The following is a 144,179-nucleotide window of genomic DNA, read 5'->3' as shown; positions in this document are numbered from 1 at the left end:
TTGTACCTGATTCTTTTGGGGCCTAAGCGTTTTGGTTATAGCCGATGGCATGACTTGAATTCAGGAATCTTAATTGTGTAAACCCTATTATGAAAGCTTATCATTCTGTTTATATATTAAGATCTTCAAAATGAAGACCTTATGCTTGTTTCTTACATGGATGATCTATATTAGGAAAGAAATGTTTCAGATAGGATATTCAGGATGAGTAACTTATTACTCTTTCCAGAGATCATCTGTTAAGTGAAATTCTTTCATTCAACTAATGATCCTATCCTTTTTTAAGTGTAAGCTGTTTTAGTCCATCAAAATAACCTCTTGAAATGTTGGCTTTTTGAAAAGATTATGGTAAAGTGAAGTTCTTTCATCCTACTGCTAATCCTGTAAAATTTTGGAAATGAAGAGAGAATTATCCTCATTCTTCCAAATACCCCCCCCCCCCCCCACCACCACCAAAAAATCCCAACCCAAAGGCTGAAATGTTATAAATGGGTTGTAATGGTTGCTTTGATCTTGATTGATTGCGTTTTTGTTGCAGTGATGATGTTTCTTTTGCACTTAAAGACAGCAAGGAGTTGCCATGGTTGGCTAAGTATCTATGATTTGTGGATGTTCGAGTTTGGCTGCAATCTTTTTCCTTCATAGATACTCATTGGTTTCATATCCTTTTTCCCAGTCATTTTCAGTTCACGTCAAACTTGAAGATTCTTCACAAAAACAGTTCGGTTTTCCTTGTTATCTATGAGCTTGTTGAACATTATTTATTTGGACCAATTCCAGAATCTTGATTGAAATTGGTACGACTTATTTGAATGTGTTATGAGGATGTTTTTCCAATAGCCTATTATCGTCTTATCTGTCTATATTTAATTGTTTCTCCAGATTCAGAAAAATATGAAGTTTGACAGTATGATGAGATTCTGTGAACAGGACGTAATTAGCTAACATAGGAACAAGAAATATTATTCATATGGTATGACAAGGCATGTTGAGCATGGATCTGAGCATTATAGAGTACATAATAGAGTTAGCTGACAATCAAAGCTGCCTAGAATATACATTTGGATCATAGCTTGATAAACTCTACAGAGGTAGTGGTGTTTGTTGAAATCCCGCCTATAGGAAATTAATAAACTAGACTTTGATAAGAGATAAGATTGACATAGATGGTGAAGGTGGAGGTGGATATTTAATATGGTCAATGTGGTGATGGAGATAGAGGAGGAGGTGATTTATAGTAATAAGGAGGTGGCGAAAATGGTGATGAAGGCAGCTATGACTTGTAATTATAAGGTGGCGGTGATGGCGAAGCATAAATTCAAGGCTTATAATCAGCAGCTATACCAGTGGCTATCAAACAAAAAGCAAAAATAAGGAGGGGCAATTGCCCTAACTTGATTGAGGTTCCCATATTTGGAACTATTTGTGCTTTTCTGCATGGTTTAGGAGGAATTAACTCTAGGTAGCCACATGATGGATATAAGTTATTCATGTAATTTTGTATATAAAAAAATAAATTTTAAAATAAAATATGAATAATAATATTCTATTCTCGCATATTTTTTTAACAAATCTTTGAGGAAGAATAAATTATGGAAAAAAAAAGAAGAAGTTAAAAGAAAAGAGAATGAAACAAAGCCACTATTTGACACATCATCTTCATATTCACAAAGGTGGAATACACATGCGAGAATTATGGAAAGAGACAACTAGAGAGAAAAATAAGTCATAGTTGCATATGTAAATCTATACACGCAAAGGTCATAGCTACATATATGAAATCTACTAGTATTTTTGCCTATAAGTTTTAGAGTTAATTTTCTTCTCTTCTACATTTTGCTTAATTTTTAAGTGAATAAATTAATACCATCTAATTAAATAATAAAATGATAGCACCAGACTATAAAGTTGGTAAAGGTTGTTTTCATTTCATTAAGTGGCGTGTTGTTATATGACCCCAAACAGGGACCTTGATATAAAGTTTTGGAGAAGACTTGCTCTAGTTCTCTTGACTTTGCAAGAAGTTAGATTAAGTTCCACCAATTATAACCTTTTATATATTTTAAAATGAAAAAAATCTTTCTAAAATTATTATTGTCCCGCTTCATGTTACGAATACCTATATGCAATCTTTCAGTGGTATCAAAACACTCTTATGGCCATATATACATTATAAGGTACATGGTCATACATTATGATCATGTATATATACAAATTCTTAGCTACAAATATAAAAATTGTGGCTATACTTAATAATAGGGGTGTACAAAGGAAACCAACAAACCGCACCAACCCGATAATCCTAGTCAAACCGAGAAAAAAAACCCGACTATGATTTGATTTGATTTGGTTTGGTGTTGGAAAAAAAACCCGACCATAATTGGTTTGGTTTGGTTTTAACTAAAGAAAGTCAAACCGAAACCAAACCAACCCGACATTACATATATAGAAATTTTAGATATATTTAATATATAAATATACTTATTGTGATGTAATTTATAAATATTTCTTAAAATTTTTCATAATTTTATCTTTTAAGGTATTATTTCAAGGTTGGACTTAGAACTTTTGAATGGTCCAATAAGTTTTATAGCCATTAATATTAGTAAATTAAATAATGTTAACAAAAGCTCAAACCAAAATCAAATCAATACTAATGCTAACAAAAGACATTCAATTCAATACTGCGAACAGGAATGTATTGAATATCTATTTTTGTTTTTGCAATAATTTAGATAAAAATGCATAACCTATTTTTACTTTTTTCTTTAGTGTTTAGTCATGTAATTAATACTCCCTTATTAGTCTACTTATTTAAGCATGACTTAGTACTTTTATATTATGCTTATTTTTATTATGGCTTTTTAATTAGCAATATTCATATTATATAATTTTATTGTAAAATATTTTATGATAATGCTATGACACATCTCATATTTTGTATTATTTTCTTGAAAAATACTTTATATAGTTGTATCTTACTAGGATTAAAGAAATATTTTGAGCACAATTTATATGTTTTGTTCTAAGAAGATTTTACCGGAAAAAAATCCAAAAAAACCCGAATAACCCGAAAACCCTAGAAAATTCGAGAAAAACCGAGAGTGAAAAACTCGAGTTTTATTGGTTTGGTTTGATAATTGTAAAATCCGAACCAACCCGACCTATGTACACCCCTACTTAACAATAGACATAAAAAATAAAATTTCACGGCTATTTAGAATTTCTTAAAATTTCTTAGCTACAAAGATTAAATTAGCAAAACTAATTCCTCATATTTGCTACAGTTGCTAACTATCATGGCAATAGTGATCCAATAGCTACAAATCTATTGCTATAATAAAATTTCATAGCTATACTAGTATAATTTTACCACGAATTTATAATTACTATAGCACTAGTAACCTTATAGCCACAAAAACTTACTTGAAACAAAATGTCATAACTAAATAGATATTTTTGCTTCAAACCTATAGTAATTCATGGCAATAATTGTCTTAATAAATACAAACGTATTGCTACAATAAAATTGCATACCTAATCTTAAGTTTTTGTTATGTGTTTGAAGTTACTATAGCAATTCTAACATTTTAGCCACAAATAATTACTTGAAATAAAATATTGTAGCTAAATATATACTTTTGCATTAATTTTAAAAATCTTTGGCAGTAACTTGGTTAATAACTACAAACTCATTGCTAAAAAAAATGGCAACTAAATATACGTTTTGCCACTCTTTGAAATTATTATAGCTATTGTTACACCCCGTGTTTTAATATTAGGATAAGTCGTAGTAATCCATATGAGCTTGAAGGGACTAAGACCATTCATGAGATTATAGAGGATTTGTGACAATGTTATTGTCACACCTCCTTTTTGCGTGCCCGCCCCGAAGGGTAGGATGCGCGAGAGAGTTTTTCCAATTTAAGTGATAATAATCGAAATGAGATTATTTATTTAATTCAGAGTTGCCACTTGGGAAAGGTTTGGCTTTTGGTGTCCCTAGTCACCGGTTTATCTTGAATCCCAAATCGAGGAAAATATTCGACTTTCCAAATGAAGTCTGCGAACCAGAAATTCTAAGTAAGGAATTCTGTTGACCCGAGGGAAGGTGTTAGGCACCCCCGAATCCCGTGGTTCTAGCACGGTCGCTTAAATTGTTATAATGGCTAAATATATGATTTTAATACATGTTATGACTTGTGTGCTCTTATTAGGTTTAAACCACTTTTATTATTATTATTTTTATAGAATTGCAACGTCGTGAAAACGCATCTCGAACCACGTCACAATCAATGCACCCGTGATTGTTAATACATTCTGACTCCGTCGAGATTTGAATTTGGGTCACATAAATGCGCACCCGAATTTAAGAATGTAATTTAATTAAGTCGCGCCTAAAGAGTCTAACGCGTTATTATCTTTGGGGAAGGCAGTGATATTCACTAAACTGTCCATCCCAAATTCTAAGTATTTCTTATGACCAATTATTGAGAGCCCCGCAATTTGCATTTTTTTATTTGGCGAGGCTCGTCTCATTCTTTTTTTTTAAAAGGATAACCTTAGCATGACTACATTTCTATTTTTTTTTTGTTTTCTAAAAATAAATGAGAAAAAAATCCTAAATCGTTACAAGCTTAAAAGAGACATATCATATTAAATGCTAGATTGAGACGCACATTTACTGAAAGGAACATTACTAGAAATTATAAACAAAATTGAGGACGATTTAAATAATATATCCAAACATGATTAATTATCCTATAGCTAAATTAACTCCTCATAATTATGTAAACAAACGAATAATCGTCTGCGACTATTAGTGCTGGGATTAACCTTAATTATTAATGCTCATTTGGGAGTTTATCTGATCTAAGCGCCAGACCATCTTACTCAACTCATGCCTATTAAATTAGTGTTCCTCAAAATTGTTGCATTATTTCGTGCTTCAAATATAGGTAAAAACTTGCTGATCTTATTAATAGCCACTTTGTCTAAATGATGGGCCGATGCCAATATCAGTTATTATCGAACCTACATCGAAACAAAGAATCTAAAAAAAAAGGGTTGGCATATATGGCCAATCTGTTAACGTAATACCATATGAGAATTTGTTTGGGATACTTTTATCTTGAAATCAAATTGGGCCAGACATAACAAGGTTTGATAGTTCAATGATCCAGGCAGGAATACATATAGATGCTTGCTATGATTCTATGTTATACTGTCCTCACTAAATCAGACTAAATTGTTATACACATGGAGATACGTCTGATCTAACAACATACTATCTAGTAGTCTATCTCAATTAGGATATGTATTAATTCATACAGAACAAATGCAATTGGAATGAGCTTAAACAAATACAGGCTAACTATCATTTAACCTACTGCTATACTTTGAACACAGGTAGTGTGAAAGCAAACGACGTTCATTTCTTTATTTCTACTTCAAACTTCAAGCTTTCAACAACACATGGTTTCAGAAGTATGTACCCGGAAGTGCTTAAAATTGAAGAAGAAGAGAGGTCAATAGAGTAACAGTGGCAAACGAACAACAATAGTAACAAACAGGTAACAACAGAACAAGTTCCAGTGCAAGATGCAACTATAGCCGATGGAAAAAGTAGCAAAATGACAGCAGCAAGCAGTGTAATAGAATCAGAACTCCAGACAGACCAAATCCAGAAACAAACCAATGAAACACACAACCAGTAAACTCAGTTGGGACTTAGAAAAATCAGTATTGATTAAACAGGTCGAAGCAAGTGAAATCAAGACAACAATAGGAAGAACAATTTCTGATTTTTGTCTGTGTATTTTCTATCTGTTTCCTGTATCTATGCCTCTCTCAATGTGTATCTGTATATGCCTGTCTATTTCTTTGTATCCTCTTCTCAAAATGTTCTCTATCTCTATCTCAATTCCTCCCTTTACTAAGTGGCAGCTCCTCCCTCTTTATACCTAACATCAGGCCAATTTACAGCCTGTTAAAACAATCAGAAACCCCTCCTTTTCTGCTGTTTTTCCACTCAAACATTTAAAAGTAGAAACCCTCCCATGAGATTCCCTGACAGCCCTTTTATCACCTTATTAAACTAAAACCAGACATGGGCAGCAAGAATATAATCTGATAGCACATGCTGTCCAATTATTTTAATCCCTTAACAGCTGACCATACACATGCTGCCCAAAATCTAAACCAAGTGAACATGCTATCCATTTAAAACCAAAGTCTGAATTGAAACTATAACACCACCCTTAAATATTTTCTGATTCAAATTGAACAAATCACAGGCAACATACTCAGTTCCTAATTGAATTCAAACAAAATTTCAGCAGACAAACCAATGACAGGGATCAGATTATCACCATTCCAAGCTGAACTAATTGACGACGTATATCGACTCGACTATACTAATTGTAATACATACAATCGAAGCCAGTGATCAGAAATCCAAAAGTATCAACATGTGATTCAAATTGTACTGACTAAACAAAGTTGTATTGGGGACTAATTAATCAATCAAATTTAAATTCAATTGATTGTACAGCTTATACACATACACATGATCAGTAAATGGAGAAAACTTGGCCAAATACAGAGGTCCGGGCAAGGTGGACAACACAGTCGACAAAAATTCAAAACATAAATTAAACAAAACATTTGGACATATGAACAGACATTCAATTACAACAGGCAAGATGAACTGATAAAGAAAAAGAAAACAAAAATTACCTTAAAGCCTTGAAAAATCAGAAAGCCCTAGCTCGGATTTGAATCGACCTTTCTTGGGGTTGAATGGACTTTAATCGAAGTGTTCTCTACTGAGAACACTTCGATTAAGGTCCATTAGACCCTAATCATTTAGTTCAAACGGACACAGATCGGGCTCAAGAACTTCTAGGGTTCCTAAGGGCAGATTTGGGATTTATGTTTCCCTGGTTAGATTCGAACCAAACCAAACCTGGTTTGGTCATGAGGGAGGTCCAGGGAGTGTCTAGTGTGAACTTGGGGTAGGTCGGTGTAGATCGGAGTTTTACTCGAATCTTCAAATGAAGATCGAGAACCTAGGGGTTGATTCGAAGCAAAGGGATAACAGATCCATGTTCAGGGTGGTGAGGTGGTCCTATGGTGTTAAGGTGGTGGTCACCGGCGTCCTTGCCGCCGGGTTTAATGGTAAGGGGAAAGGAGGCGGCATTAGGGTTTCGTGGGATTGGGGTTTGGTGAGGACGACCTAAGGGCAGGGGGTCTTGGATAGGGGGCAGGGTATGATATGGAGGCTTTTATACGGGGTGGATGGTTGGGTCTTGGCCGTTAGATCACTCGAGATCAACGGCCTGGATCCAAAGGTTAATCCAAATGGTGTCGTTTGGTTTAGTATTGGGGTCGGGTTGGTCCGGGTGGAATGGGTCGGGTTCAAACAACGGGTAGGTGTATGTGATATTGGCCGTTGATCATTCTGAAATCAATGGCCCAGATCAAGCAAGATCGAAACTACGTCGTTTGGACGCCCCTAAGGTCAGCTGGTCTGGACCGGGCAAGACACACGTTTTGGGCTCGATTTGGTTCAATTGAGTCGGCCCAATTCTAAATTCAAACCCATTTTCTTCTTTTAATTTGATTAAAAAAATGAAATTCCTAATAAAAATGTAAAAACCAAAAACTAAAAATCACACAAATATTAGTTAATACTCAAACCACAATTATCACTCACATTAAACATCCAATTGAAATAAAATCACTTAACGACAAAAATAGAATAAAAGATGCATATTTTGTGATTTTTCTTTTATAACCGAATTATGGTCTAACTACACACGACATATATTTTATATTTTGTTTGAATAAAAATAAAAAATGGACAAGGTCACAAATAGAAAAAATGCCACGTAAAATCCAAAAATTGTACAACAAGACCATTTGCTATTATTTTTGATTTCTTTTGGAGTGATTGTCGCGTAAACAAAAATCACGTGCTCACAGCTGCCCCTCTTTGTGCGAAAACACGAAGAGTTTCCGTACAAAGATAAAGTGAGCGGATATGAGTGATTTTGCATATTGGAATACTCCGTGTGAAGCACATTTTGAACGATTTGACCGAATCTTCGCTTCAAAGATTTCCTACATATCCTGGGCTAAACAGGAATCAAGTAAATGTAGTTCGGGAAACTTTGGTAGCTGGGACTACCATGGGATTGCAATGCTTGCTATTACTGCTGTCGCTGTTGCCACAGTTGCTTTACTGACCGCCTTATTACAACCAAAGTAAAATTGAAGCTGAACTAATTACTTATGCTTGTCAACTGCTAGTTACAAGATTCCTATCTATGATTCTTTTGCAACTTGATCTTGAGTCTTAGCTGATTCTGCTTGTAGACTTCGATCCGAATCTTGATGCTTGCAAGTTGTAGGCGCCTGTTTATTTCTGCGATATTGAGTGAGAGGGGATAGGTAGAACTCGGGACCTTGATCGAATCTTGGGGCGATCCGTCCTTCGTTTTTTCAAGTATCTCGGAACATCTCCCCTTTTTTGTCTTTTTCTTCTTTTCTTTATTCTGGGTCGAGACTCATCTCATAGGCCGTCTCGATCCATGCACCTTGAGGTCAGACCTGCAGGAAAAAACAAACGAACGAAATTTTCTACCCAGTTTCACTAGGAAGGTTTCGTGAGTTAATTGCTGGGCAGTTTATAGAATTGATGAAGGGATTGGAAAATTTCAGTCTACAAAATGCCAACTCCGGGATTGGATCCCTAATATTGCCACAAGGTAAAAATGCTCAATTCAGGGCTGGAACCCTAATGATGGCTAACAGAAAAATGCTCAGTTCAGGGTTGGAGCCCTAATGCTGGCTGAATGGAAAAGTTCAGTTCAGGGTTGGAACCCCAATGCTGACTAACAGACAATGCTCAGTTCAGGGTTGGAGCCCTAATGCTGGCTAAATGGAAAGAGTTCAGTTCAGGGTTGGAGCCCTGATGCTGACTAAATGGAAAAGTTCAGTTCAGGGTTGGAACCCCAGTTCAGGGTTGGAGCCCTAATGCTGGCTAAATGGAAAAAGTTCAGTTCAGGGTTGGAGCCCTGATGCTGACTAAATGGAAAAGTTCAGTTCATGGTTGGAACCCCAATGCTGACTAACAGACAATGCTCAGTTCAGGGTTGGAGCCCTAATGCTGGCTAACAGAAAAATGCTCAGTTCAGGGTTGGAGCCCTAATGCTGGCTGAATGGAAAAGTTCAGTTCAAGGTTGGAACCCCAATGCTGACTAACAGACAATGCTCAGTTCAGGGTTGGAGCCCTAATGCTTGCTAAATGGAAAGAGTTCAGTTTAGGGTTGGAGCCCTGATGCTGAATAAATGGAAAAGTTCAGTTCAGGGTTGGAACCCCAATGCTGACTAACAGACAATGCTCAGTTCAGGGTTGGAGCCCTAATGCTGGCTAAATGGAAAGAGTTCAGTTCAGGGTTGGAGCCCTGATGCTGACTAAATGGAAAAGTTCAGTTCAGGGTTGGAACCCCAATGCTGACTAACAGACAATGCTCAGTTCAGGGTTGGAGCCCTAACGCTGGCTAACAGAAAAAGTTCAGTTCAGGGTTGGAGCCCTGATGCTGACTAACAGACAATGCTCAGTTCAGGGTTGAGGCCATAATGCTGGCTAAATGAAAAAAGTTCAGTTCGGGGTTGGAGCCCTAATGCTGACTATCAGACAAATGCTCAGTTTAGGGTTGGAGCCCTAATGCTGGCCAAATGGAAAAAGTTCAGTTCAGGGTTGGAGCCCTGATGCTGGCTAAATGGAAAAGTTCAGTTCAGGGTTGGATCCCTGATGCTGACTAAATGGAAAAGTTCAGTTCAGGGTTGGAACCCCAATGCTGACTAATAGACAATGCTCAGTTCAGGGTTGGAGCCCTAATGCTGGCTAACAGAAAAATGCTCAGTTCAGGGTTGAAGCCCTAATGCTGGCTGAATGGAAAAGTTCAGTTCAGGGTTGGAACCCCAATACTGACTAACAGACAATGCCCAGTTCAGGGTTGGAGCTCTAATGCTGGCTAAATGGAAAAGTTTAGTTTAGGGTTGGAGCCCTAATGCTGACTAACTGGAAAAAGTTTAGTTTAGGGTTGGAGCCCTAATGCTAACTAAAGGGAAAAGTTCAGTTTAGGGTTGGAGCCCTAATGCTGACTAACTGGGAAGAAGTTTAGTTTAGGGTTGGAGCCCTAATGCTGACTAACTGGGGAAAAGTTCAGTTTAGGGTTGGAGCCCTAATGTTGACTAAAGGAAAAAGTTCAGTTCAGGGTTGGATCCCTAATGCTGACTATCAGACAATGCTCAGTTCAGGGTTGGAGCCCTAATGCTGGCTAAATGAAAAAAGTTCAGTTCAGGGTTGGAGCCCTGATGCTGACTTAATGGAAAAGTTCGAGGATACTAACTGACCCCCTTTTTTTTGAATTTTCTTGTTTTAGTAAAATGTAAAAGAGAATTTCGTGGAAACTTACCTTTCGAGTGGATTCCTTATTGCCAAACTGTTTCTTGTACTCATGTACTTTCTTCTTTGGGTGACACCTGCTTCTTGCACGGTTGTCTTGGATTATACCTGTTTCAACTTTTCAAACAAAGAACAATTGTTAGCTCGGAAATGGCGGTTGGTTCGGTGACCTTGATTGTTCCAGTTGCTTTGTTGCGTCCTTATTTCTGTTGAGAAACTCTGCCATTGATTGGATTTAAACGGCGAAACCCTTTTAGACTGCTCAGGCTTGCATTTCCAGATTCTGTGATGATTTGCCTTGCAAGGCTTTGGTTTTTTCCACCCCGTTTTGCTTGGGGATTTTCAATGGGGATTTTGTTGTGGAGACTCTATGGGGGTTTGCACAAGGGGAAACTCTGCGGGGATTTGTCTGAAAGCGGTTCTGTGGGGATTTTTACAAAGCGGACTTGCTGGGGATTTGTTGGGGTAGGCTCGCTAGGGAATTTTACAAAGCGGATTTGCTGGGGATTTTTTTTTACAAAGGGAGACCCTGTGGGGATCTGTACAAAGGGAAAATCTGTGGGGATTTTGTTGGGGCGGACTCTTTGGGGAACTTTTACAAAGGGAGGCTTTGCGGGGACTTGTACAAAGGGGAAACCTGTGGGGATTTTTCTTCTCTATTCTCTTTTTTTATATATATATATTTTTTGTTTTCGTGACTTCACTTAGAATGCAGTCAACATCATGAACCATCATCAGGTTTGGACAAACGTACCAACGAAGCGGGGCATTTCCCTTGCGAAACGGAATTCCGTGAAACCAATCCTGCCACTTATCCTTCCGGTATATCTGGAACTTAGGGTTAAAATGAAAGGGATTCGAAGAAAAACAAAGAATGGAGAAAGCAATTTTCAGAAAAGAAGTGTCCCTTTCGGGACAAGAAAGACTTATCTGAGGAAAACAATGCTGACTTTAAATGGACATGACATGCTCTTTGGACTGGACGCCTGACCTTCAATGAACTCGCATTTCCTCCCGAACCAAAAATGGATCTGTGTTTCCAAACCGGTGGAACTTTGCCGAGACTTCCTGGGGTGGAGTCATCCTTTCGGCCAACAGCGCCCTTTGCGGGTTTTCGCTAGCTGACCTCTCTCATTTCCTTCCTTGTTGTCGCTCGATAGCACTCTTTGCGAGTTTTTACTAAACAAGCTCTCTCATTTTGGTTTCTCTACTCCCGTCGCCTCGCGGTGCCCCGAAAGTTTTCACCGACGAGACTCTCTCATTTTATTTCTCTCAATTTAGAGTGTACCGGCCTCCATTCGTGGCACTTCTTGGCTTCCCCCTACCTTTGGTAATTGATCCGATAGGCTCGTGCTTGGTAAAGAAAAGTAGATGATACTATGACTTTTAAACTGTTTGACGTGCCCCGGTTTCAATTTCAGGGTAGATGGGATTTTATTGTTGGTGTGACTGAACCTCAGAGAGAGGCTGCCTACGTATCCTTTCGGAATCAAGTCAGACGTAGTTCAGGCCTCGATCAATGTTTTTTTTTTTGTTTCTTTTTGATTGGTAACCAAAGAACTGTAACCGGCTCAAAGGCTTGTAGAGAGAGTTGATAGTGTTTGGGGTAGTGGGAATAAAACCTCCATCATTTCAAATGTGTCAGGATCGCTGGGGTGTCACTCAGACATAGTATCTTTTGACTGCATCCGCATTCACTGCTGTTTCGGGATCATTTCCTTCGATATCACCTAGGTACAATGCTCCTCTCGGCAATATCTTCCTGATGATGTATGGGCCTTTCCAGTTTGGAGCAAATTTCCCTTTTGCTTCCAGGTGATGTGGCAGATTGCGCCTCAGTACCAGTTGACCCACTTCGAAATTCCTGGGTCGGACTTTCTTGTTGTAAGCACGGGCCATTCTTCGTTGGTACAACTGCCCGTGACAAACCGCAGCCATTCGTTTCTCGTCAATCAGAGTCAATTGCTCCAATCGAGTCTTAACCCACTCGCTGTCTTCGATTTCTGCTTCGACAATGGTTCGAAGCGAAGGAATTTCTACCTCTGCTGGTATTACAGCCTCGGTCCCATAAACCAAAAGATAAGGGGTTGCCCCTACTGACGTGAGTACCATAGTGCAATATCCCAACAACACAAACGGTAACTGCTCATGCCACTGTCGGGAACTCTGGATCGTCTTCCTCAAAATCTTCTTGATGTTCTTATTTGCTGCTTCTACATCGCCATTGGCCTTGGGCCGATAAGGAGTAGAATTCCTATGCGTTATTCTGAATTGCTCGCATACATCTCCCATCAAGTGACTATTCAGGTTTGCTGCATTATCTGTGATGATAGTTGCAGGAATACCGAAACGATAGATAAGATTTGAATGTACAAAATCCACTACCGTTTTTTTAGTGACCGACTTGAGAGTGACATCTTCTACCCATTTTGTGAAGTAGTCGATGGAAACCAGTATAAATCTATGTCTATTTGAGGCCTTCGGCTCGATCGGACCAATGACGTCCATGCCCCAGGCAACAAATGGCCAAGGTGCAGACATGGGATGCAATTCCGTGGGAGGTGCATGAATCAAATCACCATGCACCTGACACTGATGACACTTTCGAATGAAACCAAGGCAGTCCTTTTCCATGGTCATCCAGTAATAACCTGCTCGAAGGATTTTCTTTGCTAAAACATACCTGTTCATGTGAGGTCCGCACACTCCTGCGTGTACTTCGTGCATGATCCTTCTTGCCTCCTCGGTGCCAACATATCTTAGTAGATTAAGGTCCGGAGTCCTCTTATACAACAACTCACCGCTCAAAAAGAAACCACTTGCATGTCGCCTGATGGTTCTCTTTTGATCTCCGGTAGCATGCTCGGGGTATTCTTGCGTTTTCAAAAACCTCTTGATATCATGGTACCACGGCTGTGTACACGATCCTGCCTCGATTACGTTACAGTAACCGTGTCTCTCCCTGATTTGGATTTCCAAGGGATCGACATGGGCGTTGCCTGGGTAGGGTAGCATTGAAGCTAGGGTAGCAAGTGCATCTGCTAGTTCATTGTGACACCGCGGGATATACCTGAACTCTATTGATTTAAAACGCTTGCCGAGGTCCTCCATGTGCTGTCGGTAAGGAATAAGCTTGACATCCCGAGTTTCCCATTCACCTTGGGCTTGCCGGATAATCAGGTCAGAATCTCCCATAATCAATAAATCTTCGACATCCTGATCGATCGCCATATGCATGCCCATGATGCAGGCTTCATACTCAGCTGTATTGTTCGTGCAAAAGAAACGCAGTCTAGCTGTGGCGGGATAATGCTGACCGGAAGGCGAAATCAAAATTGCCCCGATTCCTACACCTTTGGTGTTTACGGCTCCATCAAAGAACATCTTCCAAACATGAGCGTTCTCCGAGACCACTTCTACGGTGTTTATTTCTTCATCTGGAAAATAGGTACTCAATGGCTGGTATTCCTCATCGACTGGATTTTCGGCCAAATAATCTGCTAGCGCCTGGGCTTTCATAGCCGTGCGGGTGACATAGACTATGTCAAATTCAGTAAGCAAGATTTGCCACTTGGCCAGTCTTCCAGTAGGCATTGGTTTCTGAAATATATACTTCAAAGGATCCAACCTACTTATGAGGAAAGTAGTGTGAGCTTGGAGATAATGTCTCTGCTTTTGAGCAACCCACGTCAGAGCGCAACATGTTCTTTCCAACAGAGTGTACTTGGCCTCGTAGCCGGTGAATTTCTTGCTCAAGTAGTAGATTGCTTGCTCCTTCTTTCCGGTTACGTCATGTTGCCCGAGGACGCAACCGAAAGAATTTTCCAAGACTGTCAGATACAAGAACAGTGGTCTCTCTGGCTCTGGTGGGACCAAAACTGGGGGATTTGAAAGATATTCTTTAATTTTGTCAAAAGCTTCTTGACATTCAGCCGTCCATTTGGTCGCCGCGTCTTTCCTCAATAGCTTGAATATGGGCTCACACGTGCTCGTCAGCTGGTCAATGAATCGACTGATGTAGTTTAACCTGCCCAACAAACTCATCACGTCTTTCTTTGTTCTTGGGGGAGGTAGATCTCTGATAGATTTTATCTTTGTTGGATCTAATTCGATACCTCTCCTGCTTACTATGAAGCCCAAAAGCTTGCCCGATAAGACTCCGAAAGCACATTTGGCTGGGTTCAGCTTCAAGTCGTACTTCCTCAGTCTCTCGAAGAACTTCCTCAAGTCTTGGATATGATTATCCTGCGTCCTGGACTTGACTATCACGTCGTCCACGTACACCTCTATTTCTTGATGCATCATATCATGAAAAATGGCAGTCATGGCCCTCATGTAAGTAGCCCCAACATTCTTCAGACCAAATGGCATGACCCGATAACAGTAAGTGCCCCAAGGCGTGGTGAAGGCAGTCTTCTCGACGTCTTCTTCATCCATCAATACCTGATGATACCCAGCGTAACAATCTACGAAAGACTGGATCTCATGTTTGGCGCAATTATCAACAAGGATGTGGATGTTGGTCAATGGGAAATTATCTTTGGGACTCGCTCTATTCAGGTCTCGATAGTCCACACATACCCGAGTCTTCCCATCTTTTTTCGGCACTGGAACCACATTTTCCAACCATGTTGTATACTGGACTACCCGAATCACTCCCGTTTTCAGCTGCTTGGTGATCTCCTCTTTAATCTTGTCACTGACCTCAGTTTTGAACTTTCGTTGCTTTTGTTGAACTGGAGGATAATCAGGGTGAATTGGCAATTTATGAACTACTAGATCAACACCTAGTCCTGGCATGTCATCGTATGACCAAGCAAACACATCTTTAAATTCAAAAAGAAGTTGAATTATCGCGTCTCGCATTTTCTTATCCGTGTGAATGCTTATTTTGGTCTCCTGGATTTCTTCAGGAGTTCCTAAATTAACCGGTTCGGTGTTATTCAGATTTGGCTTAGGTTTATTCTCAAAATGTTCCAACTCTCGGTTTATTTCCCTAAAAGCCTCTTCTTCATCATATTCTGGTTCTGGGTTCATTATTTCACAATTAAATAGCTCGTTGTGATATGGGCGTGAAGTCAGCAAGCATGTCATATTTAAAGCCGCATTATTATAACTGAAAGAAAAGATAAAGGAAAAATAACAAAAATCAGAACAAAGGAAAAAATGAGAAAACAATGATGATTTTTTTTTTATTTTTCTTGGAATTTGGAAGACAACAATGTTTACAACTCAGGAATTCAAAACAACAATTGAAGGGAAGAAAATATCCAAGTTATATCCTGGAGATAACTCGTGATGTAGGAAAGGTGGCAGGACAGGTCTACCCGAACTTCTGCCTAGTCAGGAATGGCGTGGCCTCCCAGTTTCGAAGTTTGGCGTTTGGACCCATATATAACATCTCGGCGGTGCTGGTGCCTTCTCCTGGTTGAACCATGTGAGCCTCGTAGAGCATTTCTCTCATTGCCCCACATATCTCCTCGATTTCCTCAGCCGTGAAAACCTCATCGTCTTCTTCTTCAGTGTATCTTGGTCTGACGAAGGTTTCATATAAATCCGGCAGTGGCCGAGGCAGTTTCCAACCCCCATTCTTCCTCTTCTTTGCCCATTCTTCATCTTCTGGAGTGGGTTGAAAACCTATCCCAAAAAGATTCTTGGCGGAAGGCAAGGTGATGGGTTGCGTTATTCCTTGCAATGTTCGTCCGAGCCCTTTCCCTGGCCTAAATCCGTGCCGGATCATCTCTTTTGCTACCCTGATCGAGGCGTTAGACAAGAAAGGTTGGGGGCACGGTCTTCCCTCCTCATACTGCTCTGCTAACACAACTTCGAAAGCTTGATAGACCGTGTGCTCTCTCCCTTCCCTTGGTTCAAGATATGGGATGGATGGGTCCCGATATATAGACTGTTCGTCTTCTCCGTGGACCACAATTTCCCGGTCTTCGTGCTCAAACTTCACCATTTGATGAAGAGTGGAAGGTACAGCCCCTGCCGCATGAATCCAAGGTCTGCCGAGGAGAAAATTGTAGGACGTATCCATGTCAAGCACTTGGAAAGTTATTTCAAACTCCACTGGCCCTATGGTCAACACCAAGTCTATTTCCCCAAGGGTGTCTCTCGTGACGCCATCAAAAGCCCTTACGCAGACATTATTGGGGCGGATTCTTCCGGTCCCAATTTCCATTCTCTATAGCGTGGAGAGCGGACAAATGTCAACACCTGAACCTCCATCCAACATTACCCGCTTGACGTAGTAGTCTTCGCATTTAACTGTTAGATGCAGGGCTTTGTTGTGTGCCGCTCCCTCTGGGGATAAATCGTTCTTGCTGAAGGAGACCTGATTAATGGCGAAGAACCTTTCCGTCATCCGTTCCAATTGTTCAACTGAGGTTTTAACTGGTATGTATGCTTCGTTCAGGGTCTTGAGCAAGATCTTTTGGTGCTCAGCCGACCTCATCAGTAGTGATAGCATGGACATTTGCTCGGGGCATTTGCGTAGTTGATCTACCACTTCATAGTCTGGCATTTTCATTTGTTGGAAGAAAACTTCCGCTTCTTCAACGCTTACAGGCTTCTTTGGTGGGAAGCGTCTCCGTGTGGTGTTGTTTAGCTCTTGAGTGTTCGAATACCTTCCAATGAAAGTATTTTCCGGAAGTTCTCCCGTGACTTCTTTACCTTTGTACGTAACCAACGTTCTTTGATAGTTCCACGGCACTGTGGACGGGTTGGTCATCGGCTTCTGTGGCACGCGTCCGATAACCACTGGCTCTTTCAGCCGAGGTGGTTGAATCATCCCCCAGACCACATAGGCCCCTTTTTGCACGTACATTGGCCTTGCCCTTTTGACTTCGAAACTTTGCGGCCTCTCTGCTTGACCTCGCGGGACGTAAAGAATTCCATTCTTCACAGGCACCGTTTTTTTCTCCACCTTCTTTTCGGGCTCGCACTTCATAGTACTGACCTTCTTTTCCCCTTTTCCTAGATTTGGGGTTGTTTCAAGCCTTTTCCCTGCATCAACGATGGCGATTATGGCTTTTAAAGCAGGATCAAATTCTTTGTCCTCGCAGATCATTCCAATTAGCGGCCCGTTGTTGTGAGCAGGCAACGGATTGTTAGTCACATTTGGGACCTCCTCGTCCCTTAGCACTATTTTCCCTTGCTCTATTAAATTCTCGACTACCCTTCTCAAAGCCCAGCAGTCATTTGTATCGTGCCCTTCCGCTCCTGAGTGATTGGCGCATCTAACACCGGCTTTGTAAGAAGGTGATGCCGGATTGTGCCTTGTCTGAGGGACCGGCTGCAGGAAACCCAACTGAACTAGCTTCGGGAACAAAGTAGAGTATGGCTCACCGATGGGCGTGAAAGTCCGCCTTCTAGGTGGTTCCTGAGGGCGGAAGTTATTTTGAGGAGGCTGTGGGTTATAGTGGTTGCGGTATGGAGGCCGATTTCTGGGAGGTGGAGCTTGGCCTCGATTGACTTGCTACGGCGGATGGATATAAGGTTGGGTGTTCATAACCATGTAGGGTTGAGGAGCATATGCCACACTTTGGTGGGGGTAGTAGTGTTGTGGGGTCCTTTCTGGAAAACGGGGCCTGGGATTACGATATTCCCTTGCTTCTGATGCTGCCATGGTCGTTTCTTCCTTTTTCTTTCCTCTTGCCATTCCTCCGGACCCGCTTTGGACGGCTTGGGAGGTTGCCCTTATGGCTGCCTGACTCAAAATTCTGCCCGTTTTCAGACCATTATCCACCATCTCCCCAATCTTAATCGCTTCTGCGAAAGGCTTTCCCATGGCTGACATCATGTTTTGGAAATAGTCGGACTCTTGAGCCTGGAGAAAAGTAGTGACCATTTCTATCTCGTCCATGGGAGGCTTCACCCTTGACGCCTGCTCGTGCCACTTAATAGCATATTTTCTGAAGCTTTCTGAAGGTTTCTTCTTCAAGTTTGACAGAGAATTTCAGTCTGGTGAAATATCGATGTTATACTGGAATTGTCTCACAAAATCTCTGGCGAGATCATCCCATATATGCCACCGGGATATGTCCTGGTCCATGTACCATTCTGAGGCTATTCCTACCAGACCTTCCCCGAAATATGCCATTAGCAATTCCTCTTTTTCGCCGGCTCCCCGCAATTGGTTGCAGTATTTCTTGAGATGAGCAATGGGATCACCGTGCCCGTCGTACTTCTCAAACTTTGGGGTCTTGAAACCCACTGGTAGGTGCACGTGAGGGAACATGCATAGATCGGTATAGGAGACGCTCTTCTGTCCGCTCAAACCTTGCATGTTCTTCAAACTCTGCTTAAGGCTTCTCATTCTTTTGGCCATCTCATCTTGTTCAGCAATTTTGGGGTTCTGATCCTGCCCAGGTGCAAACTCGCACTGAGGCTGTGGAGGATGAGTGCTAGTGGCAAAACGAGTTGGTTCCATTGAGAAAGATGGTGCTTGGAAAGTAAACGAGGATGAGTCAAAATTTGGCTTGTACGTAGCAGGTTGTGCCGTGATCGGGCAGGGTGGTGCAATAAAGATGTTTGTGTTTACATCCGTTGTTGACACCCGGGGATAAGAATCAGAGGGCGATCCAGCAGAGAAGGCCGAAGTGGCTGGGTATCCGAATGGGGCAGCCGGATAACTTATGGGGACATTAGAAGTCCCGCTTGTCCTGGAGAGCAACTCAGGGAATCCAGAGATGACACTTGGTTGCTCTTTTCCGTTATTCCAGTCATCCAGCATTTCCAACATGCGGAGCCGCATGATTCTATTCTCCTCCGCGGTTGCAGACTCGGGCGTGAGGACGGCCGAGATCGAACTCTCCTCGGAAACAGGAATTGTCAGCAAAGGAATTTCTGAAGACATTTCTATGCTTCCTTTTGACCTTGTGAAGTAAGTGTGAGCACCGCCTCCTGTCTTAACAACAGGTAATTGAACACTCCCTTTTGACCTCGTGAAGTATGAGTGTGAGGCCAGACTTTCACCAAACCAACCGCCTTTCCTAAAACCTGGAAGGACTCAATGACAAACGAACGGTTAGTTCGAAACAAATAACAGATAGGCAATCTCACGTTGGAGCATGATGCACCTATACAGTTAAGTGAATTCCTACATGTTTGCGACGAAAGCATGCGTCATTCCGGCTTCCTTTTTAGGCTTTTTTATTTTTTATTTTTATTATGTTTTTATTTTTCTTTTCTTTCTCCTTTTGTTACTGTTTTCAATTTTTGTGGTTAAAATCTGACCGGATCCGATGAGGATTGCCTACGTATCACGATGCCACGCGAATCAGATCATTACGTAGTTCAAAAACAGATGAATGTAAACGAAACACACATTTTATTACTGAAACGATTTATTACAAGCAACATTTTCGAAAAAAGGAAAAACAAAACTTGAAAATAAACATAGACTCAAACAGACTAATGCACCCTGATGCTAAAAAGGCAGACAGAAGATGTTAAGATACAGACTCGACCTATGAATACATTATGGTTTCAAAAATTGGTGCCCGCGGGGCATCGTTCGGCCTCACCGCGGTCCTAGGTGTGAGATCCCTTTCAAGTTGTTCCAACTCATGCATGGTTTGCTTGACATAACCCATCACTACCGAGAGAACGGTAATGCTGGTCATGTTCTCACACCGTAGACATCGTCTGATGATGGCGTGGGCAATGGTCCTGATCCTGTCTCTGGTTTGTTTCTTCTCTATGAGCAGGCGTTTTATCTGATCACTGCACGTTTTTAAAACCTGAGAATCTTGTATATGTTGATTTTTCAGTTGCCGCACTTCTGCCTTCATTTGGGCCAACAGGTCGTAACAGTATCTGCTCTCAAATTGGAAATCCTCGGCCCGCTTAACTGCTTTAACCTCAAGTGTAGCCATCTCTCTCTTCATTTTAGCGACAGTTTTCTCGTGGTCGCGTCTCAATTGGTTCAAGTATCGGCGATGCTTATCTGCTCCTGTACCCCACTGTGCTTTGAGCTTTGCCATGACATTTTCAGACTCTTCTAAACCATCTCGCCATTCTCTGACTTCTCTTTTCAGCTCTCTTATCAACTGCTCGTCTGATCGACTTCTGGGCTGTTCATCAAGAGCCAATCTCAATTTCTGGATTTGGGCCTTAAGTTCTTCATTTTCTTGGATCAATCTATTCTTTTCGCTTCGATCCGCAGCGATTTGTATGCTGTTATTGAATTTCAGACTGTCAATCTGTAGCTTCAAATCACCGATCTCTGCCCGATACCCCTTTTCTTTTGCTAACCAATTCCATTGCTCTTGGGACGACTCAACGAAATCTTTGAGATGAGGTCTCTTAACTGGTCTCTCGCAGGACATGTCACCTCTAAACCAAGCGTGATACCCTGGGGCAACTTCCCCTTTTGCCGTATCCATCACACAAGTGTTTGCTGTCAGATGTTGGCACTCACTCCAGATTTGGCAAACTTCTTCTTCGGGGAAACGACCGTCCGGACTGATTTCAATCACTTGGGTACTCAGATCTTCATCTTTTGGCACCACTTGATACCTCCTAAGTTGCCTCAAAACCCGATACGGTGCATAGGGTTGGATGCTTTTAAGTTCCATTAACAGAAAGTGGGGACTGGTTGCCGGCATGTATATGATTTCCTCAACGGGCAACCATCTGAGCGTCCACTGGATTTGGTTGGCAGTGAGAGTTCGGAAAAATGAGGTCCATGCTGTGACTCCCTCGGGTAGACTGAACCCTTTGATTCTTGTGTAGAATTCTCCAACACAAGTTTTTTCGGGCGAACCGTAACCCAAGAGCGGGGAGCGGGGGCATAAATGATCGGTCATCAACATTTGCAACAGTAGGTTACATCCTTTGAAAAAGTCGCCCCTGGCTCGGCAAGCAGTGAGAGCCCGGAAGATGTCAGCCATAATCATATTTGCCAGAGTACTTTTATCTTGGGTGAGCAAAGTGCTGACGACCCCACTTACTTTTAGATCGATGTTTCCGTCTTTTTTTGGGAACACTATAAGACCCAAAAAGGCTGTCATAAAAGCTACCAGCCTGTGTTCGTCCCACTTTTGTAGGTTGCCTTTACTGCATAGTTTGAAGTCCGGCTTATTGAACCCGCCCACGTGACCGTATCTAGCATATACGAGGTGGAGACTGCAGAAACCTTTGGCAAGATCTGGATGATGAAATGTTTGGGGTATTTTTAGGAAATCCAGAAACCGGTGTACCGTGACGGCCCTAGGTGCAATCAAGTATTTGAACCTTAACGGAGCTTCATCACCTCCAATGTATCCCGCTATTTCTTCCAATGTCGGGGTGAGCTCAAAGTCTGAGAAATGAAATACATTATGTGCTGAATCCCAGCAAGTGACCAATGATTTGTTAATATCACCCCGAGGCTGAACGTCTAGTAAATCCGGGAGATCTTTCAGATATTTCCTTACTTTGTCTTGCCCCTCCTTGCCTAAGTCGTTCCACCATAATCGCAACTCAAAAGGGATCTTGGTCATTATTGAAAAGGGTTCGTTTTGTATCGTGCTCATCCTGCACATTTATTAGGGTGATTATACTAATGAAAAGACTTTTATTATACTCAAAATAAAACTATCTAGATTTTTTTCAAGATTTTTTTTTATTTTTATTTTTTTATATTTTTTTTCAAAACGACGAACTCGATTTTTAAATGCGGCCTTTTAGCACTTTGAGAATGAAGATTTTAAAGCTGCGAGGATCAACCGAAAAAAAATGATGACCGAAGATGGCCGTTTATGCAATGTCAGCCTTCCGGCGTCCCGCTTGGGAACATTCGGCTGTTTTTACAAAAAACGGCATCACCCGACTCATAAATTAAAATTCTGTTATTTTGGCTATTTCTGAAAAATGGGGAGGTTGGACCCGATGAGGGTGGCCTACGTATCTCATAACCTGTGAGAATCAAACTGGCGTAGTTCGGTCGGATCAGAAATAGGGGAAACAAATAAAATCTTTTAAAGAAAAAGAGGAATAACTATTTTTCTGGAATTTTATATATTTTTATTTTGAAAAGAGACTAAGGAAATATTTATACATTTTAAACTTCTTTTTCATTTTTTTTTTGAAATTTCGAAATCTTTTAAAAAGATACTACAAATATTTTTTTTTGAATTTTTCCCTTTTTTTTTATTTATATATATTTTGGATTTTGAAAGTGATTAAAAGGAATAAATCAAACTAAAAGACAAACTTTGTTTTCATTTTTCTTTTTCTTTTTTTTTTAAGAAAATTCCGGCGAGGTTTTGACATTACTTGGACATTGGTTTTATTTTTCCAAAAATAAGTAATTATCTCCCTACCCTGCTATTCTTTTTTTTTTTTGAAATTTTTTTAGGAAACCGGTCAGCATGCAAATCCGAATCAAATAGATGCGCAAAACAAACGGGATGCAGCATGACGGTCTTTTCATTTCAGGTTGCCTGCCCTAGACGGACCCAACCCCTGTGTTGAGTCCCCTATGTCAAATGCAACATGATGCAGATAAGCGTTCCTACTAGGGATCCGGCATGAGGTTTCGTTATACTAGGTTTATAACCTGGGTATATGTTCTAGACTGTGTACCCTAGCGGATAACTCGAGTCGAGGAGGGGGTAACTTACCGGGAACCAAAAGGCCATCTGACTTCGTAACTTATCCGTCCTCTTTTTTATTTCAGGTATTGACACTAACAGAATAGGGAGCCTCGACCAACGAGCTTCTCCTCGGAGGTAAGAAGAGAAGGGTTTCGGCACAGTTTATATATAGTTCAGATAATATCAAAGTGGTAAAAGACAATATTTAGCACGTTATGCCAAAACATGTAATAAAGATCAGATAATAAAGCCAAATATAACAATTATTCTAAGCTCGAATTCTTGAACCCTGAACCAGAGGTTCCGGGTTAAAAGATTTCCCCAGCAGAGTCGCCAGAGCTGTCACACCTCCTTTTTGCGTGCCCGCCCCGAAGGGTAGGATGCGCGAGGGAGTTTTTCCAATATAAGTGACAATATTCGAAATGAGATTATTTATTTAATTCAGAGTCGCCACTTGGGAAAGGTTTGGCTTTTGGTGTCCCAAGTCACCGGTTTATCTTGAATCCCAAATCGAGGAAAATATTCGACTTTCCAAATGAAGTCTGCGAACCAGAAATTCTAAGTAAGGAATTCTGTTGACCCGAGGGAAGGTGTTAGGCACCCCCGAATCCCATGGTTCTAGCACGGTCGCTTAAATTGTTATAATGGCTAAATATCTGATTTTAATACATGTTATGACTTGTGTGCTCTTATTAGGTTTAAACCGCTTTTATTATTATTATTTTTATAGAATTGCAACATCGTGAAAAGGCATCTCGAACCACGTCATAATCAATGCACCCGTGGTTGTTAATACATTCTGACTCCGTCGAGATTTGAATTTGGGTCACATAAATGCGCACCCGAATTTACGAATGTAATTTAATTAAGTCGCGACTAAAGAGTCTAACGCGTTATTATCTTTGGGGAAGGCAGTGATATTCACTAAACAGTCCATCACAAATTCTAAGTATTTCTTATGACCAATTATTGAGGGCCCCGCAATTTGCATTTTTTTATTTGGCGAGGCTCGTCTCATTATTTTTTTTTAAAAGGATAACCTTAGCATGACTACATTTCTATTTTTTTTTTGTTTTCTAAAAATAAATGAGAAAAAAATCCTAAATCGTTACAAGCTTAAAAGAGACATATCATATTAAATGCTAGATTGAGACGCACATTTACTGAAAGGAACATTACTAGAAATTATAAACAAAATCGAGGACGATGAAATAATATATCCAAACATGATTAATTATCCTATAGCTAAATTAACTCCTCATAATTATGTAAACAAACGAATAATCGTCCGCGACTATTAGTGCTGGGATTAACCTTAATTATTAATGCTCATTTGGGAGTTTATCTGATCTAAGCGTCAGACCATTTTACTCAACTCATGCCTATTAAATTAGTGTTCCTCAAAATTGTTGCATTATTTCGTGCTTCAAAAATAGGTAAAAACTTGCTGATCTTATTAATAGCCACTTTGTCTAAATGATGGGCCGATGCCAATATCAGTTATTATCGAACCTACATCGAAACAAAGAATCTAAAAAAAAGGGTTGGCATATATGGCCAATCTGTTAACGTAATACCATATGAGAATTTGTTTGGGATACTTTTATCTTGAAATCAAATTGGGTCAGACATAACAAGGTTTGATAGTTCAATGATCCAGGCAGGAATACATACAGATGCTTGCTATGATTCTATGTTATACTGTCCTCACTAAATCAGACTAAATTGTTATACACATGGAGATACGTCTGATCTAACAACATACTATCTAGTAGTCTATCTCAATTAGGATATGTATTAATTCATACAGAACAAATGCAATTGGAATGAGCTTAAACAAATACAGGCTAACTATCATTTAACCTACTGCTATACTTTGAACACAGGTAGTGTGAAAGCAAACGACGTTCATTTCTTTATTTCTACTTCAAACTTCAAGCTTTCAACAACACATGGTTTCAGAAGTATGTACCCGGAAGTGCTTAAAATTGAAGAAGAAGAGAGGTCAGTAGAGTAACAGTGGCAAACGAACAACAATAGTAACAAACAGGTAACAGCAGAACAAGTTCCAGTGCAAGATGCAATTATAGCCGATGGAAAAAGTAGCAAAATGATAGCAGCAAGCAGTGTAGTAGAATCAGAACTCCAGACAGACCAAATCCAGAAACAAACCAATGAAACACACAACTAGTAAACTCAGTTGGGACTTAGAAAAATCAGTATTGATTAAACAGGTCGAAGCAAGTGAAATCAAGACAACAATGGGAAAAACAGTTTCTGATTTTTGTCTGTGTATTTTCTATCTGTTTCCTGTATACATGCCTCTCTCAATGTGTATCTGTATATGCCTGTCTATTTCTTTGTATCCTCTTCTCAAAATGTTCTATATCTCTATCTCAATTTCTCCCTTTACTAAGTGGCAGCTCCTCCCTCTTTATACCTAACATCAGGCCAATTTACAGCATGTTAAAACAATCAGAAACCCCTCCTTTTCTGCTGTTTTTCCACTCAAACATTTAAAAGTAGAAACCCTCCCATGAGATTCCCTGACAGCCCTTTTATCACCTTATTAAACTAAAACCAGACATGGGCAGCAAGAATATAATCTGACAGCACATGCTGTCCAATTATTTTAATTCCTTAACAGCTGACCATACACATGCTTCCCAAAATCTAAACCAAGTGAACATGCTATCCATTTAAAACCAAAGTCTGAATTGCAACTATAACACCACCCTTAAATGTTTTCTGATTCAAATTGAACAAATCACAGGCAACATACTCAGTTCCTAATTGAATTCAAACAAAATTTCAGCAGACAAACCAATGACAGGGATCATATTATCACCATTCCAAGCTGAACTAATTGACGACGTATATCGACTCGACTATACTATTTGTAGTACATACAATCGAATCCAATGATCAGAAATCCAAAAGTATCAACATGTGATTCAAATTGTACTGACTAAACAAAGTTGTACTGGGGACTAATTAATCAATCATGTTTAAATTCAATTGATTGTACAGCTTACACACATACACATGATCAGTAAATGGAGAAAACTTGGCCAAATACAGAGGTCCGGGCAAGGTGGACAACACAGTCGACAAAAATTCAAAACATAAATTAAACAAAATATTTGGACATATGAACAGACATTCAATTACAACAAGCAAGATGAACTGATAAAGAAAAAGATAACAAAAATTACCTTAAAGCCTTGAAAAATCAGAAAGCCCTAGCTCGGATTTGAATCGACCTTTCTTGGGGTTGAACGGACTTTAATCGAAGTGTTCTCTACTGAGAACACTTCGATTAAGGTCCATTAGACCCTAATCATTTAGTTCAAACGGACACAGATCGGGCTCAAGAACTTCTAGGGTTCCTAAGGGAAAATTTGGGATTTATGTTTCCCTGGTTAGATTCGAACCAAACCAAACCTGGTTTGGTCATGAGGGAGGTCCAGGGAGTGTCTAGTGTGATCCTGGGGTAGGTCGGTGTAGATCGGAGTTTTACTCGAATCTTCAAATGAAGATTCGAGAACCTAGGGGTTGATTCGAAGCAAAGGGATAACAGATCCATGTTCAGTGTGGTGAGGTGGTCCTATGGTGTTAAGGTGGTGGTCACCGGCGTCCTTGCCGCCGGGTTTAATGGTAAGGGGAAAGGAGGCGGCGTTAGGGTTTCGTGGGATTGGGGTTTGGTGAGGACGACCTAAGGGCAGGGGGTCTTGGATAGGGGGGCAGGGTATGATATGGAGGCTTTTATACGGGGTGGATGGTTGGGTCTTGGCCGTTAGATCACTCGAGATCAACGGCCTGGATCCAAAGGTTAATCCAAACGGTGTCGTTTGGTTTAGTATTGGGGTCGGGTTGATCCGGGTGGAATGGGTCGAGTTCAAACAACGGGTAGGTGTATGTGATATTGGCCGTTGATCATTCTGAAATCAACGGCCCAGATCAAGCAAGATCGAAACTACGTCGTTTGGACACCCCTAAGGTCAGCTGGTCTGGACCGGGCAAGACACACGTTTTGGGCTCGATTTGGTTCAATTGAGCCGGCCCAATTCTAAATTCAAACCCATTTTCTTCTTTTAATTTGATTAAAAAAATGAAATTCCTAATAAAAATGTAAAAACCAAAAACTAAAAATCACACAAATATTAATTAATACTCAAACCACAATTATCACTCACATTAAACATCCAATTGAAATAAAATCACTTAACGACAAAAATAGAATAAAAGATGCTTATTTTGTGATTTTTCTTTTATAACCGAATTATGGTCTAACTACACACGACATATATTTTATATTTTGTTTGAATAAAAATAAAAAATGGACAAGGTCACAAATAGAAAAAATGCCACGTAAAATCCAAAAATTGTACAGCAAGACCATTTGCTATTATTTTTGATTTCTTTTGGAGTGATTGTCGCGTAAACAAAAATCACGTGCTCACAGTTATTGTAACACCCCGTAATTTTAACAACATTGATACCGTTATATATTTGATATGGTATTTTGAGTGGAACAATTTTGTAAAAAGTTTGAAAAATATGATTTTATATAGTTATTAACATTACTACTTCCGAATATGCTTTAAATTATATACATAATATGAAAAGGTTTATGAGATTTTTTTATTGTAAAGATATAAATTATTTTTTTTCACAAGAAAACAAGGTTATTCTTTTACCATTTTAAGAATTAAGCGTACAAAAATTCTTATTCTTTATATGAGATTAGGAAAATTAGAAGTTGAGAAAATATATGTATTTTTACATGGATGTTTTAATGAAATAATAGTGTATGTATTGATTTTATATGGTACCACATGACCATAATAGTAAGATGTATAAAGTGTGTTAAAAGTGAGTAGTATTTTAAGTAATTTGAAATAATTCTCAATTATGCGGGTAATTAGTTAATTATTGGTTAGTAGGAGATTAACTAGTTAATTAAGGATTAGTGAGTAATTAATTAAGATGTTGGGATAAGGCCTAAGAGGCCCAAAACGTGGCAGCCCCTTTTTTCCATTTAGTGACTCTTATGTTATAATTGAAAAGTGGCACAATTGAGTAAGATTATGAAGTTTAGTCATTAGTATGTGGGGCCCACTCCATTTAAGGCATAAAACCTCTCTAATTCAAAGAGAGGTCTTATACACAAAGTGTTAGACAACATTCAGCAAGGATTCAACCAAAATTCATATCATCTTACAAATGTGAGTTGCTTCAATATTTCCTTCAAAACGTGAGATTTTACGATTCTAAGGGAGTACAGTGCAATCTTTCTCAAGAATATTATATGGATTACTCCCTACTTCTATCCGTCGTTACGTATTTTTGTAAAAAGACATGTGTTAGAGGGATAGTCAAGAGAATCGGCTCAAGTATGTTAAGGCTATCTCTTCTTTCTTTTGGCATGATCCAAGTAACGATACGTAAACATAATGCTATTCCATAAGTGGTTCTACTCTTAGCAGTTAAGGATGTCTATGTTAATTATTTAGGTAAAGTGATATTCAAGCATGTCTAAGTATGTTCCTAAGTTTCTATTGAGGTATATGATAGAGATGTTAATGTTTATAATATAGTGATACACGCATCTTCATGCATTTAACACCGTGCTACGGTCGGTTGGGCAGTTACCACCGGTTGGGCAGTTATGTATCATTATTTATCATCGGTTGGGCAATCATGCATATTCATTTACCACTGAGCTACGGCCGGTCGAGAAGTCATGCATTTACCACCGAGCTACGACCGGTTGGGCAGTTATATATTTACCACCGAGCTACGGCCGGTCGGGCAGTCATGCATTTACCACCGTGCTACAACCGGTCGGGCAGTTACCACTGATCAGTTGGGCAGTCATGCATCATAAGATACGAATAATAGTCTCAAAGAGAAGCATTATATATATAAGTATGCAATACGGTGGCACTTCAGAGATTCAGGTTGATTCTTATATGTCTTTAATTAATGTTGACTTATTGTTATATTTCAGTCTCGCCTTACATACTTAGTACATTATTCGTACTAACGTCCTTTTATTGGGGACGCTACATTTATGCCTGCAGGTATAGATAATCAGTTTGACGACTCCTCATAGTAGACGAGATTGGCATTCTACGAAGGATCGGTAAGACTCCACCTCATTCGGAGTGTAGCAGAGCCTATAAGTCATCGTATTAGAGTTTTGCTACAGACTTATGGGTAGGTCGGTACCCTATCCCATTTGATGTCAAATAATCTTAGAGGCTTTGTAGATAGAGGTTCATTTTGTACAGTATCACAGAGGGCTTGACGGCCCATATATTTTCATGTTTTAAGAATGATGGTTCATTGATATAACGCTTGCCCATTTATAGTTGTACATTAAAAGTTATGTTCATGTTGGTCCATGATAGTTACAAAAAAAGTTACAGAGTGGTTCGCTCGGGCCCGTGCGGCACCGAGTGCCAGCCATACCTCCCCAGGTTTGGGGCGTGACAAAGTGGTATCGGAGCAGGTTGTATCCTAGGAAGTCTGCAAAGCCGTTCCTAATAGAGTCTCACTTATGGGTGTGTTGCACGCCACACTTATAATTGAGAGACTATAGGGCATTTCGGAAATGTTACCCTTTTTTTTCCAGATCATGCCATAGAGCTAAGTCGTAACTAGTCAGTATAAAGCTTTCGCTAGATTTTGTATGCACCAGAGGTGCAGGTATCACATTAGAGCTTAAAGGCGTAATTTTCACCTATGTGGAAGGAAGGTTATGAAAGAAACAAAAAATACGATGCGAGATTGAAAGGTAAGTAAGGTAAAGGTGAAGAAGATACGACATATTCAAGTACAAAAGGTTGTGAATAGTCGAGACTTCGGATATAGTTTGAGTTTTAGTGTAAGTTACAGAGGAGACCTTAGTAAAAATTTATAAATATCTAAGAGTTAACATTTGAGGACGAATGTTCTAAAGGGGTGAAGGACGTTACATCCCGTCCTTTAATATTAGGATAAGTCGTAGTAATCCATATGAGCTTGAAGGGATTAAGACCATTCATGAGATTATAGAGGATTTGTGACTATGTTATTGTAACACCTCGTAAGTTTAACAACATTAACACCGTTATATACATTTGATATGGTATTTTGAGTGGAACATTTTTGTAAAAGTTTGAAAAATATTATTTTATATAGTTATTAATATTACTACTTCCGAATATGCTTTAAATTATACACATAATATGAGAAAGTTTATGAGATTTTCTTTATTGTAAAGATAGAAATTATTTTTTTTCACAAGAAAAGAAGGTTATTCTTTTACCATTTTAAGAATTAAGCGTACAAAAATTCTTACTCTTTATATGAGATTAGGAAAATTAGAAGTTGAGAAAATATATGTATTTTTATATGGATGTTTTAATGAAATAATAGTGCATGTATTGATTTTATGTGGCACCACATGACTTTGATAGTAAAATATATAAAGTGTGTTAAAAGTGAGTAGCATTTTAAGTAATTTGAAATAATTCTCAATTATGGAGGTAATTGGTTAATTATTAGTTAGTAGGAGATTAACTAGTTAATTAAAGATTAGTGGGTAATAAATTAAGATGTTGGGATAAGGCCCAAGAGGCCCAAATCGTGGCAGCCCCTTTTTTTCATTTAGTGACTCTTATGTTATAATTGAAAGGTGGCACAATTGAGTAAGATTATGAGGCTTAATCATTAGTATGTGTGGCCCTCTCCATTTAAGGCATAAAACCTCTCTAATTCAAAGAGAGGTCTTATACACAAGTGTTAGATAACATTCAACAAGGATTCAACCAAATTTCATATCATCTTACAAATGTGAGTTGCTTCAATATTTCCTTTAAAACGTGAGATTTTGCAATTCTAAGGGAGTACAATGCAATCTTTCTCAAGAATATTATATGCATTGTTTCCTATTTTGATCTGTAGTTATGTGTTTTTGTAAAAGACATGTGTTAGAGAGATTGTCAAGAGCATCGGCTCAGGTATGCTAAGGCTATCCCTTCTTTCTTTTGGCATTATCAAAGTAACTGTCACACCTCCTTTTTTACCACCCGAGAGGGATATATAAGGGAGTTTTTCCAATTAAAGTGACATTATTCGAAATGAAATTATTTATTTAATTTTAGAGTCGCCACTTGGAATAGCTTAATTGGTGTCCCAAGTCACCAGTTTATTTTAAAATCCCAAATCGAGGAAATCTCGACTTTACTTTAAAAGTCTGCGAACCAGAAATTCTAGATAAGGAATCTGTTAACCCGGGAGAAGGTATTAGGCATTCCCGGGTTCCGTGATTCTAGCACGGTCGCTTAAACTGTTAAAATTGGCCTATTATCTGATTTACTACATGTTTTAACCTATTGTGCATTTTAGCTTCTATAACTACTTTTAATTATTTTAAATCTTTTTTAGGAAGATTCAATATCGTTTAAAACACATCGTAAACCATGCTACATGAAATGCACCCGTGGTTCGCAATACGCTTTATTTAACATTGTTGAGAATTGAGTCACATGAAATGTACACCCAGATTTTAGTAATTAAAAATCACAACTGCGTCACGGAAACCGTACCCGTAGTTATGATGAATTATTTAAATAACGCGCCCAAAGCAACTAAGAAGATTCAATTTTCAATAGCAACATTTGCGAGGGCCATGAATGATTTAATTTATTTATGGCACACCTCAAACCTTTTTCTATAAGTGTTAGTTCTTGAATCTAATCTTATGAGGGCCATGGATTATAAATTTTGTTTGGCATGGCACGCCTCAAATTATTCCAAAGGGTTTTATTATTCGAAGTTGTTATAAACGGGTTACATGAAATGCACACCCGAATTTTGAAATTAGGCATCGTAACTATGTTACGAGAACCGTACTCATAGTCACAATGGTTTATTAATCGCGCTTAAAGTAAGCTACGGATGTTCAAAGTGTTTTAATAAAACTAATTTGGGATTATTGTGAGGCTATAGATTGTTGACCCTGTATTGTGAGCCAAACTTGATAGACACAACTTTCTACCATATTACAATTGTGGTTAGTTATAAACTTGAAACGTAGAAGCAAATAAGATTAACTTCAGCAAATTAAGGGCCTAAAGAACCAAAATCCACTGACATGAGTAATGGTCTTTGAAGATAGTCGAAGCAATAAAACAAAGAAAATATCAGTTGCATGCTTGTGCCCGTAACAGAGGAAGCTTGAGGAGACATTCCAACAGAGGCAGGTGATGATACCTTTAAATTACTAATTTTCAGTTCCAGTCAAAATAGAGGCTGCGCAACTTTTAATTTCTTTGAAATATACCAATTAGATGTTCCAAGGATGTACATTACTAAATAAAGGAAATCTATTATTGCTTCTACAGTAGCAGTTTTTTCCTAGTATATTAACTCTTCGTTTACTGGCACTTGATACATCTTGTGAAATGTTAAATTAAAGCGTGATGCCTATATTTAGCTTTAACATAACAAGGGAATACATAGAGTGGCAAACAAAGAACAAAAAGAGAAGTGCCGAAAAGGCAGAACTGCTCAAGATATTCTATTACTCTTCTTATCATAGAAGTAAGCAAAAACATAAAATGCCGTAATCAATAACATAATGATAAAATGAAAATGGGAAAAATAAGTATCTCATCAAAACAAATTGGTATAAAATGAACTTTTTCGTAATTACGTGACAATGAATCTAACAACACGATATCATGAAATGAAAGGTAGAAATCAACCAAATGAGTCAGGCAGTAATTACGAATTAACACAAGCAATTACAGATTTAGGAATATGTACCTAATACCTGAATCACAAGCTGAAATGGCCGAAAACCAAGCAGAAATGAGAACGACGGGATCCGGCAAAACAGTAGCAACAACAATTTTCAGCAACAATAGTCCTTTAATAGCTCGATCTTTTTATATATGAGATTACAAAGATGGAAACTCGGCAATAAATCTCGAGCAAACATGGACCGGGAACGGGGAACTCGAAAATCGCTGAAAAACTCAAATCTCTTCAACCCAAACTCAGAAATTCTAGCCAAACACATGAGGGAATTCGAGGCCAGCTCTAGCAGTAAGGAACGCTATTCAGTGACATCTTCAAGAACCATATTAACATAAACATCAAAGCCTCTAAGGGTACCAACTAGCTCCTTGTCACCCTTCATTATCACCCATATCTTAGAGCCAATGCAACGATCAATCAACTCAGATGAAAGAAAGCTGAGAAGGGTTGTTTGTAGATATTGTGGGAGATTTCATAAAGGTTTTTCTTGCTCTTTAGCTCACAGAACTCGACGATCGACGATGGTAAGCTGAAAAGCTTGGAAAATTTGACTGTAGGGACTTGGGGTGTGTTGGTGTGAGTGGCGGATTCTTTTAATTGGGAAGGGGTCAAAACGGTGTCGTTTGATTTGAAGGCAAAGCGACCGCGTTAGGCCGTGGTTTGGGCCGGATCTGGAACGGGTTTGGGGGAAATTCGTTTGGGCTGTGACAAATTGGCCCAAAATCAACAACCTTTTCTAATTTTCTTTCTTTTTTCCAATTTCCATTTTTTTTTCTTTTTCAAATTAATTAACAAACCCAATTAACTCTTAAATTAAAATAATTTACCAAATTAAGCTAATTACTCATCATAGTATTTACAAAAATTAATTAACTCCTAAATTAAAAGAAGAACTGCAAAATTTAAAATTAAAAGGTTAAAAATGCAAAGTGAGTCACTTTTTGTGATTTTTTCATTTTTATAAAACAACTAATTTACTAATTAACCTAACAATCTAAAAATAAATCCTAAATGCAAATGCAGAGTATTTTTGTATTTTTCATGATTTAAATAAAAATTAAACATGCACAGAAAAATACAAATAGTTAAGAAAATTCTACAAAAATTCCTAAAATGGTAAATAATTAAAAGAAAAAAAACCTATTTCCTTGGGATTCTGTAGGAGTATTTCATATAGAGCAAAAATCACATGCTCACAGTAACGATACGTAAACGCAATGCTATTCGATAAGTGGTTCTACTCTTAGCAGTTAAGGATGTGTATGTTATTCATTCTGGTAAAGTGATATTCAAGCATGTCTAAGTATGTCCCTAAGTTCCTATTGAGGTATATGATAGAGATGTTAATATTTATAATATAGTGATAAATGCATCTTCATGCATTTACCAGCGTGTTACGATCGCTCGAGCAGTTACCACCGGTTGGGCAATTATGTATCATTATTTACCATCGGTTGGACAGTCATGCATATTCATTTACCACTGAGCTACAGCCAGTTAGGAATTCATGCATATACCACCGAGCTATGACCGGTTGGGCAGTTACATATTTACCACCGAGCTACGGCCGGTCGGGCAGTTACCACTGATCAGTTGGGCAGTCATGCATCATAAGATACGAATAATAGTCTCAAAGAGAAGCATTATATATATAAGTATAATAAGTATGCATATACGGTGAACTTCAGAGATTCAGGTTGATTCTTATATGTCTTTAATTAATATTGACTTATTGTTATGCTTCAGTTCCGCCTTACATACTTAGTACATTATTCGTACTAACGTCTTTTTGTTGGGGATGCTACATTTATGCCTGCAGGTATAGATAATCAGTTTGACGACTCCTCATAGTAGACGAGATTGGCATTCTGTGAAGGATCGATAAGACTCCACCTCATTCGGTGTGTAGCCGAGTCTATAAGTCATCGTGTCAGAGTTTTGCTACAGACTTATGGGTAGGTCAGTACCCTGTCCCATTTGATGTCAAATAATCTTAGAGGCTTTGTAGACAAAGGTTCATTTTGTACAGTATCTCAGAGGCCTTGACTGCCCATATGTTTTCATGTTTTAGGAATAATGGTTCATTGATACAACGCTTGCTCATTTATAGTTGTACATTAAAAGTTGTGTCCATGTTGGCCCATGATAGTTACAAAAACAAATGAGTTACAGAGTGGTTCGCTCGGGCCCGTGCGACACCGAGTGCCAGCCACACACCTTCCTAGGTTTGGGGCGTGACAGCTATAATAACAATTTAGCCACAATAAATAATTTACAAGAAATGTTGACTAAAAAAATATATTTTTTATTCATGTTATAAATAATTGTAGCACTAGTTTGCATAATAACTATAGTTATTTTTTATGACAAACTAATATAGCCACAAAGTTTGGAGAGATAATAAACTCCGCTAGCTAGTTATAACTTTTTGTTATGCACTTACCATATCAACAACAATAACAACCCAGTATAATCTCATTTAGTGGGGTCTGGGGAGGATAGTGTGTACGCAGACCATATCGATAGTATTATTTAACCACAATAAATAGTTAAATAAATATTATTCTTTGATTACCAAAGTCATTACAAGAGCTAATCCAAAAAGAAAATAGAGATAAATTAGAAATAATGAATTTTAAACATAAAATTAGATTTTTTCTAAAATATAAACTATTTAGTAACTGTATTTAATCAAAGAATTTACTAATTCTCAAATAACAAAGTTTAAAATATAAAAAATAATCTTAAATAATAGAGCAGTATATTTAAGATCTCAAAGCTTATCAACTGATTCCTTGACTTATCAAGCTCATATTTTATGATTTTGTACGTAACATTAAAATTTGTAATAATAGTAGTAGAGATATTTATGTAAGTTTGGTCTTTTATTATTTTTAAATAGGTATTTAGAGTAATTTTTTCCGGTAAAATTAACACTCTATTTAACCAAAAAGTTCAATACAATACAGGAACTGGTGACCAGTTCCTTTACTCTGCTTGACAACTAATTACTCTACTATAACCTATACAAGGTTTTGATTTCAACTATAACCTATACATATCCTAGTGCCCATACAATCTGCAACACAGACGAATAGACATTACATTTGACAAAAACATATAAGCTAAATTGTCTAAGGAATTCAGTCCAATGCCTCCAAATGCTTCTGCCAGCTGAGATATGAGTTGCCTCTGATGTGTATATGGATTGCAGTTTCTCTATACATTCTATCCAGGAACGAGCTGCCACTCTGAAATCTGATCTTATTCATATTTCGCCATATGAGATATACCATCATCCCAAAGACGGCTGAGACAATTGTCCCAAATCCTTTATTTTTCCTAGCACATGTTGTCACCCATTTCACCCCTTCCTGACATGTATTTATCTGCCTTGGACAACTAAGCCAATTCAGTAGTCTTTGCAAGATATTCTTCGTATAGTAACAACCAAAGAATAAGTGTTCAAAGTATTCGTCAGCTAGGCCACAGAATACACAAGCTTGAGGAACTTGAATACCAATTTTCTGTAGCCTCTCAACAGTAGGTAGTCTATCCTGTACAGCTGGCCATAAGTTGAATTTGTGTCTAGGATATATATGTGGTTGTAAGATTAAGCTCTTCCAGTGCACCTTTTGGTTTTGAGGGAACTGCATCTGATATAACTTCTTGATGCTGAATCTTCCATCATTACTTTGCAATTTCATTAGTCTTGAAGTCAGGTCACCTTGCATGGTAGGTAGATCAAGGATAAGCTTCCTGAGCTCAAGAATTTTCCTCACTACCCACACTGCATTCTTGGGTATAGACATAGTATCTACAGTCTGGTTCTTGATGTAGTAAGAATGGATCCACCCGATCCAAAGGAAATCCTTCTTCTTGGTGATATCCCATAAGTGTTTTCCACTACTACTTTATTCCAGTTGTACATGTTTATAACATTTAGTCCTCCAACTGCTTGTGGCAAGCATATCTTCTCCCAAGACACCAATACTTTTCTAGAGATATCTGTTTTTCCTGTCCATAGGAAAGTCGTGCATCTGGCTTCAATCATTTTCAACACCTTCTTTGGCAATAGAAATATTTATGCCCAGTATGATTGTGTGATTACCCGGCCAGTTGACTCATGAGTTACCGCTCTGTTTTTCCCATTTCTACTTCTTATTGCTTTGTTTATCAGTTCTATGTGTGATCGGGTTGGTTGGCTCGGGTTCAGAAAGGTTTTGATAAGGTTTGAGACACTTAGTCTCTTTTGAGGAAGCTTAAGTTAGAAAAGTCAACCAGATGTTGACTTATGTGTTAAAGGGCTTGGATGTGAGTTTCGATGGTTCGGATAGCTCGGGAGGTAATTTGAGACTTAGGAGCGTGAGCGGAATATGTTTTGGAGGTCCGGAGTAGATTTAGGCTTGAATTGGCGAAATTGGAATGTTGGCATTTTCCGGTTGATAGGTGACATTTTGATATAGGGGTTGGAATGGAATTCTGGGAGTTGCAGTAGGTCCGTGGTGTCATTTGGGATGAGTGTGCAAAATTTTAGATCATTCAGACGTGGTTTGGTAGACTTTTTGATCAAAAGCGTAATTCGGAAGATTTTGGAATCTTAGGCTTGAATTCGATGTGTTTTGGTTGATTCGATGTTGTTTGAGGTATTTTGAGGATTAGTACAAGTTTGGATAGTGCCCTTCCAGCTCAGAGATCGTCCCGTGCTCCATCAGTTCAGGACTCTTTTATGCCAGGTGTATCTGCTTGTCATTCTGGTACTAGAGGTTCCCTTCAGTCCCTGTCTCTAGCACCCAGGAGTTGCTATGAGTGTGGAGAGATGGGTCATATGTGGAGGTAGGGTCCTCGTCGTCTTGCGGGTTCATCTCAGCAAAGGAGTCAACCATCGGCTTTAGTGCCAATTACTTCACCACCACCCACCCAACCAGCTGGGGGTGGAGGTCAATCAGCTAGAGGCCGTCCTAGAGGGGGAGGTCGATCAAGTGGAGGTCGGTCCCGTTTCTATGCACTTCCAGCTAGAACCGATACTATTGCTTCCGATGTTGTTAATACAGGTATTGTCTCAGTGTGCCGCAGAGATGCTTCTGTATTATTTGATCCCGATTCCACCTTTTCTTATGTGTCATCATACTTTGCTCGTTATTTGGATACGCCCTGTGAGTCTCTTGTTTCACCTGTTCATGTATCTACTCCGGTGAGCGATACTGTTGTTGTAGACCGTGTGTACCGGTCGTGTGTGGTGACTATTGGGGGTTTGGAGACCCGAGTGGATCTGTTGTTATTATGTATGGTAGACTTCGATGTTATTTTGGGCATGGATTGGCTATCTCTGTGTCGTGCTATTCTGGACTGTCATGCTAAGACAATGACATTGGCTATACCGGGTGTGCCACGGATTGAGTGGTGAGGTTTGACTGATTATGTTCCCAGTAGGGTAATCTCATTCTTGAAGGCCCAATGTATGGTTGGGAAGGCTTGTCTTCCGTATCTAGCCTTTGTGAGGGATGTCGGTGCAAAGACTCCCAGTATTGATTCTGTTCCAGTTGTGAGGGATTTTCTCGATGTGTTTCCCGCAGACCTGCCGGGCATGCCACCGGACAGGGATATTGATTTTGGTATTGACTTGGTGCCAGGCACTCATCCCATTTCTATTCCGCCATATCGTATGGCACCAACGGAGTTGAAGGAGTTAAAGGAACAACTTCAGGAACTCCTTGATAAGGGGTTCATTCGTCCTAGTGTGTCGCCTTGGGGTGCGCCGGTTCTATTTGTGAAGAAGAAGGATGGCACAATGAGGATGTGCATTGATTATAGGCAGTTGAACAAAGTAACAGTTAAGAACAAGTATCCTTTGCCTCACATTGGTGATTTATTCGACTAGCTTCAGGAAGCGAGAGTGTTCTCCAAGATTGATCTCCGTTTAGGTTATCACCAATTGAAGATCAGGGACTCGGATATTCTTAAGATGGCTTTCAGGACCCGATATGGTCATTATGAGTTCTTAGTGATGACTTTTTTGCTGATCAATGCCCCAGCAACGTTCATGCATTTGATGAACAACGTGTTCCGACCTTGTCTCGACTCGTTTGTCATAGTCTTCATTGATGATATTCTAGTGTATTCACGTAGTCAGGAGGAGCACGCGGAGCATTTGAGAGTTGTGTTGCAGAGATTGAGGGAGGAGAAGCTTTATGCAAAGTTCTCCAAGTGTGAGTTTTGGCTCAGTTCAGTGGATTTCTTGGGGAACGTGGTATCCAGTGAGGGTATTCAGGTTGATCCGAAGAAGATAGAGGCGGTTCAGAGTTGGCCCAGACCGTCCTCAGCCACAGAAATTCGCAGCTTTCTTGGTTTAGCGGGTTATTACCGTCGGTTTGTTCAGGAATTTTCATCTATCGTATCACCCTTGACCAAGTTGACTCAGAAGGGTGCTTCATTTGTATGGTCGGATGAGTGTGAGGAGAACTTTCATAAGCTCAAGACAGCCTTGACCACAACTCCAGTGTTAGTTTTGCCATCAGCTTCAGGTTCATATACCGTGTATTGTGATGTTTCGAGAGTTAGTATTAGGTGTGTGTTGATGCAGAAGGGTAGAGTTATTGATTATGCTTCTCATCAGTTGAAGCCCCATGAGAAGAACTACCATGTTCATGATTTGGAGTTGACTGCCATTGTTCATGAGTTGAAGATTTGGAGGCATTATTTGTATGGTGTTACTTATGAGGTATTTACTGATCATCATAGCCTCCAGCACCTGTTCAAACAGAAGGATCTCAATTTGAGGCACGGAGATGGTTGGAGTTGCTAAAGGATTATGATATCACTATCTTGTACCCTTTGGGGAAGGCCAATGCTTTGAGCTAAAAGGCAGTGAGTATGGGAAGTTTGGCATATATTCCAGTTGGGGAGAGACCCCTTGCAGTTGATGTTCAAGCCTTGGCCAATCGGTTCATGAGGTTGGATATTTCGGAGCCCAGTCAGGTATTGGCTTATGTGATTTCTCGGTCTTCCTTATATGATTGCATCAGAGAGCGCCAATATAATGATCCTCATTTGCTTGTCCTTAAGGACAAAGTTCAACACGATGATGCCAGAGATGTGACTATGGAAGTGATGGGGTGTTGAGGATGTAGGACAGGATTTGTGTGCCCAATGTGGATGGGCTTCGGGAGTTGATTCTGGAGGAGGCCCATAGCTCATGGTATTCGATTCATCTGGGTGCCACGAAGATGTATCAGGATCTGAGATAACATTATTGGTGGAGGAGAATGAAGAAAGACATTTTCAATTGCCAGCAGGTGAAATATGAGCATCAGAGACCGTGTGTCTTGCTTCAGCAGATGGATATTCCAGAGTGGAAGTGGGAGCGGATCACTATGGACTTTGTAGTTGGATTCCCACGGACCTTGAAGAAGTTCGATGCTATTTGGGTGATCGTGGATCGGCTGACTAAGTCAGCGCACTTCATTCCCATGTGTACTACCTATTCTTCAGAGCGGTTGGCAGATATCTATATCCGGGAGATTGTTCGTTTGCATGGTGTCCCAATTTCCATCATTTCAGATAGAGGCACTCAGTTTACTTCGTAGTTTTGGAAGTCTATGCAGTGAAAGTTGGGTACTCAGGTTGAGTTGAGCACAACTTTTCACCCTCAGACGGACGAGCAGTCCGAGTACATTATTCAAATATTGGAGGACATTTTGCGTGCCTGTGTTATTGATTTCGGAGGTTCATAGGATCAGTTTCTACCGCTTGTAGAGTTTGCTTATAACAATAGCTACCGGTCGAGTATTCAGATGGCTCTATATGAGGTTTTTGTATGGGATGTGGTGTAGATATCCAGTTGGTTGGTTTGAGCCGGATGAGGCTAGGCTATTGGGGACAGACATGGTGCAGGATGCTTTAGAAAAGGTAAAGGTAATTCAGGAGAGGCTTTGTCACACATCGAAATTGAGATAGAAGAGTTATGTTGACAGGAAGGTTCGGGATGTGTCCTACATGGTTGGGGAGAAGGTTCTGTTGAAGGTTTCGCCCATGAAGGGTGTTATGAGATTTGGGAAGAAGGGTAAATTGAGTCCTCGGTTCATTGGGCCTTTTGAGGTGCTTCGGAGGATTGGGGAGGTGGCTTATGAGCTTGCTTGCCACCCAGCTTGTCGAGTGTGCATCCGGTATTTCATGTTTCTACGCTCTAGAAGTATATTGGGGATCCGTCTCATGTTCTGGATTTTAGCACGATGTAGTTAGATGGTGATTTGACTTATGATGTGGAGCCAGTAGCTATTTTGGGGTGTCAGGTTCGAAAGTTGAGATCAAAGGATATAGCTTCAGTGAAAGTGCAGTGGAGAGGTCGGCCCGTGGAGGAGGCTAACTGGGAGATCAAGCGAGAGATGCGGAGCAGATATCCTCACCTATTTGAGGCTTCAGGTATGTTTCTTGACTCGTTCGAAGATGAACGTTTGTTTTAAGAAAGGGAGGATGTGACGATCCGGCCAGTCATCTCATGAGTTACCGCTCCATTTCCCCCATTTATGCTTCTTATTGCTTTGTTTATCGGTTCTATGTGTGATTGGGTTGGTTGGCTCGGGTTCGGAAAGGTTTTGATAAAGTTTGAGACACTTAGCCTCTTTTGAGGAAGCTTAGGTTAGAAAAGTCAATCGGATGTTGACTTATGTGTTAAAGGATCGAATGTAAGTTCCGATGGTTCGGATAGCTTCGGGAGGTGATTTGAGACTTAGGAGCGTAAGCGGAATGTGTTTTGGAGTTTCGGAGTAGATTTAGGCTTGAATTGGCGAAATTAGAATGTTGGCGTTTTCCGGTTGATAGGTAAGATTTTGATATATGGGTAGGAATGGAATTCCTGGAGTTGCAATAGTTCCATGGTGTCATTTGGGATGTGTGTGCAAAATTTCAGGTCATTCGGACGTGGTTTGGTAGACTTTTTGATGAAAAGCACAATTCGGAAGATTTTGGAACCTTAGGCTTGAATTCGATGTGTTTTGGTTCATTCGATGTTGTTTGAGGTATTTTGAGGATAGTACAAGTTTGGATAGTGGTATAGGACTTGGTTGTGCTTTTGGTTGAGGTTCCGGGGGCCTCGGGGTGATTTCAGATGGTTGGCGAAAAGTTTGGAATTTTGAAATGGCAGCTGAAGTTTTAGGACTGCTGTCATAACTGCATCTGTGGTTGGGAGGTCGCAGGTGCGATGCCCGCAGATGCGGAAGACCAGACGCAGAAGCGGAAAGAGCCTAGGAAGGCAGGAACCACAGAAGCGGTTGAGGAACCGCACCTGCGATGGCGTAGGTAAGGATTGTGCATTGTAGATGCGGAGATTAAGGATTTAAGTGAGGACCGCAGATGCGGCGTCGTGGACCACATAAGCGGTAGCTGGACCACAAGTGCAAAATGCCTGGGCCAGAAGTTATAAAAGGATTCTTTCGCAATTTTTGAGTTGTTTTTCACCATTTCAAGTCGGTTTTGGAGCTTTTTGGGAGATTTTGAAGAGGGATTCAAGGGATTACGTATGGAGGTAAGATTGTTGAACCTAAAACTCGTTTCTATAGTATTATTTCACGGATTGGAGCTGTAATTATGTAAATTAAGGGTTAAAAAAATTGAGAAACTAGAGCTTGGTATTGGAGACCTTGGCTTGAGGATTTGAAGGGCCATTTGTGGTCGGATTTTGGGACTTTTGATATGTATGGACTCATGGGGAGATAAGAAATCTATTGATGTAAATTTTATCGAATTCCGAGACGTGGGCCCGGGGGTCGGATTTTGGTTAATTTCGGGATTTATGTTGTAAATTAATTATTTTCGCATGGGCTTTATTCCCTTAGCATATTTTGACGTCGTGATTCTGATTTTGGATAGATTTGACGCTAGTTGAGGCCGATTCAAAGGGCAAAGGCGTCGCAGGCTAGAGTTTGGACCATATTGAGGTGAGTAATGATTTTAAATGTTGTCCTGAGGGTATGAAACCCCGGATTAAATATCATTGTACTATATTGAGGTGACGCACACGCTAGATGACGAGCGTGGGGTCGTGCACCACTGGGGATTGTGACTTAGCCCATCCCAAATGACAGTTTTACCACGTATTTGATTGACAACTGTTTGCTATCATCATGTTTTGGGCTGAATGTCATATTTGGGCCTCGTGCCAACTATTTGGACCCTTATGGGATTTTTACTGATATTTCCTCACTATTTTGACTTTATACTTGTACCCAGTCATGCTATATTCTACTGTTTTAATAACTCAGCTATGTTTACTCTGCTTTAACACATTAAATGATAATTTGGGCTGAGCATCATGTTTTATTGTTGCCCGAGTGGCTTATGAGATTCTCACTGAGTAAGGTCGAGGGCCTGTGTTGTGAGGATACACTGATTTATGATTATGAGGCCGAGGGCCTGAGTTGTACGCCACGAGGTGGCTTGATATGAGACTGAGAGCCTATTGATTATGCCACGAGATGGCTTGATATTGCGCTTGGGCCATAAGGGGCCCCTCTCGGAGTCTGCACACCCCCAGTGAGCGCGGGTACCCATTGTGATATGAGATATAGCCCGAGGGGCTGATGTTGTTCCATGATATTGCCCGGGGGGCGAATTCTGTTGACATTATGCCCGAGGGGCGGATTTTTATGTGTTTATCTGTTCTAGCTGCTTTTTATTTAATTGTTTAACTGTTAAAAAGGTGTTTTAAAGAAGCTTATTCTGAACTAAGGTGTCTTTATATGTTTTCACTGTTTCATTACTTTTACTGGTTTTATACTGCCTCTTTATAACATGTTGATGTGCTTTTACGTGATTTATTATCACTCAACCTTCATTTATTGTTATTACTTACTGAGTTGGAGTACTCACTTTACTACCTACACCGTGTGTGCAGATTCAGGCGCTTCAGGTCCCGCTAGCGAGTGTTGATTCTTCTAGCTCAGGCGGATTTCAGAGTTCACTAGGTAGCTGCTCGGCGATCGTAGCCTAGTGCTTCTCCTCCTATCTTATTTTTTCTCTTGTTTTAGCTCTGTAATATACTATGTAGTCTCTTCCTATTTTAAATCGGTTAGTAAATGCTCATGACTGGTGACACCCCGATGTCGGGTTATGTCTATTCTGTAAATTGTATTATTCACCTTTATTTTGGGATTATTATTATGTTAAAGACTTATTTTTTATTATTTTAATGACTTAGAATGAATTGGGTGTGTGTCGGCTAGTCTTGTCTTCATGAGAGGCGCCATCGTGACCGGGTCTGGGTTTAGGGTCGTGATAGATTGTACACCAAAGATCACTGATTTTTTGAGTTGCAATCTTCCTGAGCATGATAGTAGCTTTGATGTCCGACAACTTATCCTGGCAGTGATATTTTCTACCAGTGGCCAATATTGGTTAATTAACAGCTTCCTTGATGCTAGTGGCACACCCAGATATTTGAATGGCAACGTGCCCTCATTATATCCCAGATCCCGCAAGATGTCCTCCCACAGATTTGCAGAAATGCCAGCAAGGTAAATAAAGCCCTTGTCTGCATTTGCCTGTAGTCTTGAGGCCTTTGAAAACTTCATAAAAGCCTGTTGAAGCAACCTAATAGAAGGAAGGTATGCCCTACAAAACATCAACAAATCATCAGCAAAACACACATGGATCACTCCAAACTTTTTGCATCTAGGGTGGAAGTGAAACTCCTTTTTCAAAGGCAACATATCAAATTCCCTATGTAGATATTCCATGGCAAGCACAAACAAGTAAGGTGACATAGGGTCACCTTGCCTTATTCCTATTTAACCTTTGAAGGGTTTAGTGAGGCCCCTATTCAATGTTAAGGAATAAGTGACAGTTGTCATACATTTCATTATCCACTCAATAAACTTATGTGGAAATCCCAGTTCAATTAGAATTCTTTTCAAAAAATACTAATCTAATGTGTCATAGGCCTTCCTAAGGTCAACTTAAGTACACAGCTTGCTGAAATCCCCTTTCTGTTATAACATTTGAATAGTTCATGAGTGAATAATATATTATTAGTGATACTCCTTCCTTCAATGAAAGCTAATTGAGATCCTCCAACCATATGACCTATAACTTTCTTAAGTCTCCCAGTGATCACTTTAGTAATGATCTTGTATATGATTGTGCAGCATGTTATAGGCCTATAGTCCTTAACCTGAGTGGGGTTGGAGACTTTTAGAATCAGAGTGATAGCAGTACAATTGATGGCCTTGTTCATTTTTCTTGTTTGAAAGAAAGCTAGTACATCATCAAGCACATCACCTTTTACCTCCTCCTAGTATTATGTGAAGAATTTAATTGGAAATCCGTCAACACCTGGTACTTTGTCAGTTGACATGCTTTTAACAACATCAAATATTTTCTATGTTGTGACTTCCTTGATCAAATCAACTTATTGTATCCTTGTCAGGCATGACCCTTTGTTAATCACCTCAGAATTTAGGCAGGGGGAGAATGTGTGATGACTCTCTCATCAGCTTTTATAAGAAATAAATGAATTGTTCTTCTACCTGCTTAGGTTCTGTGATCTTGATTCCTACATCATTATGTATAGAGTTAATTGTATTAGCACTAGTGCGCATCTTCCACTGAGCATGGAAGTATTTTTTATTAGCATCTCCATACTGTATCCATGTGGCTTGTGATTTTTGCCTTAGAACATGTTCCTCCACATTACTCCACCTTTCCACTTCTATTAAATATTCTTTCTCCTGTTCTATAAATATCTGGGATAATGGTTGTAGGGAGATATTATATTGTGCTTTCTGCTTGTCTTGATTAAGCTTTTGTTGACAAGAGGCCATGTATGTATTTAACTCCCTCAGTGCCTCTTTTAGCCTCTTAAGTTTCTACCATGTTCTGGACATCCCTGCATTTCTATAATCCTGTGCCCACACTTCTTTCACAATCGCTACAAAATCTGGGTGGTGTAATACTATTTTATATAACTTTAAGGGTCTACGATTCAAATGTTGTTGTTGTACTGCAAAGTTGCAATTGAGCAAGATAGGTGAATGGTCTGAAACTCCAGGATTCAAATACTCTGCTTCAATATGACCATAGTTCATCAACCAATTATAATTTTCGATAGCCCGACCAATCTTGTTGTATACTCTTGCATTGTCATCTCTTTTGTTATACGATGTGTAATACCATCCTGTGCTCTTTAAGGGAGTAAATTACAGTCGATCCAATAGCTCTTTGAAGCCCTGGGTCACTGTCTGTGTTATATGGGCCCCAATCCTATCCTCTGTATGAAGCACATTGTTAAAATCACCACATACCAGCCATTCAGTTGTAATGTGAGCTCTTATAGATGCAAGCTTATCCCATAGTTGTTGTCTCTGCATCAAGTCATTACTTACATAAATCACAGTGAGAAGCAACCTTATTTGACAATTTGAGTCCTCCACTTCACAATTGATGAACTGAGCATTAACCTCTAATATTTGAAGCTTTATATGAGGTTTTCACAGTAGCCAAATACGACCATTATAAGCATGATCATAGTTGTATTTGGCTTGCTAGTCCTTAGCAATTTTTTGTGTGATCCTCCTAGCTTTATTTACTTTTACTCTTATTTCAACTATCCCCATAACTTCTATTCTGTGCTTCTTCAAAAATAGAGTCATATCTCCTTCTGTTTAAAGGGCATGTTAAGACCTTTAATCATGGAGGTTTGAGGTGGTCTGTACCACCCTCTTCTACATCAAGTGATGTATATCCTTGAATCAGTACCTCAAATCTATTGGTAATTCCCAACTGGCTAATGAAACAACTAGTTGTAGTTTGTTGTGGCTGATCATTCATTCCACCATCAGCAATTCTTTTACCTTGAAAATTTGATCCTTCTTTCCTCATAGGTGCTACTATCGCTTGGAATTCCTCCTCTTCCAAAATAGCATCTGTCCCCTGTCGTTCATTGGCAATTTCATGTGTTTTAGAAGTAGTTGGATCATTGGTAGTGCTAATCTGGTCTTTTGCCACCCATTTAATCACCATTTTTCTCCTCTTCCTACCTTTTCTATTCTTCCTTGTTTGCTCAACAAAATCATCATTTTCTTCTTGGGTCTTCCTCAGTCTGCATTCCTCAGTAATGTGCCCAACTTTAGTACAATCAGTATAATATATTGGCTTCCAATCATACTCTATGCTCTGGTGGATAACCTCAGCTGGTGTATGGATTTCAAGGGCATTTGGCGGGAGTGCGATATATTTGTCTCTACTAGTAATCTAGCATATAATATACGATCCATCTCTATTATAAACATGTTAGTGTACATAGGTTTACCCACCACACTAGCAAGCTTACTCAAAGCTTCTATAGACCAGTAGCCAACAGGTAGACTAGGAAATCTCACCCATAAAATAATTTCAGTTAGACATTCAAAATCAAACACAAAATTAATCGACCAATTCTTCAAGATAAAAGGCTTGTTATGAAATATATAAGGACCAGATTGCAAGACTCGATCCCTATCTCACAGAATCAAATCTTAATATGTAATAGCCGCCGTCATGATATAGGATTTTGGGTTTGATGACAAAATTCCACACATTTTCGACATAATTCTTCACGGATTTGAAAAATTTAGTATCACCCAGAACATACCCTATAAGAGAAGTACCCCAATATTCCTACAGTTCCTTAATGTCCTCCTCAAAAATCATAACTACAAATGTATCACCATGCAAATCTGGAGGAATGTAGGTAAAGGCCTTACCCACTTGTGAGCTTTGATTCCTCTGGTAGGGTTTTTCCTCCGTTGGTGGATTTTCCTTATTCTCCATCGCAGGGCCTTTTGCAGCATCAGGAATTGGTATTGTGGATTTAGCTTTGTCAGAAAATTGAAGTCGGCGGGGAACCTATAACCCCGTTCTTCCCGCAGCACGCCTCCCAGCAGGATTAAGATAATTCTCACTCTTCTCCTCATCTTCTGGTTCCTCATATATGGTTTGAGATTGTAGTGGTAGGAAACTACCAAAAGTGAGTGGTCTTACTTGTGATTGTATTGCATTCGCCGATGTTTTTATAGCCAAAGTCGCCAGTGATGGTAAGGTATCGGTGGCCACAATTTTCACACTACTCGTGCACATTAGCAGGACTCGCTTAACGTGCGCCGAAAGGAAAACATGACGACCCCCTCGTCCATCTCAATTCAAGTATTTATCGAAATAACCTCTTCTATTTAGAGTAATTTCTTATAGCTAAACTCTTATTTTATTAAATTAGTATTGCCCTAATTTAATTGAGGTTCCCATATTTGGAACTATTTGTGTTTTTTCTGCATGGTTTAGGAGGAATTGGCTCTATACAGGTAGAGACATGATTGACACAAGTTATTCATGTGATTTCATATGTAATAATATTTTTTAAAATAAAATATAAATAATAATATTCTATCATCGCATATTTTTAACAAACCTTGCCGGAAGAAGAAAAAAAAAAGAAAAGAAGCTAAAAGAGTAAAGAATAAAGCAAAGCCATAGCTTGACACATCATCTTCGTATTCACAAAGGTGGAATATACATGTGAAAATCATGGAAAGAGACAACTAGAGATAAGAATGAGCATATGTAAATCTATATACGCAAAGGTCTTAGCTACATATATGGAATCTACTAGTATTTTTTTCAATTTTAGACTTAATTTTCTCCTCTTCTAAATTTTGCTTAATTTTTAAGTGAATAATACCATCTAATTAAATAATAAAATGGTATCACCGAACTCTAAAGGTGGTAAAGGTTGTTTTCATTTCTTCAAGTGGAGTGCTGTTACATGACCCAAAATAGGAACCTTGATATAAAGTTGTGGAGAAGACTTGTTAGAGTCCTTTTGACTTAGCAATAAGTTAAATTAAGTCCCATTAATTATAATCATTTATATACAAAAAGGAAAAAGATCTGCCTAGGATTGAATTTTTTTTTGCTTCGTGTTACGAACACCTATATGCAATCCTTCAGTAGTATCAGAGTCATTGTTTCTTGTATCTAAAATTTATTTACGAAATATTTGAAGATAATATTTGAAGAGTTCATAGTATAATACTTATGTCTTGTGCAATTATCAAATTGTTTGAATGTATATTGATTGATATTATTATATTGAAAATAAAAAATGTATTACGACATAGAATTTTATAAACTAATAAAATAGTTCATATTTTATTATATTGTGAATAAAATATGTGTTAGGACATAGAATTTTGTATTAGATACAATTTTAATCTATACTAGGTTATTGGATTATGCTGCCATTTTAATTATTATTAGTTTATGAGATGTTAACAATAACAGATTCAGTGAGTTCCCACGAGTGGAGTCTGGGGAGGGTAAGATTTACACAACGTTACCCCTACTCTGGAAGGGCAGAGAAACTGTTTCCGATAGACCCTCCGCTAAAGAAAAAATAAAAAGAAGTAACGGCAACAAGTAGTAACAACTAGAAGCTAAATCAAGAAGACCGAAGCTAAGAAACCAAGTAAACACTAGATAGTAATAACAATCTAAGAATAAAAGAGATATCATACTAACAATAATACTATCAAACTGAAATGATATAGGGAGAACGCTCAACTACCTACTAATTTACTATCCTAATTCTTGACTGTCGCACCCTCCTATCAAGTTACGTGTCCAATTAAATCCGTTACTAGAATACTACATCCATCCCTGAGAAGAGAAGCAGGGACTGGGAAAGCATTGTAAGAGAAATTGTCTATATCTGTAAAGGGAGAGTATTAGCTAGAACTAGGATATTGCTGCACACCCTTATATTCTAATCTTATGTTCCTTCTGGTCAGGTTGGGTAGGTTTATCATTTGTCTTTTTTGTTATCTTTAAGATATCTGATTATGTCAAGTCTAGCTATGATTTTGTAATGACTTCTTTTGGTGATTAATACAAAGTTAGTTACTAAAAATACCTTGGTTCTGAAAATATAGTTTCTCTTTTATTTTTTATTTTTGTATTGCTTGGAACATCTCTTTTTCCCCCGTTTGTTAAGATATACATATCAGAAGTGTCGTAGTAAGAAAATAATAATTTCTTTTGTTGTAGAATTTTTGTTGTTAGTGTTTACACATTTTCCTGATGAATAGAAATAATATTAAATTGAGGAATAATATGAGTATCATATACTTGCATAAATCAAGTCCTTCTACAAGTTTTTTATCTGCTACTTGCTTCCAATAAAACTGGATGTAGTCTTCATTACTCAATAAAATCTATTTTCCAAATTTTGAGTCTAACCAAATTTCAAAGACACAAACATTATTACAAGTTGGAATTGACATGAATTTGAGAAGAAACTAACTAGGGTTTGAAGTTTCATAGATAGAAAGAAACGGGCAGATTTTTTATTTCATATTTGTAAAATGTAATGTTTTTCCTATATAAAATAAAATGTGGGCAACTATTTATATGACCCGACTCAGTTAACTAATACTGAAATAAATAAAACGTGGGCTAATCCAAATACACTAAGTACATTAACTAGCCCATATCGCTATATTCACTAAACTCAACACCCCTTTTCAAGTTGGAGAGTGGTAACACACCCAACTTGCTAATATATAGATGATGGATTGCCTCAGGTAAGGGCTTGGTGAGAACATCAGCCATTTGAGTAGAGCTGGAAGTGTACAGTAGAGAGATCAAGCCATCACCCAGCTTGGTGCGCACAAAGTAACAATCTAACTCTATATGCTTGATCCGCTCATGGAAAACATGAATCTTTGAAATGTAGATGGAAGCATGGTTATCACAGTGAACAAGAATAGAAGAGAGATTAGTGAGGCCAAAATCATATAAGAGTCTAGAGAGCCAGGTAACCTTAGCCACAACTTTACTCAAGGACCTATACTCAGCCTCAGTTGAGGACAGGGGTACAATAGGTTGTTTCTTGGATTTCCAGCTGACCAAACTCTCACCCAGTATAATACAAAAACCAGTCACTGACCGTCTACTATTAGGACAAGAACCCCAATCACTATCATAGTAAACCTGAAGAGAAATATCAGAGGAGTTGTTGAAGAACATTCCAAAACAGAAGTCCCTTTCAAGTACCTCAAGAGGTGCAAGGCAGCTTTCATATGAGGAGCGTGAGGATGCTGCAAGAATTATCTCAAATGTTGCACAACAAATGACAAGTTTGGCCTGGTATGTGTTAAAAAATTTAACTTGCCAATCAAACTCCTATACAACTCAGGACTTGGTAAATGATCACCCACATTAGCCTTCAATTTTTCATGTAGCTAAAGAAGGTGAACCACAGGAGAAGATACATCAGAATGAAATTCCCTCAGAAGATAATGAAGAAACTTTCTATGATGAAGTAAAACACCTAATGGAGTGTACAAAACCTCAATACGAAGAAAGTAATTTGACAATCCTAAGTCCTTGATTTTGAACTAATCATGCAAAAAGTCTTTCAAAGAAGAAATTTCACCTAAATCAGTCCTAGTAAGAACTATGTCATCCACATAAACAGCCAAGATAACAAGAGAATTCTCTCACCCTCTAGTAAACAAAGAGTAATCATTTAAGGAGTGAGCATAAACTCTAGACTATAAAGCATGGGAAAGTTTGGCATACCATTGCCTGGAAGCTTACGTTAGCCCATAGAGGGATTTCTGCAACTTATACACTAGGGTAGCAGATGAAGAGGTGGAGGGAACTGATAAACCAGGAGGAAGTTTCATGTACACTTCCTCATCTAAATCACCATGCAGGAATGCATTATTAATATCTAGTTAAAAATGGGCCATTTTCTTTTGACTGCTACAACAATAAGAGTCTTAACAATAGACATTTTCACAACAGGAGAGAAAGTTTCATGAAAATTAACCCCGTCAATCTGTGTATCACCTTTAACCACCAACCTACCTTTGTACCTCTTAATGGTGCCATCAGCTTTATATTTAACCTTATACATCCATTTTCAGCTTATGAGTTTCTTACCATGGGGAAATTTAATAATTTTCCAAGTCTAATTGGCTTCCAATGTCTCAAACTCTTTCCTAATGACATCCTGCCACTCGGGGACAAGAGCTGCCTAAAAATAAATGAAAGGCTCAGGAACAGGCTGCTGGCTAACATGAGAAGTAGATGAAACAAAACTGCAGCCTAAGGATGAAGAGTGACAGACATAACTCTGAAGGCAAGAAGGCTGCATATGCACCTTGGTAGATCTTCTGAGTGTAGTTGGAGAAAGAGGAGAAGGAGGTATAGGAGGAGAAGAGGAAGGAACAGAAACAAATGAAGGAGGAAAAACTAATGAGACAAAAGAGGATGAAGAGGGAGAGATAGGAGAAGAAGAAGATGGAGAAACAAGAGTAAGAAATGGAGAACCAGAATACGTAGGAGGTAAAGATGGAGAAATAGAAGTAGTCAAGGAAGAACCAGAACATGTAGGAGGTGAAGGGACATAAGATGAAGTAGAGGGGAAGTCATAAGAATAGGCAAAAAAAGAAAAAGACAAATGCTGGGAGCACTAGAAGAAGATTGAAGAAATGGGAAAATATGCTCATAAAAAATAACATCTCTAAATACAAGGCAAGAGTTAGTATCCAAGTTATACAATTTGTAGCTTTTCTTAGCAAAAAGGTACTCAAAGAAGACACAAGGCAAAGCTCTAGGCTGAAACTGGTCCTTATGTGTCTTAGGAACAGTAGAGTAGCAAAGACAACCAAATGCCCTAAAGTGAGAATAACTGGGAGGTTTACCATATAGGAGTTCATAAGGGCTTTGGTGATTTAGTAAGTGGGAGGGGAATCTATTGATCAAATAAGTGGCATGCAAGATACAATCTCCCCAAAATTTAATAGGTAGATGGGATTGAAAGAGCAAGGCCCTAGCAGTTTCAAGCAAATGTCTATGTTTTATTTCCACTACTCTATTTTATTGTGGAGTGTGTGGACAAGAAGTTTGATGCACCATGCCTTTAGCAGAGAAAAATTGAGATCCAGATAAACTAGACCTTAACTCCAATGCACCATGACAAAGCCTTTAAAAGGTCAAAATCATTGCTATTGGCGCTCAGTAAGTGGGTCCAGGTAACTCTAGTATAGTCATCAACCATGGTCAAGAAATATTTTGATCCATCATAAGTAGGGGCATGGTAAGAACCCCAGGTATCAATGTGGATTAATTGAAATGGTGCAACAGTTTGTATTGAACTATCAGGGAATGGTAGTCTGATTTGTTTATCCAGAGGACAAGCAAACACGGCAAGTAAAGATTGTTTAGAAGATAGTTTGGCATTAGAATCAGAAATACATTTCGTCATAGAAAAAGGCAAGTGACCAAGTCTATAATGCCAAACAACATCCTCTTTATTGACTTTACTCATTAGTGCATGTATATGTGCATCAGAAAACAATTTTGCATCAACATTTGAAATATTGAAACATTCAGCAGGAGAAATATTACAAGGAATGATACTAGAAGTAGAAGAATCACAAGACAAGGATGTCGCAGGAAGTTGAAAGAGCTTGTAAAGTCCATTCTCTGGTCTACCAAGTACCACTGGCTTCTTCAGTGAAGGGCCTTAAAAATGCAGCCAACATTGATAAACTAAACAATGTGACCAGGTCTAGCAACTAATTTGTAAATAGAAATTAGATCATAATAGAATGAGGGAACATATAGGACATTGTAGAGTATTAAATCAGGGGATAAAGTCAAAGAACTAATATTTGTGACTTTAACTTTATACCCATTGGGAAGTGAAACAAGATAAGGAATAGGAAGAATTTGAATTCAAAAGAAGAGATTTGTCAGAGGTCATGTGATCAGAAGCTCCAGAATTTATAATCCATACATGTTCTCTATTTTAGTGAGCAAACAGGTTATGAACAGACCACTTTCAGGTATTAACTCACCAGCAAAGTTGGCTGAAGCCAAGAGATTAGGAGTGGAGCCTAAACTAGACAGGTGAGACTACTGCAACAACATTATTAATTGGGAAGACTGCTCTTTAATCAAACCAAGCATTGCAGACAGCTGTTTAGATTGAGATTAGGGATGGTCATCAGAACCCCCATGAGTATCAAGAAGATCTGTCCACTTTAGCATTGACATCCATTTTCCTTGGACAAGTAGTTTTGAAGAATTTGAAGTTTGGAGGAAAAACATACAATTTGTAGCACTTTTCAATAGTATGGCCTGACTTTTTACAATACTTGCAGATAATAGAAGGTTTGGGAGAATCAAAACTAACTTTTGAATGGAAATTCTGCTTGGAGACACCAACATTAAATGAGGCAGAATTTTAAGAAAAAGAGAGGCACAAGAAGCATGTCTCTGTTTTTCATCACTCAACAATATGTTGTATATAGTGTTCATGGAAGGAAGAGGCTTTAGCATAATGATGTTGCACCTGACTTGACGATAGGTCTCATTGTTTTCCATCGGGAATTTATACACCTTTTTCTCCTCTTCAGCTTTTTTATTTCCCCCAAAGGTACAAATAGTCAAATGATTGACAAAGATAGAGGATATTTTATCCCCTAATTGTTTGATTTTATTAAAGTAGGAGGCAATATCTAAGGATCCCTGAAAAATGTGTGCTAGCTCTTTCTTTAATTCAAAAATCCTAGCACCATCATCTTTGTTATACCTCTTTTCTAGCTCATTCCAGATATCTTTGGCAAGTTCTGAGTATTATCCACTAAGAGAGATTTTCTTAGTGAGGGAAGTTATCCAGGATAACATCAAGGCATTACAATGTTTCCATTGTCTGGCAAGAGGAGAACCAACATGAGGTCTCTAAGTGGTCCCATTTATAAAGTCTAGTTTATTGCGCACAAACAAGTTAACCGGAATATTCCTTCACCAATTACCATAATAGGCACCGTCGAAAGAAATAGAGACTAGAGAAGCTCCTAAGATATCTGAGGGATGTACATAGAGAGGGTGAAAGGAATGAACAAAGTTAATAGGATGAAAGGCAATATGGCGAGCAGAGGAGTTAGTTAGAATTGAGGGAAACTCAGAAACACTTTTGTTTGCAACAGGATTAACAGTACCAATCGTCATTTTACTCAAACAATATCAAAATTCCGCAAGTGAGATCTAAAAATAAAAAAAATGAAAAGATATGAAATGATGGTACCAGTTCTTTCGCAATCGGAAAGACACAACCTTGAGATAAAAAATGAAGCAATTACCAAGCGAAAGCTAAAACCCTAGAACCTAATGAGAATCAAGCTGATATGTCCTTATTACCCCAATTGCTTCCAGGAATCAGAAGGATAAGACAAGATAATAGCTAAAACATGAAAATTTTTGAAGCAACAAACAACGAAACTCTAGAAATCGGAAGAAGACTCTGATGAGAAAACTCAAATTCCAGTAAGAAGTAACCGGGGTAAAATCAGACGATAGCCAAGCACGAGCTATACCATAATCCAAGGTCTAATACCATATTACAAGTTGGAATCAACATGAATTTGAGAAGAAACTAACTAGGGTTTGAAGTTTCATTGAGAGAGAGAGAGAGAGAGAGAGAGAGAGAGAGAGAGAGAGAGAGAGAGAGAGAAACAAGCAGATTTCTTATTTCATATCTGTAAAATGTAATGTTTTCCTTCTACAAAATAAAATGTGGGCCACTATTTATATAACCCGACTCAGTCCACTAATGCTGAAATAAATAAAACGTGGGCCAAGTCCAAATACACCAAGTACACTAATAGCCCACGTCACTACATTCACTAAACTCAACAAACATTGCATCTTGTCAAGATTATTAAAAAATAAAAAAGTAAATAGTTTGATGATATTTTTTTAAGTGATAAAAATGGACATTGAGCCTAATTCAATTGAAGAAGCTAACTCAAGAAGCGATGATTGTCCAAGATTATATAAAAAGACCAAATCACCCTAACTGGCCATCGATATAGGAATACAACATCTCCGTCCCAAGCATGGTTACCGAAGCATATACAATATAAATGGAGGTCCAACATTAGGTAAACAATGAATTAAGATGAATCTGGCTTTGATACCATCATAAAAATAAATGTTGGACCTAATTCAACCCCAATAGCTATCTCAAGAGATGAGCATCACCCAAGAACATAAAAAAGAGATGAAATCACCTTTAAATCACCTAATTCAACCCTCTGTGCGTTGCATCATTTCCCGTGCCCTTTTCATTTTCAAAATGGTGGCACTTGGTTTTCCCGCTCAGTTATTTATATCCCTATAAATGGGGGAAACTTTTACATTTGAATGGTGTGTTTCCCAATCGCTCAACAGACTTTTGTAGCTTTTCTTCTTTTCTCTCAGTTTCTCTAGCATTCCCCTCTATTAAAAGTTCTTGTTGCCGCTACCTTTTTCCTTTATCGTTCCCTATTTTCACAATCAGAGAAGAGATGGCTAGTGCATCCTCTGACCCAGAGAGAGTGGCTAGTGCCCTTGCGTCGGAAATTGATATGCCTCTACATGAAGAGGGGTAGTTACGATGGAAGATAAGAAGTTTCCAACCGTGGATGAGGTGGTTCCTTGCACAGGGAAGGCAAGGAATGACTTCAAGAGCCCTGCCGAGGATGAGTTTGAACCTGTCATTTCTATGATGTATGTTGCGGCACTTACGGCGTTCAAAACCAAATGGAGGATCCCTGATCATATTAAACTGGTTTCGGCAGGTCGTGACATAGTGCATATATACTGCCCAGGCTATTGCGCGTTTTACGCATATCCATTTGTCATCGGATACATGCTTTCCCTTCCTTCTTTGGTGGTGGACTTCTGCCACTTCTACGAGGTGTGTCCGACTCAACTCTCTCCGTACGTATACAAAATATTCCTTATGCTTATCAAGTATGCGGAGCTGACCTTTTGGGGAATTTCTCTACAAAATATGCTTCACCTTTTCGCCCCCCATTTTTATAGGGGCACGATGATTCACCTTCTTTACCGAGAAACCAAAGGTTTGGTGGTGAAGATGGATGACAAGGCCAATCGCCGCTTTTGGGAAAACATCTTCTATGTCCGAATAGAGCACGTGGTATCGAACCCCGCATGGTTTCCTGAGGCATGCAATTTCGCCAGTAGGTCTTCCTTTCCTTTTATTGTATATTTTTTTGAAAATGGCTGTTGGTCGTCTCCCTTTAGTAATCTCGTCGGATGTTGTTTTTTTTGCAGCCGAGAGAGTACCTCCTCCTCAAGTTGCTAATATTCGCTAGTGGGTGAGCTCAATTCTGCCCTATTCAATGGGGATTCGCGAATGGGAGCCTTTCCACGAGAGCTTTGGGCACAAACCTTCCACTGGTGAGTCGGCTTGTTTCGGCCTGAGGTTCTTTGATCTTTGCTCCATATTTTTCTTTACCTTATATCTTCGTTTGGTCGAATTTCTCTCATTGGCAGGTCAGAGAGGAGCGAGAAAGGCCAGGACTCCCATCCTTACTTTCTGTTAGCCGGCTTCTTCTACCCGGTCCGTGCCAAGGGTAGCTGTGGATGAAGGCGTCCAAAGTCTGGCTATTCCGCGAGCCGTTTCCACATCTGAACCTATTTGTTCGGAGGCTGCTCTTTGGTCGAACACTCCGGTTCCCACAGTCCATTCGACGGACGAACCTTCTCATGGTGATGGCGAAGAGGTACCGTCAAAGAGGCGGGAGGCAAATGTCGAAGGGGGCATCTTTGATTGAAATGCCCTCGAGGGGCGACCCTATTTTGGTAGTGTCTAAAGCCGGCAGTGATGCTGGCTTGGATGTGGAGGCGATACCCATTTGGGGCATGGAGGAGGTTGCCAAGGAAGGAGGATAGAGTTCAGAGGCCACCACAATTGTTCCGAGCGGTCCATCGATGTCTCGGCAGGCCCGCACCCCCTCTTCAACTGATAAGAGGTTGAAGGGTATAGTGGTAGATGATTATCAATCTGATTTTGATATCGATCCTGAGGACATGGGGATGTTCGAGGAAGGTTTTACCAGGGTTGATGTGAGGGCGGAAGGCCCTTCCCGTGTGCTCGAAATTCTGTTAGATGTTAACTTGTTTGAGGACACAGTGGCTGGTGCTTTAGTTTTACCTTTTGTGCTCCGCCACCGAAAATAGATCTCATCGGGAGATTAGTGATTTCAATTTGTCATGCGGTGTGGCCGGAATGGCCTTGAGGCTGAGTTTCCTTTTGTTATTTTCTTTGTTTTGTGCTATTTGCTTTCACTGATTCTTTCTTTTTTCCTCCTCAAACTTACATGCTGGAGATCGTGAGTGCTCGTTGGGCCGAGATACGGGCCCATGTCTTTCTGGAAATGGCAACGAAGTATCACCGGTATCACAACAGGTGCCGTGAGTTACACACGCAGCTTAGGGCGGGCAATAATACTCAGTCCCTTGAGGAGGAGTTGGAGATAAAGGACGAGGATCTGGTGTAGTCTATCCGCAGATGTAGCGAGCTCGAGGGACTTATTAGGGCCAAAGATGAGGAGCTCGAGGTAGAAAAAGGGGTTGCGGCAGAATGTGAGGATCTTCTGGCGAAGGTGTTATCTTTGCGAGCTGAGCTTGAGTAGAATGCCACTAGAGTTGCCAGTCTAAGTGCAGAGTGGATGGAGAAGCTGACTGAGCTAGAAAAGAAGGTGGCTAAGTTGAAGAGGGCCGAGGGAGACCGAGTGGCGGCTTTGACGAGGGCAGCAGCACTGGAAGACACTATCCGCGTCCTCAGGTCTGAGCGGGAAGTTGAGAGGGCGACGACCACACTGAGGGAGGCAAGGCCCGAGGAGCGGATCGATGAGCTTGAGCGGATGCCTTGAACTTGGGAGATCAAGTTGTGGCTCTTGAGGCAGAGAAGGCGCATTTGTTGGCTCAAGACCCCTCCAGAATCTGCCTTTGTTGCTATCCCCCGCCATTTGTACGAGCTATGGGTCCATGCTAAAAACAAAAAGATATTTATATATATATATATATATATATATAAGGGTTTGTGGATGGCGGGGAGCGTTCCTAAGGCCGCTTTTGAAGATGCTCGGGTTAAGACACGCGAGGCTCATCTTGACTACGGTTATGACCCTATGACACCGGAGGCCAGTGAGGGTGCTGAGATTGAATATGGGCTGTCTTCTGATAATGACAATGCTGACGAGGATGGTGGTAGAGATGAGGCTAAGTGAAGTTTTCGTAGCTTTTTGTACGTAGGTTTTTTGTGTTTCTTCTGTTGTTGCTTGTTTTTATTTTTATAAAGGCCCACATTTCGCCTTTTGTAAGACGTTGTCGTGCATGTATATCTTCTGAATAAAATAGTTGGTTCGACTTTGGTTACATATCACAGACTTTCTTTCTTATTCATTTTTTTTGAAAAAGATCTTCAGATGTTTTCGTGATGAGTCCCTGATGTTTAGTTGGGAATTTGAATGAGGTTGAATTTAGCTTGCTGATTCGAGCGAGGTCGGATCTCATCTCGTTAGTTCGAACGGGGTCGAACCTTACTTTGTTAGTTCGAGCGATGTTGAACCTTATAGCTTGAATGAAAGTCGACATTTTTTGGCGATGTCCGGCGGCCGTGAGGGTATACATTCGAGCGAGGTCGAGTTGTAACCCGTTATGAGTTCGATCAGGGTCGAACTTTGGCTTGCTGATTTGAACAGGTCAAATTTTACTTTTGCTTGGCGATGGCCGGGGGCGTGAGGGTGTAAATTCAAGTGAGGTCAAGTTGTAACCCGTTATGAGTTCGAGCGAAGTCGAACTTTGGCTTGTTGATTTGAACGAGGTCGAATTTTACTTTCGCTTGGCGATGGCCGGGGGCCGTGAGGGTTTAAATTCGAGCGAGGTCGAACTGTAACCTGTTATGAGTTCGAGTAAGGTCAAATTTTGGCTTGTTGATTCGAACAAGGTCGAATTTTACTTTCATTGGGCGATGGCCAGGGGCCCTGAGGGTGTAAATTCGAGCGAGGTCGAACTTTGGCTTGTTGATTCGAGCGAGGTCAAATTTTACTCTCTCTTGGCGATGTGCGGGCTCGGTGGAGTGGTAAGAATGTTGCATGGTGCCTTGTTTTTATTAGAGAATATTACTCGTTGCTGCATCATTTATGCATGCGTCAGGTGCGTCCCAGTTTATCTAATCTTGCTTTTATTGGAGAATATCATGCGTCACTGCATAGTTTATGTATGCGTCAGGGTCAGTCCAAGTCTATCTAGTCCCTTCATTGCTCGGCCTGGAGAGACCGTTAATGGGACGGGTGATGAACTTATTGCTTGGTCTTCTGGGTACCTTGGGGCTTGATTAATTTGAACGAATTCGGACGTGGCTCGTAGTATTTAGTTGGCTGAATTGGCGTAACATCGCCATGGAGAACACATGGGCAAGCTTTTCGTGTTTATGTCTTGCCTGTATTGGGTGGATTGTACGTTCCATGGGCTCACCGCCCAATCCCAAGCTATGGAGATTGTTTCTTAATGATGCCGGCTGGTTTTGAGCCGTTTGTTTGTTATTCGTAGTATGGTACGATGTGGAGGTTTTTGCTCGACCGTTGCCTGCGGGATGATATGGTGCGGAACGTTTTCCTGGTGTATTGTTTTGGTGGCATTTGTTCCTTGTTTGCGCACACGGGAGAATGCTCATGTTCCTATCCCATTCTAAAAAAGAAAAATGACAAGTCAAACCCAAACGAAATCGTCTGTTACCTTGATCTGCTTGGTTGGTGAGGGGAGAGGGGCATTGTAGAACGACTCGTTTTGTCTCGTACTCGGATGACAACTTCAGATTTGATCTTAGCCTCGTGTTTAGCTTCACCGTTAGTTGAATAAGGACTTCTTATGGGCTGACAACTATCTTTTCCCGTTGGGATCTCGAGTTCGAGTCCCGGTCCTGTCCCGTCCCAGGTGCACAAAAGTAAGGGAAACATAAGTTATACTCCGTACACACGGGCATGACAAGCTTGTTATTTGAAAAAATCATACAATAAGTTGTCGCCCCTTCCTGAGGGAGGGGGGGCAGTGTGCATGAAGTATAGATTGGTATCTAAACGTTGATATAACAGATAGGATTGAGGACGTGCTCAGTGTGTAGTGGCCATAATCCCACTCTGACAACTCATACTTGCGATGTACCAAACCTATCGCTACAGAAAGACGTGGATTTTGTATAGATATCAAATATAATTTTGATTTCATGCAAAGATCTGAACTTAGTTGGTTCGGTTATTTCGAAAGTTTGCCTACAAACTTCTCAAGTTGGTGTTTGTAATGAGAGGGCAAGGCTACGACAACCGGGAATTGGGACCCTGGCTGACTTTAGATCTAGATGAAACTAAAATTTTGGCTAGAAAATCCCCACAGACAGCGCCAAATTATTCGACCAAAAAGTGCTAAATCTTTTCGTGAACTAATTAAATAGGAAGATTTGAGATAAATCCTAGCCAAAGATAATTTATCCTAGATTTGGAGCAGAAGATATGAATGAACAAGCATAGCTGAACATGAAATTTAACCATAGCAATAATTGAATCCTATAATGTGAGAAAAGGGTGGTGATTTTCTTAACACTAAATGATAATGAAGAACACATAGATAAAAAGGGTCATCGTTCTTGAACAAGGTTGACCCCCATACATTTGACAAAATGAAATTAATGATGCATACTGAGGATCTGCACTTCCTTTCCCCTTCCCCCTTCTCGAGGAGAAAGAGTTGAAGATCCTTTTTCCTTTCTGGAAAAGTCTATATGTGTCTATGAGTTTTTCTCTTCCCCCTCTCTTTTTCTTTGTTCTCTTACCTAGTATATATACTGAGTATTCTCATTTATACAATGGTCATTAGCCAGAGTGTCAAAGTTATTTAACTGAATTACAGACTGACCCTCCGAAATGTCGTGTTATCCAATTCATCGTACAAGCCTTCTGAGTACGGCTGATGTACTTGTTGCTATAGCGTTGTAAGAATACGACTCTGCCTAAGTGACTAGCCGTCCCTCTTTACAAAGATTCTTGTTTGGTCAGATTTCGACCGATACACCTCGGGCCCAAGTGAGATTGCATAGCACCATTAGTAATCGCCTCTCCAAAATCTTTCATGTCTTGACTTGGCCAGAATCTTTAATGATATATTTGTTTTGTGAAACCCAACAAAACCGTGGGAAGTAGGAATGCTGCTCAAAAATCAGGTCCAAGTTTTATTCGGACATTGGCCAAAATATTATGTCGTTCTCCCGCTTGTAGACCTGAGTGTGCATGGCTGTTAACAGGGGTATCAATGGATTGGTTCGGCCTGGTTATTTTATAAAATTTATACCATATTATTTTTTCGGTTATTCTATTATGTATAATCAAAATTGGACTTTTCGAAACCGTCCTAATCATGTCGGTTTCTCTTCAGTATCGATACGGTTCGGTAAATTTTGGGTAATTTTTTTAATGTCATGTAAAAGTCACTAGTGGAAGTAGAATGCAATAACATACATACTTTTTTAGGACTTAACAAAACTCTCTAGATATTTTTACAGTTTAAAAGGTGATGAATTAAGAAAATATGAAAGCTGACTAGAGTATAGATCAATCAACTATTCTACATCATCATAAAAGAAACTACGCAAATACAAAAATAATATAAATCACACAAGTGAAAAAATATTAGCTAAGTTGGGATTCAAGAATAAAGTTTATAGAAGATTAAATATTCAAGAAGATAGATGAAAATCATACGAAAGGAAACATGTTTGATACATTATAGATTGCTACTCATACTCAATACAATATCTTGTGTCTTGCTAATAAACATGCTAGAAATAATTTAGTTTCAATAGGAGTATCAAAATAGGTTTGGAGGATTTTAAGTTTAATTACGTGTTGGCTTGTAACTGTTTCATAATTCAAAGGCCCAAGAAAAATTTAATGCTTTATTAATTTTAAACTTAATATATAAATATATTATTCACATTGTAAATTTATTCGATACGGTTCGGTATTTTTTCGGTTTATTTTCATAAAATATAAAACCTACCCCAAACATGTACAAAAATCAGATAATAAATAAAGTCAATCATAACAGCTATTCTAAACTCGAATTCTTAAACCCTGAACCAAAGTTCTGGGTTTTGGTCCCTAGAAGAGTCGCCACAGCTGTCACACCTCCTTTTCACTACACCTCCGGGAAGGGGTATAAAGGAGTTTTTTTCCAACTTAGTGACAATCGAAACGAGATCATTTTATTTAAAAAAATCAGAGTCGCAACTTGGGATAATTTTATGGTGTCCCAAGTCACCGGTTCAAAGCCCGATCAAGGAAAAGATTGACCATGTATTACAGTCCGCGAACACAGAAATCCGGGTAAGGAATTCTGTTAACCCGGGAGAAGGTGTTAGGCATTCCCGAGTTTCGTGGTTCTAGCACGGTCGCTCAACTGTTAGAATTGGCCTATTATCTGATTTAGTACAGGTTTTAGCCTATGGTTCAATTTAAACTTTTGAGCCGCTTTTATTGAATTATTTTTTAAGGAAGATTTCAACGTTATTAAAACACGTCTTGAACCACGTCACTTACATGCACCCGCGATCCTCGACATATTTTATCTAACGTTGTTGAGATTTGGATTTGGGTCACATAAAATGCACACCCGAGTTTAAGGAAATTAATTTTTAAATAGTGCGCCTAAAGCAACTACGCACTTCAAGTTAATAAAGTAACAAACATTGAAGTTTTGATTTTTATTTCAATCCACTTTCTAACAATAGGAGACCATTATGACTCTACAGACCCGCAAAAAGTAAATGATAAAATACTAGTAGTAGTACATAAAGCTCGAGACAGATGGGGAAGTATGCATTTGCTTTGATGCAACGGACCTTGTATTCTTAGACTTTAGAAGCTTTATTAATTGAAAAATTCTTTCACATAAGAGAACAAAAACCTTTCATATGTTCTGGACACTTTTAAGAAAAAGATGAAGGGGGTGCTTATTAAAGAAAATCTAAACTTAAAAAAAAAAACTTTAACAACAAAGTCTCTTACTTAAAATTATAAGAATTTAAACTACTCATGAAAAGCATTTTAAAAAGAAAATTAAACACTAGATGACAATTCGGATAACATAGCTCAACATAATTAGAGTATAAGAAAAGCGGAAGAGAAATAAAGGAGCCAAAGAATAAACTTAACATTAATCCCAACAACTAAAAATAGCTTCATGGATTTAATAGCACATTTTACTATTGTACCACACAAAAGACAAAAATAGTGGAAGGATGGTGAAGAATAAACCTCAGATGAGCTTCATTAAATTAGTGAAAGATCCAAAAGCTACAAGCAGATCCGGCAACACGAACAAAAATCGGAACAGCGAGTCAGCGATCCGCAACTGAATTCGCAGTCAGGATCCACGAATCAAGAGCAAAGCTCGAACAACACCCTAACTCAGACTGAAATCCATTCTTTAAGAGCCAAAGTCCAAAATCGAGAAGAAAAAACAAGATCTCTATATGTGTTTTTTTGGTTTTGATTTACATGGAATTTTATTTGTTTTCTCTGTTTTTCAACCTCTACTGTATCTATGTGTATGTTGTGTATTCAAAGAAGAAGAAAAGAAAAGGCACCAAATATGGAAAATGGGTCAGAGGCGTTAGGTTCGAGAATCAAAGGTTCAGCCGTTTTTTTTAGCTTTTTCCAGAGTAGACGGCGCTGCCTCCTTAGCCTTTTCTTTGTATTATTTTCGCTGATGCTCATTTGTGGTCAGATGGGGATTTAGGCGTAGGTTTATTTTAGCATTAGATACTATTATATAGGGGTAGGGATTAGGTTAGGGGTACGAGCCTAGAAATTATGAGCTTGAAACTTGGGTCTTTACAACTAGTTTTGCTTAAAACTAGCCTAATTAACTAAAAATCTATCCATATAGAAGTATTATTAAAAATATTAATTAGCCCTACTTAAGCGAAATAACTGTTAAAATAAGATTGACTGTTAAAATAAACTATTTTTGGTATTTTCAAGATTAAAAATAACTACAAACCACTAATGAAACTATTTTTTTGTAATTTCATTTTTCTTGTAATAAAATAAAGTAAAAGAGTCAAAGTTAATTGAAATAGCAATATTAGGCCTAAATTAAATATTTTATGCTAAAATATGAAAAATCCTGGGGAGGGTCAAAAATCACATGTCTACAAGGCTTATCAACCAAATCAGTGTCAGTATCGGGTTGAGATAGAGAAGCATATATGCTCTAAAAAATAGAAGATCAACATTGGGAAACTATTAAGTATCTGGTAAAAGAGAAAAAAGAGAGATAAAGCGAGACACAAAAGATGAAGTTTGAGGTTGAAGATGAAGGGATTCCACAGCCAGTGAATAGCAAAACTGAAAAAGACGGAGAGAACTCAAGAAGAAAAGAATTAAGGAAAAATAAGAAGATATGTGCAAAATTAATTGCAGCAAGAACACAAACAGATCTTGAGAGCAAGAAGAAGAACGTAGAAATAGAAGGTATACTCTTTGAATTAAAAGTACCAAAAAAATAAAGGAAAAAGGTAAGTTGTCAGACAATTGTAAAGAAATTAAATTTACACGTAAGGTTTGGGGAAACTTCCGGCGACACGTATATAACGAGATACTTAAAAAGACTAAAATTCCCTCAAATAAAAGTTAATGACTTTAATGTAACGATCCAACCGGTCGTTTCGAGAGTTGTAGCCATGTTACCCTATTTTTCTGCTCCTTTTATACTCTACAGCAGTTATATGACTTACCAGGTTGGTTGGTTTGGATCCGCAGAGATTTCAGAGTGAATTGAGTTACTTAGTCTCTTAATTGAAAGCTTAAGTTGGAAAATTTTACCAAATATTGACTTATGTGTAAACGACTTCGAATTTGAATTTTGATGGTTCCGTTATCCCCGTTAGGTGATTTTGGACTTAGGAGTGTGTCTGGATTGTGATTTAGCGGTCCACAGTAGAATTAGGTTTGAAATGGCGAAAGTAGGAATTTTGAAAAGTTTGACCGGGAGTGGACTTTTTAATATCGGGGTCAGATTGGATTTTTGAAAGTTGAAGTAGTTTTGTGGTGTCATTTATGACTTGTGTGCAAAATTTAAGGTTAATCGGACATGATTTGATAGGTTTCGACATCGTTTGTAGAATTTAGAAATTTCAAGGTTCATTAGGCTTGAATCCGAGTGCAATTCGTGTTTTTGATGTTGTTTGAGGTGATTTGAGGGTTCAACTAAGTTCGTATGATGTTTTGAGACTTGATGGTATGTTTGGTTGAGGTCCTGAGTGGCTCGAGTATGTTTCAGGGTAAGTTTTGAGCGATCTGTTCTAGTACCTATGGAAGCACGGGGGCACATTTTGGAGTGCTGAGGAAAAGCCTCAAGTGCGGAGCTGAGAGGAAAAGTGCTGACCGCACAATTCTTCTCGCGGCTCCAAATAGGAGACTCTGCAGGTTCGGTGGTCTGACTTCGGAAGCTTATATCTTTTAATCTATAAGAAATTTGGGGATAATCTAAAAATGAAAGTTGTAGCCCTTTGTGTCTAGTTTCTATAAAGGTAAAGCAATCATCATTTGGACATTTTACAGAATGTTATGGCCGATTTACTATAGTCTGGTAGTGCAAATTTTGTTGAAGTGCGTCAGCTCCAATTGGATCGCGGCCGTAGGACTTGGGATGTGCGATTGCACCAAAAAATGTGCGGTCAGCACTTTGGAGGCCATACCGTGCACTATATAAATGAGGGTTAGGGTATTATTTCACATTGGGACTTTGGAAGCTCGGTTTGTGGCAATATTTCGTGGGTTTTTCAAGAAACTCATCGGGATAAGTGATTCTAACTCTGATTTGGTTAATATACATGAATGTATCATTGGTTCATCATTTAATTAGTATTTTGAGATGAAAATTTGGGAAAAATTGTAGAAACTTCATAAACTATAATTTTGGAATTTAAAGGTCGAGTTGTGATCGGATTTCACTAATTTTGGTATGGTTGAACTTGTGGTCGAATGGGTATTCGAATTTGAGACTTTTACCCGATTTCAAAATGTGGACCCGGGGCCCAACTTTTGAGTTGACTTTTGATTTTTGACTTAAAGTTTAGTATTTTCTTATGGAATTGATTCCTTTAGCTCGTGTTGATTGTATCGAATTGTTTGCGGCTAGATTCGAGGCATTCAGAGGCCGATTTGCGAGGCAAAGGTATGTTGGAGTAGAGATTTGCTCGGATTAAGGTAAGTAACAGTTCTAAATCTTGTCCTGAGGGTAAGAAACCCCGTATTTTGTGTCATGTGATTATTTTGGAGGTGACGCACATGCTAGGTGAGGGCGTGTGGGCGTGCACCATGGAAATTTGTGACTTGGTCCGTTCCGTGAAACTGTAAAGTTGAATAACTTGTTGTTAGCTATATGCTCTCTATGTGTCATTGAAATTTGACCGTAATTATGTTTAGGCTATATGTTGGTACTATTGGGACCCACAGAGGTTGTGTTACCTATTGAATTACCTGCTAAATGCTATTTGTACTCAGTCTCAATTTTTACTCGCATATCATATCTCGGTCTCCATTATTCTTATTGATACATTACGTTATTGTTGTTTGGGCTGATTTTCTAATTTTTTAGAGCCCGGAGACTTGAGATATTGATGACTGAGTGAGGCCGAGGGCTTGATTGTGAGGATATTTATGGGATCGGGCTGGACGCCGCAACCTGATTCATTGATTTATGCCATGATTGGCTTGATATAGTGCTTGGGCTGAAAGAGCCCCTCCGGAGTCTGTACACACACCAGTGAGCATAGGTACCTACTGAGTGCGAGTACTGAGTGTCAAGTGTCGAGTGTTGAGTGACCGTGAGTAATGAGTGGTTGTGAGGAATGAGTGATTGTGAGGTTGGGGTGAATGAGAGGACTGAGTGATTGTTACCTTGAGAGGTTGTGTATGATTTCATTATTGTTGCACATAGTTGCCATATATAACTATTTTGAAGACCTATGAAAGTATATTTTATCTGGTTTTACTTGAGCTTGGCATGTATAAACTGATTTGACTAAATTTTGCCGCATTTGAAAGCATGTCTATGTTTTTTTCTTATTGAGATTACCGAAATTAAACCACAATTGTGTAGCTCGTCACTATCTTTCAGTTCCTTATTTACTATTGTTACTTACTGAGTTTGTTGTACTCACGCTACACCCTACACTTCGTTTGCAGATCCACAAGTTTCTGGACGCGGAGGTTGTTGATATTTCAAGTAGCTAACCGTTGGAGATATCAAGGTAGCTGTCTGGCATCTGCAATCCTTGTTTTCTCCTTCCTTACCTTTTCTTTCGTTGTATTTGGATCCAAACTGTTATAGGCGTTTCATTTTTCTATACTGATTTCATATAGATGCTCATAGGCTCAGTGACACCCCGATATTGGGAGCTATCTCTGCACTTGTGTTTTGGGCTTTACCCTTGTTTATGAAAACTTTTCTATTTAAAATTTCTCGATTCATTTTCTGTTAAATATTGGAAGTATTTTAGAAATTTCGGTTTGCCTAGTACCATCGATAGGCACCATCATGGCATGTTAGGATTTGGGTCATGACAAGTTGGTATTAGAGCCTAGGTTATATAGGTCTCATGAGTCATGAGCAGATTTAGTGGAGTCTTGCAGATCAGTACGGAGACGTCTGTACTTATCTTCGAGAGGTTACCGAACCGTTAGGAAACTTCACATTCTTGAATTCTTGTCGTGCAAATATATTGGTTCTGGTAACTAAACTTCTGTTATTCTATTCTCTCACAGATTGTGAGGACACATACTACTGGACAGGATGGACAACCACTAGTACCACCAGTTAAGGTGGCGAGAGGTCGAGGTCGTAGTAGAGGCGCAGTAGGGGCAGAGGTGCAACTCTTACAACAACTATGGTAGCACATGCAGATCCACCAGTTGCCCCAGTTCAGGAGCGGGTCCTAGTTATGAAGGAGCCTGTGGGGCTAGCTCAGGCACTACCTGTGCCCATTGTGATTCCAGGCTTTTAGGAGGCCTTGGCTCAGATTCTGATAGTATGCACCAGCCTTGCTCAGGTGGTCTTTGTTCCGATCGCAACAACTACTTCTCATGTCGGGGGAGGTACTCAGACTCCTGCCGCCCGCACACCAAAGCAGGTGATGCAGGGACTCTAGACCTCGAGGGCACTACCAGCCTAGTCGGTTACAGCTGCTTAGGCCCATTTTGGTTCCTATTTTGTCCGATGATGAGCAGCAAAGATTGGAGAGGTTTGGGAGACTCTAACCTCCATCTTTCAGTGGTATAGAGTGAGAGGATGCCCAGGGTTTCTTGGACAAGTGTTAGAGAATTCTCCGTACAGTAGGTATTCTGGAGACTAGTGGGGTCTCGTTCACTACTTTTTCAGCTGTCGAGGGAAGCCTTCAGATGGTGGGAAGCCTATGAGCAGAGCAGGCAAGCCGGTGCTGCACCATTTTCATGGTACAAGTTCTCCGTTCTCTTCTTGGAGAAGTTTGTGTCATAGACCCGCAGGGAAGAGTTGCGTAGGCAGTTTGAGCAGCTATGCCAGGAGGGTATGTCAGTGACCCAGTACGAGATGAGGTTTTCTGAGTTAGCTCGCCATGCAGTTTGGTTGGTTCCCACTGATAGGGAGAGGATCATGAGGTTTATTGATGGCCTCACGTATCAGTTGCGGTTGCTTATGACTAGGGAGAGGGTATCTGGTACTACTTTTGATGAGGTTGTTGACATTTCTAGGCAGATAGAGATGGTTCGCAGCCAGGAGAGAGTTGAGAGAGAGGCCAAGAGGTCTCGTGGATCAGGTGGATTTAGTGGTGTTCCTTCTGGAGGTCAGTTCTACCACGACAGGGGTCATCCTTTCAAGCATGCTCAGACGGCTCACCCAGTTCAACGTGGTGCATTAACTAGCCATGGTTTACACAGTTCTCATCAGGGTCACTCGTCTCTCAGTGCCCTTCCAGCTCAGAGTTCGTCACGTACTCCATCGGTTCAGGGCTCATCTATGCCAGGTAATTCTACTAGTTATCTCGGTGCTCAGGGCTCCCTTCACTCCCCATCTCCAGCACCAAGGAGTTGTTTTGAGTGCGAGAAGTTTGGGCATGCGTGGAGGTAGTGTCCTCGTCGTCAGGGAGGTCTAGTGCAGCAGAGGATCCAAGTTGTGTCTTCTGCACTAGTTGCTACACCACCCTCTTAGCCAGCTCGGGGTGGGGCCCAGTCATCTAGAGGTCTCCATAGAGGGTGAGGCTGATCAGGTGGCAGTCAGGCTCGATTTTATGCTCTTCCCGCTAGACCAGATGCCATTGCTTCAAAAGTAGTGATCACAGGTATTGTGTCAGTTTGCCACAGGGATGCCTCTATATTTTTTGACCCTGGTTCCACTTATTTGTATGTATTATCGTATTTTTCTCATTATCTAGATATACCCCATGAGTCTCTAATTTCATATGTTCATGTATCTATATCGGTGAGCGATAATATTGTTGCGGGCTGTATATATCGATCGTGTGTAGTGACTATTGGAGAATTAGAGACTAGAGTTGATATCTTGTTACTTAGTATGATTGATTTTGATGTGATCTTAGGTATGGACTGGTTATCTCCATGTAGTGCTATTTTGGATTGCCACGCTAAAACTGTGATGTTGGCGATGTTGGGATTTTCATGGGTTGAGTGGCGAAGTTCTCTAGACTACGTTCCCAGTAGAGTGATTTCATACTTGAAGGCCCAGCGGATGGTTGGTGCGAGATTTCCCGGATATGTTTCCTGCAGAACTATCGGGCATGCCACCCGACAGGGATATTGATTTTGGTATTGACTTGGTGTTGGGCGCTCAACCTATTTCTATTCCTTCGTACCGTATGGCACCGCTGAGTTGAAGGAGCAGCTTTAGGAACTTCTTGATAAGGGATTTATTAGGCCTAGTGTGTCATCTTAGGGTGCACCTATTTTGTTTGTGAAGAAGAAAGATGGCACTATGAGGATATGCATTGATTATAGGTAGTTGAACAAAGTCACAATAAAGAACAAGTATCCTTTTCTACGTATTGATGATCTATTTGACCAGCTTCAGGGAGTGAGGGTGTTCTCCAAGATTTATTTAAGGTCTGGGTATCACCAGTTGAAGATTCGAGACTCGGATATTCTAAAGACAACATTCAGGACCCGTTATGGTCATTATGAGTTCCTTGTGATGTCCTTTAGGTTGACCAACACCCCAACAACGTTCATGCATCTGATGAACAATGTATTTCACCCTTATCTAGACTCGTTTGTTACTTTATTCATTGATGATATCCTCTTGTACTCTCGTAGCTAGGAGGAGCATGCCCAACATTTGAGGATTGTGTTGCAGCGGCTGAGGGAGGATAAGCTTTATGCCAACTTCTCCAAGTGTGAGTTTTGGCTCATTTCAGTGGCGTTCTTGCCTTCTTGGGGCACGTGGTGTCCAGTGAGGGTATTTAGGTGGATCCGAAGAAGATAGAGGCGATTTAGAGTTGGCCCAGACTGTCCTCAGCTACGAAGATTAAGAGGTTTCTTGGTTTGGCTGGTTATTACCGTCGCTTCATGCAGGTTTCTTGTATATTGCATCGCCCTTGACCAAATTGACCCAAAAGGGTGCTCCTTTCAGGTGGTCGGATGAGTGTGAGGAGAGCTTTCAGAAGCTCAAGACTGCCTTGGCCACAGCTCCAGTTCTAGTTTTGCCTTCAGCTTTAGGTTCTTATACAATATATTGTGATGCTTCTCGAATCGATATTGGGTGCGTTTTTATGCAGAAGGGTAAAGTGATTGCTTATTCTTCGCGCCAGTTGAAGCCTCATGAGAAGAACTACCCTGTTCATGATCTGAGTTGGCTACCATTGTTCATGCGTTGAAAATTTGAAGGCACTATCTCTATGGCATGTCTTATGAGGTATTTACAGATCATCGGAGCCTCCAACACTTGTTCAAACAGAAGGACCTCAATTTGAGGCAGCGGAGATAGTTGGAGCTGCAAAAGGACTATGCAAAACACAAAACTAAATAAACAGATAGTCAACACCGTAAGCTCCCTGGCAACGGTGCCAAAAAGTGATCGCTGCCAACTCGACGCTACACTAAGGTAGGAAGAGCGGGTCGCAATAGCTTTTACCCGATATGAGGGTCGGGATCGATTTCCTCAGGGAGCTAGTAGTGGAGTTGGATTGTCTGTCTAGCCTAGAGATGTGTTTGTACTCCTAATGTCACTTCAAACATTTTTGGGTTTTCGAATTATAACTATTTTTATAAAACTATTGATTAACACTAAATTATGCTACGAGAATATTGCTAAGTTGTATCTAATGGGAAGAAGGGCACTAGGGTCGTGACACTACCTAGGTGGCTAATTGACGGGTAGATGTTACTAAGGTTCGATTGACATAATTGGGGCTTATGCTATAACCGTTGCACAATTTTACCCACTCTCACACCTCTCGGTAGAGAGAGTGATTTTGCCCAATTGACTCTCTCGAGACCAAATGAGTAGGAAAATTAGACCAAGCAACTAAGCTTCAAGTAGGGTAATTACTCTCTCGAGGTTTAACCCGTTAATTGGAACTATCATTTCTCATGAGTCCATCCCAATTCCTTGTTGGGTCAATTTTTGGGGTCATAGACTCTATTTCTCAAGAAGAGTTAAACCCAAAAAGCTTGAATTAGTATTTGCAACCACCAATTCTAGATTAAAACATATAATCAACCCAAATAGCAAATACCCATAGTCAATCTAACACTAGATGGCAACACCCATCAATTACTCACACTAGGGTTGAGCCACAACCCTAGCTAATGGGTTTAGCTACTCATGCTAGATAAAGAAATTGAAGAAATAGATGAAGAACTAAACATATTAATTAATTGCTAAAATTAAACTACAAGAATCTATCGTAAATGTAAAGCAAAAGTGCCAAAAATGGATACAAATATCGTTTTTAAGAGCGCAGCTCACGTCTGAATACAAAAGATTCCAAAAAAATGGTAAAATGTTCTATTTATACTAGGCTGAAAAAATTGGACAAAAACACCCCTACGGGGTTAGCGAACTGGGCTCTTTGAATTTGACTTGTGCTTCTCTGATCTTGGACTCCGCGGACCGTGTAGAATGGACCGCGGCCGTGGAGGGAGCTGGCGCGGTCCGCGCAATCACGACCGCGAACCGCACAAAAGAGTAGTGTGGCCGCGGAGCCTTCAACACAGACCGCAAGATGTGTACCACGGCCGCGTTGCCTCTAGCCTGGTTTACCAACTCTCTGAACCACCTAGTGCGGCCGCATTCAACTTCGTGCGGTCCTCACTAGGCCTTCTTTCCTTAGATTTCTTGGTCTTTGATATTGAGCAGGTTTCACTCATTTTTGAGCCGATCTTTGACATTTCGTCACTTTGTCGATCAAACATGCAATCAAGCACAACTTGTGAGCCTTTTAGGACTATTTTGTAATAATATATGATCAAAGCATAGGCAAGTAGGGGCATAAAACATGTTAAAATCCTAACTTATCAACTCCCCCAAACTTAAACCTTTGCTTGTCCTCAAGCAAACAAAATAAGACTCACCCCTTAAAGGAAAATCCATGTAATTCCAGATGTCCTAAAGTAACCTCAATAAGCATCAATTGGGACTAACAATTGCCCTCAATACGAATGGATCATTAATAAAATTTGAACTTTGAAAAACTATGGATCAAGTGTGACACAAGAGCATCAAGAATTGACTCATTACATCAAAGAACTCTCTCAATTACTTTGGTCGTTGTGGAACCCAAACTCACACATCCACAACTCTCTCTAAGCAAACCTCACCTTTTAGAGTATAAGCACACAAACCAAGGTTAATGGGAATTCACTCGTCTCTCTCAAGGAAAGGTCACAAGTTCGGCTCTAAGTACCATATGCTTGACCCTCATGTAAGTATCCACTAATGCGAGCGTCATCCAACTCAAGATCATATAGGGCTTTTGTGGAGTCAATGTGAAGGCTTTTGGTTCAAGGCAGGAAAAGTTGTTGGTCTATATGGGTTCCATCTTCCCTTAAGCACTTCTTTTGATTCATTTTGGCAAAATTCTCTTTGACTCTTTGAGTATTTCACTTCTTTTCAAGGGGTTAAAGAGACACATTGTCACTCTTTTTTATGCAATTCAAAGCATTTCTTCTTTTTCTACTTTTTTTCCACATCTTTTTCACTTTTGTTTTTCTTGAATCCCATTTTATTCTTTGCACATTCGGCTTTCTTTTTGTCTTTTTCTTTTCTTTCTTTTTCATCGCCTTCCTTTCCTTTTGCTTTTGTACCTTTTACCACTTTGTTTCTTTTCTTGTCTCTCCCCCTCAAACTTAGACTTTTGCCATTACTCAAGGGACGATTTGGGTGCCAAGAGAGGGTATAATTTAGAACGGGTATAGGCTTGTATCATTGGTTCTTGAAAGAAAAAGGTTTTAAGGCGAAAAAGGGTTAGCTAGGGATTATATCCTTGGTAGGATATGGAATTGTTCGACTATTATGTGGATCAAGGAGAGCCTATAATCACTTCCCAAGTCGAATTTCACTCAAAATTTCTCCTCAACAAACATTCAGGGCAAGTTCTAAACCATTGGCTCGGGACTTGGACTCACAATTCGATTTCTCACCACACACACTCAAGGATTGCTAAAGAAATAGAGTCAGGGGCCCACAACAACCTTAGACACGATTGAGCACACAATAGTCTCGAAAGACCACATGATGTTTGTTTGGTCAAAACAAGAGTCTCAAGGTCACTACTTTCACCATCCTAAAGACAGCCACTTGTCTTTGACCATGGGATCAAAGGCAAATGTGTTAGGCCCAAGTGAAGCTTTGCTTGAGGTACCCTTAACTATAAACTACTAAAAACAAAAGAAAAATCAAAAACGGACTCAAACCCTTAAGAAGGTTGTCACGCCATCTATCATCGGGAAGAGCCGCCCGGTTCGCACAATACTCCACCCTTGGAAAGAACCGTGGCATTAAGAAAACCAAGGGCTTATTGAAAACACCAAAAACGAAACAAAAAGGCTGCGAGCCTATCTACTAAGCTAAAAATGAAAAATTTGTACGAAAAGAGAAAATAGAATGAATATTTACAATAGGGGATTAGAATATACAACAGGGGATGAATATATACAATAATGTAACTTTATATACAGACCAAATGAAAGATAAAAAGTGCGATAAAATTAACTAAATGTAAAGTTATATACAAACCAAATAGAAATTCAACAGAAACATAAACTAAGTCAATTAATATATACAATCATCCGGATAAAAAGTAGGGCGCACCCCCACAAATAAAGCTAGTATTGTCCAAAATGCCAACTAAACAAATAAGCATAAAAAATCAAGATGAAAGGATATAGGAGCTCTCTAAGCCTCGTCTGTGTGCATGGGAACATGAGTGGTCCCCGGGTCCTCTGTATGTACGGGAAACTCAGACTGGTTCCCGGTCTCCTGCTGCTCAGCTATTGGGATTGGGGCCTGGACATGTACAGGCTGAATATCTGGAGAAACCTATGGCTGACTGGAGGAGACCTCCCGTGGGTCTGCCAACCGGATGACCGTCGCGTCTGCACTAGGGAGCTTCCTCTTCTTCCTAGGAAGCCTCTGAGTCTGCTCCTGTTGTGGCTCTGCTACTGGTGCTGCTGCTGGGGCTGGATCCCCGAATAATAAGTCAAGAGGCATTTGGTCTGCCATCAGCTTGTCCACATCTGCTCTCAGCTCTTTCACCGACTCCTTGGAAACCCGTGTTTTGCGCAGCTTCTTGTGCTCCCTGGCAAGCTCCTTCAGGGCCTTGCCATATGAATCTACTACCTTAGCCAAGGCACCCTGAGTACTGATGATATTTTCCTAGTTCTCCAGGATCTTCTTCAATGTATCCTCAATGGCCTCTGGAAATTGTGCTGGCTGCGGTACCGATTGAGCCGCAATGGTAGAAGTCAAAATGGACAACTTGGATGACGCAGATGACATCCAGTTGTTTAAGCTATGAAGTGAGCTCAGTTGGTGGGCAGTTATAGGATGGGCCAGAGAAGATGGAATCCCCGGGCCATCTAAAGTAGAGGGACCAACAGTAGTGGAAGGTCCGGGAGGCATGTCAGCGACTATGGAAGCAGACTCAGTGGAGGGCTCTACCACAACCGGCTCTTCAGACTGGACGATTGGAGCAGAAGCAGGTGGCTTGTAATTTTGTCCTTGGGTTTGTCTGACCCCTTCAGACTGTACTATGAAAACGGAGCCACAGGTTTGACCTTGATGTCAAAAGGTCTCTTCTCCACCTCCAGGTCCCTGAAATACATAGTGAGGGTGCTGGGAAAAGGGTAGTTCCAGTCATGCTCAACCCCCACTACAGAAATGATGCAGGACATCACATTGCCTACGTTGATAGGGTATCCCGCCATAATAGATGCAACAAGAACAGCCCGGGCAAGCGGAATAGTCTGATCATGGGTAGTGGGATCGAGCCGACTGCACACAAAAGTCAACCATCCCCTAGCCTCAAAGTTAAAAGTCCTCCGAAGTATTTTGACCCCTGCTTGCAACCACTCTAGAACCATACCTAGGACAACTAGGTATGAGGCTAACCACGGACGAACCTCCTCGCCCATTGCCAACTTTTCATTGTAAAGGGACTTGTCTTCTTCAATGAACCCCAGGTATTCATTTAGTGCCTTCTCGGTAAATATCACATTCTTGTTTCGCACTTTGGTCACTTTAGTGCCCTTCAAGATGTGGGCCACATTGCTATAAAATTCCTTGACCATGTGCTCATTCGCCTTCACACAATTATCTTTGAAGTGTTCCCAACCCACTCGAGCTCGAAACTGTCTATGTACATTGGGGGTGTAGGGGTAGAAGATCTCTGTCAATGAAGCTCCTCTCAAGAATCAGCTTTCGTGTCGGCCACCATTCCCTAAACTTATGGAATGCCACCTGGATGACGAATCTATCTTCCCAAACAGCAGGATTTCTAGTCTGGTCAACACCCCCAACATGAGGCACACCACCCCCAGGTAACTCCCCATCTCCCTCATCACCTCTATCACCCTCTCCAGATATTGATATTGTGGGAGAGGTAGAGTATTCATCCCCACTACCTGCCGTTGAGCCCTCAGATGACCCAGAAGAAATGTTGATTGAAGATCGAGCATCGGGGGAAGAGGGAGGAGTGTCTCTATGTATGGCGTTCTCCGGATATGGGATGTATAGAGGGACTAAATCTGAAGACATCTCCCAGGAGGGCTCGTACTCACTCCCCCAGTTGTCAATGGCTCTGTCAGCCGCTTTGATTGCTTTCCTCATGTCCTTTATGTTTTTTCTAGCATGGGGAGTGAGTTTTACCATCCTTTGCTTCCCTCCCGGGGAGGAATTACCTCGGCCGGGTTGTTTCGAGCCTTTGCCTCTTTGTTTGACCATTATCTGCAAGCATACACATCTAACATGGTTAGTATCAGCACAAGTAGTGAAAGAAGTGTTGAAATTGACTTGCAAATAACAGATTAAATGTTGCAGAAACAGTTGCAGAATAGAGGACCGCGGTCCGCACAAACAGGAGTGCGGCTGCACTAGGGGCACCGCAGACCACACAAAGGCGACTGCGGTCCACATTGGGACAAGGTCCTGAAAAACATCTCTTTGAATCTCCCCACCGTCGTCCGCACAAAGTGGGATCGCGGTCGCGGTGGGCCAACGCAGACCGCATAAAGTGCAATGCGGCCGCGCTGGGCATAGGTTCAATTTCAGTCACTTGGGCACCGCGGTCCACGCAAAATGGCAATGCGGACCGCGTCAGGGCACTGCGGACCGCACAAAGACGACCGTAGGCCGCGGAGAGTATTTTGCACAGGCACTAAGTTAGGGTTTAAATTTTTGCTATTTTTGTTCAATTTTTACACCTAACTTGTCCCTACTCAATTGCCCAATCACTAAGCATATTCAGCACGCAAACCTAGATTTAAAAATACCCTACGCTAACAGTTAAATAAAGAAGAAGAAAAACTACTAGAAGAATAAAAAGAAGCTAAGACTACTGGGCATGAAAATAAAAGGCAAGTATAAAATTAATCGATGAAATATGGATGAAATGTTACCAGATTGTGAAGATGGAATACAACTAATTAATGCAAATAAGAATTACAATCAAATGAGAGTGTGAACAGTGCTTTTAGGCTTCTGAGTGTTAAGAGTTCGAAAAAGGTAAAAGGTGACCCTTGGGTTCTATTTATAGAGAAGCAATGGGACCCATCCTCACCTACCAACGCGGCCGCACAAAACCGACTGCGGACCGCGCTGGGTTTCTTCACTTGAAGCTTGAGAAGGCAACCTTCGCGGACCGCACAAAAGCAGACCGCGGCCGTGGAGGTCCACCGCGGACCGCACTAAATGGAATGCAGCTGCGGTGGCAAACTTCAGAGAGCACCACTTTTGACCATCACCAGTGCAGACCGCACAAAGTGTAATACGACCGCACTGGCAAACTTCAGAGACTGTTCAACTTTTTTCAAACTATTTTGCACTGCATCAACTCAATCCCCGCAATATCTCACAATTAGTTAGCTCAAAAATCAAACATACACTACCAAGAAAAACACAGAAAACAACAAAAAGAAAAAAGACATGGGTTGCCTCCCAAGCAGCGCCTGATTTAACGTCGCGACACGACGCATGTTACCAGCACATCACTTTAGATGGAGAAATGCCACCACATGGCTATCATCAAATTTCCCAAGATAATGCTTGACCCGATGTCCATTGACTCTAAATACTTCACCATTCTTGTTACTTAGATTAAGAGAACCAAATGGGGTCACGAACACAACTTCAAAAGGCTTACTCCACTTTGACTTGAGCTTACCCGGAAACAGATGTAACCGGGAATTGAACAAGAGAACCATATCTCCAACCTTGAACTCCTTACCCCAAGCATATTTGTCGTGAAGGTACTTCATTTTGTCCTTGTACAAGACGAGCTGGATTAGGCATGGAATCTAAACTCATCGAGCTCATTAAGTTGTTCAACCCGAAGATTTGCTGCAATATCCTATTCTAAGTTCAACTTCCTCAAAGACCACATGGCCTTGTGCTCTAATTCTACCAGAAGATGGCAAGCTTTCCCAAACACCAACCGATAGGGATACATACCAATCAGAGTTTTGTAAGCCGTCCGATAAGCCCAAAGAGTGTTATCCAACTTTTTCGGCCAATCGATCCTATTAGCATTGACAGTTTTAGACAAGATACTCTTAATTTCTCTGTTGGAGACTTCTACTTGGCCATTAGCTTGAGGATGATAGGGGGTCGAAACCTTATGATTGACACCGTACTTAGAAAGCAACGTGTCGAAAGCCTGTTGCAAAAGTCAGACCCCTCATCACTAATGACAGCACGAGGAGTGTCAAACCTTGTGAAAATATTCTTTTACAAAAATGCCACAACACTCCGGGCTTCATTGTTGGGCAAAGCCACGACTTCAACCCACTTTGAGACATAGTCCACCGCCACAAGAATGTAAGTGTTCCCACAAGAGCTCACAAAAGGATCCATGAAATCGATGCCCAAAACATCAAAAATATCCACTTTGAGAATTGTATTGAGGGGCATCTCATCCCTTTTAGAAATTCCGCCAGCTCTTTGGCATTCATCACATCTCTTGACCATATCTCCCGCATCTTTAAACAAGGTAGGCCAATAAAATCCGTAACTAAGCACTTTAAAAGTCGTTCTCGCCCCGCCATGATGGCCACCATAGGGAGAGGAATGGCAAGCCTCCAAAATACCCAATTGTTCCTCCTCCCAGACACATGTCGAATCACACCATTGGTGCAAATCTTAAACAAATATGTCTCTTCCCAATAAAAATCCAAGCTATCCCGCTTGAGCTTTTTCCGTTGGTTAGAAGAGAGCTCACACGGGATGATTCCGGTAACAAGATAATTTGCGACATCGGCGAACCACGACATTCCATTCATTGACACCGCAAGGAGTTGCTCGTCGGGAAATGCATCGTATATCTCAAGGGCGTCACAAGTCCTCCTCTCCTCCTCCAAACGGGACAAGTGGTCCGCCACTTGATTCTCACTACCTTTCCGGTCAACAATTTCTAGATCAAACTCTTGAAGAAGTAACACCCATCTCATCAATCTCGCCTTGGATTCTTTCTTGGTCATCAAATACCTAAGGGTAGCATGATCGGTGTGCACTATAACTTTGGCCGCCATAAGATAAGGTCGGAATTTTTCCATAGCAAATACAATAGCCAACAATTCTTTCTCGGTGACTGTGCAGTTCCTTTGAGCCTCACTCATAGTCTTACTTGCGTAGTACACTAGATGAAACATCTTGTTGATCCTTTGTCCCAAAATAGCCCCAACCGCAACGTCACTAGCATCACACATGAGCTCGAAAGGCAAGCTCCAATTTGGCGCGGTAATGATGGGGTAGAAGTCAACTTGAGCTTAAGAAGATGGAATGCTTGCATACAACTCTCATCGAACAAGAAATTTGCATCTTTCTCTAGCAACTTGCATAACGGATGTACCACTTTAGAAAAATCCTTTATGAACCTCCTGTAGAAACCCGCGTGCCCAAGAAAACTCCTCACCCCTTTGACAAAAGTAGGGGAGGGAGCCTCGAAATAACCTCAATCTTGGCCTTATCAACTTCAATTCCTCGCTTCGAGATCTTGTGACCCAACACTATACCTTCTTGTACTATAAAATGACACTTTTCCCAATTGAGAACAAGGTTGGTATGTTTATATCGGGCTAACACTCTATCCATGTTTATCAAGCATTCCTCAAAAGAATTCCCAACCACGCTGAAATCATCCATGAAGACCTCCAAGATATCCTCCACCATGTCGGTGAAATAGCCATCATGCAATGTTGGAAGGTTGTCGGAGCATTACACAATCCAAATGGCATTCTAGAGAAAGAGAATGTGCCATAAGGACATGTAAAGGTGGTCTTCTCTTGGTCCTCCGGGGCAATTAGCATTTGATTGTACCCCTAGTAACCATCCAAAAGGCAATAGAAAGCCTGGCCCACAAGACGATCAAGCATTTGGTCAAGGAATGGCAATGGGAAATGATCTTTTCTAGTCACCTTGTTCAGCTTCCGGTAATCCATACAAACTCTCCACCCGGTGACCGTTCTAGTAGGAATGAGCTCATTGTTGTCATTGGTCACCACGGTCATACCACCCTTATTCGGCACACATTGCACCGGAGAAGTCCACGAACTATCAGAAATAGGATAAACCACCCCAGCATCTAGCCACTTGATAACCTCTTTCTTCACCACCTCTTGCATCGCCTCATTTAGTCTTCTTTGATGCTCCAAGGAAGGCCTTGCATCCTCCTCCAAAATGATCTTATGCATGCAAAATGCGGGGCTTATACCCCGAATGTCGGCTAATGTCCATCCAATCGCCTTTTTCCGCTTTTGAAGTACCGCTAAAGTGGCGTCAACCTGCATGTTAGTTAAGCAAGACGGAAGAATAACAGGTAAAGTAGAATTTGAACCCAAGAATTCATACCTGAGGTGTGGAGGAAGTGGCTTCAACTCCAACACCAGTGGCTCTTGCGATGGCTTTGTTGGTGGAGTTTTGCAATTTTCAAGATCCAAAGATTGCTTCCTAGGCTCATATGAATATAAACCCATACCATGCAATGCATTCACGCACTCCGCTCTACTAGCATCATCATTGACATCCATATTAAGAAGCACGGCCTCAAGGGGATCTTCAACGTGGATCATGGAACTTGTGTCATCCATTATCACAGCTATGACAATGTCCACAAATTAACACACCTCAGTGCTATTGGTTTGTCTTATTGATTTGCAAACATGGAATACCACCTTCTCATCCCCTACCCGGAAAGTCAACTCACCCGCTTCCACATCAACCAGTGCCTTCCCCATAGTGAGGAAAGGTATACCAAGAATCGGCACTTCAAATTCCACCTCACAATCTAATATGACAAAGTCGACCGGCAATATAAACTTATCCACCTAGACAAGTACATCATCAATTATGCCCAAAGGTCGCTTCATCGATCGATCTGCCATTTGAAGTCTCATTGAGGTAGGTCGAGGTTATCCAATTACCAAAGTCTTGAAGACCGAGTACGTCATCAAATTTATGCTAGCCCCCAAGTCACAAAGGGCCTTTAAAAAATCCACACTCCCAATGGTTCAAGGAATGGTGAAAGCACGGGGATCTTCAAGTTTCGGGGCCGTTGAATGCACTATAACACTAACTTGGTGACTCATCTTTATAGTCTCACAATCCATAGAATGCTTCTTAGTGACCAAGTCTTTCATGAATTTTGCATAGCCCGGCATATGTTCAAGTGCCTCCACCAATGGCACATTAATAGATAAGCTCTTCATCATATCAATGAACTTTTTAAACTGATTATCATTCTTCTGCTTCGCGAGCCTCTAAGGATAGGGTAGAGGTGACCTTGGCAAAGGAGCCTTGGCCTTTGGTACAACCGGCTCGGGCATGTCAATCACGTGTTCCCTAGACGGGTTCACGGCATCTTGAGTCTCTACCTCGGCTTCATCATCAATATAAATGCACACATCATTGTTCACATTCTCTTCAACCACATCTTCAACAGCCAAAGGTACATTATCATCACGCAACTCAACATCTTCATGCACAACTTGCTTTTGCTTTGAGGCATTCACATCACCGCCTCTCCTACTTCTTGTTGTAACTGCCATCACATGATTGTTATTCCCACCCTTCAGGTTCACTACCGTATCACTTGGTAGAGCACCCTTGGGACGAGTATTCAACGTTTGAGAGATTTGGCCTAATTGCACCTCCAAATTCCAGATAGATGTATTATAAGAAGCCAATTGGGCATCAGAATCTTGGTTCTTTTTCATTATTTGCTCGAACATGCTTTCAATTCTTCCCATATCACCTTCGGAAGAACTAGGACCTTGAGAAGGGAAAGGGGGTGGACTGCTCGGTTGTTGGTACATTGGGGGCCTTGGATAGCCCATCCCCATGTTGCCTTGGTTTCCATTGTTATTCCACCCGCCTTGATTGTTGTTGTTGCTCCAATTATTGTTGTTCCCATTCCAATTGCCTTGATTGTTACCTTGATTACCCCAATTGTTGTTTTGATTGTTGTGGTTCCAATTGCCACCACCTTGTTGTTGGTTGTTATTATTCCAATTACCGCCTCTTTGTTGTTGATTTCCCCAATTTCCTTAGGGATGACATTGTTGATTCGGAGAGTTGCCTCTATTCCCTTGGTAGTTATTGATATATTGGACCTCTTTGCTTTGATCATCATAACACTCATTTGAATAACAACTACCATCATTGTTGTTGTCATATTGTTCACAATTACCTTGAGGTTGTTGTCCTCTTTGCCTCCTTTTCAACATAGAAACACCTTCCATTGCATTGACTTGGCGCGGGTTTTGGACTTGTTGTAATTGCGCCTTTGCCAATTGATTCATAGTTGTTGTAAGCTCGACAATAGCTTGGCCATGATCATGCAATTCCATGTGCAAATGGATGACCGTGGGATCACCTTAGGGCACATTTGCTCGGTTTTGCCATGCCGAAGAGGTGTCAACCATTTTATCAAGTACATCACATGCCTCTTGGTAAGAAAGTTTCATAAAGTTCCCTCCAGCCAATTGGTTCACAATACATTGATTCATGGTGTTGATGCCCCGATAAAAGGTTTGTTGAATCATAGCCTCGGTCATGTCGTTATTAGGGCACTCTTTCACCATTGTTATATATCTTTCCCATATCTCGTGCAAAGGTTCCGTTGGCTCTTACTTGAAGGCTAGAATTTCATCCCGAAGAGCTGCCATATGACTTGGAGAAAAGAACTTGACAATAAATTTGTCCGCCAATTTATCCCATATTGTAATAGAATGATTGGGGATCCTTTCTAACCAATCCAATGCTTTACCCCGAAGAGAGAACGGGAAAAGCCTCAATCTCAACGCATCCTCGGACATGTTTGTCTGCTTACTACCCTAGTATGTATCCATGAACCCCTTCAAGTGCTTGTAGGCATTTTGATCGGAGGCGCCCGTGAAACCCTCTTTGCTCGAGAAAGGTCAACATAACATTTGTGATTTGAAAGTTCCCTGCCCGAATTCGGGGAGGAACAATAGCACTGGCATATCCTTGATTCGGTAAAACTCTAGGGGCCACTCTCGGCGGTGGAGGAGGAGGGTCTGGAATATTGTTGTTCTCATTTGCATTTACATTTCCATTATGGCCTCTCCGTGGAACTTGAGGTAAGACCTCATCTTGTTCTAGATCCTCTACCTCCTCCCCCGCTATCACATTGCCGAGAGGGTCATTTGCATTAAGAGCCATCTGTACCTGATTGATCGACACAAACAAAATTAGTAAACAAGAAGGAAAGAGAAGCAAAACACAAAACTAAATAAACAGATAGTCAACACTGTAAGCTCCCCGGCAACGGCGCCAAAAAGTGATCGCTGCCAACTCGACGCTACACTAAGGTAGGAAGAACAGGTCGCAATAGCTTTTACCCGATATGAGGGTCGGGATCGATTTCCTCAGGGAGATAGTAGTGGAGTTGGATTGTCTGTCTAGCCTAGAGATGTGTTTGTACTCCTAATGTCACTTCAAACATTTTTAGGTTTACGAATTATAACTATTTTTATAAAACTATTGATTAACACTAAATTATGCTACGAGAATATTGCTAAGTTGTATCTAATGGGAAGAAGGGCACTAGGGTCGTGACACTACCTAGGTGGCTAATTGACGGGTAGATGTTACTAAGGTTAGATTGACATAATTGGGGCTTATGCTATAACCGTTGCACAATTTTACCCACTCTTACACCACTCGGTAGAGAGAGTTATTTTGCCTAATTGACTTTCTCGAGACCAAATAGGTAGGCAAATTAGACCAAGCAACTAGGGTTCAAGTAGGGTAATTACTCTCTCGAGGTTTAACCCGTTAATTGGAACTATCATTTCTCATGAGTCCATCCTAATTCCTTGTTGGGTCAATTTTGGGGTCATAGACTCTCTTTCTCAAGAAGAGTTAAACCCACAAAGCTCTAATTAAGGTTTGCAACCACCAATTCTAGATTAAAACATAAAATCAACCCAAATAGCAAATACCCATAGTCAATCTAACACTAGATGGCAACACCCATCAATTACCCACACTAGGGTTGAGCCACAACCCTAGCTAATGGATTTAGCTACTCATGCTAGATAAAGAAATTGAAGAAATAGATGAAGAACTAAACATATTAATTAATTGATAAAATTAAACTACAAGAATCTATCGTAAATGTAAAGCAAAAGTGCCAAAATGGCTACAAATATCGTTCTCAGGAGCGCAGCTCACGTCTGAATACAAAAGATTCCAAAAAATGGTAAAATGTTCTATTTATACTAGGCTGAAAAAACTGGACTAAAATACCCCTACGGGTAAGTGCGGACCGTACTAAATGGACCGCGGCTGCACTGGGCTTTTTGACTTTGACTTGTACTTCTCTGAACTTGGACTCCGCGGACCGCGTAGAATGGACTGCGGACATAGAGGGAGCTGGCGCGGTCCGCGCAATCACGACCGCGGACCGCATGGCATTGGCTTTGCAAACTTTCATCTCTCTGAATCTCATGACCGCGGACCCCACAAAAGAGTACTGCTGTCACGGAGCCTTCATCGCGGACTACGAGATGTGTACCGCGGCCACGTTGCCTCTAGCCTAGTTTACCAACTCTCTGAACCACCTAGTGCGGCCGCATTCAACTTTGCTCGGTCCGCACTAGGCCTTCTTTCCTTAGATTTCTTGGTCTTTGATACTTAAGCAGGTTTCACTCTTTTTTGAGCCGATCTTTGGCATTTCGTCACTTTGTCGATCAAACCTGCAATCAAGCACAACTTGTGAGCCTTTTAGGACTATTTTGTAACAATATATGATCAAAAAGCATAGGCAAGTAGGGGCATAAAACATGTTAAAATCCTAACTTATCATATGGGTAGCCTTGCATTCATTCATGTTGGTGAGAGACCTCTTGTAGTTGATGTTCAGGCCTTGGCCAATTAGTTCGTGAGGTTAGATGTTTCGGAGTCTAGTCGGGTTCTAACTTGTGTGGTATATTGGTCTTTCTTATTTGATCGTATCAGAGAGTGCCAATATGATGATCCTCATTTGCTTGTCATCAAGGACAAGGTTCAGCACGATGATGCAAGAGATGTTACTATTGGAGATGATGGGTTGTTGAGGATGCAGGGCCGGATATGTGTGCCCAATATAGATGAGTACGAGAATTGATTCTTGAGGAGGCCCACAGCTCGCGGTACTCCATTCATCCGGGTGCCGCGAAGATGTACCAGGACGTGAGGCAGCACTATTGGTGGAGGAGAATGAAGAAGAATATACTTAGGTTTGTAGCTCGGTGTCTTAACTGTCAGCAGGTAAAATATAAGCATCAGAGACGGGGTGGATTGCTTCAGAGGATAAAGATCCCAGAGTGGAAGTGGGAGCAGATCACCATGGATTTCATAGTTGGGCTTCCACAGACTTCGAAGAAGTTCGATGCTATTTGGGTGATTGTGGATCGGCTGACCAAGTTCGCTCACTTCATTCCAGTTGGTATTACTTATTCTTCAGAGTGGTTGGCGGATATTTATATCAGAGAGATTGTTCGCCTTCACGGTGTGCCAGTTTCTATCATTTCGGATAGAGGCACGCAGTTTACATCGCAGATTTGGAAAGTTGGGCACTCAGGTTTATTTTAGCACAACATTTCACCCTCAGACGGACGGACAGTCCAAGTGCACTATTCAGATATTGGAGGACATGCTACGCGCTTGTGTCATTAATTTTGGGGGTTTATGGGACCAGTTTCTGCCGCTCGTGGAGTTTGCTTAACATAATAGTTGTCAGTCGAGCATTCAGATGGCTCCATATGAAGCTTTATATGGGAGGCGGTGTAGATCTATGATGGGTTGGTTTGAGCTGGGTGAGGCTAGGCTATTGGGCACTGATTTGGTTAAGGATACTTTGGACAAGGTTAAGTCGATTCAGGACCGGCTTCGCACGACGCAATCTAGGCAAAAGAGTTATGCTGAAAGTAAGGTCCATGTGTCTTACATGGTCGGGGAGAAGGTTCTGCTGAAGGTTTCACCTATAAAAGGTGTTATGAGGTTCGGGAAGAAGGGAAAGTTGAGTCCTCGGTTCATTGGGCCTTTTGAGGTACTTCAGAGGAGTGGGGAGTTGGCTTACAAGCCTGCCTTGCCACTTAGCTTGTCGAGTGTGCACCTAGTATTTCATTTTCTATGCTCCGGAAGTATATCGGCAATCTGTCTCATGTTTTGGATTTCAGCACTATTTAGTTGGATGGTGATTTGACTTATGATGTGGAGCCGGTGGCCATTTTAGATCGATAGGTTCAAAAGTTGAGGCCAAAGGATATAAATTCAGTGAAGGTGCAGTGGAGAGGTCGGCCCGTAGAGGAAGCTACTTGGGAGACTGAGCGGGAGATGCAGAGCAGATATCCATACCTATTTGAGACTCCAGGTACGTTTCTAGACCCATTCGAGGACGAACATCTATTTAAGGGGGTGTAACGACCCGACCGGTCGTTTCAAGAGTTGTAGCCCTATTCCCCCCTTTTTTTGCTCCATTTGTACTCTACAACTATTATATGACTTACCGGGTTGGTTGGTTTGGCTTTGGAGAGATTTCAGAGTGAATTGAGACACTTCTAGCCTGTTTGGCCAAGCTGCAAAAATCAGCTTATTTTGAGAAGTACTTTTTTTTAAAGTGTTTTTCTCAAAAGTACCTTTGGTGAGAAGCAGTTTGTGTTTGGCTAATTAGTTTGAAAAGTACTTCTGAGCAGCAATTAGTGTTTGGACAAGCTTTAAAAAACTGCTTCTAAGTGTATTTTTCTCAAAAGTGCTTCTTAAAAAAATATTTTTGGAGAGAAGCTACTTTTTTCCACTTCTTCAAAACTGCTTCTGCTTCTCCTCAAAAACACTTTTTTTCCTTCCAAAAGCTTGGCCAAACACCTCAATTTTTGGCCAAAAAGAAGCTTGGTCAAACAGGCTATTAGTCTCTTAATTGAAAACTTAAGTTGGAAAAGTTGACCGGATGTTGACTTATATGTAAATAACCTCGGATTTGAAGTTTGATGGTCCTGTTAGCCCCGTTAGGTGATTTTGGACTTAGGAGTGTGTCTGGATTGTGATTTGGAGGTCCGTAGTGGAATTAGGCTTGAAATGGTGAAAGTAGGAATTTTGGAAAGTTTAACCGGGAGTAGAATTTTTAATATCGGGGTCAAATTGGATTTTCAGAAGTTGGAGTAGGTTCGTGGTGTCATTTATGACTTGTGTGCAAAATTTGAGGTCAATCGGACGTGATTTGATAAGTTTCGACGTCATTTGTAGATTTTGGAAATTTCAAAGTTCATTAGGCTTGAATCTGAGTGCAATTCATATTTTTGATATTGTTTTAGGTGATTTGAGGGTTCGACTAAGTTCGTATGATGTTTTGGGACTTGATGGTATGTTTGGTTGAGGTCCCGCGTGGCTCGGGTATGTTTCGGAGTGAGTTTTGAGCGAGTCCAGGCATTTTTTGTACTCTGATTCTGTTCTGGTACATTTGGAACTGCAGGGGCACATTTTGGAGTGCTTAGGCAAAGACTCAAGTGCGGATCTAGGAGGAAAAACGCGGACCGAACAATTCTTCTCGCGGCCGCAGATCAGAGATTCTGCAGGTTCGATGATCTGGTTTCGAAAGCTTATATCTTTTAATCTATAAGAAATTTGGAGATGATACAAAAATAAATGTTGTAGCCTTTTGTGTCTAGTTTCCATAAAGGTAATTCAATCAATATTTGGATATTTGTACAGAAAGTTATGACCAATTTACTAAATCCTAGTAGTGTAGTTTTGCTGAAGTGCAGCGAGCAATTTGGATCACGGCCGCAGGACTTGGGATGTGCGACCGCACCAAAATATGGGCGGTCAGCACATTGGAGGGAAGACCGCGTACTATATAAATGAGGATTAGGGTATTATTTCACATTTGCACTTTGGGAGCTCGGTTTGTGGCGATTTTTCATGGGGTTTTCAAGAAAATCATTGGAGTAAGTGATTCTAACTTGGATTTGGTTAATATATATGTGAATGTATCATTCATTAGTTTCATCATTTAATTAGTATTTTGAGATGGAAATTAAGGAAAAATTGTAGAAACTTCATAAACTATAATTTGGGGATTTAAAAGTCGAGTTGTGATCGGATTTGACTAATTTTGGAATGGTTGAACTCGTGGTCGAATGTGTATTCGAATTTTCTGACTTTTACCCGATTGTGGGATTGAGGCCCGACTTTTGAGTTGACTTTTGACTTAAAGCTTAGTATTTTTTCATGGAATTGATTCCTTTAGCTCGTATTGATTGTATCGAATTGTTTGTGGCTAGATTCGAGGCATTCGGAGACCGATTTGCGAGGCAAAGGTGTGTTGGAGTAGAAATTTACTCGGATTGAAGTAAGTAACAGTTCTAAATCTGGTCCTGAAGGTATGAAATTCCGGATTTTGTGTTATGTGATTATTTTGAAGGTGACGCACATGCTAGGTAACGGGTGTGTAGGCGTGCACCGTGGGAATTATGACTTGGTCCGTTCCGTAAAATTGTAAAGTTGAATAACTTGTTGTTAGCTATATGCTCTCTATGTGTCATAGAAATTTGACCATAATTCATGTTAGAAATAATGTTTAGGCTATGTGTTGGTACTTTTGGGACCCACAAAGGCCGTGTTACCTGTTGAATTACCTATTAAATGCTATTTGTACTCAGTCTATATTTTTACTCGCATATCATATCTCAATCTCTGTTATTCTTATTGATACATCATGTTATTGCTGTTTGGGCTAATTTTCCTGATTTCTGAGAGCCCGAGAGATTAGAGAGATTGATGACTGAGTGAGGCCGAGGGCCTGATTGTGAGGATATTTATGGGATCGGGTTGTACGTCGCAGTATGTTTCATTGATTTATGCCACGATCAGCTTGATATAGTGCTTGGGCTGTAGGAGCCCCTCCGGAGTCTGTACACATCCTAGTGAGCGTAGGTACCTACTAAGTGTCGAGTGTCGAGTGCCGAGTGCTGAGTGACCGTGAGGAATGAGTGGCTGCGAGAAATGAGTAATTGTGAGGTTGGAGTGAAATGGGAGGACTGACTGATTGTTGCCCATGAGAGGCTGTATATGATTTCATTGTTGTTGCACATAGTTGTCATAAATCACTGTTTTGAAGACTTATGAAATATATTTTATCCATTTTTACTTGAGTTTGGCATGTATAAACTGATTTGACTAAATATTTTCACATTTGAAAGCATGTCTATTTTTTTTCTTGTTGAGACTACTGAAATTAAACCACAACTGTGTAGCTCGTCACTATCTTTCAGTTCCTTATTTACTATTGTTACTTACTGAGTTGGTTGTACTCTCACTACACCCTACACTTTGTGTGCAGATCCAGGAGTTTCTAGATGCGGGGGTTGTTGATATTTCACGTAGCTGACCGTTGGAAATATCGCGGTAGCTGCCTGGCATACGCAGTCCTTATTTTCTCCTTCCTTACCTTTTCTTTCATTGTATTTGGATCCAAACTGTTATAGACGTTTCGTTTCTAGAATGGTTACGTATAGATGCTCATGGGCTCAGTGACACCTCGATATTGGGAGCTATTTCCGCACGTGTTTTGGGTTTTACCCATGTTTATGAAAACTTTGCTATTTAAAATTTTTCGATTCATTTTCTGTTAAATATTGGAAGTATTTTGAAAATGTCGGCTTGCCTAGTAACATCGATAGGCGGCATCACGACATATTAGGATTTGGGTCGTGACATTTAAGCAACCATGTCGAAAGATAAAAAAGAGAAGATCAACAATGAGAAACTATCAAGCTTCTGGTAAGAGAGATAAAGCGAGATACAAAAAATGAAATTTTAGGTTGAAGATGAAGGGATTCCACACCTATTGAATAGTAAAACTGAAAGGATGGAGAGTACTCAAAAAGAAAAGAATTAAGGATAAAGAAGAAGATATGTGCAAAATTAATTGCAGCAAGAATACAAACAGATCTTGAGAGCAAGAAGAAGATGGTAGAAATAGAAGGTATACTCTTTGAATTAAAAGTACAAAAAAATAATGAAAAAAGCTAAGTTGTCAGACAGCTGTAATGAAATCAATACACGTAGGGTTTGGGGAAACTTCCGATGACACGTATATAACGAGATACTTGAAAAGACTAAAATGCCCTCAAATAAAAAGTTAATAACTTTAAGCAGTGATGTCGAAAGACTTGCTCTTCTATATTATAGAAAATTTTGAGAGTTAAAACAAAATTACTAAATGACTACCTATACCTTCCCATGCAAGATAACACTAGAAAGCCCTTCTAGCAAAAAAATTCACTCAATAAAGCTATACTAACAAAATATTAGACCCCAACAAAAATTTAAAAAAAGTATTATGACATGCAATTTTAGTGGCTCAACCATTCCTAGAAGCAAAATCAGAAACAAAGAGCAATAATATATCAAATTTGTTAAGCAGAAACAAATATGCCGATTATATACAATTTTTATTACAAGGTGTTGGTGAAATTACAAGTAATTATAGTTGAAAAATTAGATGAAGAAAATAAATAAATATTCTTCAAGCTGCGGCGCGGATATCGCGCTTTTTTTAAGGAGATTCAAGCCCACTGCGGTAGCATCTTTATCGGTCCAGCACTAATACTCTTGACTTGTCCCCTCCAGGATACAACAGCCCGACAACGTCGTATGAGTCAAAGAAACCCTGGAAAAGTTGTTGAGTCCAAAGCCCCACCAAAATGAACACCTTCCTTCAACAAAATAATATTCTTTTTTGTAGATAATAAGTTGGAGAATTAGATTTTTCTCCTTCTCTTAACTCTCTTTTTTACTACACCAATTTACTTTTTTCATGCACACTAATATTTCGCATCTACAATACAAGAAAGTAACACCACTATCTATAGGCATAAAATTTCTTCCATAGAATAATTAACAAAGTAGTGGGATAATAAAATTGTAGAACATGGTTGGTGATTACAGAATTTAACTTTTAGTGGTAGATTATGACATTAGTGGTTTCAAGAGTTACACCAAAATAATGATCACTTTCTTCTCAATTTATAACCACTATCTCACAAGAAATTATGCATTTTAATATTATAACTTTAATATTAAAATGCATTGACACAAACACAAGGCCTTAAAAGTAAATTAGTTAAGCAGTAATTCAAATCTCTTACAAAATATAATAATTGAATTTGAAATAAATAATAGGTTGAATATTCATATTCCAAAATTGACTAAAATAATTTAGTGGAATTACCACTACAAAATTACTAAATGAACGCATAGACGAACAAGATCCTTCAATAATCTAATGGACGCGAAAATTAGACATCATACAAATCACCTTCTTTTATGTGGTATTTAAGTATAAAACATCACTAACAAAATATATAACCACAACAGAAATAAAAATAAAAAGTATTATGACCTACCATTTTAGTGTCTCAACCATTGCAGAAGCAAAATTTGTCAGAAAAAAAATTGCCGGTTATATAGAATTTTTATTACAAGGCCTTGAAATTAGTAAATTAGTTAAGCAGTAATTCAAATCACTTACAAAGTATAATAACTGAATTTGAAATAAATAATAAGTCGAATAATCATATTCCAAAATTGACAAAAATAATATGGTGGAAGAACCACTACAAAATTACTAAATTAATATACTTAACGTCCACTACAAACAACACTAGAAAAATTCACCAACAACAAAAAAAAAAACCTTTCCTAACAAAATATTTGACCCCACCCCACCCCACCCCCACCCCCACCCCAAAAAAAAAACAAGGTACTATATATTATGAGCTACAATTTTAGTGTCTCAACCATTCCTAGGAGCCAAAGCCAATTATAATTAAAAACAAAGAGCAAGAATCAACGAAAATAACATGCTCATTGGAAACCACTTGGATGAATAATAAGCAGTATTTGCAGAGGGATGATAAGGTTGCAAAGTTTCAGGTGGCTTGTTTGTGGGATTACTAGGAAAATGATCAGGATAACCCTTTGTTGGGGCTATTGGAGTCACTAGAGGTGTTGCTGGAGCTGCAATTATAACGTGAAGTTTGAGTCCAGAAGCACAATGACCTGGAATATCACACAAGAAATAATAGTCCCCTGGAGTTGCGAGGATGACTGAATCGCTGCCGGAATTGAAACTGGCAATTAGAGTTTTATTGCTGCATGTGTTGTAGTCGTCGATGTTCACTTGTTTCACATTGTGCAACCGCGGGTCGTAGTTGAAAACTGCATGTTACACAACTCATATGTAAGGTCTTCTGTACGATAAAACACTATCTAAACTAGAGCTGTCAATAGTCAATATGGGTCGGTCTCAAAATTTTTAGCACAACCCTATCAACCAAATCTAAACTGACAGCTCTAATCATAACAAAGAATTTATGTTAACTAAAAAGACTAGATGTCACAAACATGTATAATAAATGTGTTAGACTTTCTAAATTTGGTCATACAATTCAACAATGTATGTATTTGTTTAGTTGCAAAAATCAAAACTCAATAAAAAAAAAATCTACTTAATATGAGTGTCATTTAATCTGACTAGCATCTGCTTTCACATCATTGTCATTTGAAATTACATGTTGGTGCTATATATTCCAACTCCCTCTTTCTCTATATCTCTCTATATTAATTTGAAGTTTTGTTATATAAATTTCCCCTACTCTAATCGCTTCAAAATAATCACGTAGCTATAAGTTATTAATTACTATACTTTCGGAAGATTATGATGCCTAGTTTCTGAATAAAATAACCAGACAAAAAGAATTTTAATTCGACATCTCTATAATAGTCATCCTCTATAATAATATTTTATTTTAACAGTCAAGTTTTCCTTGGATAATTTTTTATGTTATGTTATAATATATATTCTATATAACATCATTTTACTATAACAATCAAAAAATATCGGAACAGATGAGACTGTTATAAAGAGATTTCACCATATTTATAATAATGCTGAAATTGAGGGAGCCAAAAAAGATGATGAAGATCTTACCACGGGTATCGCCAAGTTGAAAGTTCTTAAAAAAAGTCCATGTATCATAATTGTAGTTGAAAGTCCATCCTTTAGAATCACCAACTTGATACACATTTGCCATGGTAGATCCAAAATAGACATCATCACCACCAACAAAACCATCATTGCTTTTAAGAAACCATATGTTAACTTGTATATATAATATCTCAATGCTAATATATACTAAGGAAGAATTAGAGATTTTGTGGAGTTTTATTAGTGCTAATGACTTGAATGAATAAGTCTCTAAGGTACTTTTAAAGGCGTAGCTAGGACTAAAATTTAAGGAAACATGCTTACTACTTTAATTTGGGAAATTTAATTTCCAAGAACTTTAGAAGTTCCAATGAAACTAAAGGTAATAAGTAAACGTATTATTGCCAAAAATCAAATCATACAAGTACTACTTACCATGTTTAATTTGGAACTTTATAGAGGTGCTACGAGGTACGTGTGTAATTAGTGTTTGTCCCCTAAATTTTTGAGAAAAAAATAAAATTTAGTTATTGTAGTTGCCCACAACTAAATGTATTTGGGTCGAATTACTTGAATAAATTCTTTCTTTAAATATTCTTTTCGTTTTTTGGGGAAAGCTTTGAGTTTGGAAATTTTCCTATTATATTCTTTTCTATTAGTAGGAAGGGAATTTCGTAATAATGAAATTGAAACCATTCTTTTCCTGCTACATTTAGGCGCTTAATTAAGCTCTTATTACTTTAATTATTTCCTTAATATTAATTTCTACAAATTGAGAAACCAAAATTTCCAAATAATAAAAATATTTTCCTAGTAAAATATAGTTTTATGGTGCTTATTTAAAGGGGCTTTTGCATCCATTAATTAGTGCATTAATATTCAAGTTCAGCCATGGGTTTCACCAAAAGAACAATAATGCTTCTGTGCTTTATTATGGCTGCTAATTCAGTTGAACTCTCCACGGCTGCTGTGTATGAAGTTGGTGATTCTAAAGGTTGGATAGTAGGCAACGTTGATTATAATGATTGGGCTTCTTCAAAGAATTTTCAAGTTAATGACATCTTGAGTAAGTAGTCCTTTCCTCTATCCTCATGTTGTATATTCTTCGGAGTATTTTTTTACTTATTCACATTCGATGCTTACACTAAACGAATGATAACATGAATGTCTTCAATATTTGCTTTTACATATCTATTAATTAAGGTTATTTACCATATATTAGTTCTGTTTGTATAATGTGTTATACTTCAACAATAACAAATTCAATAGTTTCCCATAAGTGGGGTCTAAAATCATTAAATCAATAAAGAATGTTGATCCAAACAGAAATAAGAAATTATTTCGAATTTACAAAATTCACTATGTGTCCTTAATGAATTTAATCCCTTCATCGTTGTCTAGGGTTGTGAATTAAGTTATCCTAGGATAGAATGGAAGCGACACTTCAAATTACAGAATTTCGGCGAACTCAAATGACGGAACAAATCACACTTGACACTTATGTTTATTTTGGAATAATGCAAAAAAGTGGGGATAATTATCAGAATTTGCAGTGTTTGAAAAATAAGATTAAACATCTGAATTTATAGACAATGAGAGATTGAGATGGAGCGGTGCAATCTAAAAGATACCTTTTCTAATTCACACCCTGAAAATCCAACAAGTTTATTGTATTATTTAATCATAATAAATTTATATAATTTAATGGAAACAACGAGTGTGAGTAAGTTGTTCCACTAATTGACTTAGTCCCTTTTTCCCATGGTAAATTCTTGCAACTACTCCAAAAATAATAATAATAATAATAAAAGACTACAGAAATTTTGCTAAAACTTGTTAATTTCACATGGAAAAGTTGTCAATTTTCTTTATTTTATTTTATTTTATTTTCTATGGACTAATTGAGGGTGTCAATTGAACTTGCAGAATTTAATTACAACAACAAATACCACAATGTGATGCAAGTGAGTAGCCAAGAATATTATTCATGTACAGTTGCATCTCCAATAGCCACTTTAAATACAGGCAAAGACTCTTTTACACTTTCAGCCCCTGGCGATTACTATTATCTTTGCGGGGTTCCTGGCCATTGCCAAATTGGCCAAAAAGTTCATATACAAGTTAGTGGTTCTCAGGCAAAGAATGTCCAAGGAAATGCTTATCTATCTAAAGCAAGTGTTGTTTCATCCCATTCTTTCTTGTGGTTTTCCATCGTCGGCATGCTTGGAATTTGTTTTTTCTAGGTCGAGGCGAAGTCAGAATTTTGAGTTTATGAATTTTGGATCAATATAACATGGCTTCATACCTACTTCTAGATTGTTTAAATTTTTTTTTTTTTGGTGCCAATATTTAGTTGGTGCTTGGCATAGAGGTTTTTTTTTTCGTTTACTTCATTTTGACACCAGCATAGATCGCCAATTGAAAAATGCAATGTTGTTGGTGGTGAGAATTATGTAAACATAAAATTTTAGAGTAATATTATTGTTTTATCATGATTTTAGTCCTTGTATTATATTATTGAACTCAGTGCGATTTCATGGAGAAAAAAAGAAGAAGTGATATTTGTACATTAATAATACAATCCAGCACATATATTTCATCTACATAGCCCAAAAAAAATTGTAACCATGTAACCCAACAAGATATAGCCTAGATACCCGAAACATTGTAATGGGGCTTCACACCTACTTTTAGGTTGTTTATTTAGTTATTTATTTATTTATTTGGTGCTAATATGTAGTTGGTGCTTGCCATAGAGTTTTTTTCTTTTTTCCGTTTCACTTTATTTTGACACCATCATAGAGAGAATCACCAACTGAAAAATGCAATGTTGTTAGTGATGAGAATAATTTAAACACAGACTTTTAGAGTAATACAATTATTTTATCATGATTTTTGTCCTTGTATTATAGTATTGAACTCAGTACGATTTCGTGGGAAAAAAAAAGAGATTTTTTTGGTGTCTCTGTTGAATTTGTGAAATGAAACTGAATTTTGAGACTAAGAAATAATGAGAAGATATCGGGGAAGAAAGAGAATCTTCATTGGATAACAAATAGCTATGTTGTATTCTGCTCAAGCCTTTAGTGAAAATATCAGCCTGTTGATCAGCAGTATTGACATAGACAATGTGGATCAATCCTGATTGGATCTTCTCATGCACAAAATGACACAAAATGCTAATTGATGTCTATATGTTTGGTCCGTTCGTGAAAGAGCGGATAGCAATTTGGATTGCTGATTTGCTATCACAGTAAATAGGAACTAGATTTTGTTGAGCAACCCTAACTCTTTAGACAAACTAGTAAGCCAAACAATCTCAGCCACAATTGAAGTAAGACTTCTATACTCTGCTTCAGTAGAACTTCTGAAAACTGTTGATTGTTTCTTGGACTTCCATGAAATGAGGGAATCACCAAACTTCATTAGATAACCTGTTATTGATCTTTTACTGTTGGGGCAATCTGCCCAATCAACATCACAGAAAGCTGCTAGTGAGCCAGAATAATCAGCTTTCATTAACACCCCCAAGCCAGGATAATTTTTAATATATTTCACAACTCTGAGAGCAGCATCCATATGAGAAGACTTAGGATTGTGCATAAACTGACTCAGTGTTTGAACTATAAATGAGATGTCAGGTCTAGTGATTGTTAAGTACAATAATCTTCCAAGTAATCTTTGGTATGGTCTTGGATCCTCTAATAGAGTATCATCAGTTGTAGAGCCTGTGCGCGTATCAAACTCCAATGTGGTCAACTTGGCATTCAATTCCAAAGGTGAACTCACAGGTTTACAACCTGATAAACCCAAGTTAGCAATCAACTCCAAACTATACTTCCTCTGATGCACCACCAGCTGCCCTGAAGATCTTTTGGTGAATAAGGAATAGTCTAAGTGGCTTTGTTGAAATCCTGATGCAAGTAGTGTTGCAGTGAGTTTGATATTCCATTGTTGAGATGCTTGCTTAAGTCCATGGAGTAATTTATGCAATTTGCGTACCAGTGACCTGTTGTTACAGCCTACAAAGCCAGGTGGAATACATATGAATACTTCTTCAGTTAAATCACCTTGTAGAAAAGCATTGTACACATCCATTTGATGGATGGTCCGATGCTTGGCAGCAGCTAAGGCAATTACACTTCTGACTGTCACCATCTTCACTACTGGTGAAAAGGTTTCCCGGTAATCCAACCCTTCCTTCTGATTATATCCTTTGGCTACAAGTCGTGCCTTAAACCTCTCAACCTCTCCAGTTGCCTTGTACTTGATTTCGTATACCCATTTGCACCCTATAGCTCTTTTCCTGGAGGTAATGGTACTATCTCCCAAGTTTTGTTATCCTCCAGTGCCTTTATGTTTGCCTGCATAGACTCAATCCAGCTCTTACCCTTTGCAGCCTCATAGTAACTATTGGGTTCCTGTTCTAAAGAAATTTGAGATAAGTAACGTTGATACTTGGGTGACAATTGATTATAGCCTATGACAGTAGCTATTGGATATCTGCAACTGTTACTTTGTATAGCTTTGTCAACTCTTACATAATCCTTGAGCCAGATGGGAGGTCTAGAAGTTCTGCTTGACTTTCTAGCACCCTCAATAGGTGGTACACTCAATTCTGGAACTGTAGTTAGCACAGAAATTGAAGGATTTGATACTCGAGGAATTGGAGTGGATATTGGAGGAGTTGGAGCAGTCTCTAGGTACCCCTAATCTGAGTTGAGCACTGGTTAATTCTCTGAAGTAGGGATAATGGATGAATCAGCAGCAGGAGCTAACGTATGAGGAGGATAACACTCATGATTTGCATTACTATGATCATGGAGTGTTCTTATATTCAAATCATCTAGAAAGGATTGGTCAGTTCCCTACTTTGGATTCTGGAAAGGGAATGAATCTTCAAAGAAAGTTACATCTCTGCCAATAAAGAATATATTGTGCTCAAGGTCAAGAAGCTTGTATCCTTTCTGGAGTGCTGCATACCCCAATAGCACACACTTCACAGCTCGATGCCCAAACTTGTCAATTTTAGGCAATAATGAAGCAAAGTACAAACATCCTATGATTCTCAAATGAGATAGAAAAGGCTATTTGTGATACAACAATTCAAAAGGTAATTTATTACCAAGGACAGTGGATGGCACTCTATTGATGAGAAACACAGCTGTCTCAATGCAATCTCCCCAAAATCTAGCTGGTAGATGACCTTGAAATCTGATAGCCCTTGTAAACTCTAAAATGTATTTGTGTCTTCTTTCTACCACCCCATTCTACTGAGGTGTGTAAGGGCATGAACTTTAATGTAAGATCCCATGTAGCTGAAACAATTCTCTACAGCGAGTATTAAAAAATTCACTCCCATTATCTGACCTGAACATCTTGACAGACTTGCCAAATTGAGTTTTAACCATAGCAAGAAAATTCTTAAGAATGAAAACTACATCAGATTTCAGTCTTAACAGAAAATTCCAAGTCCATCTAGTGTAATCATCCACTAATGTAAGAAAAAGCTTTATTCCATTATAGGTAGCAACTTTATGAGGTCCCTAAACATCCTTATAAATTATTTTAAAAGCTTCAATACTTCTAGTAGTACTTACTGAAAAAGGCATTCTAGTTTGCCTTGCCAAAGGGCAAATCTCACATCTATGGGCATTATTAAAATCTAAACTGTTTCTGAAACATTATAGTTTCCTAAGAACTGGTAGAGGTACATGACCCATTCTATTGTGCCAGATATCTGGATCTCCTTGCTTCAAAGATGTAAAAATGCATTCTTTTGTGTGACTACACTGGTATCATGGTGTATAGCCCATCTTCTTCCTTACCAATCTCCTTCACCCTCCTAGACAAAAGATCCTGAAAGACACAAAATGTAGGAAAGAAGGAAGCAAAGCGGTTTAGGTCTTTTGTCACTTTGGAGACAAACAAAAGATTGAACTTGAAGGCAGGAACACATAAGACATTCTTAATAATGTCACCTCCTGACAATTGACAATCCCCTATATTGGTAATTTTGGCAGAATCCCCTGTTGGCAGTTGAACCTGGTCTACATTTTCTGTTTGTGTTTCATGGTGCAACAAATCTTTATTTCCTATCATATGGTTTAGCTCATGTATCCACAATCCACTTAGAAATGCTAATGTTATTGTAAAGGAAAGTACATGCCGTTGCTGCCATAGTACCACTAGATTCACCAATTGAGCTTTTGTTTAATAGTTGCAAAATCTGATAGTATTGTTCATTTGTGAACATGTGTGTTGGAACTCCTTTGTTTGCTTCTTGTGAGACATTGCTTTCTATTTGTGCTACAACATTAGCTCTTGTCTTAGGTTTAAAATCAGATGGATAGCCAACTATTTTATAGCAATTCTCCTTCGAATGGTCTGGTTTGTTACAGAACTGACACTACATCAACCTATAGCAGCTTGCTTTTGTGTGCCCCTTGTACTGACAAAATTCACAGGCCTATTCCCCGATTGTGAAGTAAACATGGCAGTAGGCTCAACTTGTCCTGTATGAGTATTGAAGTGGTTACTCGAAATTAATCTTCTGCTTTCATCTTAAACTATCATAGTATATACTTGGCTAATGGAAGGGACATTAGGCATCATAAAAATCTAACTTCTGGCTTGCTCAAAACTATCATTCAACCCCATTAAGAATTGCAGTAACCTCTGAAATTCTCTGTTCAACATAATCCTTAACAGGAGGTGGTGGTAATATTCCATCATGCTCTGCCCATAGGTCTATTAGCTTTGTAAAATAGACTGAAATAGATGATATCCCATGTGTTAAAATAAAAATTTCTTTGTCCAAATAGTAAAGCCTCGAAGCATTTACTTTGTCAAATCATTTCTTAAGTCGTGCCCAAACAGTTTGAGCATTTTCTAAGAACAAAACACCAGTAAGGAGATGTGAATTAACATTGCTCATCAGCCACGAAGTAACGATAGCGTTGCAACGATCCTACTGATGAGCTAATCCGTGTCCAAAATCACCTTTTGAGGTGGTACCGTCTACCAAACATAATTTGTTCTTTCCTAAGAGAGCTACTTTCATAGCTTGACTCCATAACATGTAGTTTTCCATTCCAGTTAACAATAAGCCAATTGACAACGAACCTGATCCATCAGATGGATGCAAGCAGAGTGGATGATTGTGGTCGAGAATAGGTCCGATCGGTGTCGCATTGGTGCTATCACATGAATTATCATCAATCACCATGAATATTGTAGAAATTCACTCGTAATTACTCAATTGAAGAAGAATTAGGGTTCCGATCGCGAAATCCTCGTTTCTGATTTTAACAGAGATTGAAAAAAAAGGAGAAAATTTGAGCTGATTCTCTTGATTTACTTCGTCTCAGCAAAGAAATCCCTAGAATCAATCGATAATCTGCTTTGATACCATGTTGAATTTGTGAAATGAAACTGAATTTTGAGACTAAGAAATGAGGAGAAGAAATTGGGGAAGAAAGAGAATCTTCATTTTCAATTAATTGCCTCTGTATAGTAGCAACGACCTCTTATCTACAGATACAGTTGGACCAACTAATTACTAATTATACATAGCTAAACTATGATTAAACTAAACTATAGTAATCTTAAGTTACTTCACTAACTACTTCATTTATATTATTGTTATTACTCTCCACAGTCTTATATTATATTCCACATCATACTTATATGTGGCCCTTGATTACTTGACAAGTAGATTCATGGGTCCCATTTATTTACTTTGAAGATAAAATAAAAAAGGGCAATTTAAAAATTATTTAATATGCTTAATTAAGGACAAAATCAACTTACCATAGCTCAATGTCTCAAAAATCGAGTTAGAAATCTTAATTTCGCGAAATGCTGATCCTATATTGTGTCAATGGTTTATTACAAACTAGTAAATTTACTCGCGCTTCGCGCGATTAATAAAAGATTTAAATAATTTTTTTAATACCTGTATATTAAAATTATATTAGTCATAAAATCTAATGTATTAGAGTTCAAGTTTTAATCAATTTTATATTTACATATGATTTTATATTTTTCCAGTTTTTTCTTATTGAGTTTTATTGTGAGATAGCTGATCCTTTTTCTTAATAACGTAAACGTATATATGTGATGCGACACCTATTTCTCATCTTTTACCTTTTAATCTTTTCTTCTTATCTTCTCCCTTACTTTCCTAACCATTTAATTTCCAGAAAAAATTGTCAAATATGAAAATACAAACTCAAATATAAATTACAGAAAATAGTCCAAAAAAGTTGACCTACTGATATTGTCGAGTCTCGACATATTTAATCTAGCATGAAAACATTAAAAAATCTTGCATTGTTGACTCACTCATCAGAGGCGTACGTAGTGTTATAGTAATGGGTTCATTTGAACCTAATATTTTTGACGCATAGTATAAATTTGGTGTAACAAATTATTGAAATTATAACACATAGTGGGTCTGAATCCATAACTTTTAAAATATAATAGGTTCATTACTAATAATTTTAAAGGTTGAATCCATAAAATTTAAATCCTAAATGTCTCTGTCCTCGTAATATCTAGTACTTCCGAAGTAGTGTTCTTTTTTGTGCTAAAAAATACACAATGTCAAACAGTTAAAGAATACAAATAAAAATTCAAATTAACAAATAGGCTTCTGCTATGAAAATTAAAGCCTCACCTGTATTGGCTTTGACGAATTGCCTCATGTCCAAGCTATGTGGATTGGTTTAAAATGAAAGTGGAAAACGTGATAAAATTGTGAGTAATTAAAAAGAAGATGACATTGGTGAATATAACGAATAAACTTTAAATGAAGAATTGTTTGAGGGAACTGCTAGTGGTGAAAAAAAGATAGAGAAGTTGAGGAGGAGAAATTTTATTACCGTACCCCCCCCCCCCCCCCCCCGCTTTCTTTCCTTATTTTTCTTCTTTTCTTTCTCTCCGGTTTCTGTTCCTTTCTCTCCTTTATCTTTTTTTCTTTGTGCAAATTGGCACTCCGCTCCTCTTTCCATTTGATCGACCAAAGTACTCCATTCTTCCAGATTTTCTGTAAATTCGCAGACTTATTTTCTTTGCCTTGCTATACAATGTTCTTACATTTTAAAATGGTCACCGTACTTTTTATATAAATTTAATGAAGAAACTGTAATATGTTTTTATTTTTCAACACCACTAACAACATGTGCCATCATAGAATTATTCCTCAACAAGTGAGTTGGATGGTGAAGAAAATACTCAAGTCTCGGGAGTCACTAGAGCATGCAGAACAAATGGTACAAGGAAGAAAGAGCATAATAAAGGGAATATATATGAATATGATGGAAGATTTGCCAAGAGTATCATGGAAGAACATTATGTGTACAAATATAGCTCGACCAAAAGCTATTTTCATTACTTGGCTACAGCTACAAGATAGACTTCTCACTGCAAAAAGATTACAAAAATGGGGACAACCGGTTGATATCACATGTCATTTGTGCAAAAAAGAAGAGGAGATAAGGGAACATCTATTTGCTGAATGTGAATTTAGCAACAGACTATGAAGCACTCTTATGAGTTGGATAAAAAATGGTTGGCAAAAGGTGAAGACATGGAGACAAATGCAAGATTGGATAAAACAGAAGATGAAAGAAAAGACAAAGCAAGCGAGGCTAATGAAGTTGATATATGCAGAGTTTGATGGATAGAAAAAAATGCCAGAATCTTCATGAAGAAGGAGAAATCCGGAGAATTACTTGCTAGAGATGTTGCCTATATTTGTTATGTACGAACAGATGAAGGGCTACATGAATTGATGGAGAATAGATTTCCAAACTAGCAATATGATAGTAGTATATAGGGGTATCTCAATGAAATAGAGGTAGGAATTATGTACATGGGGCTGAGTTATATAGGCTAGTTTTGTAAATACGACACTTGGTAATTAATGAAAATGATAGTTACCAAAAGAAAAAAGACCAAGAATTTAATATTTTTATATATAAAAGAAAAACCAAGCACATGTAGTAGGTGAATAAAATCTTCACTCTCAATATTTCAATCCCTGCCAAAGCTCTTAGGATTTGACCACGTGTACGAGCCAGGGAGGCTTCTTGTTCTCCTTGGTAGATGTGCTTCTCAAGAAATATGTTGTAGTTCCTCTCCTTACCGCCATAAACCGAGAATACAAGAAACTGAAAAAGTTATATATGGTGTTCTAAGGTATTATCGAAAGCATCAAATATCAAATATTGTCACATTTACAAAAACACATGTATGCAAAGTTCAAATATCAAGCAACACAGAATAATAAAAAATACTATCATATACTATTCCCATTTAAGGAAACAAAGATATGTTAAAAAAAAATTAACATCTCCGTATCCAACCTAATGAATCAAAAGAACAATCCATCAAATTAAACAATCACATCTTTATTTTAGGGAGGGAAAGAGAAAGCCTATACTCAATAAAGCCTTATAGACCTTCCCATTACCTACTTTAAATTTTGTTTGAGGGTACACAGTATAAAGCTTTATGAGTTGGATTTTACTCACTGCTGTATGTCCTTTGAAAGTAGGAGTTACTTTTATTAATTGTTGCAATCTTTATAAATCCTTTAAGTTACAACTGTTGCAGCCGTTTTTAGATGAATACGACTGGTGAGTTTTTAATTATCATATATTAGGAGAACATAAATACAATAGCAGTTACGTTTATTAATTGTTGCAACCATTATGCATCCTTTAAAATTGCAATCGTGCTAATTTACTAAATCAGAAACAAAAGAAAATGGCAAAGATCTGGGAAAAAAGATAAATTGAAGCGTCAATTTTGGCATAGCATTAATGGTGATAAAAATTCTCTTTTAATGAAATCAACTTCCCAAATATTCAACTGATGAATAAATAGAAAGTGGGGGGACTATCTGTATTGGAAAAAATTGTATTTAAATATAAAGGTGATGTGTCGAATACGTGTCGAAACACGTAGACTGGTCAAATGATCAAAGAATTACAACTAGCCAAGAGGCACGAGCTGCAACAGATACGAGCAAATGACAGAGGAAGAGGCATGAGCACGAATACAAATAACCCAGCACCTGTACCTATCTAAGTCATTTATGTCTGAGAATCAAAAGGAATGAATCTGACAATAGAAAAGAGTGCAGATACGGCATTTAATAGGCATTAAATGTAGAATACGTTAGAGAATTTGTATTGAATATAATGATTATGTAACATAGCATTTAATGTCTTTAATTACTCATAATAGCCTCATTACGATTTGGGCAAAACGTATATCTCCAAGATATCTATAAAAGGGAGATATCTGATCAATTGTGAGGACACGAAATACTATTGGTATAAACTTTGGTTTACTTGTTTTTCTCTTGATTACTCTCTTGCTACCTAAATTACTTCCTTTTATACACTCTTTTGATTATCAGTAACCCGTGTTCTTCTAAATTCTAGCTTTGACTAAAAATTTATTTTTGGTTTAAACAAATTGGTTCCGTTACCGGGAATCTGATAATCTATTTTCTTTTCGCTTAACTTTCCTTGTTGCATCAACTATGTCGAACAACAATGACAACATTCAAGGAAACCAAGAAAACCAAATAAACCAACAACTTCAGAGAGACCCTCAGGATAATAACGCACTGATTATTTCTCCACAAGGCTCTCCTCGGCGATCTCGTGAAGGCACTCCTAAGGGATCTCATACTGATGGACAGGCTCAATTCGAAAATGTTGAAGCTATGGATGAGGCTTTGCAAAAACTTATTACCGCACAGGTCAATAAAGCCGTTCAGGCCTTGGTTAGCCAGTTACCTGCTGCACCACCCACACCTTCTCCAAATAACAACATTCTGGAGAACCCTTGTTCCGGGCTTGTTAATTCAGGCAGCGGTGGAACCCCTAGTGAATCGCAGGATGAAGAATCAGGTAATTTAGTTAGTTCAAATTTACAAAACTTAGTACTAACCTTGCAGAAACAGCTCAAGGAGCAAAGTGAGCGCATAGAGCAAATACCCAGGGTGCCGCCCATAATCAAAATAGTAGATATGGATAGATATTCACAACAACCCTGGAAGCCTAGTGCTGCTCCACTCCCAATTCCAAAAAAGTTCAAAATGCCTGATATTCCAAAATATGATGGAACAACAGACCCACGAGATCACGTGACTGCATTCACAACGGGTGTAAAAGGCAACGATTTGACTAAGCAGGAGATTGAATCAATATTAGTCAAAAAATTTGGTGAAACGCTCACCAAAGGAGCGCTAACATGGTATTCTCTTTTATCCGAACTTTTTATAAATTGTTTTGCTGAGCTTGCAGATTCTTTCATCAAAGTACACTCGAGAGCTCAAAAAGTAGAGAAAAGAATGGAGGATATTTTCAAAATTAAGCAAGGGGGCTGAGAACTACTTAGAGAATTCGTGGACAGATTTCAACAAGAAAGAATAACATTGCCGTGTGTACCTGACAACTGGGCAGCTATAGCTTTCACAAGTAATTTGAATGAAAAAAGCTCGGAAGCTACAAGGAGGCTCAAGGAAAGCCTTCGAGAATTCCCAGCTACAACGTGGAATGATGTTTATAACAGGTATAGCACGAAGCTGAGGATTGAGTAAGATACTGTTCCACGATTTCAAAAAGAAGAAAAGGTAAGTTCGAGACGTACGGAAACCGAAAAAGGATCCGGTAAAAACAGGTACGAGCCTTACATGGGACCTGCGGGAAAGGATTCATGGTCAAAGCAGGATAATCAAAGGTACGATCACAGATTAAGAAACAAAGAATCAGGTTCTTCATCAAGATTCAGGAACGAGCGAAATAACTATGACTCATGAGATGATGATGATAGAAATTTAAAAGCGAGATTTGGTGGTTACAACTTCAACATCAGCACCTCCAAGCTCGTAGCCGTTTTGAGAAGCATGAGAGAAAAGGTTTGATGGCCAAAAGAAATGAGATCGAACCCAAACAGGCGCAACCCTGACCATTGGTGCGAGTTTCATAATCACTACGGACATAAAACAGCAGATTGCAGATTTTTACAAAGTGAAGTTGATCATTTATTAAAACAAGGATATCTTATTGAATTGTTCAGTGAGAAAGGAAAGCAGGCTTACATGAAGAACAAGCAGGAGCCTCCAAAACCACCTTCTCCCAAATGAACTGTCAACGTTATAAGTGGGGGTGAAGACGTCAATGGTATATCATATACTGCAGCTAACAAAATTTCCAAAGTAACAATTACCCAAGGGAAACGGGTGCGGCATGTTTTAGAGGAAGACAACATTATATTCAATGACGCAGATGCAGATGGCGTATTAACCCCTCATAACGATGCATTGGTAATATCTTTAATTATACATGATACTAATGTGAAACGAGTTTTGATTGATCCAGGTAGTTCCGTGAACATTATTGTACTAAGAGTATTATGTGAGATGCAAGCTAAAGATAAAGTGATACCAAAGGCGCATACTCTATCCGGATTTAATAACTCTAGTGTCCTCACGAAAGGAGAGGTAACACTTACCACATTCGCTAAATGAGTCGTTAAAGATACAAAGTTTTAGGTGGTAGATATGGAGATGTCTTACAACATGATTCGTGGGAGACCATGGATCCACGAAATGGATGTTGTTCCTTCAACCTTGCATCAAGTTATTAAATTTCCATCGCCATGGCGAATTTGTCAAATTCGTGGAGATCAACATACAGTTAGGGATATCAACTCTGTTGTAGATACAAGCACGAGAAATGAAGGTAAATAGCAATCACAGAAGGCAGTTGAGGTCACCACAACACAAACCTCAACTGAACAAGGGCAAACAAATGTAGATTCAAGGCCTGATACCATTCAAGAACCAGAAGAGAATGAAAATATCAAAGCAGCAATAGAGGAATTAGAGCCTGTCGTGTTATTTGCTCAATGGCCTGATAAAAAAGTCTATGTTGGAGCCAATCTTAGCCAAGGTAAGAGAGGCAAGTTAATTGAATTTTTGAAAACTAACGTGGATTGCTTTGCTTGGTCCCATTCTGACATGACAGGAATACCACCGGAGGTGATGACTCATAAACTAAATGAAGATCCATCATACCCTCCTGTCAAGCAAAAGAAAAAAAAGCAAGGAACTTTCAAGAATCAGGTGATTCAGGAAGAAGTCCAAAAATTGCTAAAAATTGGTTCCATTCGTAAGGTAAAATATCTTAACTGGTTAGCTAACACTGTTGTAGTTCCAAAGAAGAACGGTAAGTGGCGGGTTTGTGTAAATTACACAGATCTTAATAAAGCCTGCCCTAAAGATTCTTTTCCACTGCCACACATAGATCAATTGATTGATGCAACTGCAGGTCACGAACTATTAAGTTTTTTAGATGCATATTCAGGTTATAATCAGATTAAAATGGATCCGGAAGATGAAGAAAAAACTTCATTCATAACAGACAGGGGGACTTACTATTATAAAGTAATGCCCTTTGGTCTAAAGAATGTAGGTGCAACGTATCAGAGGTTAGTTACCAAAATGTTTCAAGAGCATTTAGGAAAGATTATGGAGGTATATATAGATGATATGCTTGTTAAAACTCAGTATTCAAAAGATCACATATCACACTTATCTGACATATTTTCAATTTTGCGCAAATTTAATATGAAGTTAAATCCCGAAAAATGTGCGTTTACATTACATTAGGCAAGTTTTTGGGTTTTTTTGTTTCTAACCGTGGTATTGAAGTAAATCCTGCACAGATCAAGGCTATTGAGTAAATCCATGATACACTTTCAAACAAGAAAGAAGTTCAAAGATTAACATGGAGAATTGCAGTCTTGGGAAGATTCATTTCTAAATCATCAGAGAAGTGTTTTAAATTCTTCTTAGCCCTTAAGAAGTAGGATCATTTCGAATGGAATGAGGAATGTCAACAGGCACTCAGGAATTTGAAAACGTACTTATCAAATCCACCTTTGCTGGCAAAACCAAAGGCTGGGGAAAGACTACTCATTTACCTTGTTGTTTCGGAAGTTGTGGTAAGCGTTGTTTTGGTCCGAGAAAAACAAGGTAAACAATACCCTATCTAATATGTTAGTAAATCTTTGTTAGATGCGGAGATGTGGTATCCTCAGTTATAAAAACTTGCACTTGCATTAATCATGGCATCTAGAAAGTTAAGACCTTACTTTCAGTGTCATCATATCGTCGTAGTAACTGCCTACCCTTTACGTAATATATTACATAAGCATGAGCTATCAGGTAGGTTAGCTAAGTGGGCAATAGAGTTAAGTGAATACGAAATCACATACCAACCTAGAACTGCTATAAAATCACAAGTGTTAGCTGTTTTCATGGCCGATTTTAGCCAAGAGATGCAATTAGAAGCAGAAAAATAATTACAGGTATTCAATGGGGCTAACCAGGAAATTTGGACTTTATTCATTGATGGCTCATCTAATGTAAAAGGTGCAGGTTTAGGGATTGTCTTGGTACCACCTACGGGTGAGACCATTCGACAAGCTATTAAATGTCACTCCATAACTAACAATGAAGCGAAGTATGAGGCTATGATTGCAGGTCTAGAATTGGCACACGAGCTTGGCATAAATCAGATTATAATTAAGAGTGATTCGCAACTTGTGGTTAATCAAATGTTGGGGACTTATACAGCTAGGGAAGTAAGGATGCAACAATACTTAGAAAAGGTACGGGAATTGATAAAGCAATTTCAAAACTAGAAAGTTATACAAATACCAAGGGATGAAAATGTTGAAGTGGACGCCCTAGCTAATCTCGCATCTGCAGCTAATATGGCAAGCGATGCAAAGCCTCAGTTATACATTTGTTTCATTAAGTTCTAGATCCTGATAAGAATGAGGTAAATTTTAATAATTTAACTTGGGATTGGAGGAATGAGATTGTTGCTTTTTTGCAGTATGGTACCATCCCTGATGATAAGAAGAAAGCTCATGCGCTTCAAAAGAAGGTTGCTCGGTACTGCTTAAAGCAAGGCAATTTATATCGTAAAATGTTCGATGGTCCCTTAGCAAGATGCCTCGGACCTTCGTAAACGGAGTATTTAATGAAAAAAATACACGAGGGACATTGCGGTAATCACACAGGAGGAAGGTCATTGGTAAGAACCTTAATTAAGGCAGGTTATTACTGGCCTAAAATGGAAGAAGAAGCAGAAGGTTTCATGGCCAAATGTGATAAATATCAAAGGTATGGTAACAATATGCATAGACCTGCAGAGTTATTACACCCGGTCATTGCCCCATGGCCATTTATAAAATGGGGAATGGATATCGTGGGTCCATTACCACAAGCAAAAGGACAGGTAAAGTTCCTGCTCGTACTCACTGATTATTTTACTAAATGGGTGGAGGCAGGAGCATTTAAACAAGTGAGAGAAAAGGAAGTCAAAGATTTACTTTAGTGGAATATCATATGCCGATTCGGTGTACCAAAGGAGATCGTGTGTGATAATGACCCTCAATTTATTAGAGCTCAAATCATGAAATTCTTTCAAAGTTGGAAAATTAAAAGGATTACATCAACACCTTATCATCCGGTTGGTAATGGGTAAGCAGAATCAACGAACAAGGTTATTATCAATAATTTAAATAAATGATTAGAGGATTCAAAAGGTAACTGGCCTGAAGTGTTACCTGGAGTTTTATGGGCATATCGCACAACTGCAAAAAACAAGTACAGGAGAAACACCATTTTCATTAGTTTATGGAGTTGAGGCTTTAATTCCAGTTGAGATAGGGGAACCAAGTACGTAGTTCACACAGGCGACACAAGAATCTAGTGACGAGGAGATGCGGGTCAATCTAGATTTACTCGAGGGGAGGAGAGAAGCTGCATTGATAAGAATGGCAGCATAAAAGCAAGTCATAGAACGATATTACAACCGAAAAGCACGCCTCAGATTCTTCAAAGTGGGGGACTTCATGCTTAAAAAGGTTTTTCAATCCACAAAGGCAGCTAACGCAGGTAAATTAAGTCCAATATGGGAATGACCCTATAGAGTTCGTGATATTGCAGGCAAGGGAGCATATGAGCTGGAGACAATGGATGGCAAGATACTTCCTTCACATTGAAATGTTGTTCATTTGAAGAGATACTATTTCTAAGGAATACCTACAGTCAGGTATCACTATTTCAAATATAATTTTTGAATTGTTAAAATTTTACTAACGATTTTAGATGATAGGCAAAAAGCTAACCTGTACTAAATGATGAGTCACGACCTGTAAGGCACACGGAATAACCTAAAATTCCTGGCCTAGGATTACAATTATTCTGATAGAATTCATACGGGTTAAGCAGTCTTCATCTAAAATTGCACCTCCGAGTTTCGTATGTTTTTCCTTTTCAGGAAAAGGACCAAATGAGAGAATCTATCAAGTGCTCGAGGCTTCATACTTCAACACTCAAACACTTGAGGGACTACATAATATACACATATATGTGTATAAAGAAGGCAAAGAAGATTAAGAATAATCAAGCCTTAAAGAGTCAAGTGCAAAGTAAAAGTCACAAGGTCACGAGATGAAGCCACGAGCTAAGGCCAAAGAAAACCTCACTATAGTTAGGGTAAAGGCTATGTACTAAAACGGGTTATAAGAAAAAAAAATCCTGTGTCTATTATTCTTCTTTTGAAAAAATCTGTTACAAGAAAAACAGTTACGAGAAAGTTATAGATGTAATTCTAATACATGTAAAGTATTATTCAAAACTTGTCAAAGTTATTTCAAAGAAACATGTGTGTTCCTATTTCTTTTATCATATGACAACACCATTATGAAGTTGAGACGTCTTCTTCATTAAGTGCCAAAGTATAAAAGGGGCCTCTTTTATAAAACTCATGTTTAAATTAATTAGTCATGAGGTTAACAGAAGCATTTTCGAAAAACAAAAATGCAAATTATTCTGTAAGTCCTTAAAAATAAAGGCCAGAATAAAGCAAACAGAAGTTTAAGATAATAACATGAAAAACTTCTTAATATGTAAAAAATCTAAGACTAAGTTCGAACTTAGTCATAAAACTATGAAATTTTTTATACAGATTGCCCCATAAAAGACTTGGGGACTTGCGTTTCCAAAATCAACCCTCAAATGAAGCTAAGGGTTTGATTACAATTTTCCAAAATAAAAACAAGAACAAAATCATTCAAATTATTAAAACTGGTCACTGAGAAGTTTGTGGAATTGAAGCAGGAACATCAATAGCAGCGGGCTCAATTTGGGCAGGTGCATCAACAGATGCGGTTTCAACTTGGCTTGTAAAAACATGCTCGATTGAGCTTGAAAGAGTTGGGATACCCGTATCAACTTCCACATTTACAAGAGCTTCAACCACGAGAGAAGGGAAGTCCTGAGTTTGCTGAGCTTTTTCAATGGTTTCATTGAACTCCGACTCCAGGTTGAAGTTTTCTTGGCCAACTTCAATTAGGGTATCTCGACGTGAATTCAAAAATGCCCAACTTACCTCAACAGTAGATTTTTCTTCAAGGGTCTCATAATCCTTTTCCCAATCAGCAATCTCATTCTTTAGCTCTTCATTTTCAGCCAAGGCAGAGTTGTAAGAAGCTTGAAGAGAGGCATGGGATCTCTCTAAAGCACGAACCTTATCAGCCGAGACTCAAAGGTCTTCTTATGCTTAATTTAAGCTTTGGACGAGCTCCCAAGCGTAAACTTCTTTTTGACTCAAAAGAGCCTTCAACTCTTTGTTCTCTTCGCTGGCCTTAGATAGTTGTTCTGAGAAGGAAGATTCGAGATGTTCTTTGTCTTTTTCTGCTTGGTTTGGGGAAGCTTTTGCAACTGCTAACTCTGAAGTTAAAGCCCGCACCTGCTGTTCTAGGGTACTCTTGCCTTCTTGTAAATCTTCCATATCAATTTGTGCACTCTCAAATTGTTCCTTCCAATTGATCGCCTCCAACTGAGAATCACGTGCTACCTTCTCCAAGAGAGGGATTCTGTTAATCATTTTTGTACCGATAAGATTGGCCTAAAAAAAGAGAAGGGAAATAAGAATATAAGAATCCTAAAGATAAAAAAAATTACAAGCTAAAGAAGGGAGAGAAGGAAAGTACCTTCAAAGTGGCATGCACAATATCATTCAATAGAGTCAGGGAACTATGGCTCTCCAGCTTTGCTTTTTCAATTGGACCGATTAAAGGTTCCAGCCATACATCTGCCTGACTTGACTTCCTCAAAAGGCTGCTATCAGTAGGAACTTCAATGGTTACCCTCCTCATAGCGGCACTTCTACTTGAAGAGCCCGCTTCCGTATGGTGAACGATAGGAGGGAGAGTTGTCGAAGGATGAGCGGTAGAGGAAGTGAAAACAGTAGAAGAAGGAACATAAACAACTGGGGCTAGTAAGGAAGGAATAACAGGCATGGGAGTTGAGAAAGAAGATAATGGTATTTCATCTAAAACAGGCCCTAAACTTCCGCTGCCAAAACTACTGAAAACGTTTGATCAATAGACTCATGAGTATCATTGGGAGTGACGTCATCGTCCGGAATTATTATTGGGGTTTCAACAGGTTCGGTAAGAGGAACAGAAAGACGAGGGGAAACTTCAACTTCGTCATCAGAGACGATGCGTCTCCTAGCTCGTGGCCTCGTCACCAGGGAACCCCCATCTTCCTCTTCTTCAGAGTCTTCTTCTTTAACAGTTTTCCTTTTTGCAGAAAAAGAACCCAAGACTATTTCTCGGGCTCTTTCTAAAGAGATACGGGTTCCCGAAGAGACACGAGAGGCTGCAACCGCTTCAACAGTAACTCCTCGAGTAGCAAATCCTGATAAAAGGAATGATGGAAGTTAGAACCATAAAGAAAAATATATACATGCATGAAAGATGAAATAAAAACTCTTACCATGAATCTTTACTTTCCAACCGTAATGGTTTAGAAAGTGTTTTCCAAGACCTACCATCTATTAGTGCGGTCTTCAGCAATTTATCTACCCAACCACGGAAATTGGGAATATTCTCCACCACTCCCATGGTTGCTAAAAAAGTAAAAATTAGAGAAGATGATAAACTTGAAGGAAAAAGGTACGAGATGGATAAAAGACTTACATGCAAAATTCCACTTCTCAGGGAAGGGAACGTTATTCTCACCCACTAAACCAACAGTGAGGGCAGCAACAAATTGGGCGTACCAGCCACGGTCTTTGTCATCTCTGGGGCTCACTAAAACCCTCTTACTCCTGGTCACTAGGGTAAAAACGCAATTACGGAAAAGTCTAGGGGAGTAAAAATGTATCAGGTGAGGGAAAGTAAAGGAAATGTCAGCCAAATTGGTTAAATGCCTCAAACAGGCAACAACCATCCATATGATTGGGCCAATTTGACCCAAACAGACATTAAAGAAATGGCAAAATTTAAGAATAACTGGGTCAATAGCTGGTTTGAACCCTAAAGTGAAAGGGTATGTCTAAACAAAAGAGAACCCACTCAAGTAAGAAGTAACTCTCTTATTTGGATTAGGGATAATAATGGGATAATCATTACTCCAATGACAGTCTTTGCGAACTATAGGAGTCAAAACTTCTGTAATTTGAGTGGGGTAAGCGTCAGCACGATCTAAGGCGGAAACCTGGTTTCTAAGAGATTCCCTATCATGGTAAAAAGATAATTCTGTAGGGACTATCTCCTCTACTAAAGGTTCACGTAATGGTTCAGAAGGTTCTTTATCCCTAGAAGAAGATCTGTGAGAAAGGGAACCTCTGGTTCTAGAAGAAGGACCAGAACTAGGAGAAGGTATAGACGAACCACCACCGCGAGTAGACCCTAAGCTACGAAGTCTACCTCCCCTTCTATATCTAATGAGGGAATTAGGGAAGGTATTAACAATGGGAACTCTCCTAGGGTTAGGATTTGGTTAAGACATGGCGAAGAAGAATAATGTGAGGAATTAAGTGTTCAATAAGCTTTATGTGGTAAAAGACAAGGAAAGAAGTTATATTTATATTAATACGCCACCGCCAAAGGTAAAAGTGCAGTGATAGAAGGACCATAATAATGATAACTGGCACTTCATGAATAGTGGAGTCGTAAAACGCCTTTAAAAGGGCTGCAAAACTGCAGAACCAATGGAAAAAAGACATGTGTACGGGGCATTAAATGGAAGCGACAATTGAAGCGTCAATTTTGTCATAGCATTAATGGTGACAAAAATTCTCTTTTAATGAAATCCACTTCATAAATATTCAACTGATGAATAAATGGAAAGTGGGGAGACTATCTGTATTGGGAAAATTGTATTTAAATATAAAGGTGACGTGTCGAATACGTATCGAAACACGTAGACTGGTCAAATGATCAAAGAATTACAACTAGCCAAGAGGCAAGAGTTGGAACAGATACGAGCAAATGGCAGAGGAAGAGACACGGGCAGGAATACAAATAACCCAGCACCCGTACCTATCTAAGTCATTTATATCCGAGAATCAAAAGGAATGAATCTGACAATAGAAAAGAGTGCATATACAACATTTAATAGGCATTAAATGTGGAATACGTTAGAGAATTTGTATTGAATATAATGATTATGTAACGTAGCATTTAATGTCTTTAATTACTCATAATAGCCTCATATGATTTGGGCAAAACGTATATCTCCAAGATATCTATAAAAGGGAGATATCTGATCAATTGTGAGGACACGAAATACTATTGGTATAAACTTTGGTTTACTTGTTTTTCTCTTGATTACTCTCTTGCTACCTAAATTACTTCCTTTTATACACTCTTTTGATTATCAGTAACCCGTGTTCTTCTAAATTTTAGCTTTGACTAAAATTTCATTTTTTGGTTAAACAGTGCCCTCGTCGCCACGTTTGCTGATACTCTATGTGACCAAAATAAAAGAAGAATTTTATTATTCTCTTAACTTATGGAAATAACTACTCTCTCCGCTCCCTATATAATAAGTGACTTTTTAGTCTTTGACAAACCCCTTAAGAAAATACAAAGTCCTAGAAAAAAATATATTCACTAAATTACCATTAATTAATTATTTCCTTGGCATATTGGGATATGTAAACAAGGGCACATTTTGAAAAAATAAAATTAATTCCTTCTTGATTATGTGAAAGGACACTTAAAGCCCGTTTCAATTAGTTGATTGTAAATAGCTGATAAGCTTGAAGTGTTGAATAGTTTTTAAAGTGCTTAAACTGATTTTTAAAATAAGCATTTACGTGTTTGGAAGGAAGTATTGAAATTGATAATAAGCAGTTGATGTTTTTGATTAAAAAGTGTTGTAAGCTATTCTTTTGTTAAAATAACTAAAATACCCTTGAGTTTTTTTTCAAAAGGTTAAATTAAAAAAGAAAATTTGTAAAAAAAATAATTAACAACAAGTATGGAACGAGGAAAAAGTCAAGAAATTTATTTTGGGAAAAGTATTTTGTGAATTAGAAAATATTATTAAGGATAAATTAGTAAAAGTGTTGGTCAAACTAAAAGTGCTTATAAGCCGAAAAACCACAAGTTGGGAGTGACCAGCTTATGACTTATGGCTAGAGGCGGAGCGAGGATTTAAAGCTTGTGAATTCGGGATTTTAGTTAGTTTATGTTACTGGGTTCTAAATTTATAACAATTTATGCATATTCAATGAATTTTATAAGACAAATACATAGATTTAGACTAAAGTTACTGGGTTCGGTCGAACCCGCAAGTCCTATGCTAGCTCCACCCTTGCTTATGGCTGATTTTAGATAAGCACTTTCGGTGTTTATCAAACGCGTACATAAGCCAAAAGGTGCTTATAAGCCAGTTTGACTGGCTTATAAGCTTAGCCAAACACCCTCTAAGTAAATAAGAAAGAAAAACTAAAGGATCACTTATTATGAACCGGAAGGAGTATAAAGGAAATAATTGTAATAAGTACGTAAGCACCACAAAACCATTAATTGTAATAAGTACTTAATATTCTTCCTATTTAACTAGGAAGAATTCTATTATTGAAATTTTCTTTTCAGTTACGGAAACTAGAATGAAGAAAACAATGTAATAAGTACTTGAGCACCACGAAACCTGAATGTGGCAGGAAAGGAAAGGTTTGCATTATTACAGAATTCTCTTCTCTAATTATGGAGATGAGTATAATAAGAAAGTGTCCGAACTGAAAGATTTTCCAAAGGTGAAATGAACTTTCTGCATTCAACGAAACAATTAATTAGAATTTCAATTTTCCATATATACTGCACTTATGTAAAGTTCCAAATTAAACATATTAAGTACTTGTTAGATTTCTTTTTTGGTAATACGACGTTTAGTTCTATTTTAGCTTCCAAAGTACATGGAAATTGACTTTCCATAAGTGGTATATATGCCTGTTAATTTCCTTAAATTCTAGTCCATGCAATGCAAGGGAAGTCATTAACTACGCCTATAAAAGCCACACACTTCATTCACTCAAATCATAAGTATTCAGACTCCAAAGTCTATAATATTTCTTCAATACTGAATATTACCATTGAGATTCATAACAAGTTATAATCTGTGGCTTTATTCAGAGAAATAATGTTGGTCGTGTTGGTGGTGATGATGGCTGCCGCGGGATCTACCACGGCTGCTGTGTATAAAGTTGGTGATTCTGCAGGATGGACTTTCGACCAAAATTATGATCAATGGGTTTCTTCCAAAAAATTTCAAGTTGGCGATACTCTTGGTAAGATCTTCAATCGGTTTCACTTTTAATTTTAATTAATTCTAAGCTTATTTTCCCTTTGCTATTAGTTTCGTTATGTAGTCATACATGTGTTTCCTCAATTTTAAAGACACCTATTGTTTCAATTGTTTTTTAATTGTAAGTAAAGAAGTGTATAGTGTACTAAAATATCCTTATAACTCGTAATCTTAAATATGCCATATAGAATCTTGGAGATAAAAGTTACTAAATATAGATAGCGATATTCTTTTTGCAATAGATTAAAAAGAAAAGTAAAACAAATAAATTGAAACGGATGGTGTATAAGATTACATATAATTAAACAAAAAAGAATATTTTATCCAAGAATACTAGATACGCAATTGTTTAGAAGAACTAACACGCCTATTGTTTAACACATGCAGTTTTCAACTACGATCCACAATTGCACAATGTGAAGCAAGTGAACGTCGACGATTACATTGCATGCACAGATAAAGCTCCAATAGCCAGCTTCAACTCCGGCCACGACTCAATTAACCTCCCAACTCCAGGCGATTACTTTTTCTTGTGTGGCATTCAAGGTCATTGTGATATTGGACTCAAAGTTCACGTTAAAATCGCAGCTCCAACTTCACCACCAGTGGCTCCTACTACTCCTGCAACTCCAACATCTCCCTCGAATCCAGTGACTCCCGTGACTCCTGCAACTCCAACATCTCCCTCGAATCCAAATACTCCGACTAATAATAGTAGTCCTGCAACTGCATTGAGTCCTCCTGTTAATTCCGTAGAATATCCTTATTTTCCTGGTTTTCCCGTTAATTACAACTATACTGGTGACGCTACCACTTGTTATTCATCCAAGTGGTTTCCCATCAGCATGGTATTGCCATTATTTCTTGTTCTCTGCCTCTGGGAATTAATGGTTTAGACACTATACTGCAGGATCATACAATTTTTTATTTCTTTATTTGTTAGGTCTGTTATTTTGGGCTAGAATGGCTCTTTGAGTAGTTATTTTTGCTTTGGAGGTTATAGGTAGTATTTATTTTGTAAGTGGTTTATCCACGTATTAATTATAGTCAAATTTTGATTGTTATTCATTCTTACTATTGTTAAATTCAGTTTTTATTTTCTGGATTATTTATTTAATAGAACTCAATTTCTGGATTAGCCAACATCAAGACTGTGAAAAACTTTATAGAACCTACTAGGACTGTATCAGTTTGACGACATAATATTTTGTGTCTTCTTTTTTAATCTCATGTTTGTCTAAGAGTAGAAAATACTAAGAACCCATACCCAAAAATAATTTCAAATTCCAAATACTATTTTTTAACTTAATTCCAAATACTATAAAAAAAAAAAAAGGAAAGAGAAAAACGTAGAAAATACTAAGGCATTTGCAACGTGATGTTCTTGGGGTCACCAAGTCTGTATTTAGAAAAAAGGAATTTCGACTACCATTACTCCTTTCCAGCTCCCTTTCCCCGATCCCCTATGAAATGAACAAATATTAATGAAAAATAAAAGTTTTAATCGATTTGAACATTATGAGTTCGACTTCTGGATGCTATCATATTCTATTAAATTTATTAGGTTTCGAAAATATATTATGTATACTTATTTTAATAGACTTTTTAACACATATCTAAGATCCGAGCAAATGTTATGAGCTAAAGAGGACACCTACATACAGATAGAGTCTATATGTAAACACCCTGTTTTAGCCATCTTATCTTGTTTCATTTAATCTAATATGTATTCTATTTTGTATTATTTTTGGTTTTTGTATTTATTTTCACTTATTTTTTTACATTAAAAGGAAATGCAATTGGTAAGACAAGGAGTGGCAAACATGCGGGTCGGGTCGGATGTGGTTCAGTTCGAAAACGGGTAATGAAAAAATGGATCACTTATCCGATCTGACCCATCTTTAATATGGATAAAAAATGGGTTAACTGGCGGATAATATGGGTCATCCATATTATCCATGACTTCTTGTATATGATCACTTTTGGGAGAATTCTTAGTCTCCCTAACTTGAGGAACCCCCAATTTGAGGCTTTACAAATGTAAAAGTTAGACTCATTGGTTACTCATTGATTATCTATTTTCTAAATGGATAATATGGTTCTTATCCATATTTGATCCATTTTTAAAAAATTCATTATCCAACCTATTTTTTAGTGGATATTATGGGTGGTTAACTGTTTTCTTTTAACCATTTTGCCAACCCTAGGAAAGACATATGTGTTTCAAAAGTTTCTTATTAAAAAGGTTGGATATTTCTTGAATCTTTCTTCCTAAAGAAAGAGATATAAAAATATCAATTTTCAAAAAGTCTAGGTTTCGTTCAATTTTGTTTATTTCCAATTTTAGGAATTGATATATCTAAGTAGATTAACCTTTTTTTTACTTTTTATTTAAGTTATTTTAATTTTACTCAATTTGCAATATTTTAGTCTTTTCCTAAAACAATTTAAAAGAAAGAACCTTTTAGAAAAAGCAAGAATGAAAGGGGGCTGATTTAATATGGCCCAACCTCATTGTTGTACTAACTTCCCCAAAAAAATTGCCCAACCCCAACCACTCACTAGGTAAGATAAAATTGGATGGGATGACCACCTTTTGGGTCGACAATTAGTGTTTAGCCTGCTTTTGAATTATATTGGCAAAGTAGATATATTTTAATGTCGAAAATACAAGTCTGGACAAATATACCTTTATCTAAAATACGGATGAACTCCGAGGGTGATTGTTCAAATTTAAAAATTTTGTAGTTCAAAACTTCAGGAATTATTCCTGGATGTGATCAATATGCAATGGAACTCTAGAAAAATATGGAATTTAAACCTTTTATTACTTTGAACTCCATGAAGAATCCCTGGTCATTGAATTAACATTGTACTGAGATTTTGACACCACCAACTCCCTATTTCGGACTCATAATACTCCATCGATGCTACCAACACCCACAATTAATCGCCACTTTTTCCTTCTTCCTCCACCTTGCGGTGCTACAACAAGCCAAGAAACCTGTGACTTAGAAGATTGACTCCAGTCACGGGTTGTGATGGCGTCTAACATTCATTTGCTAGGCAAACAAACATTAGCTAAAGAACTAATCAATTTTAACAATGTAAAAGCAGAATAGTAATAATTAATGACTGAAATACTCTGAAATATATATAATGAATTCATAAGTAACGCGGTCTATACTAATCCCATAAATCCGGAATCACAAGTACATGTTGCGCGACTAAAATACTACAAATATAGTCTGAAACAAAATTCAGTGGTTCGAAATAAGATAAACAGTAAAGCAAGATAGAAGGGGACTTTAGGGACTGCGAACGTCGTGCAGCTCCACCTCAAGTCTCCTGGAAAGATCTTATTCGAGCGATCTCCACTATGCGCCGCTATGACCAACACTAGGATCTGCACAAGAAGTGTCGAAGTATAGTATAGGTACAACCGACCCCATGTACTTCGTAAGTGTCGAGCCTAATCTCGACGAAGTAGTGACGAGACTATGACAATACACTCACTAAAAACCTGTTTGAATAATAAATAAAAGGCAACATAAATATAAAGACAACAGATAAACTCATAAGAACGGGACCTCAAGGTCATCTAACAGAGGGACCCAAAATAGCATCATCTCATAACCTCACATCATAGTACAAAAATAGGATACCACAGCTACAAACAGTTACAACACATTATACCCCGTTGTAGCGCGCAACCCAATCCTAATATCACTTCAATACTTATTGCAATGTACAATTTGATCTCAATATCATATCAATAATATTCTATTGTGGCGTGACGTTTGACTATAATTATATATTTTTAGTGCATTATTTATCTTACATTCTGGTGCTTTAATGCTAAATTGTACTATATCTGTGCGTAGTTGAATTAAATTTATGTGTAGGTACTTTGAAGATGAAATTAAGAAAAAAATAAAAATTTTATGTGTATTTTATACATTACAATAACAGGCTCATGATTTTCTAATGATTAGTGATGACTGAAGACATAATGATGGGGTGATGATTAAAATAAGAAAAGAAACAAGAATTGAAAAGGAGGAATACATGAAACAAAAATAAGGAAAGAAACGTGAATGCATTACTTGGAGAAGATGAAAAAAGCAACGAGAAAGAAAGCAAAAGTTAGGCGCACCAGCACTACAAAGACAGAATGAAGCAACGAAACATTTACAAAGAAGCGACAGGCAACGAATTGAATTCGGAAAGCGCAAGAATTCATAGCAAAAACGCTACTGTATTGTGCGCCAGGGCCAGCGCGAGGCGCTGGTCTGGACGCTGTGGTGCGTGATTTTTCCAAGTTTCCCCGGGATATGGTTATTGGAGGGGAGGACGTTTTTTAGAGTAACTTTTGATGAAGGGAGAGCACAGAGCCGACATGGAGGCCGGGTTTCATCTTTTCTTCCATTAATTTAGTCTTTTATGTGTCTTTGTATGATTTGTTGTTTTGCTATCATGTCTATGTGGAGCTAAACTTCACGTTTTAGGGTTGTGGTTCTTTCATGACCATTGTTATTCGAATATTGATTTTGATTTCTTAGTTTATCGTATTGGTTTATTTATTCAATCCTGCACTTAATTATTTGATTGCTTGATCACCAATTGAATACTATCTACGAAACTAGAGTTGAACTCGAAAGTGGGAATTCTAGATTGCATATAGGATTGAATAGAGCAAGTTCTTGAACCTGGGTATCGGGAAATGGATTCGCGGTTAGGATAGACATATACCTAATTGCCTTGCTTGGTTAATTTATAGGAATTATAAAAGCGTTCTTTTTAGTGTATTGGGAAAAATTGAGTTTACATATTGAAGTGATTGAAAGATGACGTGTCATGACACGAAGGCTGGTCAAAGAATGATGATTAGCAAAGAGGCACGAGTTGCAACATATACGAGCATAAGTACAAGTAGAGGCACGAGCAGTTATTCAAAAGACTCAACGCTCGTACCTATTTATACCCAAAAATCAAGGAGAATGAATCTGACAGCACAAGAGAGTATAGATACAGTATTTAATAACATTAAATACTAAAAACGTTAGAGAATATGTATTAAATTACAATGATTATGTAACGTAGCATTTAATGCATTTAATTGTCTATAATGGCCTTATTATGACAAAGGCAAAACGTATATCTTTGAGATAGCTATAAAAAGGAGAGAATAGATCATTTATAAGGAGACGAAAGATCATCTGAATATACTGGTTTACTTTGTTTTCTTTTGTCTATCTTATTGTTAGCAAAATCACTTTCCTTTATTCAGTTTTGATTATCAGTAACCCGTGTTCTTCTAAATAAATTTGACCGAAATTCCACTTTTTGGTTAAACAAATTGGTTCCGTTACGGGGAATCTAATAATCTACTCTTTCTTAGCCTAACCTTTTTTGTTGCATCAACTATGTCGAACATCAATGACAACACCTAAGGAAATCAAGGAAACCAACAACTCTAGAAGAATCTACAGGATGATCACACCTCAATCCCTTCTCCACAAAGCTCCCCTAGACGGTCTCGAGAAGGCACTCCTGATAGATCTCGTGCAAATGGAAACGCTCAATTTGAAAATGATCAGGCTATCAATGAAGCTTTGCAAAAGCTAATCGCTCAACAGGTCAATAAAGCTCTTTAGGCCTTTGTCAGCCAGTTACCTGTTACACCACCCACACCCACTCCAAATAACAACACTTTGGAAAACTCTCATTCTGGGCTTGCTAATTCAGGTAGTGGTGGAATCCCCAGCGAGTCACGAGAAGGAGAACCAGATAACTTAGTCAATTCTGATTTACAAAATTTAGTACTAACATTGCAGAAACAGCTCAAGGAGCAAAGTGACCGCATAGAGCAAATACCTGGAGTACCACCCGTAATCAAAGGGATAGATATAGATAAATATTCACAACAACCTTGGAAGCCAAGTGCTGCTCCCCTCCCAATTCCAAAGAAGTTCAAAATTCCCGATATTTCAAAATACGATGGAACAACTGATCCACGAGATCACCTAACTGCATTCACAACAAGCGTAAAAGGCAACGACTTGACCAAACAGGAAATTGAATCAGTATTGGTCAAAAAATTCAGTAAAACACTCACTAAGGGAGCATTAACATGGTATTCTCTTTTACCCAAAAATTCCATAAATTCTTTTGCTGAGCTTGCAAATTCATTTAACAAAGCACATTCGGGAGCTCAAAAAGTCGAAAAAAGAATGGAAGATATTTTCAAAATCAAGCAAGTGGACTCAGAGTTGCTTAGAGAGTTCATGGATAGGTTCCAGGGTGAAAGAATGACGTTACCGCGTGTACTTGACAATTGGGTAGCTATAGCCTTCACTAGTAATTTGAATGAAAAAAGCTCAGAAGCCACGAGCCGACTCAAGGAAAGTCTTCGTGAATTCCCAGCAACAACGTGGAATGACGTTTACAACAAGTATAGTATGAACCTAAGATTAGAATAGGATATTATCTCACGGTCTCAAAAAGAGGAAAAGGTAAGTTCGAGACAGGCAGAAACCAAAAAAAGGTCCAGTAAAAATAGGTACGAACCATATATGGGCCCATTGGAAAAGGATTCACGATCAAAACAGGACAATTCAAGGTACAATCATAGATCGAGGAACAGAGAGTCGGGCGAGGGTCACGGGATGATGATAGAAACTTGAAGGCAAGAATCGGCGGTTATAATTTTAATGTGAGTACTTCCGAGCTCGTAGTTGTTTTAAGAAGCATGGGTGACAAGGTGTGGTGGCCAAAAGAAATGAGATCGAATCCAAACAAGCACAATCCTGATCACTGGTGTGAATTTCACAACGATCATGGTCATAAAACGGCAGACTGTAGGTTGCTATAAGGCGAAGTTGATCACCTATTAAAACAAGGGTATCTCACCTAATTATTCAGTGAGAAAGGTAAGCAAGCATATATGAAGAATAGGCAGGAGCCCCCTAAACCACCTTCTCCCAAAAGGATCGTTAATGTTATAAGTGGAGCTGAAGACATCAATGGTGTGACGTACACAGCAGCCAATAAAGTTTCCAAAGTCACAATTACCCACGGGAAGCGGGTGCGACATGTCTTAGAGGAAGAAAGTATTATGTTTGATAATGCAGATGCGGATGTCGTATTATCTCCACATAACGATGCACTGGTAATATCTTTACTTGTACATGATACTAATGTGAAACGAGTTTTGATTGATCCAGGTAGCTCTGTGTGAACATTATTCTGCTAAGAGTACTATGCGAGATGCAAGCTGAAGATAAATTAATACCAAAGGCGCATACTTTGTCTGGATTTGACAATTTTAGCGTCGTGATGAAAGGGGAGGTAATACTTACTACATTCGCAGAAGGAGTTGTCAAAGATACAAAGTTTCAGGTGGTAGATATGGAGATGGCTTATAATATGATTCTCGGGAGACCATGGATCCACGAGATGGATGTCGTTCCGTCGACCTTACACCAAGTAATTAAATTTTCATCACCATGGGGAATATGTCAAATCCGTGGGGATCAATAGACATCCAGGAGCATCAACTCTGTAGCAGATTCAAGTACAATAAACGAAGAAAAATAGCAGTTACAGAATCCAGTTGAGGGTACCACAACGCAAACCTCAACTGAATAAGGGCGAACAGATGTGGACTCAAGGACTGATGCCATTCAAGAACCAGAGGAAAATGAAAATATCAAAACAACAATTGAAGAACTAGAGGCTGTAGTGTTATCCACACAATGGCCTGAAAGGAAAGTCTATGTAGGGGCCAATCTAAGCCAGGACATGAAAGGTAAGTTGATTGAATTTTTGAAAACTAACGTGGATTGTTTTGCTTGGTCCCATTCTGATATGACAGGGATACCACCGGAGGTAATGACTCACAAATTATATGAAGACCCATCATATCCGCCTGTCAAACAAAAGAAGAGAAAGCAAGGAACTTTCAAAAATTAGGTGATTCAAGATGAGGTCCAAAAATTACTAAAAATTGGGTCTATCCGCAAGGTAAAGTATCCTAATTAGTTAGCCAATACTGTTTTGGTACCGAAAAAGAATGGTAAATGGCGAGTTTGTGTAGATTACACAGACCTTAACAAAGCTTGTCCTAAAGATTCTTTTCGATTATCATATATAGATCAACTAATTGATGCTACTGCAGGACATGAATTGTTAAGCTTTTTAGATGCGTATTCAGGATACAACCAGATCAAAATGGATCTTATAGATGAAAAAAACTTCATTTATAACAGACAGGGGGACTTACTGTTATGAAGTAATGCCTTTTGGTCTCAAAAATGTTAGTGCAACATATCAAAGACTAGTGACCAAAATGTTTCAAGAACATTTGGGAAAAACTGTGGAGGTCTATATAGACGATATGCTCGTTAAAACTCAACATTCAGGGGATCATATATCACACTTGTCTGATACGTTTAAGATCTTGCCAAAATTTAATATGAAATTAAATCCTGAGAAATGTGCATTTGGTGTTGCATCAGGTAAGTTTTTGGGTTTTCTTGTTTCTAACTGTGGTATTGAAGTGAATCCCGCACAGATTAAGGCCATTGAAGAGATCCCTGATATGCTTACAAGTAAAAAGGAAGTGCAGAGGTTGACAGGATGAATTGCAGCCTTGGGGAGATTCATGTCCAAATCATCAGAAAAGTGTTTTAAATTCTTTTCAGCTCTTAAAAAGCAAGATCAGTTTGAATGGACTGAGGAATGTCAACAGGCACTCAAAAATTTGAAGACATACTTATCAAATCCGTCGTTGCTCGCAAAACCAAAGTTGGGGAATGATTGCTCATCTACCTTGCTGTCTCCGAAGTAACGGTAAGTGTTGTGTTAGTTCGTGAAGATCAAGGTAAACAATCTCCGATTTATTATGTCAGCAAATCTTTATTAGATGCGGAGATGCGGTATCCTCAATTGGAAAATCTTGCACTTGCACTAATCATGACATCTAGAAAATTAAGGCCTTATTTTCAATGTCACCATATTGCTGTAGTAACTGCTTATCCATTATACAATATATTACACAAGCATGAGTTGTTAGGTAGGTTGGCCCAATAGGCTATAGAATTAAGTGAATATGACATCACATACCAGCCTAGAACCGCGATAAAATCTCAAGTGTTAGCATATTTTGTGGTTGATTTTAGCCAAGGAATGCAATTTGAAGCAGAAAAAGAATTACAAGTGTTCAACGGATCTAATCTGGGAATTTGGACCTTATTTACTAATGGTTCATCTAATGTGAAGGGTGCAGGCTTAGGAATTGTTTTGGTACCACCTACGGGCGAAACCATTCGACAAGCCATTAAATGTCATTCTATAACTAACAATGAGGCAGAGTATGAAGCTGTGATTGCAGGTTTGCAACTAGCATGAGAACACGACATTAATCAGATTGTGATCAAATGCAATTCGCAGCTTGTAGTTAATCAAATGCTGGGGACTTATACGGCCAGGGAAGCACGGATGCAGCAATACTTAGAGAAGGTACAGGATCTGATCAGGCAATTCCAAACCTGGAAAGTTATGCAAATACCAAAAGATGAAAATGTCGAGGTGGATGCCCTAGCCAATCTCGCATTTGCAGCAGACGTGGCAAGCAATGAAAATGCTTCCGTAATTCATTTGTTTCATTTAGTACTCGATCCAGACAAAAATGAGGTAAATTTTAATAACTTAACCTGGGATTGGAGGTGCGAGATTGTTGCTTTTTTGCAGTATGGAACCGTCCCTGAAGACAAGAAAAAAGTTCACGTGCTTCGAAAAAAGGCTGCTCGATATTGTTTAAAGCAAGGCAATCTTTATCGAAAAATGTTTGGTGGTCCCTTAACAAGATGCCTCGGGCCTTCTCGGACGGAATATGTAATGAGAAAATACACGAGGGGCATTGTGGGAATCACGCCAGAGGAAGATCATTGGTAAGAACCATGATTAGGGCAGGTTATTATTGGCCTAAAATGGAAGAAGAAGCGGAAAATTTTGTGGCTAAATGAGATAAATGCCAAAGATACGGTAATAACATGCATAGACCTGGAGAGTTGTTATATCCGGTCATTGCATCGTGGCCATTTATAAAATGGGGGATGGATATTGTAGATCCACTACCACAAGCAAAAGAACAGGTAAAATTCTTGCTTGTACTTACTGACTATTTTACTAAATGGGTGGAAGCAGGAGCATTCAAAAAGGTACAAAAAAAAGAAGTTAGAGATTTCATTTGGCGAAATATCATATGTCGATTCGGTGTGCCAAAGGAAATCGTGTGTGATAATGGCCCTCAATTTATAGGCGTACAAATCACAGAGTTTTTTCAAAGTTGGCAGATCAAAAGGATTACATCCACACCTTATCATCCGATAGGTAATGGACAAGCTGAGTCAACAAACAAAGTCATTATCAACAATTTAAAGAAGCGTTTGGAGGAATCCAAAGATAATTGGCAGAATTTCTACCTGGTGTTTTATGGGCATACCGCACAACAGCAAAAACAAGTACGGGAGAAACACCATTCTCATTGGTTTATGGAGCCGAAGCCTTAATTCCAGTTGAGATAGGAGAGCCAAGCACGAGGTTTACACAAGCGTCATAAGAATCCAATGACGAAGAAATGCGCATAAACGTTGATCTACTTGAAGGAAAAGGGAAGCTGCATTAATAAGAATGGTAGCACAAAAGCATGTCATGGAACGATACTATAATTGAAAAGCGCATCTAAGATACTTCAAGATTGGGGACTTCGTGCTCAAAAAGGTTTTTCAATCTACGAAGGCGGCTAATACGGGAAAATTGAGTCCAACCTGGGAAGGACCCTATAAGATTCATGGTATCGCAGGAAAATGAGCATACGAGCTGGAAATAATGGATGGCAAGATACTACCTTCACACTGGAATGTCGTTCACCTGAAGAGATATTATTTCTAAGGAATACCCACGGCCAGGTATCCATATTTTAAATTTTTATTTTTGAATTGTTAAAATTTTACTAACAATTTTAGATGAAAGGCAAAAAGCTAGCCCGTACTAAATGATGAATCACGATCTGCAAGGTACGTGGAATAAATTAAAATTTTCGGTCTAGGGTTACAACTATTCTGATAGATATTCAGACGGGTTAAGCAGTCTTCATCTATAATCGCACCTCCGAGTCCCGTGTGTTTATCCTTTTCAGGGAAAAGACCAAATGAGAGGAACAATCAAGTGCTCCAGACTTCATACTTCAAAGCTCAAACACTTGGGGGACTATATAATATACATAGACATGTGTATAAAGAAGGCAAATAAGATTGGGAAATAATCAAAGTTCAAGCCTGTCACACCTCCTTTTTACACACCCGTAAGAGTATATAAGGGAGTTTTCAATTTAAGTGACAATCGAAATGGGATTATTTTATTTGAAATTCAGAGTCACCACTTGGGATAATTTATGGTGTCCCAAGTCACCGGTTTAAATCCCGAATCGAGGAAAAGATTGACTCTATTATCAGTACGCGAACACAGAAATACGGGTAAGAAATTCTGTTAACCCGGGAGAAGGTGTTAGGCATTCCCGAGTTTCGTGGTTCTAGCATGGTCGCTCAACTATTATAATTGGCTTATTATCTGATTTTAGTACATGTTTAGCCTATGATACAATTATAACTAATTAACCGGTTTTAATCATTTTTAAGGAAGATTTCAACGTCATTTAAAATACGTCTTGAACCACGTCACATAAATGCACTCGCGGTCCCCGATACATTTTATCTAACGTTGCTGAGATTTGGATTTGGATCACATAAATGTGCACCCGAGTTTAGGAAGGTAAATTATTAACTAGCAAGCTACGCATTTGAATTATTTTCCTAATCTTTGAGATTGTTATAAGGCCAAATTTATGAACAAGATATTATTGGGGCAAATAGGCTAGCCAACATGATCTATTATTTGGCCGGATTCCCTATGGTCCAAAATCCACCTTATGGCCCATGCATATTCCTTGCCAAGAAAGAAACAACCCCGATTTTTCCATCTAACTGATTAAAAGCATTTATTCAAGATCCCAAGACTACATGCATCACAATCGAAATAAAAACTAATTAAAACAATTTTAAGGAAAACGAAGACATGCTACTCAAACAACGTAGAATCACAAAACAACCAACACGCGCACAAAGCTATCATAACACAATAAAATAAGACTGAAAATTAAGAAGTGCACCTTTTATTGATGAACAAAGCTGAAAATTACAAGTCAATCGGGCTAAGCAAAGTAACAATCCTTTTATTGATGAACAAAGCTGAAAACACCGAAATTACAAACTGAAACCTCGAATACACCGAAAAAAACAATACCTAGCCCACGATATGGAGCAAAAACAACCGTAGTCATTATGTAAACACGAACAGCCCCACCTTCCTTCTTTTCAAGGCGACATGCACTTGAACTAACACAAATGTCACTGTAATATGCTAGCTTGGTAAAATCACCAGAGGCAATGGCATCAATGTAATACTTATCATTGTAGCGAATTGGAAAAATTGCAGTATTGATTTACTTCAATTACATCACAATCTTGTCCCTCACTCCTTCCAATGAAATTGCCACCTCACGTCCTCCTACCCCCATTCTTTGATAATCATGCTCTGGATTTTGGTATTTGGAGTTAAATAATTGGAGCTCCAAAAAGGAGCTTTAGGAGTTAGAAGCACGTAATTATTAGAAGAAGAAAGGAATCAGCTGAAGAACAGAACAGTGTATAGTCAAAATAATGGTTGCTACGGTTTTGCTATATCTGAGAATTGGAGACCATGGACTCCTCTTTTGAATCCACCGTTTTTTGTGTGTTAGCTAGGTTTTTGGAATTAAAAACTTAAGGGTAGGGTTTCTATAATTGGGTATTTTATATGGAAGTGGGAAAGGATGATGGCCATTGGATTAGAAGGAAATAGATGGATAGGATTAAATCTTGCACTTAAATTGGCTAATGGGTTGGGAAGAATGGGCTAACGGTAATTGAGTTGGACCATGTCTTTTTGTGTCTCAATTTTAGGCTAAGAAGACTCCAAAAATTATTATTTAAAACCATAGCTAAATTCCCTTGATATAAAATAACTATACTACATGATACAAAAATAAATTCTAATTAATTATACTAAACTATATTAAAACATGAAACTATTATATATTTTTTGTATTTTTCAAGATTATATAAAGATAAAAATAAGGTACTATTTTTTGTATTTTTTTTTACTTTATGAAAGGTACATAAAATAAAATATTTTTTTTGTAATTTTTGTTTTCTTGTAATAAAATAAAGTAAAAGAGTAAAAATTAGTTGAAATAGCTATATCGGGCCTAATTAAATATTTACGTGCTAAAATATGAAAAATCTTGGGGAGGGTCAAAAATCACATGTCTACAGCTGCCCTTCTTTGACTGGAAACTAGAAGAGTTTTCAGACAAAGAACGACTAGACAAGTTTTTTGACCTGACCCTTATTTAAGGAGACCAAAAACTAAGAGGAAGGAGAATGTGACCGAGCCCTGGTATCTGAGCCGCCTACATATCCTTGGCTATAAAGGAATCAGGCCACGTGTAGTTCAGAAGTGAATGAGGTAACGGAGTATACTCAGGTGGAGAGTCGGTCGAGGTGTCGTTCCGCGGTCCCGTTATTACATCAAAATCAAAAATAAAAAAGACTAACTAAGCCTATCAGCTACGAGTTACAAGATTCCTATCTATGAGTCTTCTGAAGCTTGATCTTGAGTCTTGGTTGGTTCTTTATGCGGACCCTGATCTGAATCTTGATGCTTGTTAGCCGCAGGTGTTGGTTCAATCTTCTTCAGCCTTTTAAACCAAGATGGGACATGCAGAGCTTGTGACCTCAGCCCTGTCTTGAGCAGCTCACATCTTTCATTAACTTCTACATTTGGATTCATTTCTTGTCTTTTTTTTTTTTACTCTGGATTGTGACTAACTTCTGTTGATCATTTAGGACTACTGACTCGCATTCTTGACGCGAGCTTCTTTTGTTGCTGACCTGAATTGCATTCTGAATTGAATTCCCCCTTTTTTAGGTGGGCGCCTGATTGCTGAACTTGAACCGTCTTCTCTTGTTACTTGACACTGTTTTCCTTTGTACCTTGAACCATTTTCCCTTGAAACTTGAATTGTCTTCCTTCGAAACTGTTTTCCCTTGAAACTTGAGTTATCTTCCTTCTACACTGCTTTCCCTAGAAACTTGAGTTTTATTCCCTTATTCTCTAGGCGGGCACCTGATTACAACAAAACAGACAAAACAAAAGAAATTTTCATGCCCCAGTTTGATATTGGGAACATCTGTGAGTGTTAACAAAACTATAAATCACATGCGTTGCTGATGAAGGATGCAATGATGAGAGTAAAATTAATGACTCGACTAGGATGTACGTCTCCTAAACGTGATTGAGCTTGCGAAAAACTATAAACTAAGCTTGACTAAAGTAAAAACTAACCTTATTCTCCAGGCGGGGCCCCTGACTTCAAGAAAACTAAAAACTGACCCTCTTTTTTTCAAATCGAGACTTCCCTTCTTTTTTTCGAATTCAGACTTCCCTCTTTTTAATTATTATCCTAGGAGAAAATTCATCGGACTAGGTTTTCTATCTTAGGAGAAAGATTTATCAGACTAAGATTTTGATCCTAGAAGAAAGTTCATCAGACTAGGTCTTTTTTTCGGTATCTTAGGAGAAAGATTCACCAGACTAAGATTTATATCCTAGGAGAAAGTTCATCAGACTAGGTCTTCTATCTTAGGAGAAAAATTCACCAGACAAAGATTTTGATCCTAGGAGAAAATTCATCAGACTAGGTCTCCTTTTTTTTTTGGTATCTTAGGAGAAAGATTCATTAGACTAAGATTTCTATCCTAAGAGAAAGTTCATCAGACTAAGTCTTATATCTTAGGAGAAAACTAAGATTTTGATCCTAGGAGAAAAGTCATCAGACTAGGTCTTCTAATTTATTATCTTAGGAGAAAGATTCATCCGACTAAGATTTTGATCCTAGGAGAAAATTCATCAGACTAGGTCCTCTATCTTAGGAGAAAAATTCATCAGACTAAGATTGTGATCCTAGGAGAAAGTTCATCAGACTAGGTTTTCTATATTAGGAGAAAAATTCATCAGACTAAAATTTATATTGGGAGGAAAATCCATCAGACTAGGATATTTTATCCTAGGAGGAAAAATGTGAAGATCAATGGCAAGATTTATGCACAATAGCAAGACAAATAAAGGCAAAGATTTGAGAAACTTTCCTTTGTCGGCTCTTCTTTTCTTCTTCTTTTTTTGTTGTTTTTTTTTTCATTTTTCTTCTCTTTTTGAATCACTTTCCTTGTGCCGCTTTGTTCCTGTTTCATACAAAGAAAAATTTGTCAGTTTTGAAAATAGTGGTCGGTTTGTGGCCTTGAGTCTTGAGCAGATTGGCTTTTGCTCGATCATCTTGAGTCAGTCTCAAGAAACTTTTGTTCTACGCCAACTCTGACTGTTTCACACCCGGTACCATTTGTATTTCTGACTCAATCAGCATTATCCCAACTGGAGATTTTTTCTTAGATGATCTTTTCTGATATCTTGAATGACTTACTGCTTTGAGCAATTTGTCTATTAGAGAGAATCACAAGTTATCTTGTTTGCGCCAAGCAAGCTGACAAGAGTCTTTTGGGGGAGCATTTGTATGAATCCTCAAGGCATGTTGACATTAACAACTGAGTTTGCTGGCCAAATTTTCTTTGTGCAACTGAAAAGTTGGTAGCAGATTTTGAAATCTTTTCTTGCTTGTTTTGAAAAGGACTGACTCAGAGTGAAGGATAAAATGATGCAAAGAAATAATATTAACAAGAAATGTCCCTGTCAGAAGGACAGAAGAAAGAGTTCTTTTTTCTTTTTTCTTTTTCAATAACAAGCCTTAATGATCATGACATGCATTTTGGACTTAACGGCCGATCTACTAAACTAATCCAATCTTCCCTTTTACCATTCTTATGATCTTTGAAGTCGGGCCTATCCGTGCCAATCCTTTGCATCAGCTTCACGACTCACTTTCGACTAGTAGCGCCCGAGGGGTTTTCACCAACAAGTCTCTCTCATTTATTCATCTATGCTTACTATCGCCTTACAGTGCCCGTGAGGGTTTTCACTAATAAGACTCTCTCATTTTCCTTTTTCTTTTTCTTTTTCTTTCGCTTTTCTTGTGCGAGCATCCTGACAGTGTTCTATGTTGCGTGACCGTTGTTGCTCATTGCATGCTTCTCTTGGCATTCTTGAAGGTGTATCGGGAGGTCTTTATTTGGAAGGTTGTTGGATAGGGTTGGACAAAAAGGTCGGCATGAAAGCTCAAAGTAGACTCAAAATGAGGGGTTATGGACTTAGAACTCTTGGAACCGACTCTTTTACAAGTGAAATAAAAATCTCTGCCCCAGTTTCAGCTATTGGGGATTTATTTTGGAATTTTTTTGCTTTTCTAAATTCTTATTTGGTTGGACCGAACCGTGAGGCTGCCTACGTATCCTTTTTTTAAGGAATCAGGTCGAACGTAGTTCAAACATCTCACCTAACTAGTTTTCTCATTTTTCTTTCTGTTTTTTTCCTTTTTTTTTTCTTTTTTCTATCTTTTTTTTCCTTTTTTTTCAAAACAAGTTGTCACAGCTTCTATTTTTTTTAGGGCATGGACCTTTGACAATTCTTCTTTCTTTCTTTTTTTAACTTGAAAATTGCCCCAGTTTGTACTCTTGGGACTTTCTCTTTTTTTTCACTCTAAACTTGATTCCAAAATAAGAAAGTCAAAGAAAATAACACAAGCTTAAAAGAGGTAGCGAAGGATATAAAGTGTTGGATAGCAGAAAGAGGGCCTCCCAGCCTCGAGAATGCCAAACATAGTATTTTTCGTGATCACAACATTGACAAACATGTTTGTCCTCTTGGTGTGTCATGGTCACAAGACACTTTCCATCCCTTAATGTCAAAATTTCTAACAAACTTCAATTGATTAAACATCCTCAAGCCCGATCTTCACAATGATTTGAACGTGAATTTTACTCGACGTTAATTCCAAAGTATTTCAACTCTTTATTCATCCTCAAAAATGCCTTTTTCTCAGTTGTCCAATTCAAACATAAATAAATTTTCTAAGATCTTGCCAAAATTCCGCTTGCATGCCATGTCATTAAAACTAGCGGGAAAAGAACTAAGCATGGAATGACACAAAAGGACAAATTGTATTTCATTGAGTAAACAACAAGACAAACAACCTAAAATCCAAGTTACAACCCTAAATAACCCGGCTAATGAAAATAGCAATAGAACAGAAAGACAAGACTCACACAAACAGAATGGAGGGATAGAAGGGTTAGACTCATAAAACAAATAAAAGTGAGGAGGGAATGACTTTTCAATTGCTAAGCTTGATATTTAGCCACAAATTTGCTCATTAGAATCAACAAAGCCTTCTCCAATTTAAAAATCATTAACTTCAGTTAGCAAATTCCCGAGAGGATTCTTATACGCCCTGTCACCACGCATCATCCCCACAAAGTGTGCATCATCATGTGCAGGTAAAGGATTCTGTGCGATATTCTGGGTGTCACTGTCTTGGATCACAATCAGGTTTTCCTGGATCATCCTTTCTATTTCTCTTTTCAAATCCCGACAACTTTCAACATTGTGCCCCTAGGCTTTGGAATGATATTCACACCTTTTAGAAGGGTCAATGCTTCTCGCACGTGGGTCCACATGATTTGGAGGAATAGGTACAATCATGTCATAATGCTTTAACTTCTCAAATAAGCTTGCATAGGACTCTCCTATTGGTGTAAAATTATCTTTCAACCTTTGTTCCCCTTTATACCTCTGGCTTGGATGTGGGTTATAGGGCACCTGAAAATTTTGTGGAGGCTGTTAGAGATTTCGTGATGCTCGTGCTCGCCTTCTGGGGTGTTTTGGTGGCTGGACAAAATACTGAGGTGGAGCGACAGAGTATTGAGGGTTCTGAGGTGGATAATACTTCATGGAAAACTTGAGGCGGCTGCTCATACCTTCGAGATGTTCTCCTGGGACCTCTTCTCGACCCTGATGTCATCATGATTTCTTCAACCTTCTCATTTGTATCGCTAAAATTATTAGATTCAACCCGGACAGCCTGAGTTGCGGCTTTAAAAACTGCTTGACTTATAATTTTGCTTGTCTTAAGACCATTCTCTACCATTTCTCCCATTTTGATTGCTTCCGAGAAGGATTTGCCAACTGCGGACATCATGTTTTGAAAGTAATCTAGCTCTTGCGCTTGAAGGAAGACAGTGATTAGCTCGTGGTCATCCATGGGTGGCTTAACTAGAGCTGCTTTCTCTCTCTCCATTTAATGGCATATTCCCTGAAAATTTCACTTGGTTTCTTCTTCCGGTTTGAAAGGGAAATGCGGTCTGGGGCAATGTCGATGTTGTATTGGAACTGCTTGACAAAGGCATGTGCCATGTCATCCCAGACGTACCAGCGAGATGTGTCTTGATCCATAAACCATTCGGATGCTACTCCCGTAAGGCTTTCCACAAAATAAGTTATTAGCAATTCTTCATTTCTTCCCGCACCTCTTAGTTGATTGCAATACCTTTTCAGGGGGGCTATGGGGTTTCCATGTCCATCATACTTTTCAAATTTGGGAGTCTTGAAACCAAGCGGCAAGTGGACATCAGGGAACATGCATAGATCTTTGAAGGCAACACTCTTTCGACCTGTCAACCCTTGCATGTTTTTCAACCGTTGTTCTAAGCTTTTCACCCTTTGGGTCATTTCTTCCTGTACCATCTTTCGGGCAGGCTTCTCAATGTTTGCAGGAAGATCAAACGAGTACGAGTGGTACTCAGGAGAGTGGTACTGCTCTTGCTATGTAGCAAATTGTGACTCATGACGAGGTTGTCCTTGACCACTGGCCCATGCTTGATACATTTCGGTCATTTGCTGTTTCAGTATTCTATTTTTCTCAAACACAGTAGACTCTTGTTGAACCCTCTGACCTTGAGTCTCTTGAGCACTTGTAAAAACTTCAATGTTAGTTATCATCTTTCCTTGAATCTTGTGTTTCCAGCTTACCACAAACCGACTACCTCAATTTGCTTCACAATTCAAAACAAAAACATGTTAGAATGGACTCAGTTGGTCCTTATTATTATCATTCTTCCACTTTCTTTTTTTTCCTTCTTTTCTTTCTTTTTTTTTTCAAAGTCATTTTCATCGAACCTGATGTAGGTTGCCTACGTATCATGTGAGAACATGAATCAGATCTTTCGTAGTTCGGAAAGATCAGGAATAAAGGAAATAAACTAACTCTTTTTTTCGAATAAAATACTTACAAAGAAGAAAGAAAATATTTTTGGATTTCGATTTGTTTGTTTTTTTAAAAAAAAAGAATTTTTGAAAAGAAAGACGTCTAAAGAAATATTTTTTCGAATTTTAACTTCTTTTTCTTTTCTTTTATTTTTGGAAATTTTGAAAGAAAAACTTTTAAAGAAGAAAGGAAATATTTTTGGACTTTTACTCTGAATTTATGAAAGAAATACTACAAAAGAAAAGTGAAAATATTTTTTGAATCTTGAATTTTCTTTTGAATTTTTAAAGAAATATTTTTGGATTTTGAGAGAGACTAAAAGGAAATATTTTTGTATTATTTTTTTTTAAAATTGAGGTCTAAAAGAAAAACTTTCTAAAGAAGCGAGTAATGAAAAATATTTTTGGTTTTTTTTTTAATATGGTGGGCCGGAACCGAAGAGATTTGCCTACGTATCTCACATCCGGTGAGAATCAGACCCGCGTACTTCGCCCGTTTTGACGGAACAGAAATTGACTTTTCTTGAAATGACTTTTCTTTTTTTTTTTCCAGAATTTCGGCAGAGTTTCAGAATTTTCTAAATACCTACCTCTCACTTTTTTTTCTTTTTTCTTCTTTTTCCTTTTTTTTGATTTTCCTTTTTTTTATTTTCTTTACCTATTCTAGAAGTCAGTCAGCATACAAGCCGAAATAGACAGATACGCAAGTAGCACGTAAGATGCATCAGGATGGTCTTTTCATTTCGGGTACACCTGTCCTAGACGGACCCAACCCCTGTGTTGAGTCTCTAAAGTCAAATGCACATGATGCAAACAAATGTTCCTACTAGAGATCCGGCATGAGGCTGAGTTATTCTAGGTTCAAAACCTGGGTATGTGTTCTAGACTGTGTACCCGAGCGGATAACTCGAGCCGAGGAGGGGGCTAAGTACCGGGAACTAAAAGGACATCCGGCTTAGTAACTTCTCCGAGCCTCTTTCTTATTTCAAGGCGTGACACTAACAGAACAGAGAGTCTCGACCAGCGAGCACATCCCCGAAGATGAGAAGAGAAGGGTTTCGTAGCAGTTTATATACAGTTCAGATAATATCAAAGTGGTAAAAGCATCACTTAGCACATTAGGTCCAAATATGTAACAAAATCAGATAAAGCCAAATATAACAATTTATCTAAGCTCGAATTCTGAACCCTGAACCAGAGATTCTGGGTTTTTTTCCCCAGCAGAGTCGCCAGAGCTGTCACACCTCCTTTTTACACACCCGTAAAGGGTATATAAGAGAGTTTTCTCCAATTTAAGTGACAATCGAAATGGGATTATTTTATTTGAAATTCAGATTCGCCACTTGGGATAATTTACGGTGTCCCAAGTTACCGGTTCAAATCCCGAATTGAGGAAAGATTGACTCTGTATTACAGTCCGCGAACATAGAAATCCGGGTAAGGAATTCTGTTAACCCGGGAGAAGGTGTTAGGCATTCCCGAGTTCCGTGGTTCTAGCACGGTCGCTCAACTATTATAATTGGCCTATTATCTGATTTTAGTACATGTTTAGTCTATGATACAATTTTAACTAATTAACCGCTTTTAATCATTTTTAAGGAAGATTGCAACGTCATTTAAAATACGTCTTGAACCACATCACATAAATGCACCCGCGGTCCCCGACATATTTTATCCAACGTTGTTGTGATTTGGATTTGGGTCACATAAATACGCACCCGAGTTTAGGAAGGTAAATTATTAACTAGCACGTCTAAAGCAAGCTACACATTTGAATTATTTTCCTAATCTTTGAGATTGTTATAAGGCCAAATTTATGAACAAGATATTATTGGGGCAAATAGGCTAGCCAACATGATCTATTATTTGGTCGGATTCCCTATGGTCCAAAATCCACCTTATGGCCCATGCTTATTCCTTGCCAAGAAAGAAACAACCCCGATTTTTCTATCTAACCGATTAAAAGCATTTATTCAAGATCCCAAGACTACATGCATCACAATCGAAATAAAAACTAATTAAAACAATTTTAAGAAAAACGAAGACATGCTACTCAAACAACGTAGAATCACAAAACAACCAACACGCACACAAAGCTATCATAACACAATAAAATGAGACTGAAAATTGAGAAGTGGGCCTTTTATTGATGAACAAAGCTGAAAATTGCAAGTCAGTCGGGCTAAGCAAAGCAACAATCCTTGTACCGAAACACCGAAATTACAAACTGAAACCTCGAATACGCCGAAAAAACAATACCTAGCCCACGATATGGAGCAAAAACAACCATAGTCATTATGTAAACACGAACAGTCCCACCTTCCTTCTTATCAAGGCGACATGCACTTGAACCAACACAATGTCACTGTAATACGCTAGCTTGGTAAAATCACCAGAGGCAATGGCATCAATGTAATACTTATCATTGTAGCGAATTGGGAAAATTGCAGTATTGATTTACTTCAATTACATCACAATCTTTTCCCTCACTCCTTCCAATGAAATTGCCGCCTCACGTCCTCCTACCCCCATTCTTTGATAATCCTGCTCTGGATTTTGGTATTTGGAGTAAAATAATTGGAGCTCCAAAAAGGAGTTTTAGGAGTTAGAAGCACGTAATTATTAGAAGAAGAAAGGAATCAGCTGAAGAACAGAACAGTGTATAGTGAAAATAATGGTTGCTACCATTTTGCTATATCTGAGAATTGGAGACCATGGACTCCTCTTTTGAATCCGCCGCGTTTGTGTGTTAGCTAGGTTTTTGGAATTAAAAACTTAAGGGTAGGGTTTCTATAATTGGGTATTTTATATGGAAGTGGGAAAGGATGATGGTCATTGGATTAGAAGGAAATAGATGGCTAGGATTAAATCTTGCACTTAAATGGGCTAATGGGTTGGAAAGAATGGGCTAAGGGTAATTGGGTTGGACCATGTCTTTTTGTGTCTCAATTTTGGGCTAAGAAGACTCCAAAAATTATTATTTAAAACCATCGCTAAATTCCCTTAATATAAAATAAATATACTACATGATGCAAAAATAAATTCTAATTAATTATACTAAACTATATTAAACATGAAACTATTATATATTTTTTGTATTTTTTAAGATTATATAAAGATAAAAATAAGGTACTATTTTTTGTATTTTTTTTTACTTTATGAAAGGTACATAAAATAAAATATTGTTTTTGTAATTTTTATTTTCTTGTAATAAAATAAAGTAAAAGAGTAAAAATTAGTTGAAATAGCTATATCGGGCCTAATTAAATATTTACGTTCTAAAATATGAAAAATCTTGGGGAGGGTCAAAAATCACATGTCTACAAAGCCTGAGAAATTCACTCATTAAATGAGTCAAGTGCAGAGCAAATTCACGAGCTAAGGCCAAACCTTATCATAGTTAGGGTAAAGGCAATGTATTGAAATGGGTTATAAGGAAAAATCTTATGTTTATTTTCTTTTTTTGAAATCTGTTATAAGGAAAACAGTTGCGAGAAAGTTATAGAAGTAATTCAAATACATGTAACGTGTTATTCAAAATTTGACAAAAGTTCAAATAAAAACTCGTCAAAGTTATTTCAAGAAACATGTGTATTCCTATTTCTTTTGTCGTACATTAACACCATTATGAAGTTGAAACGTCTTCTTCATTAAGTGTCGAATATAAAAGGGCCCTCTTTTATAAATTCATAATTAATTCAAGTATTCATGAAGTTAACAACAGTATTTTTGAAGAATAAAAATGCAAGTTATTCAGTAAATCCTTAAAAATAAAGGTAAGAATAAACAAAACAGAAGTTCAAACAGCAACAGAAACTTCTTAATATTAAAAAGTTTAGACTAAGTATGAACTTAGTCATAAACCAAAAGTTGTTTATACAAAGTGCCCCATAAAAGGTCTGGAGACTAAACGTTTTCAACAAACCCTTAAAAAGACCAAGGGTCACAATCACATACCACCAAAAGAAAAAAAACACAAAGGAATTCAAACAACATAAACTTTTCACTGAGAAAATGAAGGAACTGAAGCAGGGACATCAACAGCAGCAGGCTCAACTTGACTTGAAGGAGTGGGGATACCCGTATCATCTTCAACATATTCAAAAACTTCAGCCACGGGAGAAGAAAAATCTTGGTTTTGCTAAGTCTTATCAATAGTCTCTTTGATCTTGGCTAACTCAGATTCCAAGTTAAAATTCTCCTGGCTAACTTCAACGAGGGTATCATGGAGAGAATTTAAAAATGCCCAACTCACTTCAATGACAGTTTTATCTTCAAGGATCTCGTAATCTCTTTCCCTGTCAGCAATTTCATTTCTTAACTTTTCATTTTCAGCCAAGTCAGATTCATAAGAAGCTTGAAGAGAAGCGTGGGAATTTTCTAAAGAACAAACCTTATCAGAAGATACCCGGAGGTCTTTTTGAGTTTGAGTCAAATTCTGCACGAGTTCTCCAGCATATGCTTCTTTTTCACCCCAAGAGAGCCCTCAACTCTCTAATTTCTTCACTTGCCTTGGACAATTGCTCGGAAAAAGAGGTTTCTAGACGAGCCTTTTTTTACCTGCTTGATTTGAAGAAGCTTTTTCAACTGCCAACTCTAAAGTCAAAGCACGTACCTGCTACTCTAAGGTACTTTTACTTTCTTCTAAAGTTTCCACGTCAATCTGAAGACTTTCACACTGTTTCTTCCAATTATCCGCCTCCACTTGGTAGTCACGCACTAATTGCTCTGAGAGGGTAACCTTTTTCATCATCTCCGTGTCAATAAGATTGACCTAAAAAAAGAGGAGAAAAAATGAGAATCCTGAAGATAGAAAAATGACAAAGTAAAGCTTGAAAAAGGAATACCTTTAAAGAAGCATGCACTATATCATTCATCAAAGTCACAGAACTATGGCAAAGGAGGAACTGTGGAAGCAGTCATAATAGCCTGGGAGGAACGATAACAGCCACGACCGGCAAAGGAGGAATCACAGGAACGGGAGTATAAAAAGAAGTAAGAGGTGCTTCATCCAAAATCGGACCTAAATTTTCACCACCAAACCCGCGGTTAAAAAGTTGCTCAACTGAATCATGAGCAGCAACGGAAATTTCATCATCAAGTATCGTCACCGGGGATTCAATAGACTCGGTAAGAGGAACAGAACGAGGGGGATGCTTCATCATCAGAATGATTCGCCTACGAGCTCGTGGCCCTTTTACCAAGGAACCCCCATCTTCCTCTTCTTCAGAGTCTTGGTCACTAACAACTTTCCTTTTCGATGAAGAACCCAAGATTATCTCTTGGGATCTTTTCAAATAAATACGGGAAGCTACGACCGCCTCAGCACTAATCCCTCGAATGACAAATCCTGATAAAAAGAAGGATTAAAATAAGTTCTAGAAAAAAAACAATAAAGAGTTTAATAAAAAAAACTCTTACCATGAGTTTTCACTTTCCAACCAAATCGTTGGGAAAGATTCTTCCAAGATATGCCCTCCATTGGGTCTGTATTTAACAACATTTCTACCCAACCACGGAAATTGGGAATTTCGTCAACAATTCCCATGGTTGCTGGAAAAGAAAAGGAAAATTAGAATAATGATCATCAAAATTGAAGAAAAAGGTACGAGAAAGTTAATAAAAAGAAAACTCACGTGCAAAATTCCACTTCTCGGGGAAGGGAACATTTCCATCACCCACTAAACCAACAGTGGGGCAGCAACAAACCTGGCATACCAGCCACGGTCTCTGTCATCTTCTCGACTGACCAGAACTCTTTTGATCCTTGCTACTAAAGTAAAAACACCTTGGTGAAAGAGTCTGGGAGAGTAAAAGTGAATTAAATAGGCAAAAGTGAAAGGCACACAAGCCATGTTAGTCAAATGCCTTAAACAGGCAACAACCCTCCACACTATAGGGCCAATTTGACTTAAACAAACATTGAAAAAACGACAAAATTCGAGAATAACAGGATCAATAGCAGGTTTGAATCCTAATATGAAAGGATACGTATAAACAAAGGAAAATCCAACTAAATAGGAGGTGATTCTTTGATTCGCGTTGGGAATTATGATAGGGAAGTCATGACTCCAATGACAGTCTTTACGAACTAATATCAAACCCCATGTGATCTGAGTTGGATAGATATCAGCATGATCTAAAGAGGACACTTGATTTCTAAGGGACTCTCTATCATTATAGAAAGATAGTTCCGCATGAACTATTTCTTTTACTGTAGGTTCACGAACAGGTTCAAAGGGTTCCTTACCTCTAGAAGAAGACCTTTGAGAAAAAGAACCTCTAGTTCTAAAAGAAGGACTGGAACTAGATGAAGGAAGAGGAGAATCACGTATGGATGAAGACCCTAAATTACGAAGTCTACCTCCTCTTCTGCTTCTGCTAGGGGCAAGAGGAAAGTTATCAACTATGGGGACTCTTCTAGGGTTAGGGTTTGATGAAGACATGATAGTACGAGGAAGAAGCAAACAAAAATTCAAGAATTGAATATTCAGAGAACTTTATGTGATAAGGACAAAGGCGAAAAACTATATTTATACTAAGAAGCAATCGTCAAAGGAAAAGGTGCAATGATGGAAAAGTCATAATGAGAATTGTCGTTTCGTAATTGGTGAAACCGTAAAGAGCCTTAAAAAAGCATTGCAAAGTCGCATAACCAATAAAAAGATGCCACGTGTAATAAGCATTAAATGAAAGTGACAATTGAAGCGTCGATTCTACAATAGCATTAATGGGGGCAAAAATTCCCGCTTTAATAAAATCCACTTCCCAAATATTCAATTGATGAATAAATGGCAAGTGGGGGACTATCTGTATTGGGAAAAATTGAGTTTACATATTGAAGTGATTGAAAGATGACGTGTCATGAGACGAAGGCTGGTCAAAGAACGATGATTAGCAAAGAGGCACGAGTTGCAACAGATACGAGCAGAGGTACAAGTAGAGGCACGAGCAGTTATTCAAAAGACTCAACGCTTGTACCTATTTATACCCAAAAATCAAGGAGAATGAATCTGACAGCACAAGAGAGTATAGATACAGTATTTAGTAAGCATTAAATACTAAAAACATTAGATAATCTGT

The 144,179-nt window shown here is 38.7% G+C and overlaps 4 protein-coding genes and 1 long non-coding RNA gene across 5 annotated transcripts in view; 2 read left to right on the top strand and 3 right to left on the bottom strand.

Annotated features, from left to right (window-relative positions):
- The window catches only part of LOC107782486 (origin of replication complex subunit 1B-like), an 8,974-nt gene extending 8,154 nt beyond the window's left edge, over positions 1-820 (top strand). The window contains exon 17 of the mRNA XM_016603373.2: positions 539-820. Within this exon, the coding sequence (XP_016458859.1) occupies positions 539-602 (64 nt within the window). The 3' untranslated portion in view covers positions 603-820. The remainder of the gene's footprint in view (positions 1-538) is intronic.
- Positions 821-55,371: 54,551 nt separating this feature from the next.
- On the bottom strand, positions 55,372-65,279 carry LOC107807491 (uncharacterized). Its single transcript, XR_001652908.2, has 2 exons — positions 64,071-65,279; positions 55,372-62,035 (listed from the first exon to the last, which is right to left on the bottom strand). It is a non-coding gene; the product is annotated as an uncharacterized LOC107807491 (long non-coding RNA).
- A 27,575-nt stretch (positions 65,280-92,854) lies between these two features.
- Positions 92,855-94,121, bottom strand: LOC107822730 (mavicyanin-like). Its single transcript, XM_016649297.1, has 2 exons — positions 94,019-94,121; positions 92,855-93,246 (listed from the first exon to the last, which is right to left on the bottom strand). Exons 1-2 carry the CDS (start codon positions 94,119-94,121, stop codon positions 92,855-92,857), a joined length of 495 nt encoding a protein of 164 aa, XP_016504783.1.
- A 785-nt stretch (positions 94,122-94,906) lies between these two features.
- LOC107822729 (mavicyanin-like) lies at positions 94,907-96,258 on the top strand. Its single transcript, XM_016649296.1, has 2 exons — positions 94,907-95,081; positions 95,942-96,258. Exons 1-2 carry the CDS (start codon positions 94,907-94,909, stop codon positions 96,256-96,258), a joined length of 492 nt encoding a protein of 163 aa, XP_016504782.1.
- A 2,049-nt stretch (positions 96,259-98,307) lies between these two features.
- On the bottom strand, positions 98,308-100,117 carry LOC142176278 (uncharacterized). Its single transcript, XM_075243409.1, has 3 exons — positions 99,844-100,117; positions 99,351-99,509; positions 98,308-98,639 (listed from the first exon to the last, which is right to left on the bottom strand). Exons 1-3 carry the CDS (start codon positions 100,115-100,117, stop codon positions 98,308-98,310), a joined length of 765 nt encoding a protein of 254 aa, XP_075099510.1.
- Between the last annotated feature and the right edge of the window lie 44,062 nt (positions 100,118-144,179).

The sequence above is a fragment of the Nicotiana tabacum genome, chromosome 22 (genome assembly GCF_000715075.1).
Source record: "Nicotiana tabacum cultivar K326 chromosome 22, ASM71507v2, whole genome shotgun sequence".
NCBI lineage: Eukaryota > Viridiplantae > Streptophyta > Magnoliopsida > Solanales > Solanaceae > Nicotiana > Nicotiana tabacum.
The sequence above is the reverse complement of the archived record's forward strand: the minus strand, read 5'-3'. Positions and strand labels throughout refer to the sequence as shown.

Excerpts from the sequence above, each read along its gene's own strand:
- LOC107822730 (XM_016649297.1), bottom strand. The coding sequence starts at position 94,121 with ATGGCAAATGTGTATCAAGTTGGTGATTCTAAAGGATGGACTTTCAAC. Across the intron at positions 93,247-94,018 it reads TCAACTTGGCGATACCCGTG|TTTTCAACTACGACCCGCGG; the intron begins GTAAGATCTTCA and ends TGTAACATGCAG.
- LOC142176278 (XM_075243409.1), bottom strand. The coding sequence starts at position 100,117 with ATGATAGGAAATAAAGATTTGTTGCACCATGAAACACAAACAGAAAAT. Across the intron at positions 99,510-99,843 it reads TAGGAGGGTGAAGGAGATTG|TGGATGATTACACTAGATGG; the intron begins GTAAGGAAGAAG and ends TTCTTACATTAG. Across the intron at positions 98,640-99,350 it reads TGAATTTTTTAATACTCGCT|TTCCAGAATTGAGTGTACCA; the intron begins GTAGAGAATTGT and ends TGCTAACTACAG.
- LOC107822729 (XM_016649296.1), top strand. The coding sequence starts at position 94,907 with ATGGGTTTCACCAAAAGAACAATAATGCTTCTGTGCTTTATTATGGCT. Across the intron at positions 95,082-95,941 it reads TCAAGTTAATGACATCTTGA|AATTTAATTACAACAACAAA; the intron begins GTAAGTAGTCCT and ends TTGAACTTGCAG.